Source organism: Brassica napus, chromosome C7, assembly GCF_020379485.1.
Source record: "Brassica napus cultivar Da-Ae chromosome C7, Da-Ae, whole genome shotgun sequence".
Taxonomy (NCBI): domain Eukaryota; kingdom Viridiplantae; phylum Streptophyta; class Magnoliopsida; order Brassicales; family Brassicaceae; genus Brassica; species Brassica napus.
In genome coordinates, this window is record NC_063450.1 from 3,072,591 (window position 1) to 3,216,769 (window position 144,179).

At 37.8% G+C, this 144,179-nt stretch overlaps 8 protein-coding genes, 2 long non-coding RNA genes, 1 other non-coding gene and 2 pseudogenes across 18 annotated transcripts; 6 read left to right on the top strand and 7 right to left on the bottom strand.

Annotated features, from left to right (window-relative positions):
• Window positions 1–2,005: 2,005 nt before the first annotated feature.
• On the bottom strand, window positions 2,006–6,768 carry LOC106376206 (K(+) efflux antiporter 4). Of its 2 annotated transcripts, none has more exons than XR_007326174.1 (20): window positions 6,379–6,768; window positions 5,950–5,993; window positions 5,762–5,826; window positions 5,579–5,642; window positions 5,394–5,455; window positions 5,211–5,286; window positions 5,022–5,096; window positions 4,805–4,876; window positions 4,638–4,721; window positions 4,461–4,529; window positions 4,215–4,292; window positions 3,964–4,052; window positions 3,727–3,823; window positions 3,593–3,646; window positions 3,396–3,491; window positions 3,018–3,206; window positions 2,856–2,933; window positions 2,673–2,717; window positions 2,490–2,599; window positions 2,006–2,395 (listed from the first exon to the last, which is right to left on the bottom strand). XR_007326174.1 is itself a non-coding variant. In XM_048762766.1 (20 exons), the coding sequence occupies exons 1-20, from the start codon at window positions 6,629–6,631 to the stop codon at window positions 2,312–2,314; spliced, it is 1,764 nt and encodes a 587-aa protein (XP_048618723.1). In that variant the 5' UTR covers window positions 6,632–6,765; the 3' UTR covers window positions 2,006–2,311. The 2 variants fall into 2 exon arrangements, 1 of the variants encoding a protein (XP_048618723.1); XM_048762766.1 differs by having other exon boundaries at window positions 2,490–2,579; window positions 6,379–6,765.
• Window positions 6,769–7,605: 837 nt separating this feature from the next.
• LOC106374518 lies at window positions 7,606–9,897 on the top strand. Its single transcript, XM_048763896.1, has one exon. It carries the CDS (start codon window positions 7,606–7,608, stop codon window positions 9,895–9,897), a length of 2,292 nt encoding a protein of 763 aa, XP_048619853.1.
• A 1,623-nt stretch (window positions 9,898–11,520) lies between these two features.
• LOC125589991 lies at window positions 11,521–15,795 on the bottom strand. Its single transcript, XM_048762765.1, has 6 exons — window positions 15,249–15,795; window positions 13,957–14,810; window positions 13,175–13,876; window positions 12,641–12,915; window positions 12,465–12,546; window positions 11,521–12,387 (listed from the first exon to the last, which is right to left on the bottom strand). Exons 2-6 carry the CDS (start codon window positions 14,806–14,808, stop codon window positions 11,701–11,703), a joined length of 2,598 nt encoding a protein of 865 aa, XP_048618722.1. The 5' UTR covers window positions 14,809–14,810; window positions 15,249–15,795; the 3' UTR covers window positions 11,521–11,700.
• A 664-nt stretch (window positions 15,796–16,459) lies between these two features.
• On the top strand, window positions 16,460–18,211 carry LOC125589992 (annotated as a pseudogene).
• Window positions 18,212–32,093: 13,882 nt separating this feature from the next.
• On the bottom strand, window positions 32,094–34,376 carry LOC106352161. The gene is made up of 2 exons (XR_007326175.1): window positions 33,416–34,376; window positions 32,094–33,203 (listed from the first exon to the last, which is right to left on the bottom strand). It is a non-coding gene; the product is annotated as an uncharacterized protein At2g29880 (transcript).
• A 1,990-nt stretch (window positions 34,377–36,366) lies between these two features.
• Window positions 36,367–37,811, top strand: LOC106376208 (1-aminocyclopropane-1-carboxylate oxidase 1-like). Its single transcript, XM_013816276.3, has 3 exons — window positions 36,367–36,650; window positions 36,763–36,983; window positions 37,100–37,811. The coding sequence occupies exons 1-3, from the start codon at window positions 36,525–36,527 to the stop codon at window positions 37,683–37,685; spliced, it is 933 nt and encodes a 310-aa protein (XP_013671730.2). The 5' UTR covers window positions 36,367–36,524; the 3' UTR covers window positions 37,686–37,811.
• An 836-nt stretch (window positions 37,812–38,647) lies between these two features.
• Window positions 38,648–48,539, top strand: LOC106376209 (tetraspanin-2). The gene is made up of 3 exons (XM_013816277.3): window positions 38,648–39,160; window positions 39,237–39,543; window positions 48,062–48,539. Exons 1-3 carry the CDS (start codon window positions 38,967–38,969, stop codon window positions 48,371–48,373), a joined length of 813 nt encoding a protein of 270 aa, XP_013671731.2. The 5' UTR covers window positions 38,648–38,966; the 3' UTR covers window positions 48,374–48,539.
• Window positions 48,540–52,709: 4,170 nt separating this feature from the next.
• Window positions 52,710–54,139, top strand: LOC106373250 (cytidine deaminase 1). Its single transcript, XM_022715068.2, has one exon. The coding sequence runs from the start codon at window positions 53,001–53,003 to the stop codon at window positions 53,883–53,885; it is 885 nt and encodes a 294-aa protein (XP_022570789.1). The 5' UTR covers window positions 52,710–53,000; the 3' UTR covers window positions 53,886–54,139.
• Window positions 54,140–77,427: 23,288 nt separating this feature from the next.
• On the bottom strand, window positions 77,428–88,048 carry LOC111210364. Its single transcript, XR_007326176.1, has 5 exons — window positions 87,902–88,048; window positions 87,738–87,805; window positions 87,321–87,479; window positions 81,594–87,227; window positions 77,428–80,981 (listed from the first exon to the last, which is right to left on the bottom strand). It is a non-coding gene; the product is annotated as an uncharacterized LOC111210364 (long non-coding RNA).
• A 217-nt stretch (window positions 88,049–88,265) lies between these two features.
• On the top strand, window positions 88,266–91,476 carry LOC106376212 (enhanced ethylene response protein 5). The gene is made up of 13 exons (XM_013816279.3): window positions 88,266–88,521; window positions 89,066–89,202; window positions 89,312–89,405; window positions 89,491–89,580; window positions 89,675–89,740; window positions 89,826–89,915; window positions 90,013–90,069; window positions 90,153–90,214; window positions 90,297–90,384; window positions 90,472–90,548; window positions 90,807–90,881; window positions 90,959–91,064; window positions 91,156–91,476. Exons 1-13 carry the CDS (start codon window positions 88,354–88,356, stop codon window positions 91,285–91,287), a joined length of 1,242 nt encoding a protein of 413 aa, XP_013671733.1. The 5' UTR covers window positions 88,266–88,353; the 3' UTR covers window positions 91,288–91,476.
• Window positions 91,477–106,086: 14,610 nt separating this feature from the next.
• Window positions 106,087–109,338, bottom strand: LOC106376213. Of its 7 annotated transcripts, none has more exons than XR_002661698.2 (9): window positions 108,471–109,338; window positions 107,750–108,393; window positions 107,483–107,659; window positions 107,288–107,374; window positions 107,108–107,171; window positions 106,891–106,956; window positions 106,642–106,744; window positions 106,303–106,566; window positions 106,087–106,204 (listed from the first exon to the last, which is right to left on the bottom strand). It is a non-coding gene; the product is annotated as an uncharacterized LOC106376213 (long non-coding RNA). The 7 variants fall into 7 exon arrangements; XR_002661699.2 differs by having other exon boundaries at window positions 106,303–106,357; window positions 108,471–109,332; XR_007326177.1 differs by having other exon boundaries at window positions 106,138–106,357; window positions 106,842–106,956; window positions 108,471–109,335.
• A 760-nt stretch (window positions 109,339–110,098) lies between these two features.
• LOC106373251 lies at window positions 110,099–112,429 on the bottom strand (annotated as a pseudogene).
• Window positions 112,430–112,790: 361 nt separating this feature from the next.
• Window positions 112,791–114,464, bottom strand: BNAC07G01660D. The gene is made up of 2 exons (XM_013814527.3): window positions 114,041–114,464; window positions 112,791–113,429 (listed from the first exon to the last, which is right to left on the bottom strand). The coding sequence occupies exons 1-2, from the start codon at window positions 114,144–114,146 to the stop codon at window positions 112,927–112,929; spliced, it is 609 nt and encodes a 202-aa protein (XP_013669981.1). The 5' UTR covers window positions 114,147–114,464; the 3' UTR covers window positions 112,791–112,926.
• Between the last annotated feature and the right edge of the window lie 29,715 nt (window positions 114,465–144,179).

Genomic DNA, 144,179 nt, shown 5'->3' on the forward strand with positions numbered 1-144,179 from the left:
AACGAAAAGTATTTGGATCTATTGTGCTCACACCTGCAGATGTGAGACCAGTTGGGTACAAATGGGTTTTCGTTCGAAAGCGAAATGAGAAAAATGAGATTACGAGATACAAAGCTCGTCTAGTGGCTCAAGGTTTTTCTCAAAGACCTGGAATCGATTATGAAGAAACGTATTCTCCAGTTATGGATGCCATTACATTTAGATTCTTGATGAGTCTAGCAGCTGATAAAAATCTAGAGATGCGTCTCATGGATGTTGTTACAGCTTATCTATATGGATCATTAGATACTGATATCTACATGAAAGTTCCTGATGGATTTAAAATGCCAGAAGCATTAAGTTCCAAACCTAAAGATGTATGTGCAATAAAATTGCAAAGATCATTATATGGGTTAAAGCAATCTGGACGTATGTGGTATAATCGTCTCAGTGATCATTTAACAAAAGAAGGATATGTGAATGATCCTATATGCCCATGTGTTTTCATCAAGAAAACAATATCCGGATTTGTAATAATCGCGGTATATGTTGATGATCTTAACATCATCGGAACTCAAAAGGAAATACAAAAGGCATCAGACTATCTCAAAGGAGAATTTGAGATGAAAGATCTTGGACAGACACAGTATTGTCTTGGCCTACAAATAGAACATTCACAAAATGGTATATTTGTGCATCAATCCACATACACTAAAAGAGTGTTGAAACGATTTAACATGGATAAATCAACTCCTCTTAGCACCCCGATGGTCGTTAGGTCACTTAATATTGAAAGTGATCCATTTAGACCACCTGAGGAGAAAGAAGAGATACTTGGTCCAGAAGTACCATATCTAAGTGCAATTGGAGCGCTGATGTACCTTGCAAATTGTACACGGCCTGATATATCATTTGCTGTGAATCTTTTGGCAAGATTCAGCTCATCTCCAACTCGAAGACATTGGAATGGGATTAAACATGTTTTTCGTTACCTCCAAGGGACCATTGATTTGGGCTTATTTTATCCTAAAAGTTCAAAAGGTCAAATGGTTGGTTTTGCAGATGCAGGATATCTTTCAGATCCACACAAAGCCCGATCGCAAACAGGATACGTTTTTACGATCGGAGGCACTGCTATATCTTGGCGTTCCCAGAAACAAACGCTCGTGGCTACTTCTTCAAATCATGCTGAGATCATTGCACTCCATGAAGCAAGTAGAGAATGTGTATGGCTGAGATCAATGAGCCGACACATCTGTTCAAGCAGCGGGATTGGCGAAAATACGGAGCCAACTATTCTATATGAAGATAACGCGGCATGTGTTGCTCAAACGAAGGAAGGATATATCAAAAGCGATAGAACGAAGCATATTCATCCGAAGTTCTTCTCATACACTCAAGAGCTCGTGAAAAGGAAAGAGATTGAAGTAAGATATGTCCAATCATGCGACAATGAAGCTGACCTCTTCACAAAATCACTCCCTACCTCGGTATTCAGAAAACACATCCATAACATTGGGATGCGCCATCAGAAGGATCTATGACTGTTCATTCGAGGGGGAGCTTACGTAGTTGTACTCTTTTTACCTTACTATGGTTTTTCCCATTGGGTTTTCCTGGAAAGGTTTTTAACGAGGCAACAAAGACGTTAAGCGAGAGCGGAGAGTGACACTGGTCCCCAAGGGGGAGTGTTACGAAACTTAATGTCAAACAAAGAGGCGCACACATATGTTGAATAATAAAAGATGTGGGTCCCACTGTCACTATTTGCACAGTGATTTTTCTTCTATAAATACGAAGTTTTGCGATCATTTGTAAAAGATAAGAACACACAATCCTTCTCCTTCTAATAACACATCCTCTCTTCTTATCAGTGTTATCTTCTTCATACGGGTATAAAATTTTGCTTTGTTTAAATTCCCGCGATACAATAAAATTTCAGTATTTTTTATAACAAGATTCATTTTTTCCTCATTCATATTCTTTAATTGCATTATATTTGTTGTATACTCTATAGTCAACTAACTAGAAGAAAAAACACTTTATGTAAGAGATTGTAGTTTTATAGGTTGGTATCATTACAATACGTTGAAGATTGTTTCTAAATTTCCTACCTCGTTACCCAAAATGAACCCCAAAACATTATAGAGAAGAATGAACCAAAGTTACAAGTCTGTGTAGTAGTTCGTGTACGATTTTTACAGTTTCCTCTTCAGCTTTCTTCTGATCTCACAGAAACATCTATACATCCGGAACAACAATCGACGGTTCCTTTCCCTAGCTTGAGATCAAATGTGGCTTTGATGTTCTCATGTCAACTACGGAAACACCATCAAGAATCGTGAAGAGAACCTTGGATCATTTGTGATATAAGCTTTGCACTCTCTGAACGATACAGACCTCCTTTGAAACCAATCTGATGATACAGATGAAAGAAAAGACAGTCTAAAAGTTGAGTTTGTGCCAAAGGTGTGTAGAGAAACAGGAGGACATAGATGTTTTAGATATACCTCAGTTGAGCTATCGGGAGAGAACCACCGTAAGAGCACTCCTAAATGTACAACGGCCGGTATCAACTTGAATAGAAATGGTGTCGTTACCTGCAACATATTCACTTTAACTGTTAAACACTATTGATTTTTCTTTTATGTACATGGTCACTTTAAGTGAATATGGTGTGGTGTGGACCATACTAGGCTAAGAGCAGTTGTTCCAAGAAGCAGGAGGTACAGTTTGCTCTGCGAATAAAAACAAAACCCTTCACTGTTATCACTCCACCATAAGCAAATTATGAGTAAGCTATAGTGGTACCACATTTTCTGGAAGATATAAGCTTAGTTGCATCTAAGAAACTAAAGAGGCATTTGATTGCTTACCTCAATTAGGTGAAGATTAGATGCTCGACTTAGCAGAACAAAAGCAAATTCCCCAATCTGCGCAAGCGACATTCCAACCTATTGACAAGAAATCTGTAAGGCCTCTCACTACGAGAAGGTTCTGGAGCAATGTGAAAGCAAAAAGAAGGGTTCACTTCTTACAAGTACTGCAGTTTTGTTATTGTATCCAAAGACTTTAACAACGATTGCAACTACCACGGTCTTTATCACTATCACCAGTAACACGGCTGCTACCAGAATATCAACATGGTTCCACAAGAAGTGCATATGTATCAACATTCCAATACTAGCAAGGAACAGCGCTGCAAAAAAGTTTCGGATGGGTTCCACCTGAAAGGGAGGCACAGGAACGGTAAGAACGGCTCTATATGGTCGAATAAATTTGTGCATAAAAGGGAAATGTGTTTCATAGAGTCACCAATAAATATATAAGCAACAAAAGACACTTTTTAACATGAGAGTGTCCAAAGAAAATGGAAAAAGATCCTCAAGTTCAAGGAGTGAAAGTTGACTTCTTACTTGTTCAAGAGTATGCTGAGCGAGATCAGTTGTTGAAATCATCACTCCTGCCGCAAAGGAACCCAACTCAAGACTTAGACCGAGCTTGTCACTACACTGAAGAAGCCAAAACAATACTGACTTTATGAGTTTGAAAATCTGAGATAACACATGTGCAAACAGCCAATAGATAAGAAGAACAAAGGGATCAGACTGACCCAAGCGACAAGCAAACAAAATGCTACAGCGGCCAACTGGTAGAGCTCGTTAGTCTGTCAGAGATTGACGAACGCTTATGTTGATAAACATTTTAAGACCAAATATGGAAGCAGGTAAAAAAAGGTGTGTATACCTGAGAAGAAAGGCTTGTCATAAGTTTTAGAAACCAAGGTACCCAGGTACGTGACAATACAAACAAAGCAGCCAAAAACGCAATCAAAATAGCCAACCTGGAAAGAAATTACCACACGGCCAAAAGAAATGAAGTGTCAAGAACTTGGTTTCATTAGACCACATCATAACAAGTGAAAAAAGAAGCAGGATACTGTCAAATATTTTCACAGAACTTCTAGGTAAATCGAATGCATACGATTTAGCCATGGACAACATTCCTTGTAGGACACCAGATGTGCCACCAAGAACCGGAAGGAGAGCAAAAAGCAAACCCACAGCACAATCCTAGATATTCATGAAACCATATATTAAAATCTAATGAAAGCAACTGTCACATACAACATATTAACTGATGAAATCCAGTTGCATACAAAAGGGTAAGCGGAAACAGTAGCCTGTAAAAATCATGATACTATGCTATTGTTTGGAGAGTGACTAAGTAGATACCTGAAGGATAAGTGTTCCAACGGTTATCTGGCCGTGTAGAGCACTTATGCTATTTCTTTCCATTAAAAATTTCAAGACCTGATACAAGAATCATGGAAAGGTAATAATAACATATTAGGGTCAAGCCTAAACATAAATTCAAGGACACCTACCCGTTACAACAAAAGAAAATATCAACAAATACAGTGAGAGTAAGCACGAGTAAATTATAACAGTTTAGAATACACAAGTGATATTAGAATATACCACCGCTGTTGATGACATCGAAAGAAAAGCACCAACGAATATTCCTTCTGTTAGTTTACCGCCGCATAACTGCAATACAATGAAGAAGCAGCCAAGTCAACCCCAATGAATTCTTTTTTATGATTCCTAAACTCATCCTTACTCAATTGCTATTACTATTTAGAAACTAGAACATACCGAGGCTGTTATCCCACTTAAGCACATGAACAAAAATATTTGAAGAAGACCCCCTGGAATAGCTACTGCACGAACTACACGAAGCTGCGACAACAAAGTAAAATAACTGTCTCAAGAGTTCCAAAAGAAGAATATAGAAAAATATAAGAGCTTGGAAACATGCAAACCTTTGCTGCCGAAAATTCTAATCCTAAAGCAAAAAGGAGAAAGATTACACCAAACTGAGCTACTGTTTCCACCTGTGCTACACAAAAAATATATAAATCAAGTCCTTGTCGAACATTAATATAACCAGGCAATCTCTTAGTCATGAAAACTTCCGAACAAGTGTAATATGAAGAGATAAATGAGAAACTCTGAAGAACTAAAGCTGATGTAAGCTACCTGCACCATTTCACTAACAAAGCTTAACCCACCCGGTCCAATGACAGATCCAGCCAATAGATACCCAGTAATGACCTGCCATGTAAGTAGTGTAGAAATTAATTCTAAACTCTTGGAAAGAAGAATACTCAAATGCTAACGGAATAATGTTGAAAGCCACAAGCTCCGCAAAAGGAAGCGTGTACTCACCGGTTGACCAGCACAAGCAAAGGCAATTCCTCCACAAGTAGCAGAAACAATGACGACGACCAAATCTGATATCAGCCTACAAATATCCCGTTAAAGACAGACATCCCCAACAAAAAACGGTTGGGAAGATTCGTACAAATGATAAAAGATCAAAGAACTTTCCCTTACGAATGCTATATTTACCTTAAATCTAGCTGCAGTACAGGGTACTTGGATTTTGGATTGGACATGATGAAAACGTTGTCCTGAATTGAAATTGCAGAAAAATCACATTTCACGAACGTTATCACAAAACGGGTACATAATATATGTATATTCTTTCTTCAGAAACATACAGTACAAAATGGTTTAAGAATATGTAAGTTTACCTTCCTATCTATCAGCCTTGGAGTATCTTCTACGCCATTCTCGTTATCCAAATTAAAGAATGATCTAGAATTAAAGGCATTAATTATGTTATAGATTGCTTTTAGCCAGTGAAACAAAATTTGATAACAGCAACTGTACAAATTGTCTCCAAAAAGGGTAAAGTATGCATCAGGAAGACTCACTTCTCCTCCTTGGTCTTGGTCTCATTTTTCTTGGGCTTAACTCGAGCAACTGTCTCCAGAACAGCCTAATGAGCATAAAAAATGGCTTAATAGAAAAAGAAACACTGAGTAGTGTGCTGTGTAAAAACAATAAAGCCACAAATGAACTGTGCGAAAACAAAGATAAAAAAAAATTGCAATTAACCAACCTGCTGATCAGCAACACTATTATTGAAGCTTCCTGGATCAGGTACTGCAAAACAAGAAAAAAGCAATTCACAAACAGCATATTCAAAGAGTTCCTTTACTATCATTTTATGAATGACTAGAAGGTTTTGGATTCATATATATCCTCTGGGACGAGACAAGACCCCTACTAGCTAATCCAAAGAGTTTTATCCACTAACTTTACCATTTCAACACACAATTCATTCAATGCTAGAAGCCATCAGGAATCTATACACTCCAATGCACATATACAGATGTGAGCATTAGCTAAAGAGGATCAATTTTCACCAAAACTAAATCTGATAGAAACTGAAATTGAGTGGAGAACAAAATCAAACTGATCTCTGAAAACAAAACCCTAGCTCCACATCGAAACGTAGAAGACCGAAAGGATCTACTAGTAGACGAACCATCGTTCTGGTCATTCTCCGGAAACTCCTTCTCGAGTGCCCGATCGATCATATCGGCGAAACTGTCCTCCTTAGGTTTCGCGTTCGTCGCATTGGACTCAGCGGCGGTTCCGTTGATCTCGCGTGTGGCAACTGAATCAGTCCCGATATCGGACTCGGCGGAGAAGGCAAGAGGGAAACTACAGATCAGAAGAAACGCCAGAAACCTCATCGTTTCCACGGAGATGAATTCGCCGATTTTACACCGCCGCATCTCCGTGATGGTGGTGGCGCGGCGGAGCGATAAAGAAAGAGAGAGAGAGAGAGAGAGTGATTGTGAAAGATAGATTCTGCTTCCTTCTTCTCTCTCTTTCCGGTGGTTACAGAGCGAAACAGTATTAAAGTAGTATAAGAGCATGATTATTGGGAAGTTTTTAGACCGGAGTGCGAATATAAGAATCTGTTTCTTTAACTTTTAAGTGAAAAAACTAAGGGAAAATTGCCAAAAGAGAACAAGAAAACAGCATAGTTGTCCCTATGGTATAAATCTTTTTTTGTCCATTTTTTCTCCGTTTTACCCTTTCCATATGTTAAAATTAATGAAATAAATAGTTATATGAATCAGAAAAATTATTAAAAATATAAACAATTAATAAAACACCCATTTACACAAACACATATTTTTTTTTGGGTTAAAAAACATAATAAATAATATTTTTAAATTACGTTCTACTAAAAGTAGAATTCTGTTTCTACACAAAACGGGTAAGTAGAAAATGAATTCTAGAATGAACACATCCATCTACTTGTTTTAGAACGTACAAACTACTTTTTACTATAATTCTAAATATGGGGAATACGTATTCTACTATTTGTAATGATCGCTACTTTTATTCAGAAAACTGTTTCTACTTTTATTGAGTATTCTAAGTTATCAGGAATGCAAAATCTAAAACATATACGAACGTCCACATAGTGTAGAAATTACATTCTGGAATTTTGTTATGTTCTACACAGTGTAGAAGGTGCCTTCTACGGATAAAAAAACTGAATTTTCGAAAATTAAGGAAGTTGCAGTTTTTAAAATATTCTCAAAATATTCTAACTTCCTAAAACGTGTTTTCATTGATTTGGTTCGTGAAAAATTAAAAAAAAAATCGATTTTGAATGTTCTTCTTCACCAATCTATGATTTTCCAATGATTTCTCTATAGTTTGTCTTGTGATTTTTACAAACTCTTGTTCTATGATGCATATCTATACAACATGTGGTGTTTGGGAGTTTGGAGCAACCACGGGATGGGTTTTTACGGCTGATGAGAGAGGGGCTAGGCTACTGTTATTGGAATCAACTTCTACCTTAGAGGATTTTAAAAGAATGGTTTTGGAAGATTTTGATATGGAAGAAGATAGCTTACCCGATTTGGAGTTGAGTTATCTACCTAATGAGTTGATCAATACATCAACTTGTCCGCCTGTGATCATTGCAAATGATCGACAGCTTCAGAATTTTGTTTGTTTTGTTCAAAAGTGTGTTTCTACTCGATTGTGTGTAACATCTAAAGCCAAAGTTGAGAATCTGAATGAACCAGACTTTGATCTTAACAAGTCGCCAGCTGATTCAACTACTGCTCAAGAGGAGGGAAACTCGGTTGATAGGGGGAATGAACCAGCTCCTGTGTTTGTTGAGAGGCAGTGCGAGGAAAAGAAAGAAAAGATTAGAAGAGTCGAAGTTGATGAGGATGCCTATCATGCCGATACCATGATCTCGGCCAAAGAGGACGTACATAAGATGTCAAAGTTTTCTGTGCTCAATGTTGTTAAGAAGGGACAATTGTTTGAGAACAAAACTTTGCTGAAGGCGACTTTTGAGATATGTGCAATGAAGCATAACTTTCACTATGAGGTTATCAAAACGGATAGACAACTTTGGTACGTTAGATGTGAGGATAATGCATGCAATTGGTGTGTTCGAGCAGAGTGTTTGCAGGATTCTGAATATTTCATTATCAAAAAGTATGTCGGTGAACATACATGTGCACCTTCAAACAAAACCAAACCGGGTAGGACTGCTTCGGCCAAAACTATAGGCAGTCTGATTATGCATAGGTATGAAGGGGTTAAGGAAGGGCCGAAATGCAATGATATAATACAGATTATGCTTATGGATCATGGCTGTGAGATCACGAAATCTTTAGCATGGGATGCTCGTGAATATGCGGTTAATGCTGTTAGAGGTATACCAGAGAGAAGTTATGGAAAAATACCGAAATACTTGCACATGCTCAGAGAGGCTAATCCGGGAACACATTCATCGTATGAGATTGACAGCAAAGGGAGATTTCGGTACCTGTTTATTGCATTTGGGCAATCGCTACGAGGATTTAACAGAGTCATAAGGAGGGTTATTGTGGTTGATGGCACTTTTCTGAAGAACAAATACAAAGGAGTTCTATTGGTTGCAACTGCTGTAGACGGAAATTCTAATTTGTATCCTCTTGCATTCGGAGTAGTCGACTCAGAGAATGAAAATTCTTGGGAATGGTTTATGAGACAACTAAATAGTGTCATTGCTGATGATCATCATTTGGCTTTCATTTCGGATAGACATGCGGCCATTGCTAAGGCGCTTGAGACTGTGTATCCAACAGCTAAACATGGTATTTGCATTCATCATTTGTTGAATAATGTGGTAACATATTACCATGGGAAAGGACTTGTTGGGTTGGTTGCAAAGGCGTCCAAGGTTTATAGAGTTGCTGAGTTTGAAAAGATATTTGCTAATGTGTGTAATATCAGTCCGGCAATTGGAAAATACCTAAGGGATGCTGAAGTCCAAAAGTGGGCAAGATGTCAATTCTCTGGATATAGATATGACATAAGGACAACAAACCCTGCCGAATCCATCAACTCTGCTTTGCGTTCGCCGAGAGAGTATCCAATCATTCCCTTGTTGGACAGTATCAGAGAAATGCTGACTCGGTGGTTTTATAACCGTAAGAAAAAGATTTCAAAGCATAATCATCCTCTTACCGAAGATGTGGAGAAAAAGATTGAAAGGAGAACCGAGAAAGGCAAAAGATTTGCAGTTTACCCTGTCAGCGATGGTCGCTTGCTTGTTAGAGGTGATAAAATCGACTGCTTAGTTGATTTGGATAGACGTACTTGCTCATGTGGGAAGTACAACCTGATGAAGATACCTTGTCGGCACGCAATTAAAGCTGGGTTTCATGTTGGCAGACAGCCACACACATTAACTGATTTATTTTACACTACAGAAGCTTGGCGAGAAGCTTATCATGAAAGCATCAATCCTATTGCTGTTCCTGAGGATGCTTGGTCCATGCCAGAAGATGTTGTCGTGGACAATGTGCTACCACCAGAGTCAAGAAAATCAGTTGGAAGGAATAGAAAACGGAGATATGAAACTGTTGAAGATAAACTTCGGTCATCGCAAACATCACAAAAGAGGCAGCTTCGCAAGTGTAGTAGATGTGGTATTAGTGGGCACAACAGAGCAACTTGTAAAATACCAATATAGTCAGTCACATATGGTAAGGGTCAGCTTATATAGCCAGTTCGTTTATATGTTTTTCAATCTCGATTTAATTGTGTTTCAGGTATTTATTTTTCTGTTACAGGTTGGTCTGTTCAAGTATGCAAGTTGTGGTGTTTGAAAGTGCAGTATTGCCTTGTCTCGTATGGTTTTTTCTTCTAAAAATAATCAACTTTGTTTAACTTTGGATACTTTGGATAATTCTTGTATGGTTATTTTATCAGTTTCATTGTTATACATTGGTATTATTTTCACTTCACTTCTCTATCTCTCTGTTTGTTTAGTTATGTTCAGCTATGCTTTTGAGTTCGAGTTTAAGTTTGTTTGACAATAGCTGATGTCTGATTTTTCAACAAAAAAGGTGGATTGTAAGAACAGATCACTGAGCACAAAATATAAGAACCATTTGACTGGTAAAGTCGACACAAATATTGTTGCAACAAAACACTTATTGAAGCCAATACTAAGAACCAAATGACTGGTAAAAATGAAAAAAACACACTAACAAGAAGATACTTAGAACCAGTAGACTGATTTCACTCATTCTTGGCTTCTTAATCTTCCAAAAAGCCATAGAATGCTTCCTAAGCAACCTAATTCGAGTGAATTTTTCTGCTTCCTAACTTCTTCTTCTATTCTCTGTGTGATACTACTTTTCAGATCTTCAATCTCTTCTACAATTCTCCCTTGCTCAGCCTCTACCCTTCGAATCTCATCAAGCAAGGCGTCATCAACCCACTTAAATAAATGATTTTCCTTCTTTCGCTACATAGAAACGAAAATCAAATTAGGAGAAGTAAAATGGAATGAAAAAACATGATGTTTATCCTACACAATCGAAAATCGAATCAGACAAAAAAGGAACATAACAAATCGGTAATTGAATCGAAAAACAAATCAAGACTATGAACCTGTGCCCCTATTTCACATCTATAGAACCGTCGGTAAGGATTGTCATCAGTTCTCGAGTAGAATATCACAACCCCTTTCCCGCACCAGCACCTAGATGGCACCCCGTATGAATGTCGCCTTGAAGTATTCATGTGTGTGAGAAACTGCTTCAGAGAGAAAAAGGAGATTGACGAAAAAGAAGAACAGAAAAAAATGGGAAAAGTCGGGTTTGGTTGCTGAGTTGGTGTTATATATGTCGGGTTTTAGGTTTATTGTGGATCTAGTTCTGGTCGGGTTTGATTGTTGAGTTGGATCAAAAGTCTGGTTTGCAAGAAGCCAAGTTAAGTGTATTACATTTGATTCGATTTATTTACTCCTACGGGATGATCTAGTAAAACAATTATTCTAAATGTTCTTGTGGTCTTGTTCCGGGTTTTTGTTTCGTTTAGGGTATGTTTAGGGTTTAGGTTAGGTTTGACTGTGGTCTTGTTATGGGTTTTTGTTTCGTTTAGGGTATGTTTAGGGTTTAGGTTAGGTTTGACTGTGGTCTTGTTATGGGTTTTTGTTTCGTTTAGGGTATGTTTAGGGTTTAGGTTAGGTTTGACTGTGGTCTTGTTCCGGGTTTTGTGTTTCGGTTAGGGCATGTTTAGGGTTTAGCTTAAGGTTCTAATTTAAAACAGTGTTAAATTCTAGCATTCTTCAGCTAAAAACTCTTAATAACAAAACCACAAGATGTACATTTGATTACAAGAGTCAATCCTAAAAATCATAATTAAACACTAGAAGTTATACAATAAACTAAGCAGTCTTGTTCCTAAAAATGATAATAAAATCTAGAAGTTATACATCAGATTAAGCAATCTTGTTCATTACATTAGAACTTGAAACCAAGCAGTCTCACAAAATCTCTTCTACAGTCGAAGAGAGACACTCCGGGGATTGATACTTTGACATCCTATCAATCAATTCCGGATCATTAGCTGCTTCCCAAAGATCCCATAGAATCCTGTGGCGAGCTTCGATAATGTTACCATCATGCAACAACGACAACTCCAATCCAAGCGCATGACACTCAATGAACTTCACTGCATAGACGCCACAGTCGCATGCACTTTTATTCAGATTCCCAACGGGGACATAGGAAACAGTATATGCACCGACTGCGAAATCCTTCTGGTGTCTCATAGGCTGAACTGCCTTGACAATACGCGGAATAAGGTTTGCGAACCCATCCACCTCCTTGTACCTTTTCTTACCCGAGCAGTCGAACACTTCAATGCTCCTCGTCACGAAACTGATGCACAAGGCGATCCAATGATTCCCACTGACATGAACAGGGACATACAGGCGATCCACATCTATATTCCATATCTCATGTGTCCTGCCATGTGGTGGAAGGACTCCTTTACCGAACTGCAGTAGCAAATTATGAAGCATGTAGCTCTTTCTACCCTGAGCTTCTAAATGACCATACTCTTTTTTAATCATATTGCTGAAGACGACAGTCATGAAGGCGACACGATGAGGTCTCCATCGTTTCAAAGATGTTCTCTCCCGGAATACGTACATTGCAGCGTCAATCTCCTGCATATTTTGAAAATCTTAGCACACACAATGTATTTAAAAGACACATATGGAAGCAAATAGTCTCTAAGGTTTACCAAGCTATTTAACCACTCAGATTTATCCATAAGACGATTAGCAATCTCAAAATCTAAAGTGGCAGGTCCAATCCGTATAGGTCTGAAACCAAATACAATGATAAAATTGTAAAACATTCATTAGTTTATTTTAAATGTATTAATACATGTCAGATGAATGAGAATAGAGTACTTACGTGGAGGAAGTTGACCAAGTTCTAACTTTTTCCCAATCCTCTTCACGGAAAAACACCAACGCGGCATCTGGCGAGTCTTCTTTGGTTCGATCCATTTCCTCATCATTCCACTGCAGTGGAGCCATGTTAAACGGTTTCGATTTACTTAACGTCTCAACTTTCACTTGAGACAGATCAAAACCGTCAACAAATGTAGCTTGGGACAGGTCCCGCAAGTCTTGTGTACTCAATCCAAAATCAAAATCATTAGTTTCTGTAGCAATCTTTTTCCCGTCCTATTCATTAAAATTTAAAACATTGCATATAAGAAGAAGCCATTTATTCATAACACAAACAAAGCATTACATTCATAGAGTTTAATACACAAACATTCAAACATATTACACTTTAGAAACCTATTACACAAAGTTTCACATTCCATATTACATAATATTACACAGTCAATATAAAGTTCCATAAGCCTAGCTCCAGCACCCTAACTCAAGCATCCTAGTTCCAGGTTCATCAAGTTCTACACTTTCTCTTAGGTAGTACCTTTTTTGTTGGAGTAGGTTGATCGCCTTTGCGCTTAGGTTGAGCTTGAGCGCCTTTGCTCTTAGGTGGAGCTTGAGCGCCTTTGCTCTTAGGTGGAGCTTCCTTGGCTTTGCTGTTTAGTGGAGCTTCTTCAGTTTCTTTCTTACTAGGATAGCTTCCTTCACCAGTCAAACTGATTGCGTCCTTGAGCTGTGAAACCTCAATCTCCATCTTTCCCATCCTCTCTGTAAACACCCTCTCCATATTCGCCATTTGCATACTGAGCACATCTCCCAATGAAGTGACAGATGTGCGGATAAGACCCTCAATGAAACTCATAGTTTCAGGACCAAAAGTCAGAAACTTTTCTGCTGATCGCTTACACAGCACCTTCTTCTTTCTTGTCTCTGCTCCTTCATCAAGAAACTTTCTCTTGCCTTTTCCTGCGACCTTAACCGAAGAGTTCTCCTCGTCTGCTACAACATCCGTATGATCCACGATCTTATCAGCTTCTGACCCTCTATCATGGCTGTCGGGTTCCTCCATTTTAGACTCTTCAGGGTCTAAAACTGGCCAGTCTGTGTTGCTCCAATCATACTTGTTCCTGATCCTCCCCAAAACAAGGTCCACTCGTTCATCTTCCATCTCACCCTCCCTTGTGTACTGAGCATCTAGAAACACATCACCATTACCAGTCACTGATATGACCGAGAAGAAGTTATCCTGCAAACAGTTAAAACATGAAAATCCAAACAAAATATATACAACAACCATATAAAAGAAAAAAACAGAGAGAATGTTACCTTCTTAGTTAAGGAGTCCTCGAGCTCAATGATGTCTTCATAAGAAACTTTTGCAACTCCTTTCCAATTGCCACACCTTGGACCTTTGAAGCTGTCTGAGACTCTTCTGCCTAATATTTCTCCAAAATCAGGAATTGCCTCCATAATCCAAATCTGGAGAGCATAGGAGAAACCCTCGAAAATGTAGCTCTCCTTCTTACCCAACTTCTTCATTGCCTTCTCAATCGAACTCAACAGGAAATCATACGAGTGAAGACCCCAATGGAACTTCCGAACCTTGTCAAAATCCATCACCAACTTGATGTACATATGAGGGATGGACACCTTCTCATCTCTCCCCATCACCACACCCACTATTACACACAAGTAGATCAACCTCATCCTATCAAGCCGCGTCCAAGTGTGAACTTCTTGTAGATGAACCTTTCTGATCGACTGCAAGGTGATCTTACCACCTGTGTGCAGTAGGTTACTCCAAAAACCCCCGTCGTTTTTCCATTTCACTACGTCACTGTTAGTTTCCCGTGTAATCTTGAGGCCTGTCACAGCATGGTACTCCTGAAGCGAAAACCGGAGAGGCGTCCTCGCAAAAACAAACCACTTCTCATGCAGCTTTGAGGTAATCAGCTGTCTACATATGAAGCTATCCACTAGTTTCCCAGAGAACTTGAGATCATTTTCGGCAATAGCCATGATATGTGTGAAAACAGGATCTCTCTTCACATCATCGTACTCTGCACACATAGCTTTCTTCAGATCTCTGATAAGTTCCATGCGGCAACTGTTGTTGATCTTCTTAACCCGAGGTTCTGAACCCTCTGCATATAATCGTTTAGGTAGCTCCAGCTCCATATCTACAAAAGATAATAAAACACATGGTTGTTAACAGCAATATCATAAACATGCAAACGCCCGAAACAAGCGTAAGAGTGAAACTGAGCCAGAGTGAAACTGAGCCAAACACAAGATAATAATCAAAAGCAAAACACCATTGTCTAATCAAATTTAAATTTAGAAACACAGTAGATCGATTAATCAAATAAGACAAGTCAATCTCCATCTCGCAATCAAATCAGCAAATTAAGACAATTAACAGTCAAATACACACAAACTTTGTTCAGCGAAATCAGTATCGTAACACTCATAAAGACAAACACAAACACTAACATTGTTCACCAAAATCGGTTCACATAATCAAAAAGTCAATTCAGACAAGCAAACAAATATTGATCCAAGTCAAAGTAACAAACTTAATAATGAAACAAAGACTAAGACAAATCAAAGAAACAAACCGTTCACAAATTGAGACCAGATAGCCGGATGAGAGAGGCGGAGAAGGGGAGAGAAGCCGAAAGGTGGAGAGAAATGGAGAGAAGCGACGAGAAGCAGAGAGGCGGAGAGTAGCGGAGAGGTGAAGAGAATCAGAGAGAAGCGCCGAGAAGCGGAGAGGCAGAGAGGCGGATAAGCTCGATTTTGCCTTTGATTTCACTGGTTCGTCCACAAGATCGCCATCTTCAAAGTCTCAATTTTTTGGCCATCAGAGAGAGGCGGTGAAACAAAAACGAAATTAGTTCAGAGGTGGAGGCAAACAGAGAGAAGCAGCGAGCAGCAGAGAGGCGGAGAAGCTTGATTTCGCCGTTGAATTCACCGGTTATTACACAGGATCGCCATTTTCAAAGTCTCGATTGTTTTTCTTGAGAGAGAGGCGGAGAAACCAACAAGAAATTAGGGTTACGTGTTTTGTTCCCTTTTTGTTTTAACTTTTTTAATATATCTTTGTAACACGTTTTTAAAAAAAAAAAAATTACTTAGCACATGAAACAAACACAATTAAATTATGTTTAATTAGATTAATTCAAGGTTAGTTTTGGAATTTTGGAAAATTTTATACTAAAGGGACAATTTAATGATGGATTTATACCATAGGGACAACTATGTTGTTTTCTTGTTCTCTTTTGGCAATTTTCCCAAAAACTAATCGTTTCTGTAAGCTAATTCATACAGATTTTAAAAGTTAAGAGGATTTTAATTCTGTAAATATTTTCATTGATTCTGACAATATGTCTTCCCATATTTATAGAATCCATATATTCTTTTGGTTTGATTGGCGATGACTTATTGTGATTTATGTTAACTTTTGTCTACTATTATCTATTTTCCATATAATATATTTAAAATAAGTATTCAATTGTGTTTAAAGAAAAGAAGCGTCCTAGAATTGTTCTTTGCTTTTTATTCATCATCAGAGCTCGCAAGGTAATACAAGTCTCTGGTTCTCTCTTTTCTTGTCTCTTTTTTTTATGATATATTTCTCTGTTTTTTATTATATCATGTATTAAAATGGTTTGATTGTTATATCTGTTGCTTTCAAGTTTACGTTTGGTTTCATTATTTTATTTGTTTAGACTAGTAGCAAAAAGTTTGATGTTTACCTGTTTGTTTGTGATAAATATTTTTGTGTGTATGTTCTTACTAATATTGATTAACTTCACATAAGATTGCAATGGGTGATAAAGAAAAAAATCAATATACCCTATGGAATTCAGATGAAACCAAGGTTTTAATAGAGTTGCTTGTGGAGGGAATTCAACGTGGATGGCGTGACAGTAATGGAATAATGAACAAAGCAACGGTGGAACATAAGATACTACCAGTCTTGAACGAAAGACTTGGATGCCAAAAAACCCACAAGCATTACCTAAGTAGGATCAAGTTCCTAAAGGGTCAATATCAATGCTATGTTGATCTTTTAAACAACAGTTCAGGCTTTGGATGGAATCCTATCATGAAAAGATTTGTGGCTTCTAACGAAGTATGGAATGACTATTTAAAGGTATGTCTTTATTTTGCATCATTTTTATTAGATATGTTCTTGAATCGCAAGGGTTTTGTTAGATATAATTTAGTTTACGAGATAAAATCATATATGCACATGATATAGTTTACGTGAAAAGGATCACTTAGTCATATAGGTTTACAGAAGTTCATAGAGTAATGTATTCTTTTAATTATTTATATTTTATTTAAGTATAATTTTTTTTGTAGGGACATCCAAATCACAAGTTCTTACGCTATGACTCTAGTGAACAGTTTGATGATTTAAAAATCATATTTGATTGTGCAACCGCTAATGTTAGTTCTGCAATTGGCTTAGGTGATACCATGGATGCTCGCGTCTTCACGGTTGGTGACAGTCAAGTACAAGACAACTTGAATTTTGAGGACATCAACGATGATGTTTATGCTCAGCAATCATCCCCGGAAAATGGTGTCAAAAGGTGTGTGGAAAAACTTGTCTCGAGAAAACGATCTCGATCAGACGCATCTAGCAGTGCAGTTGAGATAAACAGGATCAAAGTGATGCTATGGTAATGATGACCAGCAAGATCCTTACCTTCATAACACAGAGAGAAGAAAGACAACAAAAAGAAGCTGAGAAAAGAGAAGCTGAAAAGAAGAAAAATAGTGTTTGAGATGCTATTAAAGAGGTTCCTGATTTGGATGATCGTATCAAATTTAAAGTGGTGACCCTTATCTATTCCTTGGGAATGAAAGATGTCTTCACTGATATGTCCATCGAAGAATGCTATGGTTGGATCCAAAGAAATGTCAACTAAGATTAATCTTTGTTTTATTATATCTGTTTTAGACTGTTTTGTTATTTCTTTACAATCATTCTATACTGCTTTTTTTTTAATACCAAACTGGTTTTAGGTTAATATACATGATGGAGCTTTTAAATATATTTTTTTTGCTTTTAGAAAAACAAAATTTCATGATGTTGTTATACCACGTAGCTTATTTTATTGTTAGCGTCTGGTAAATGATCTATGTAACTTTATTGTTAATGTCTTGGTTAGTCTATTAGTTTTTAAAGATTCTTCGTGTATTTCAGTTATTAATATAAATAGTAATCTCTTTTTGTAGGTGTTTTATCATGGAGAACACCTTTGAAGAAGAACAACAAATGTATGACGAAATGCAAGCAAACCAAATGGAAGAAGACGAGTCAGATTTAGACATTTTGCTGGTGATGTTAAATAACATAGCAACAACGTATGTGAGGACTGACAATCACAAACAACGTATGTGAGGAGTGACAATCGCATACAACGCCCTGTTCGTCGGCCAATCACTAACATTGGTTATGATTACATTCAAGATGCTTTGAAGGAGGACCCTGAGCACTTCCGATCACTATATCGCATGTATCCAAGCTCATTTGAAAAGTTTTGTGATCTTATTAGTGTAGAAGCCGGAAAACCGGACTGACATAAACGATAGAATAAAAGCAACGTTAAGGAAATAAACGAATGTAAAAGACGAATACAAGAACGATAAGAAATCGTATTTGCAAAGAGACATGGAGTCGAGATATGATCTCTTTCCTTAACTCAAAATATTCGCTCCGTTAGTGAGACGGGACTGTACGAATATAGAGTCCCAGGATACAACCATGGCAGACGAATCACGCCTCACTCGTGATCGCCCTATCGAACTATAAACTCTATGAAACACTCTCTAGACTTACGTTGAGGGATTTGGTGATTTTTTGTTGCGTAAAAACCTTTTAAGAAATGAAGGAGGGGACGAGTTTATAAAGAAGAGAAGACGAGCCACTTTCCGTAACTGATGCCGCACGTGCGCACGTTGGCGGAAATCTCGCGAGGATCTCAGAGGCGAGGCATTACGAAACTTCCTCCGCAAGATCTTTTCTCGTTTAAACTTATCGTCAAGAAGAGAGACAGCGTGTTGTTTTTAAACGAACTACGTGTTGTTTAAAATAAAATGCATGTCGTTTTTCGGGAATTAAATGGCAAAACGCTGAGCTTAACTTGGTCCAAAAAGAATATTCTTTTCGGGCCGGAGGCCCTCCACCAAGACCCAAGACCCAAGACCCAAGACCCAAGACCCAAGACCCAAGACCCAAGCCCAAGCCCAAGCCCAAGCCCTAGCCCAAGCCCAAGCCCAAGCCCACGCCCAAGCCCAAGCCCAAGCCCACGCCCGAGCCGAGCCGGCCGGACGGCGGCGGCGGCGCGCGCATGGGGAGCTCTCTCTTCCTCTGAGCCGTTTAATCTAGTGTAAGTGTGTACACTTATATATACTGCTCGTTTTCTCCTCAAGTAGCCGATGTGGGATGTCTCTAAACTTCTTCTTTAAAGTCATTTAAAGGCTTCTTTAGTTAACACCCGCAAGCCCATTTCTTTTCATCATTACCAATTTTTATTAAAGCCTTTGTGCTTAATATATTGGTCCAACAATCCCCCACATGAATAGAAATGACTCTGACCATATGCAGACTAAATGCAGACTCGATAGACTCTAAGGAAAAACTATGCTTATTCTAATCCTGACTAGACTAGACAGACTTATCGAGAGTGTTTGCGAAAAATTCACTGTGTTTGAGTTGGTGGCATTTTTAAGCCTTGAACCACTCATAGTTAATATCTGTTGGATTTACTTTACTAGAAGGTGAACATAATGTCTTGAACCAACCGGTGTTTTATGTAAACCGAGACAACAGGCATAACGCAGCTTCATTTTCTCGTAGAACTTAGTTCTCTATTGTGTTCATTGTGGCCCTGAACTATTCCTGGTTTTCATGAGTGAACTTAGAGAATATAGCCTTGCATTCATTCTCCTAGAAACGGCCCCATTTCACACTCATTAGGTGATTGACCATGAAAGGTATTGAGTAATACTCCGCTTAGAAGCTATGGAATCATTAAAAGCTTATGCTTATCCTTCACACATTTGTTCGCATTTTTATCATTTTTGGAGCTGGGACGAGGCTACTTTTGTCTCAAGTGCTTTGGTTAGATTCTGCTTGATTTTGTTTTCCCTTTGAACCTACGTCTTGGGATCTCCAGTCATGATAGGTAGGGTTGCAATCAAGCATCCTCATTCGTTATAGGCTTTAAACCCATTCCTTTTGATGATTTAGCAACAACATCTCGTGGCAAACCTTTAGTAAATAGATCCGCTAGGTTGTCAACCGATTTGATGTAGTCTATTGTGATTACACCAGTTGAGATAAATTGTCTAATGGTTTTATGTCGTCTTCTGATGTGACGAGATTTACCATTGTAGAGATTATTCTGAGCCCGAGCTATTGCTGATTGACTATCACAATGTATGCGTATAGCTGGCACAGGTTTCTCCCACATAGGAATATCTTCCCAAAAATTTCTAAGCCATTCAGCTTCTTCTGCTGCTTTGTTTAAGGCTATGAACTCAGATTCCATGGTAGATCTGGCTAACACTGTTTGTTTGGTAGATTTCCATGATATTGCTGCTCCTCCTAGTGTAAAGACATATCCACTCGTGGATTTTGAGTTTTTAGAATCTGATATCCAGTTAGCATCACTGTATCCTTCTAAAACTGCTGGTTCTTTACCATAGTGAAGCCCAAAATCTTTGATGCAGCGCAAGTAATTGAGTACCCTCGTTATAGCTTTCCAGTGTGTATGACCTGGATTACTTGTATATCGACTAAGTACGTTTACTGCATGCGCCAGATCCGGTCTAGTACAATTGGTCAAGTACATGAGACTTCCGATCACACGTGCATACTCGTTTTGTGAAACCGCTTCACCTGAATTCTTTGTTAAGTGCATTTGGGGATCTAACGGAGTTTTTGCCTTAGAGTAATTTTTAAATCTCTCTAATATTGTTTCAGCATAATGAGATTGGGTTAAGATAACTCCGTTTGAATTTCTTGTGACTTTAACCCCGAGAATTACATCTACTAATCCCAAGTCTTTCATCTCAAATGTCCCTTCGAACATGTTCTTTGTTTGATTGATAATGTCTTTATAGCTTCCAATAATGAGCATATCATCTACATATAGACATAACAAAACATACGCATTTTTGGTAGTTTTGTAGTATATGCATTTGTCACATTCATTTATTTTGAAACCATTTGACATCATTGTATTGTCAAATTTTTCGTGCCATTGTTTAGGAGCTTGTTTAAGTCCATAAAGTGACTTTACAAGTCCGCATACTTTGTCTTCCTGTCCGGGAATGACAAAATCTTCAAGTTGTTTCATGTAAATTTCCTCTTCTAAATCATCATTTAGAAAAGCAGTTTTTACATCCATTTGATGGATTTCTACGTCTCTTAAGGCTGCGATTGCGATCATCAGTCTTATTGATGTTATTCTCGTCACTGGAGAATATGTATCAAAATAGTCAAGGCCTTCCTTTTGTCGGAATCCTTGAACTACAAGCCTAGACTTGTATTTTCCACCAGGTTTTCGTGTCATTATCCATTTATTCCCTAATGCTTTGCAGCCAGGTGGTAAATCCGTTATGTAATAAGTATAATTTTGCATGATCGAATCAAATTCACTCCTGACAGCTTCGTTCCAGAATGGAGCTTCTGGTGAAGCCATGGCTTCTGCCAAAGTTTTTGGAACATTTTCTACTAAAAATGCCATTAGGAAATCTTCTCCAAAAGATTTTTCTTTTCGAGCTCTTTTGCTCCTTCGAGGTTCATCTTTTTCTTCATTTTCTGAAATATCATTTATAGAAATCTCGACGTTTGTCTCAGTTTCTGAGTTTTTGTCATTGTCTCTTTCTTCTCGAGTTCGTTTTGAACCTTGTTTTTCCTTATATGGAAAAATATTTTCGAAGAAAGATGCATTTCTTGATTCCATGACTGTATTTTCATGAATGTCTGATATTTCAGATTTATGTACCAGAAATCGATAAGCATTACTGTTATGTGCATATCCGATGAAGATGCAATCCACTGTTTTAGGTCCAATAGTGACCTTCTTTGGTGGCGGTACTGCAACTTTTGCCAGGCACCCCCACACTTTGAGGTATTTATACGAAGGTAAATTACCTTTCCATAATTCATATGGAGTTTTGCCAGTTACTTTGTGTGGAATTTTGTTGAGGATATAATTAGTGGTAAGCAATGCTTCCCCCCACATGTTCTGGGGTAACCCAGATTCCTGCAACATTGCATTCATCATCTCTTTTAGAGTTCGATTTTTGCGTTCAGCAACTCCATTAGATTCTGGTGAGTAAGGAGCTGTAGTTTGATGGATTATTCCATGTTCTTTACAGAATGCATTGAATGGACCATCATACTCGCCTCCTCTGTCGCTTCTAACTACTTTAATAGTTGTTTTAAGCTGATTTTCGACCTCGAGTTTAAATTCTTTAAATTTTTCTAAGGTTTCGTCTTTGCTATGTAATAAATATACATAACAATATTTTGTGCAGTCATCTATGAAGGTCACAAAGTACTTTTTACCACCTCTAGTTTGTAAGTATTTTAAATCACATAAATCTGTGTGAATTAAATCTAGAGGTTTATTAGTTCTTTCAACACGAGGTGATGGCGTTTTCGTGAGCTTAGCCTGTACGCATACTTCACATTTTTGTTTACTTGTTTTGCATTTAGGAATTAGATTTAAATTCATTAATCTTTATATAGATTTGTAGTTTACATGGCCTAATCTTTCATGTCATATATTAAAAGACTCAACCAAATAAGCAACTGACTCTTTCTTATTCATTGAAACTTTTGAAGCTATAACTTTCGGAGGGACTGTCATTACATTCAACTTGACAAGTCCACCCTTAACATACCCTCTTCCCAAATACATCCCATTTTTCCTAATCACGAGCTTGTCCGCCTCAAAATTTGTGGCTAATCCATTCTTGCTGAGCAAGGTTCCCGAGACCAGGTTCTTCCTCATGTCAGGCACATGCTTCACATTCGTCAGAGTGACCTCATGTCCAGATGTCATCTTCAAAATCACATTGTTGCGTCCTTCAATCTTGGAGACTGCAGTGTTTCCCAACTTGAGCTTCTCCTCAGTCATGCTTTTCTGATAGGTGCTGAACATCGCCCTATCGGTGCAAATGTGGGTGGTTGCACCAGTGTCATACCACCATTCCTTGGGGTTGTTGCTTTCAACCATGTTGGCTTCAGTCACCACAGCAACGAGATCCTCCTCAGTGAGATTTGCCTGAGCCTTCTCATCCTTGATCTTTTTGCGACACTCAACAGTCTTGTGCCCTACTTTGTGGCAGTAGTGACATTTCCCCCTGAACTTCTCCACATTTGCATTCGCATTGATTTCAATGCCTTTGTTCTTGAAGTTTTTTCCAGAAGCCTTCAGGGCTGCAGCAGTTTTGGAAGGCTTGGCAGGAGAATGGGCGTGTGCCTTTCCTTTGCCTTTGTGCTCAGCCATGTTGACACTGTGCTCCTTAGCAGTGACCTTGTCAGCAATTCGGTTTCTGGATTCCATCTGAAGCCTCATGATGAGCTCCTCGAGCCCCATCTTCTTCTTCTTGTGCTTCAAGTAGTTCTTGAAATCCGCATAGCTTGGAGGAAGCTTTTCAATGAAGCTGAGAGTTGTGAATGTCTCGCAGATGGACATTCCTTCAGCAGCGATTTCATGGCAAATGAGCTGAAGCGCTTCCACCTGATCCATGATGGGTTTTGAATCCACCATTTTGAAGTCGTGGAACTTTGAGACCACATACTTCTGGCAGCCAGCATCCTCACCTCTGTACTTCTTGTCTAGTGATCTCCATAGCTCTTTCGCCGTGGGGATCTCACAGTAGACACGGTACAATGGGTCAATGAGACGACCCAAAATGTAACCTTTGCAGATGAAGTCGGAATGCACCCATATGTCAACAGTTGCAAGACTGTGAACATCATCAATCCCGTACGGAATCAGGGGCTTGTCCTCCTGGATGAACTTGTCCAGTTTCATCGTTGTCAGGAAGAACATCATCTTCTTCTGCCACGTTTTGAAGCCTTTGCCATCAAACTTGTCTGGCATCAGCCCTTGAGTGAACAAGCTAGGTACAGCCGGAGGAGTTTGAACTGCCACCGGACCACTTGCAGTTGCTGATACTGAACCCGTCTGATAAAGACCAGCACCGAATAGGCTACGGCGAGTGGTTTCATCAGCAGCATTACCCGCAGGGAGGATAGTGCTCGTTGTTGCTGCAGCGGTTGTCACGCCAGTTGCATCAGTTGCTGCAGCGTTGAGTGGAGTCTGAATGACATCCGTGGTGTCAATGGGGGTGTTGTTATCGTTTCTCATTTTTCTGTAGAGAAAACATGAAAACCGGATTAGTACTCCATTCATCAAATAACATATTATTTTTAAGAAAATAATAGTGTAATATCGATGTTCATTTTTGGTATTTGAACCAAATCATATCGATATACGTCTGGAAAAACGTTTTGCAAGCTCGCTTAGAAAAGCGTTCGCAGAAACCGTTTTGTGTAGACTTAGAATGTTTCATAAACTCGCTTAAGGAAGCGGTTATGAAAACGATTCGTATACTTTAGTTTTAGGAATCGTATATCAAAAAACGTTTTGCGATAATGCTACAAAGCAATCCGCAAATCGTTATGAAATAAATAAGAAACGTGTCGCGGAAGTGCTAGGAAGCAAATCGCAAACACCGTTATTAGATAAGAACAAATGTTTCGCGGAAGTGCTAGAAAGCAAATCGCAAACACGGTTCCAAAACCCGCTTTTATTAATCATTTTTAGACCCGATTAGAGCTTTAAACGTAAAGTGATTTTGAGTTAAGATTGTAGAAGCCGGAAAACCGGACTGGCATAAACGATAGAATAAAAGCGACGTTAAGGAAATAAACAAATGTAAAAGACGAATACATGAATGATAAAAAATCGTATTCACAAAGAGACATGGAGTCGAGATATGATCTCTTTCCTTAACTCAAAATATTCGCTCCCTTAGTGAGACGAGACTGTACGAATATAGAGTCCCAGGATACAACCATGGCAGACGAATCACGCCTCACTCGTGATCGCCCTATCGAACTATAAACTCTACGAAACACTCTCTAGACTTACGTTGAGGGATTTGGTGATTTTTTGTTGCGTAAAAATCTTTTAAGAAATGAAGGAGGGGACGAGTTTATAAAGAAGAGAAGACGAGCCACTTTCCGTAACTGATGCCGCACGTGCGCACGTTGGCGGAAATCTCGCTAGGATCTCAGAGGCGAGGCGTTACGAAACTTCCTCCTCAAGATCTTTTCTCGTTTAAACTTATCGTCAAGAAGAGAGACAGCGTGTTGTTTTTAAACGAACTACGTGTTGTTTAAAATAAAATGCATGTCGTTTTTCGGGAATTAAATGGCAAAACGCTGAGCTTAACTTGGTCCAAAAAGAATATTCTTATCGGGCCCCAAGACCCAAGCCCAAGCCCAAGCCCAAGCCCAGGCCCAAGCCCAAGCCCAAGCCCAATCCCAAGCCCAATCCCAAGCCCAAGCCCAAGCCCAAGCCCAAGCCCAAGCCCAAGCCCAAGCCCAAGCCCAAGCCCAAGCCCAAGCCCAAGCCCACGCCCACGCCGAGCCGAGCCGAGCGGGCCGGACGGCAGCGGCGGCACGCGCGTGGGGAGCTCTCTCTTCCTCTGAGCCGTTTAATCTAGTGTAAGTGTGTACACTTATATATACTGCTCGTTTTCTCCTCAAGTAGCCGATGTGGGATGTCTCTAAACTTCTTCTTTAAAGTCATTTAAAGGCTTCTTTAGTTAACACCTGCATGCCCATTTCTTTTCATCATTACCAATTTTTATTAAAGCCTTTGTGCTTAATAGATTGGTCCAACAATTAGAATGAAGACTGGTCTAAGAGATACCAGGAATATATGCATTGAAGAAATGGTGGCCACATTTTTACTTATTGTTGGTGAAGGTTCAAAATATGGTTACACAAAAGACACATTTAAGAGGTCAAAGTTCACTATCAGTGAAAACTTTCACAAAGTCTTGCGTGCATTAAATACCTTAGCACCTGATTTGATGGTAAAGCCTGGAGTTGCAACAGCTGCAAAGATAAGTGAGAGCACAAGATTTTATCCCTACTTCAAGGTACAAATAAAATTTAGCTAAAGTTAGCATAAATTTTTTTGTTCAATTGTTTCTTTGAAAATCACTACTTTAATCTTTATAGGGTTGTATTGGAGCTATCGATGGTACACATATTTTTGCAATGATACCAACTTCTGATGTTCCAAGCTATCGTAATCGCAAAGAATTTATATCACAAAATGTCTTTGATGCTTGCAACTTTGATTTGGAATTCATGTATGTTCTTAGTGTATGGGAAGGATCAGCTCATGATTCGAAAATTTTAAGTAATGCTTTGACAAGGCACGGTAGCAGATTAACCGTTCCAGAAGGTATGTACCTAAGTTGTAGTAAACAATTTAGAGATCTACATAATTTTTTTTTTATTTACAAATTGAATTCCAAGGAAATTTTATCTGGTAGACTGTGGATTTGCAAATCGTCAAAAGTTTTCAGTTCCATTCAGACATACTCGCTATCATTTACAAGAATTTAAAGGTGAAGGCCGTGATCCTAAAAATCAAAACGAGTTGTTCAATTTGCGGCATGCATCTTTGAGAAACGTGATTGAGCGAATCTTCGGTATTTTCAAATCTTGTTTCTTGATTTTTAAGTCAGCGACTCATTTTTCCTATTACAACACAAGCAGAATTAGTTTTAGCTTGTGCTGGATTACATAACTTTCTACGGAAGCATTGTCGGTCTGATGGTTTTCCAGCGGAAGTGATCCCTCCAAACAATGATCAATCAAATTTTGAAGAAGTTGTACATGTTGGTGCTCTTGAATCTCAGCAAAGAGAATATGCTAACAACTGGAGAGACACAATAGCTTTAAGCATGTGGAATGACGCTGTAGAAGCGGGAAGTCAGCATTAATGGTGAAATATATCAATAAAATAATTTTATATACTTCTAGTTTTCTCAACGATTTATAACTCATTTTCATTTGTGATGGTGTTATTTTTTGGATTTATCATTTTGATGTGTTGTTGTGACTTTGGAATCTCTTTCATAGTTTTTCTATGGATAAAAGAATTATGGGTTTATCATTTTGATGTGTTATAGTGGGACTGTGCATGAAATCTATTTAATAGTTATATATATGCATGTTTGATAAAAGAGATTATATGGAATTGATAATGCTTCTCACGTATCATATTTGCATGTTTGATAAAGAGATTGATTTTGTCATCTCAACTTTGAGAATACATAGGTTAAGTCTAGTATTTTGAAAGTCTTGAGTAGTGAGTTAAAATGTAATGAATTATTGTTCCAATAACACCATAGTTTAATAGAATCTAAAAATCTAAAAATACTTAACTTTTTGAATAACAAAATATTTATATTGAATTGTAAAATCACCACACCAATAACACCAAAATTTTTAGAACTTTAAGAATCATGTTACCAATACACTAGAATCTTTAAATTCTTCAACTCTTTAAAAATCAATCTCCCACTAACCCCCACACCAATCTCCCACTAAATAGATTTCATGGACAGTCACACTACAACACATCAAAATGATAAACCTAGAATTCTTTTATCCATAAAAAAACAATGAAAGAAATTCCACAGTCACACAAGAGCACATCAAAATGATAAATCCAGAAAATAACACCATCATAAATGAAAATGAGTTATAAATCGTTGAGAAAACTAGAAGTATATAAAATTATTTTATTGATATATCTCACCATTAACGCTGACTTCCATCTTCTACAGCGTCATTCCACATGCTTAAAGCTATTGTGTCTCTCCAATTGTTAGCATATTCTCTTTGCTGAGATTCAAGAGCACCAACATGTACAACTTCTTCAAAATTTGCTTGATCATTGTTTGGAGGGATAACTTCCGCTGGAAAAGCATCAGACCGACAATGCTTCCGTAGAAAGTTATGTAATCCAGCACAAGCTAAAACTAATTCTGCTTGTGTTGTATAAGGAAAAGGAGGCACTGACTTAAAAAACAAGAAACAAGATTTCAAAATACCGAAGATTCGCTCAATCATGTTTCTCAAAGATGCATGCCGCAAATTGAACAACTCGTTTTGATTTTTAGGATCACGGCCTTCACCTTTAAATTCTTGTAAATGATAGCGAGTATGTCTGAATGGAGCTAAAAACTTTTGACGATTTGCAAATCCACAGTCAACCAGATAAAATTTCCTAGGAATTCAATTTGTAAATAAATAAAAAATTCTATAGATCTCTAAATTGTTTACTACAACTTAGGTACATACCTTCTGGAACGGTTAATCTGCTACAGTGCCTGGTCAAAGCATTACTTAAAAATTTCGAATCATGGGCTGATCCTTCCCATCCACTAAGAACATACATGAATTCCAAATCAAAGTTGCAAGCAGCAAGGACATTTTGTGATATAAATCCTTTGCGATTACGATAGCTTGGAACATCAGAAGTTGGTATCATTGCAAAAATATGTGTACCATCAATAGCTCCAATACAGTCCTATCTTATACAATAAAGGAGAGTTGTCTCTCTCCTCCTGCGTCCATGTCAGCATTCACATATGGGTGTTTGATGACACGTGGCATACTCGAACACAAGCGAATCCTGCGTTTTATGTCCTTTGTTTGAACTGGGTTTTTGATACAACTTGCGGGTAGGCCTTTTAAAACAAAATGGCAAGCCCAATTAAGTTTTAGGTTTCCTCTGAAAGATCCTCTTCACGCCTCCGACGTTCGTAAAGTAGCAGCCGAAATTTTCAGAAACTAGAACGACTCCTCCCACTCTCCCGGTAACGTCTCAAGCTTCCGTTAATATGTGTTTAAGAGCTTTAGTGTGATTATCCCACTCCTCCCACCTCTTCACATTCCACAGTAACCGGCTGAAGTTTGGAATATATATATCCCATCTTCTAACTATGGACACCATAACTCAAACAAGATCCAAAAGAATAGTTTGTTCTAACAACCGATTCCAGAAATATCAACAAAGCCGGTGAAATCTCAGGACAAGTAAGTCACATACAACCCTAGCTTAATATGAATGTTCTTGCGAAATAACAATAGCTATCATCCTAACCGTTACTACATTCATTACAGGAATCAGCTAAAGAGACCAGTCCAAGTCTCAACGTTTTTGAAGACAGCTACAATGGTCATCAAGAGGTGGAGACACGATAGAGATACTATTTGGATTCTGACATTTGCAAACAACTTCGTTTGGTGGGCAATTTTTTACAGACTCCGAGTTTTCTAAACACCTGATATATTTATGAATTTCTTCAAAACATTGGCTTTATGTCTCCAATGTCAACCACGCATAGATCTTCAAGCGTTACACCACTTATGATGTAATGCAGAATTGTTATAGGTTCTTAATATGTTTCACCCCAGTTACTGAGACAGATATTCTTATTAGAGGAAAATAAGGCGTCTATCTCATTATCGGGATGAAGAAAATCAAGCTTCATTATCTACCATGTTTAAGGCGGCTCTGTTTTTAATTAAAATGAAAATTAATTTTTGATTATATTTCAGGCTTGATTCTTCTTTAATCAGCTTATATCTGGAGTTAGTTATTGTCATGCGATTTTCCAATCCGAGGTGCCGGCGGGTATGGTTTGACATCTCCTGATTCTGTTACAAGGTACTCTCATCTTCTACTGCCACTCTTTATGTATCTTGGACATATTGTTTGATATGGTTCTTGTTCTACTGATCTACATATATTTTCTTGATGAGTCTCTTTTGTTGTACTAATTAGATAAATGATTTGGAGTAGGCATCCCTTTTTCTCATCAGCATGACTTTAATTTTTTTTTGTTGTCTTTGCACTGTTTTTGCTTTCTGATCTTCACATGTGGTTTGAATAATACGTTAACATTAGTATCTAAAAGAGATAGTTTACTACTATGAAAGTATCCTTACAAAGACATTAGTTTTGCATAGCTTTGCTCTGACTAGGAGAAGAACACAGCTTTGGCAAAGATGACTAAAGTCTGCAAGGCTATGACCCAGTGACTCAGACTTATATGACCATCTAACCCAGACATGTAGATGAGACTGAATGAAACTAGATAGCCAAGAAAGAGTCGGAGGAGCAAGAGTACTTTGATCTCAGTATCGGTGATGAAAATATAAGTGCTGGCCAAAAAATCAAGTCATCGTTTCCTAGCAAACTATCGAACAACTACCATTACACATGAACATTGGAAGGTCGAATTGATGTTAAATTACAAACAAAACAGGAATTACGTACTTTCCTATTAAAATTCAGACTAATTAAATATTTACATTTGGTAAGAGAACTAGAAATACATATATATTATTTTTGATGAAATGAAATACAATCTATTTAGCTCAGAAATATTATACCAATGCAATGCTTTGAAGATAGGCTCGACAGGAGTCAGGAATTCATTTACTTGATGTACAAGTATGAGGTTTCCTAACTTAATTGCGTGAGCCAGAGGTGTTCCACGAAACCACTATATGTGTAACGCTCCCACCATCAGAGTTCATTATGTAACTACAATAATAAAAACTATAGTCTATATAGCACCCAAATTCTACAAGAAAAAAAAAACATACAAACGATTTTTCAATATTTGGTTAAATTATCAAAACCCTCATTAGTATGATACGATTGTTTTGAAAACTAAACACCCTCAGGAAACTTTTGAATTAATAGTTCAGCCTTCAGATATCGTTGGTTAGTTATGCCATAAGAGTACTTAACCAGATTTAAATAATGGTTTTATATTGAAAAGGTTCAACGTTGATTTAAATAATAGTGTTGATATAAATTAACAACTCAGAAAAATGAAAACAGTCAGTTCACCAGGTCAGTTCATCAGGAACCATTAACTAAGAAAATAAAATAAAACCCCTGGGAATAAATGGTCCTTAAAAGAAAATGTTACAAAGACTTCAAAAAAATAAAATACTTAAGCTCACCCTCTATAAGACATAGTTATAACCCCTAACCTTCATACTTAAGAATTCATTTACTTGCGGTACAAGTATGAGGTTTCATAACTTAATTGCGGCGGAGCCACTAGGAATGATGAATCAACACATTCATTTAACGAACCAATATTTGGATAATGACAATCCAGAGGCTCATTACACTGAGGGGTTTAATCAGTATTTCTTTCACTACAAATCTATCAAAGGACTCAACCATCTTCACCAATCCGCAAATGGGAACTATGCCAACAGTCCGTATCTTTATGGTATATTAATTTTGTGCAGAAGAAATTTTAAAGAGGAAAAATAATATTTGGATAAACTATCCTGAGAAAATAGTCAGTTCAAGTTCGATCAATGGTGGAGCATGATTAAGAACTCACGTACTGATTCATGATCCTTTTGAAGACAAAGTATTTAACCAATACGGCTACAATAAACCCCACCACCCCCCTCCCCCCCCCCCAAACAAATTGTCACATTGTTGACATTGACAAAGTATGTGAGGATTGTTACTATTTTAAAAGAATGAAACAATTTATTATCTTCCTTCAAACAAGATAATAAAAAAACAAAAACATGCATTTACATTATTCCTTTTCAAACATTAACTTTACTTTATGTTTAAATTTCAACTAAATTTGTTTTGTTGCAACTATCAGCTATTTATTAATTGAATCAATTAGTCACAACCACTTATGTTATTTTTCTTTGATCTAAGTAACTTCAAAACAAAGTAATACATTATGGTCGTTAACCACTATCAAATGGATCGAAAAATATCACTCTCTTTCAACTTATTTTCATCTTCATATTTTTAAAAATATCTTCTTACTAAAATCATAAAAAAAATTATAAATTCATTACAGAATAAAACTTATGAACCCGGCGCGTAGCGCCGGAAGACCACTAGTAAAGATTAAAATAGTGATTTTCAAAGAAACAATTGAACAAAAAAAATTTATTCTAACTTTAGGTAAAATTTATTTGTACCTTGAAGTAGGGATAAAATCTTGTGCTCTCACTTATCTTTGCAGCTGTTGCAACTCCAGTCTTTACCATCAAATCAGGTGCTAAGGTATTTAATGCACGCAAGACTTTGTGAAAGTTTTCACTGATAGTGAACTTTGACCTCTTGAATGTGTCTTTTGTGTAACCATATTTTGAACCTTGACCAACAATAAGTAAAAATGTGGCCACCATTTCTTCAATGCATATATTCCGGGTATCTCTTAGACCAGCCTTCATTCTAATAAGATCACAAAACTTTTCAAATGAGCTTGGATACATGTGATATAGTGATCGGAAGTGCTCAGGGTCCTCCTTCAAAACATTTTGAATGTAATCATAACCAATGTTAGTGATTGGCCGACGAATAGGGCGTTGTATGCGATTTTCACTCCTCACATACGTTGTTTGCGATTGTCAATCCTCACATACGTTGTTGCTATGTTATTTAACATCACCAGCAAAATATCTAAATCTGACTCGTCTTCTTCCATTTGGTTTGCTTGCATTTCGTCATACATTTGTTGTTCTTCTTCAAAGGTGCTCTCCATGATAAAACACCTACAAAAAGAGATTACTATTTATATTAATAACTGAAATACACGAAGAATCTTTAAAAACTAATAGACTAACCAAGACACTAACAATAAAGTTACATAGATCATTTACCAGATGCTAACAATAAAATAAGCTACGTGGTATAACAACAGCATGAAATTTTGTTTTGCTAAGCAAAAAAAATATTTAAAAGCCCCATCATGTATATTAAACTAAAACCAGTTTGGTATTAAAAAAAAAACAGTCTAGAATGATTGTAAAGAAATAACAAAACAGTCTAAAACAGATATAATAAAACAAAGATCAATCTTAGTTGACATTTCTTTGGATCCAACCATAGCGTTCTTCTATGGACATATCAGTGAAGACATCTTTCATTCCCAAGGAATAGATAAGGGTCACAGCTTTAAATTTGATACGATCATCCAAATCAGGAACCTCTTTAATAGCATACACTATTTTTCTTCTTTTCAGCTTCTCTTTTCTCAGCTTCTTTTTGTTGTCTTTCTTCTCTCTGTGTTATGGAAGTAAGGATCTTGCTGGTCATCATTACCATAGCATCACTTTGATCACTGTTTATCTCAACTGCACTGCTAGATGCGTCTGATCGAGATCGTTTTCTCGAGACAAGTTTTTCCACACGCCTTTTGACACCATTTTCTGGGGATGGTTGCTGAGCATAAACATCATCGTTGATGTCCTCAAAATTCAAGTTGTCTTGTACTTGACTGTCACCAACCGTTAAGACGCGAGCATCTGTGGTATCACCCAAGCCAATTGCAGAACTACCATTAGCAGTTTCACAATCAAATATGATTTTCAAATCATCAAACTGTTCACTAGAGTCATAGCGTAAGAACTTGTGATTTGGATGTCCCTACAAAAAAAATTATACTTAAATAAAATATAAATAATTAAAAGAATACATTACTCTATGAACTTCTGTAAACCTATATGAGTAAGTGATCCTTTTCACGTAAACTATATCATGTGCATATATTATTTTATCTCATAAACTAAATTATATCTAACAAAACCCTTGCAATTCAAGAACATATCTGATAAAAGTGATGCAAAATAAAGACATACCTTTAAATAGTCATTCCATACTTCGTTAGAAGCCACAAATCTTTTCATGATAGGATCCCATCCAAACCCTGAACTGTTGTTTAAAAGATCAACATAGCATTGATATTGACCCTTTAGAAACTTGATCCTGCTTAGGTAATGCTTGTGGGTTTTTTGGCATCCAAGTCTTTCGTTCAAGACTGGTAGTATCTTATGTTCCACCGTTGCTTTGTTCATTATTCCATTACTGTCACGCCATGCACGTTGAATTCCCTCCACAAGCAACTCTATTAAAACCTTGGTTTCCTCTGAATTCCATAGGGTATACTGATTTTTTTCTTTATCACCCATTGCAATCTTATGTGAAGTTAATCAATATTAGTAAGAACATACACACAAAAATATTTATCACAAACAAACAGGTAAACATCAAACTTCTTGCTACTAGTCTAAACAAATAAAATAATGAAACCAAACGTAAACTTGAAAGCAACAGATATAATAATCAAACCATTTTAATACATGATATAATGAAAAACAGAGAAATATATCATAAAAAAAAGACAAGAAAAGAGAGAACCAGAGACTTGTATTACGTTGCGAGCTTTGATGATGAATAAAAAGCAAAGAACAATTCTAGGACGCTCCTTTTTTTTAAACACAATTGAACACTTATTTTGAATATATTATATGGAAAATAGATAAATAATAGTAGACAAAAGTTAACATAAATCACAATAAGTCATCGCCAATCAAACCAAAAGAATATATGGATTCTATAAATATGGGAAGACATATTGTCAGAATCAATGAAAATATTTACAAAATTAAATTCCTCTTGACTTTTAAAATCTGTGTTAATAGTTATATATATGCATGTTTGATAAAAGAGATTATATGGAATTGATAATGCTTCTCACGTATCATATTTGAATGTTTGATAAAGAGATTGATTTTGTCATCTCAACTTTGAGAATACATGGGTTAAATCTAGTATTTTGAAAGTCTTGAGTAGTGAGTTAAAATGTAATGAATTGTTGTTCCAATAACACCATAGTTTAATAAAATTACAAAATTTAAAAATACTTAACATTTTGAATAACAAAAGATTTATATGGAATTGTAAAATTACCACACCAATAACACCAAACTTTTTAGAACTTTAAGAATCATGTTACCAATAACACTCGACTCTTTAAAAATCAATCTCCCACTAACACCCCACCCCCCACCCCCCCCCCCCCTATTTTTAATGTTACTGAATGATATAAGGAGATGATGAATAATATTCTTTTGATGGTACTACGGATGCTACCACTTTAGGATGGTGCTGTTGATCATCTGGACTACAAAGGTTGACAAAGAGGAATCCCAAGCCCTTAATCTTGAAGTGTACATAGAGTGATAGACTACTAACTTAGATTATGGAATGTTTTAATCATTTATTTTGTTACAGTATATAGTTGAGTAGGTACAGAATGTTTGCTAGCTGGGCCGGGACATGTTATCAATTGGCATACAGTTGCATATGAGCTGAAAAGCTTTGGAAGTCCGGTTTCTCGGTTCGAGTTGAGCACAACAAAAATTATCAAGCTGGTTTTTATCATTTTACAAATAATGAATAATTTACACATGTAGTTACGATAAATGCATGGTTTCATGTAGTACTCTACGTAACACATGGAATCAACTGTATACAATTTTACATGCAATACGATAAGATTTTCAGTAAACTTTGCGTTTACATACTTAACCCTTACAACCTTCAAAAGAATATTGTCAATATTAAACTCTAAACCTAATTAATACTCAAACATTTGTCCAATGAATTTTCACAAGATAAAACAAGTTATATCATAAATAATTTGTACTTGGCTTTACAAAAATGATACGTCTTTAAAAAATAGGTATTGTCCCACTAAACTCAATGTGCCGTCACGGTTGAATCCGCTTGACCACCAAAATAGATTTGTCGGTGTGATTTTTATAAATCATATGATAATCTAGAATATTCATACACTAATCAGCATCCCAAGCATTATATAAGAAGTTATAAATTATGAAATACATATTTATAAAATATCTATTCAAAACCAAGAGCGCCCATAGAAGTGAGATAGATCTTTAGCTTAATCCCGCTTAGTCTCACATGGACTTTTCCATTGTCGGATTGAGTCATCAACCTAACATATTTTAGCTAAATTAATTTATTCAATTTCTCGAGACTTATTAATTAAACAATTAGATAAAAGATTTTATTGTCTCAAATCTGTTTTCAAGTAAGTGAGTAGATGGAAACTTAAAAGGCATTTCCAACTCATACCTATTTTTTTCTCTATAATTCTCACAAAAATAGAGTAATTCTATTATAAAAGTAAATTTTGTTCTAATGGTTTATAAAGTTTTGTTCCAATGGTTTACTCTATAATAGAGTAACTCTAAGAAAATAGAAGGATTTCACTTTTTCACTCTATATTTGAAGTGAAAAAGTGAAATCCCTCTATTTTTTCTTATATAATAGAGTAACTCTATTGTATAGTAAACCATTGGAGCAAAATGTATTTTATAATACAGTTACTCTATTTTTGTGGGAATTATAGAAGAAAAAATATGTTTGGGTTGGAAATCGTCCGAGAACGACTTATATAGACCTAACGTGAACAACAACCATACAAAAGAAATTTATTAAGCACACAGTACTATACGAAGCATGATGGTCTAACTAACTCCAACGAATATAACTTATGAGCGAGTGGTAAGGAAAAACACTTGTAAAGAAGAAAGAAAATTCACATAAATTAGGTTAGAAGAAATCATAAAAGAAAATTCAAAACTTTTGATCACATGGTTGTGTGGACAGAACTTGGACTTTTCTTTAAACCTATAGTTCATTTTTCATTTTCAAGGAAGATACTTCTACTTATGTTCATTTTATTTAATTGTAATGACAGTCCCAGAGTTAAAAACCAGTATTGAAAGAAGCAAATGGTTTTGCCTCCCCAAGTAGGCAACTATGCCTCCCAAAGAAAAAGAGACATCATGCTCATTCCATGCCTATAAATACTCCTCAAATCAATAACTTATCCATTAAATTTGTGTCTGAGAACAAAAAGGCAAAAAAAAGAAGAAGATGGGTTTAATCAAAGAGAAAGAGATGGAGATTCCAGTCATTGATTTTAGTGAACTGGATGGAGAAAACAGAACCAAGACTATGTCACTTCTTGATCATGCATGTGATAAGTGGGGCTTCTTCATGGTATGTGTATATCTTTATCCACAAATCAAGTTCCTAAGTATGCATACGTAAACGTTCCTAGATCCAGTTCTAGTGTATACCCTTAAATGCGATCGAGCTGACGAATTTTCAGGTTGATAATCATGGAATTGATAAAGAATTGATGGATAAAGTAAAAAAGCTGATTAACTCTCATTATGAGGAGCATTTGAAAGAGAAGTTTTACCAGTCAGAGATGGTCAAGGCTTTGAGTGAAGGAAAAACCTCAGATGCTGATTGGGAAAGCACTTTCTTCGTTTGGCATAAGCCGACTTCAAACATATCCAAAGTCCCAAACATTTCAGATGAACTCATGTAAGTAACTAAAAAAAATTATTTTTTACAATTTCTTTATTTGGACAAAGCTTTTACCATTTATATGTCTTGCCTATTATAATAAACAATGTGTGGGGATGAAACTTATATTGCAGCAAGACAATGGATGAATATGTTTCTCAACTGCACAAGTTTGCAGAAAGGCTCTCTAAACTCATGTGTGAAAATCTTGGTCTCCCTCAAGAACACATAATGAATGCGTTCTCCGGTTTAGAAGGTCCAGTTTTTGGGACAAAAGTGGCTAAATACCCAGAATGCCCTCGTCCGGAGCTCATTAGAGGGCTGAGAGAACATACTGATGCTGGAGGGATCATATTGCTCTTGCAGGATGATCAAGTGCCTGGTCTTGAGTTCTTGAAAGATGGGAAGTGGGTTCCTGTCCCACCATCGAAGAACAATACCATTTTTGTCAATACCGGTGATCAAGTCGAGATATTGAGTAATGGGAAGTACAAGAGTGTTGTACACCGTGTGATGACGATGAAGCAAGGAAGTAGACTGTCGATAGCTACATTTTACAATCCAGCTGGGGATGCCATAATATCTCCAGCTCAAGAGATGTTGTACCCAAGTGGTTACCGATTCCAAGACTACCTTAAGCTTTATTCAACCACTAAGTTTGGAGACAAAGGCTCTAGATTTCATACCACGAAGAAAATGGAGAATGGGGATTCCGTCTAGGATGCATCGCCTGAACGTAACGCTGCTTTTGTATTTCACATGAAACTCTATTTTTATTAAAAATTTGTCTTCTTCTTGTGTTTAATTCATTAAGGAATAACAACCAGGATCATGCTGATTCAACTATTTTGCTTTATTAAGAAAAAATAACTCTTTTTACTCAAGTGATTTTGTACTAGGCAAGTCGTTGACGGCAACTTTAAAAACATTAGTTTGAACTTTGAAGGTCTTTTATATTGTACTATTATTTTTAAGGATGTTCTTAAGATATTAGTATGTTTTGGCTAAAAAAGTTATGTATCGTATAACTTTTTTTCTTTTAAAACAACAAAACACAAAAGATATTTCATGTTAAGCGATAATTCAATATGAAAAAGCTATTAAGAGAATGATAAACCAATTACCAACATCCATATGGTCATTAAAGAGAAGCCAAGATAATGAAAACAATATGTCAAACCATAAAACTTAGACAATGGTGAAACAAAAACAGTATTTTTATTTAACTTTTTTGGGATCAAACTCCTGCAGTTCCCTTATTTTTTACTTACTAGCAGACCACAAACTAAATCAAGTGGTCTTAACTTGACATGTAACTTAGCATCTTCTTTGTTGTTCACCTTTAAACTTGACATGTAACTTAGCAGATTCCTTTTTTTGATCTTCCAAATTTGCTTCTATACAACATGCACTTCAGTCTTCAACGTATGGCCCATCCCAACATTTTTCAAGTTTATTCATTGTTTGGTTGTTTTGGGTTTATCGTCTTCCTTTTCTAACATTTTATTTTTCACGTTTACCGACAGTAAGTTTAGTTCATTGCAGAGGAGTTGGGGTCACGTGGCTAATTCCCGCTGGGTACTTTGGATGAATATTTTTAGTTCTTACCATTTAAAGCAGTTACAGCGCCAGTGGAGTTAAAATGCCATTTGTATAACACAAACGCGCTCAAGGCATCTCATGTCTCCACGTCTCCATCTATGTGACATGGTAGTCTACTCCTTAACCCAAAAAAGCCGGTCCAACCAGATTCATCCCTTTAAATCAGCACCAAACCGGATTGACTGTACCTGACCGAACCTCGTCTTCTGTAAATTAGCATTAAACAATTCTCACACTTCCCATCATCTCTAACAACCGAGGCACCGTCCGCATAACTCATTGTATAAGAAGCGAGGAGAAACAGAGACAGTCCTCTCACTTTCACAATTTCTTTTTCCTTCAATTTATAAGCAACGACAACAAAATAAAACTCAAATTTCCAAGAGAGAGAGAGAGTTAATGGCGTTAGCGAATAACTTAACGGCCATACTGAACTTACTAGCGCTACTCTGTTCCATACCGATAACGGCGTCAGGAATATGGCTCGCCTCAAAACCCGACAACGAGTGTGTCAATCTCCTCCGTTGGCCTGTCGTCGTCCTCGGCGTTCTAATCCTCGTCGTCTCTGCCTGCGGCTTCATCGGCGCCTACCAGTAAGTTTTATATAAGAAGACAGAGCCTGAGAAAAGATCTTAGCTCTGAGCTGAGCGCACTTTGAATCATTCTCAGGTTCAAGGAGACTCTGCTTGCTGTGTACTTGTGTTGTATGGCGATACTGATCGGACTTTTGCTGGTGGTTCTTATCTTTGCTTTCATCGTGACCCGACCCGACGGGTCTTTTCAAGTTCCGGGTCGAGGTTATAAAGAGTACAGGCTCGAAGGGTTCTCGAGTTGGCTGAGAGAGAACGTTGTGGATTCAAAGAACTGGCGGAAGATAAGGGCTTGTTTGGCTGATTCAGACGTTTGTCCTAACCTCAGCCAACAGTTCATCACCGCTGATCAGTTCTTCTCTTCCTCTTCCATCACTCCTCTTCAGGCATGTTCTCTCTTCTCTCTCTTCCTTTTAATTCTCTTTTGAACCTGAAACTTCTAGTTTGTTACATTTTGAACCCACATTTCATTTCTTGATTTTTTTTATTTATTTGGCAAGGAATTTGTGGTTAATTGAAGAAGGTTAGGACTTTAGGAGGGACAAATCACAGTAAATGGAATTAACTGCGATACAAAGCTAATTAATATCAATTTAACCTGCAAAATGAAAATGTAATGGCGCAGTAGGTTAGTCATTAACGCGGTAAACTTGTCAACTAGTCGATCAAAATCATGTCACTCTTCACATGACTATTGCGATGATTTTAAAAAAGAAAAACTTATTAATTAAGATTATATGCTTAATGAAGATAAGATGCGATGTTAACATCATTACATCAAAGATTATGCGAGACCTGCGGTATGATCTTATAAATGAAAACGAAAGAAGAGAGGTCCCATTATTCAAAAATTAAAACAGGGGGCTCATATCATAAAGTTATAAAATTCCACTTTAGCTTTTGTGAAGTTCAAAAGAGCATTGTTCTTATTCTCTAAGTTCTTTTTTTCACAGTGGCTTTTAACGTTTAAATTCTCTTTTGAAATTTTTATTTTTTAAAAATCCACTTTAAGATGGAACAGTTTAGTCCAAGTAAAATGGTTTCTGAACAATTCAAGCGTATTACTCAAATTCTAGGCAGATGTAATCACACTTATTGAAAACATATCTAGAAACTTGATATTGAAACGCATAGTTCCTATGAGACTGGTGTAGAAGTTCCTGGAAACCAACAGTCCAAAACAAAATATTATAGTAAGATAACCGGAAGTCAAAATAACACACTATCTTGCATAAGGAAAGGACCCACAATGCACCATCGACATGGTACATGATAAAATAGGTTTACCTGTCTTTTCAATCAATATTCAAGGATACCATTCTCTTTTAGAGTTTATATAGTGTTTTTTTCATCTCGACATAAACTTGACAAAATTTTCAAGTTTTTCTTTCCAAAAATTACAAATTAAAGCACTCTTAACGTTAACTGTCCTGTCTTTTATGCTTAGAACATGGAGAGATTAATGACATAGCTTACGAAATTATGTTCAAAACAAATAATGACCAAAGTGGTCACTACAGATGCATATATAATATATGTTTTTTTATATCTGAATAAGATTAAAATGTTCTGATATTTGCCATCGAGTAAATTTCCACGTAAATGTGGAAACGTTTTAAACCAGTAAAGTGATTTTATATCTCTAGTTTCTAGCAACTTAACATCCAAATTTCCTGTAACAAAATGGGAACCACTAATAATTAGATAAAGCCTAGTTGATGAGATTTTGACTGATTGTATATGTCTATAGTAATTAGACATTATTAAATGTTGGACCAATTATTTGATTCAATAATTACAATCACAAATCTCTGTCCCCATCGATAAGCATAACGAATATTTTATACCTCTCCCATGTTCTACCATTTACATTAGGGATTTGGTGTGTATTTTCTCCATATGAAGCCACAGCTCTAACCATTTTAAACAAAAATACTAGACAGCTATTATTTAGTCTCACTGCTTATGTTCATTGCTTTAAAATGTATGTCTTCTCCAATTGAGCTCACCGTTCTAACCATTTTAAGCAAAAATAATAATTGTTAGCTTAAAATGTTTAGAACTTTGGGTGCATTTAGATAAATTACACACTAAAGTAAACACTTGAGTACACATGACTTTTTTTAAGCGTTTATACTTCGCAAAAATATTTTATGAAACAATGAAAATGTCAATCAGAAGTTAATAAAAGTTTAAAAGGTTTTAGATTTCAAAATTTTGAGTTAAAAAAAAAAAATCTCATACAAAACCTAAATGCACACAAAAACATCAAAATCTTGATTTTCCGAATACATCTCCTAAATTCTCCAAATCCTTACACGAGACAAGACTATCGGGACAAGATCTTCAAGCTTGCATAACAATTAAATACGTTGAAAGATATCTCAAAAGTCGAAATTGTCATTATTGTTATAAGATAAACTTTGAAATGATCATCCATTCCTTTACCAACTCAAGTACTATGATCATCTACTCATCAAGCACTATGATCATCTACTCATCAAGCACTATGATCATCTACTCATCAAGCACTATGATCACCCACTCATTTACCAAATCAAGCACCATCTTTGATATTTTATGCATTGTTGTTCACTATAAATACCATCACTCATCTCACTATTTTGTACACCAAAAAACAAGAACAAGAGTTTATAAGAAAAGAACCATTACATTTTCTTCTTCTTACTTATAATAAACTCTCTCACTTATAGTAGTGTTATTTGCTTCCTACGGGTATTAAATTCTACTCTTATTTTAATTTCTCGATACTATAAATTATAAGTTATTTCATAACACGTTATCAGCACGATCACTCTGCGATTCGGTAAAATTTATTTGTATCATTTATACCCTGTTATAATGGTCGGTATACCGCCTCTACTATTATTTATATCATGTTATAATGGCCGGAATACCGCCTATATTATTTACTAGTAATTTAATTTATTTATTGGTCGGCCGAGCCGCCTTATATCCTGTTTATTATTTATTGGTCGGCCGAGCCGCCTTATATCCTGTTTATTATTTATTGGTCGGCTGAGCCGCCTTATATTCTGTTTATTATTAATTGGTCGGCCGAGCCGCCGTATAATTTATTTATTATTCTGCATTGATCGGCTGAGCCGTCGCATGATTTGTTGTCATATAACATAAATATTTCATTGTCATAATTTTTCACTTTTATGAAATTTTATAGATTTGATTGACTGTTTAATACGATATTTTCAGACTAATTTTTGGTGCACTCGATTTAACCCAACGGTCACAAAGAATTTTTTCAAAAATTTCCCCTTTCTCCAACGGTCATGAACAGTAATTTTCATCTATAAATACAACTCATTTTCACTTCATTTCATCATCCAAAACATTTCATCTTCTCTCAAAAATTTCAAATCGCTCTCCTCCAATTTTTCAAGAAAGATGATTCGCGCACTTTTGTTTTTATGTGCCATTTTTATTTGTGTTTCTATTTATGGTTTATTCGATGGAGAATTTACTCCAAGTGAATTTAAGATGATTATCGGTTTAATTTTATTTACATCGCTTCTCCTTGTAATTGCTTGTATGGTTAATGTAAACGGTTTTTAAATTATGAAGTTCTAATAAAATTACTATTTTGTGTTTTAGAAATACAAATGGCAAACATCGAGAAACTCCAGTTCCCAGCTCTAAAAGTAACCGGCGAAAACTATGTCAGATGGGTCACAAATGTGAAACCTTATCTTGTAATAAAAAAGATATCCGAAGCTATAAAAGTCGGTAACAAATCGCCACCCGAGCATATAGCCGAGGCGATAATCTTCCTGAAGAAGCACTTAGATGAGAATCTAACTCACGACTATGGAGACGTTGAGGACCCAGCTGTACTATGGCAAGCCTTGAAAGACAGATTCGATAATCAAAAGGAAATCAATCTCCCTCACGCTCTTGAAGAGTGGAAAACCCTGAGGTTTCAGGATTTCCAAAGGGTTAGAGATTACAATTCCACTATCTTAAGGATAGTTGCACAATTAAAATATTGTGGTAACCCTGTCACCGAAGCAGAAATGCTTGACAAGACATACAATACCTTCCACAAAGAACACAACGTCTTATCCCGAATTTACAGAAAATGTGGGTACACCAAATTTTCTGAATTGATGGTAACACTCATGTTGGCTGAAAAGAACGATGAGTTACTAATCAAAAACCATAATTCCCGACCTACGGGAGCCAAGGCATTTCCCGAAGTGAATGCTACGGCGGTAGAATATTCGGGAAGGAGAAACCATACCAAATGAGGTCGTGGTCCATACCAACTGAGGTCGTGGTCGGCGTTTCAACAACAAACGTGGAAAGCCTTACTATCCTAAAAGTATTAGATCTAACAAATGGGTTAGATCTGAACAACCTCATAAAGGCAAAGAAACCGAAGAGGATACCACAAAGAAAAGTGAGACTGTATGTTACAGATGTGGATGTAAAGGACATTGGTCCCGTACCTGTCGTACTCCCCCACATTTGTGCAAGTTATATCAAGAATCCATAAAAGGAAAGGCTAAAGAGGTGAACCTCACGGAAAACGTTGAAGGGACCTCATACCTTGAATCCTCTGATTTCGCAAATGAGCTGGACTAGAATACTCTTGAAGAGTACGAAATGTTTCTAATAAGACTGCTGAATAGTCCTCATTTGTAATGTATAATAATTATGTTTTCAAAGAATAATGTTGTTTTAACAACAATATATGTATAATTATTGTGTGTTTTCTTTATATAATCAATGAATAAATTTCACGTTTCACTTTTATTTAATGTTTATGATAATTTCAGAAATGGATCAAAATACTAATGGAGCAAAATCCAAGAAACGGATTCGTGAAATATGCATACCAGATAGTGGAACAACGCACACTATTCTGAGACAAAAGAGATATTTCTCTGATATAAAACCGACAAGAATTGTCGTCAATACAATATCAGGTCCTGCAGACGTGATTGAAGGAACTGGTAAAGCAAACTTTACTTTGCCGAATGGAACAAAATTTTCCATAAATAATGCTTTATATTCTCCGAGTTCTAAAAGGAATTTGTTGAGTTTTAAAGACATATATCTTCACGGATATGATACTCAGTCTGCAACTGAGGATGGAAAGAAATACATGTATGTAATTTCTGAAAAATGTGGCAGAAAGCACATATTGGAAAAGTTTCCAGAACTTCCTTCGGGATTACATCATACTTATATCGATGAGATCGAATCAAATCTTGTAGTAAAACGGAACCCAGAAGAGTTCACGTTATGGCATGATCGCCTTGGCCATCCAGGCAGTACAATGATGCGTAGAATCATAGAGAGCTCACATGGTCATTCACTGAAAATCCAGGAGATTTCTCAAGGGAATAAAATGACATGTGTTGCATGTTCTCTAGGAAAATTGATCGTAAGGCCATCGCCAACCAAAATCGATAAAGAATCACCAAAGTTCCTTGAAAGAATTCAAGGTGATATATGTGGACCGATACATCCACCATGTGGACCATTCCACTATTTTATGGTATTAATTGACGCATCCAGTAGATGGTCACACGTTTGTCTATTATCATCTCGAAATGTGGCATTTGCGAGATTTCTAACTCAGATAATCAAACTGCGAGCACAGTTTCCTGATTATACTATTAAAAGAGTTAGACTAGACAACGCTGGTGAATTCACATCCCAAGCATTCAATGACTATTGTATGGTAATGGGAATTGAAGTTGAACATTCAGTTGCTCATGTTCATACGCAAAATGGTTTGGCTGAATCTTTAATTAAGCGTCTGCAATTGATTGCAAGACCATTGATCATGAGATCAAAACTTCCAACCTCTGTATGGGGACATGCCATTTTGCATGCAGAAGCACTCATTCGGATCAGACCGAGTGCATACCATAAGTATTCCCCACTTCAGTTAGCGTTTGGTCGAGAACCAAACATTTCCCACTTTAGAATCTTTGGTTGTGCGGTATATGTGCCTGTAGCACCACCACAACGAACAAAGATGGGACCACAAAGAAGGTTGGGAATATATGTTGGTTGTGATTCTCCATCAATTATAAGATACCTAGAACCACAGACTGGTGACGTCTTTACAGCACGTTTTGCTGATTGTCATTTTGACGAAAATGTATTCCCAGTTCTAGGGGGAGAAAACAAAAATGTTGGAAGTGATATAAAATGGAGTGTACCATCATTGTTATATCTTGATCCTCCTACTAAAGAGTCAGAACTAGAAGTTCGACGAATTATGCATTTACAGAGTATAGCTAACCAGCTACCTGATGCATTTGCAGATACCAAGACGGTAACTAAATCTCATATACCAGCTGCAAATGCTCCTGCTCGTATCAAAATGCCAAATGAACAAGAAAAGGAGGATGACACACGAGAGCCAAAAACACGCCTGAAGCGTGGTAGACCTGCTGGTTCTAAGGATAAGAATCCTAGGAAACAGAAGAAAGCTGAAATATATGATGCACCCAAAATAGCAGAAAATATTTTGGAAGAAATAAATGATAAGGACTCTGATGAATCAGAGCATCATGAATCGAAAGATAATCATGAGATTTCTATTAATTACATCCATAATAAAAGGATATGGAATAGAAATGAACAAAATGATCTTGATGATGCTTTCTCATATATCGTGTCAGGTGAGGTAAATGAAGATACCGATGATCCAGAACCGAAATCCATATATGAATGTCAAAAGAGACATGATTGGAATAAATGGAAAGAAGCAATACAAATCGAACTTGATTCGCTTAACAAACGAAAAGTGTTTGGATCTATTGTACTCACACCTGAAGATGTGAGACCAGTTGGGTACAGATGGATTTTCGTTCGAAAACGAAATGAGAAAAATGAGATTACAAGGTATAAAGCTCGCCTTGTAGCCCAAGGATTTTCTCAAAGACCTGGTATTGATTATGAGGAAACATATTCTCCTGTAATGGATGCGATCACATTTAGATTCCTGATGAGTCTAGCCGCTGATAAAAATCTTGAGATGCGTCTCATGGATGTTGTTACAGCTTATCTATACGGATCATTAGATACTGATATCTACATGAAAATCCCTGATGGATTTAAAATGCCAGAAGCATTAAGTTCCAAACCTAAAGAGTTATGTGCAATAAAATTGCAAAGATCATTATATGGGTTAAAACAATCTGGACGTATGTGGTACAATCGTCTCAGTGAACATTTAACAAAAGAAGGATATGTGAATGATCCTATATGCCCATGTGTTTTCATCAAGAAAACAACATCCGGATTTGTGATAATCGCGGTATATGTTGATGATCTAAATATTATTGGAACTCAAAAAGAAATACAAAAGGCATCAGACTATCTCAAAGGAGAATTTGAGATGAAAGATCTTGGACAGACACAGTATTGTCTTGGCCTACAAATAGAACATTCACAAAATGGTATATTTGTGCATCAATCCACATACACTAAAAGAGTGTTGAAACGATTTAACATGGATAAATCAACTCCTCTTAGCACCCCGATGGTCGTTAGATCACTTAACATTGAAAGTGATCCATTTCGACCACCTGAGGAAAAAGAAGAGATACTTGGTCCGGAAGTACCATATCTAAGTGCAATTGGAGCGTTGATGTACACGGCCTGATATATCATTCGCTGTTAATCTTCTAGCAAGATTTAGCTCATCTCCAACACGAAGACATTGGAATGGAATTAAACATGTCTTTCGTTGCTTACAAGGGACTATTGATTTAGGCTTATTTTACCCTAAAGATTCAAATGGTCAAATGGTTGGTTTTGCAGATGCAGGATATCTTTCGGATCCACACAAAGCCCGATCGCAAACAGGATATGTTTTTACGATCGGAGGCACTGCTATATCTTGGCGTTCTCAGAAACAAACGCTTGTGGCTACCTCTTCAATTCATGCTGAGATCATCGCACTCCATGAAGCAAGTAAAGAATGTGTATGGCTAAGATCAATAAGCCAACACATTTGTTCAAGTAGTGGGATTGACAAAAGTACGGGGCCAACTATTCTATATGAAGACAATGCAGCATGTGTTGCTCAAACGAAGGAAGGATATATCAAAAGTGATAGAACAAAACATATACATCCAAAGTTCTTCTCACACCCAAGAGCTCGAGAAGAAGAAAGAGATTGAAGTAAGATATGTCCGATCATGCGACAATGCAGCCGACCTCTTCACAAAAGCACTTCCTACTTCGGTATTCAGAAAACATGTCCATAACATTGGAATGCGTCATCAGAAGGATCTATGACTGCTCAATCGAGGGGGAGCTTACGTAGTTGTACTCTTTTTACCTAACTATGGTTTTTCCCATTGGGTTTTCCTAGAAAGGTTTTTAACGAGGCAACAAAGACGTTAAGCGAGAGCGGAGAGTGACACCGGTTCCCAAGGGGAGTGTTACGAAACTTAATTTAATACAAGATGGATGATCAAGGGGGAGTGTTATAAGATAAACTTTGAAATGATCCTTCACTCCTTTACCAACTCAAGCACTATGATCATCTACTCATCAAGCACTATGATCACCCACTCATTTACCAAATCAAGCACCATCTTTGATAGTTTATGCATTGTTGTTCACTATAAATACCATCACTCATCTCACTATTTTGTACACCAAAAAACAAGAACAAGAGTTTATAAGAAAAGAACCATTACATCTTCTTCTTCTTACTTATAATAAACTCTCTCACTTATAGTAGTGTTATTTGTTTCCTACGGGTATTAAATTCTACTCTTATTTAAATTTCTCGATACTATAAATTATAAGTTATTTCATAACAATTATCCTATTTTCATTTGTTGAGGAGCTTTTGATCACATCTTAATTTGACACTGTTTTTCTATTGCACAGTCCGGTTGCTGCAAACCGCCGACCGCGTGTGGCTACAACTTCGTGAATCCGACACTGTGGCAAAACCCAACCAACATGGCTGCAGATGCAGACTGTTACCTATGGAACAACGACCAAAGCCAGCTTTGTTTCAATTGCAAATCATGCAAAGCTGGTCTTTTGGGAAACCTTAGAAAAGATTGGCGTAAAGCAAATCTCATACTTATCATCACTGTCGTTGTTCTTATTTGGGTCTATGTTATTGCGTGTAGTGCGTTTAGGAATGCTCAGACCGAGGACCTCTTCCGCAAATACAAACAGGGTTGGGTCTAAAGTGTATAGATTTGTTTGTAGTTGTTGACATGGAAGTATTTTCGAAAATAGCTTGTAATATTATTACTTGTGTTTGGAAAGGGCTTTTTATTTTGCATGGATTTCTATGCTTATGTTACATTGCTTGTGAGTTGTGAAGAAAGAAAATATTAAATAGGATCCCTAATCTACGTATTGATTATCAAACTCTTTAATTAAGTAAATATTTGAAAATTTTATTGGTCTATCATTTGTCACATGTAAAATCAAGAATATTTGACCATGAACATCTATTATCTTCCTTTTCTCATTCCTATACCAGGTTTCTATCCTGCAATGTCAACATATTTATAAACAAGGTCAACTTCTCCATACGCACAACACTAGAAGGTAAACACATGAGTACGTATGATTGTTTTAACCGAAAACATTTATAAGTTTATACTTACAACTATCAGTTGCAATATTATACATAAACAAAACACGTTTGATAGAAACATTAAAATGCTGTTTTATCTTTCTAACAAAACACTATGTTTTAATGGTCTAAAGATGAACGCAAATACAAAATAAATAATTACTGTGATGATTGTCATGGGAGCATTAGGTGGTCGGGGGCATGTATCCCGTAGAGATGTTATTTCAGCGAGATGTTTGCTTGGTCGACTCTTGAAGAACATGCATTGAAAAGCACAGTCGCCGAAACAATATTTTCTTACAGAAAGGAGGATCGGATCCTGTTTATGGTACTTGTTCAAGCAATAAAAAACAGTCACTTCCTTGTGCTTCTTGTTCCATGGTAGCCATCACCAACACTACAATAATTATCACCACACTCCTTTTCTTCATCCCTATATCTCTCAAAAACGTATGCTTGTGTTTTGTATTTCTATATACGTAAGTAATTAACTATAACCAGGTCTTGATTTTGTTGTATGCTTAGGCGTTAAGTTGACACTGTTTTTCTAAGTTACAGCCACTTGTGCATTATCCATACTTTTAATCAAGATACATCACCTACTTTCCTCAGTTTCAAACTAAGAAATCTTTAACCAAAGTGTATGCGGTTTTGTTAAAACACAACTATCAACAAAGACTTATCTTTTGTTTGGGCGTTCCAAGTCTCGTCTTATAGCTTAAGTGTATGCATTTTTCTCGTCCATCGATCTTTGATATATTATTATTAATCTATATTATAATAGTTGAGTTTTTGATCACTCCTTAGCGCACCACGTCAGCGTTTCGTGGACCCCACTTTTAAAAAGTGTGAAAAAATGTCAAGCTCATAACTCGAACCCGGGTTGTTGAGATATAAACACCAACATTTATACCACTAAACTAACTGATACTTTGTACATTAATGACCGAACCTAATATATATTTATGAAGGTCGGAAGCCCTTGCTTCTTCGGCTTCCTCTGAGGGTTGGGCCTACAAATGTATTATGGGTTTCATTTTTTAATGGGATTCATCACGTTATTTGAAAAAAAAAAGCTCAAGTTTGCAACAATTACGGTTTTTCTATATTGTAAACTGTTGTCGTTTAACATGAGTTCGGGTTCTTCTATATTATAATAGTTGAGTTTTTGCGCACTCCTCAGCGCGCCACGTCAGCGTTTCGTGGGCCCCACTTTTAAAAAATGTGAAAAAATGTCAAGCTCGTGACTCGAACCCGGGTTATTGAGATATAAACACCAACATTTATACTACTAAGCTAACTGATACTTTGTACATTGATGGCCGAACCTAATATATATTTATGAAGGTCGGAAGTCCTTGCTTCTTCGGCTTCTTCTGAGGGTCGGGCCTACAAATGTATTATGGATTTCATTTTTTAATGGGATTCATCACGTTATTTGAAAAAAAAGCTCAAGTTTGCAACAATTATGGTTTTCCTATATTGTAAACTGTTGTCGTTTAACATGAGTTCAGGTTCTTTTCATCATTGTCTCAAACAAGTTTGAGTTACAGAGTTTTGTCGTGTGTGTTCGTAATCTATTTTTTCACCGGTGAACTCTTCATGTCCCCATCTTAAATCGCTTTATCATAAATGTTCCTGATTTGTATCCCCTTTGTAAACTCTATATATATGATTCTCATCTTTGATGAACCCAATCTGCATCTTCTAGAAAATGTTTCTCTCTGCCTCTCCAGTTTCTCAAACCGGTGTCCCGGCGTCCGTCACTCAACCTTCGAGTCTCTCTGTCTTGGTCGTACTAGTCAGAGCATAGCCTTTGGCTTCTTCCGCTTATGGGATTCCCTGAACTTCAAGAAAGGCAGGGAGTTTGTGGGAATCACGTTCTCTTTCTTGATGAAAAGGTAAGTTAATTTTCGATCTATCACACTTATTTAACATAATTATTTTAATTGATTTCCTAATTCTTTGTTGAATAATATTATTTGCAGATTCCGTGATTTATGGATTTACTCCTGTCAGACGTGCTAATCATTACATGCCATGTTTGAAAGAAGGTTCCATTGTGAAAGTCGATCATTTTGAGGTTGCTAGGTGCTCAAGCATGTACACGATAACTGATCATCCATTCCTCATTCGTTTCATCTCACTAACCATTATTGGTGAAGTCATCACAGGTGCTCCTGAGATCAATCTCCAGTCAAGATTAGAATGTTCGACAATTGCCAAGTGATTGCGAACACAAACCTAAAAACTGGTAAACATAGCATATTTGGCAGCTCAAAGCAAGATTACAATCAGACAAATTCAAGTGGAATGACATACCAACAACTGAAACTGGTAATTAGTCAACAACTTATCTCATATTTTTCTTATTCCTAAAAAATGCACTATGTTTCTGATCTATTTTTTCATCTACGCAATTTTAGCCTCTGTCATGAATAGCTCTCTCCCAAGGATTGCATTGACTATAGTTTCTGGAAAGAAAAAGATCTTGCTCCTGAAAAAAAAGACTGTGACAACCCTGTTGTAAGATTTTAGTTTGTGCAGAACAAAAAACTTTGATTTCTTTTCTATTTAGTATAGTGATAGTTGTTGACAATCATTAGTCATTTGCCAATATGTTTTTTATGCAGCATTTTAGAACTAATTTCTCCATTCCAAGCGGAACAGCAGATGGAAGCTAATTTTTCTGGAAGCTTCTCGACTTCAAGACAAATCAGTAGATAGATGTTGGTGGGAGGTTGATCAAGGGAATACTTCAGAGAAGTGAGACGGCCTAGCCAGACTTCATCTTTTGTACAGCCTGAGCAAAGAGTGGAACCCACAAAACACGAGAGAAGAAAAAACAAAACACGAAATTAACATATTCAGACCTTCTCTCTTGCATGTCTAACATATGGCGCCGACGAAACTCAACACCCACGGCAGCGAAGCTCATGCAAGTAAACCTCTCATCAATCATGTTTAAAATCAATCTACGTTTTTCAATCTTACAAACTAAGAAACAATTTTACCTATATGAATCGGGAAATTAGTGCCCACATTCCCAACATAGAGAAAAAAAGGAGTTGAAGTCCTAACAGTTTTTTCAGCATCAGACTAAACCACAGATTCAAGGCCCAACTATTTTGAAACCCTAACATTTTAAAGTCATGCTTTTTAAAAAAGTCATATTTGGCCATATTTCAGACTTTTTTGTCAATCCCAAATCATCTATAACAAAGTCCAAAAAACAAATATAAATAAAATAATTTTCTAAGTATGTAATTCTAAAAATGTTATAAATTTTTTAAATATATTGCAATTCTATTTTTTTCTAAAAACAATTGGTGAAATAAGAAGAAAATTTTATTTTATTGTTATTTAAATTGTTAAATTTTTAAATCCAAATTTATTATCTTTTTTCATGCCCTATTTGATTTATATACAAACAACTACCTAAGTAAACACTAACAAGTTCCATCACCCTCAACTTTGAACATATAAGATATAAAAATATCAACATATGACTTCGTCATTCATTTTTATATCAAACTCATCAACCTTTGTAATTTCCAAAGTCTCATCCATCACATTATAGACAAAAAAACAAACAAACAATAAAATCCCGTAAATAAAACTATACAATGCACCTATAATGTAGCCGACTCCGTGCTTGCGTGGAGACTATGCACCTAGTTAATAACAATAGCAAGGTCTTATGAAAAGATTAAAAAATGTTATTAACAATTATTTTGGATCTCAATTAAATAATAAATTAATAACTCTGGAATTAAAATGTACAAAATGATCAAACCTAAGCTGTCATTAGCATTTCTTACCTTTAAACTAATATCATCTTGAGATCATTGTAGTTTCCTAACGTGGTCGAAACTACTAGGTAAGTTCCTTTGATCCATAAAAATAGTTGTATATTTTAATTTATGTTGAATGGTCACGATTTAAACATTATAAGTACTTTATTGCATAATCCAATTATTGTGTGTTAATGTAAAATTCCCATTATATTTAAATGTTATTTTATGCTTTCATTGAAAGAAACATGGTTTTGTACTTGATAATTAAACCGGAAGGTGGAAAACCAAATTGTGTTTCATTTGCGTATTATAGTTTCCAACTTTGTTGCAACCTATAAATTGTGTTAGCATCCATTTCACGATCCTCATTCCCCGGATCTCTACAACTCCGACCCGACCCATTTACGCGACCCAAACCGGGTCAACCAGAACAATGGATAAGCCTAGCTTTGTAATCTCATCCGAAGAAGCTGAATCCGCCGCGAACCAACTCGGCGTCTCCGTCCTCCAGCTCCTCCCTTCGCTGGTCAACCCTGCGAAATCCTTCGCTCGACCACCGATCTCAAAATTCCACGTCGGAGCCGTCGGACTCGGATCATCGGGTCGGATCTTCTTAGGAGTCAATGTCGAGTTCCCAGGCCTCCCTCTCCACCACTCGATCCACGCGGAGCAGTTCCTCGTCACCAATCTCACCCTCAACGGCGAGCGTCATCTCCGCAACTTCGCCGTCTCCGCCGCGCCGTGTGGACATTGCCGTCAATTCCTCCAAGAGATACGCGACGCGTCGGAGATCAGACTCATAATCACCGATCCGAACGCCACCGCGGATCCCGACGCCGATTCAGACGGATTCCTCCGCCTCGGGAGCATCTTGCCGCACAGATTCGGCCCCGAGGATCTTCTCGAGAAAGACTTCCCTCTCATCCTCGAGCATCACGATAACAACCTCACGATCTCGGATCTCGATCCGATCTGCAACGGAAACACCGTGGAATTGAAACGCACGGCTCTAGCGGCGGCGAACAGATCCTACGCGCCGTATAGTTTGTGTCCGTCGGGAGTTGCGCTGGTGGATTGCGACGGGAAAGTGTATAGAGGATGGTACATGGAATCGGCGGCGTATAATCCTAGCTTGGGACCAGTACAGGCGGCGTTGGTGGATTACATTGCTAACGGAGGCGGAGGAGGTTACGAGAGAATCGTCGGAGCTGTGCTTGTGGAGAAAGAAGACGCGGTGGTGCGGCAAGAGCACACGGCGAGGTTGCTGATACAGATGATATCGCCGAAATGCGATTTCAGCGTCTACCATTGCCATTGACCTTTGAGATAACATATCACCAAAAGAAAAAGAAAATAAAAAACGAATAATAAATAATAAAATGGACTTTAAATTCGTAACCCAAAACAAACAAAAAATAGTTAATTATTGAAACTTAAAAGTTGAGAGCGATGCCTCTGCTCTGAATGATGAATGGATTGGTGATGATGAGACGTAAGAGAATATAAGAAGACTCTTTTATCTTATTTGTATTATGTATAAACTATTCTAATAAATTATTATGTTCGTCTGTACTTTTAAAACTATATTTGATTAATCATCTTTTAAATTGTTTTCTTCATTCAAAATAATAATAAATTTTTTAAAAATGTAGAAAAGAGGAAAAGAGTCTTTCTACCAATATATTTTCAATTTTCTTTGGAAAAACTCTTTATAGGAGTATTTTTCTTTTATTAGCATATCTATTTTAAACTCAATACATAAATAAATTGTTTAATAATAATTTTGAGAGATTCATTTTAAGAAAATCTCTAATAATAATGTTATATCCCTCTCTAAAGTTTAATGTCAGCTATTACATCACAAAAGCAGGAATGTATATTGTTGTGCAAAAAAGAAGAAGCAGGAACGTATATTTGAATCAAACTCAAATCAAACGCAAGAAATTATTCTGTTTGCTTATATCAGAAAGAAAAGGATCTTATATTTTCAAATGAACCAAATAAATTTCAGTATTAATCCGGTATAGTTCTTCTCAACTGAGCAAACAAAAAATGTGGAATACTAAAATCGAAATCTTAAGGTTAGCCATATCATCCTTTATTTTGTTACAGATAAACAAGACTAATTGTCTTGGCAATTTTTTATGTAGTGTATGATGTTGTGTGGCTGCTAAACAAGGACAGTGAAGACATCGACTGATCAATAAAAGAATAAGTTATGAATGTTGTTTACACAATCAGTGTACATATTGATGGCTTAACATGAATTTTTGAAAAGCTATAATAAAAATAAGATGGTCCACAAGCAACTCTTACTATGAGTGGTTATCAATTAGTCTGAAATTTTAGATCACTAATGTTCAGATGGAAGATAAGTACACTTTTGTCAAAAGTTTTTTTTCGGTAAAACACTTTTGTGTAAAGTTTACCTTTAGGGTTTTTTTTTTGATCAAACAGCCTTAGGGTTTATAAATTCAAGGTTATGATATATAAAAACACTTTATAATATGTTGGGGTAAAAAACGGTTACGACAAATTTAACATTCAAAACATCCGAGGAAGAAAATAAGAATTTCTCCGAAGAGTACTTTTCGAAATAGATCCTTCCTTACGAAAAAGCTTTACGAAAGAAAGAATCGAGATGTCCGACGAAAGCTCGAAATAGGTCGTTACGCAGCGACCGAACGTCTGTCTCGTTCGGTCGCTACGTAGCGACCGAGCTCGAGCCCAAGTTCGGTCGCTACGTAGCGACCGAGTGCTCATCCCGCCCGGTCGCTACGTAGCGACCGAGCTCCCGAGCGATCGTCCCGCTTGGTCGTTACGTAGCGACCGAGGGCTCGTCCCACTCGGTCGCTACGTAGCGACCGAGCTCGAGCCAAAGCTCGGTCCTACGTAGCGACCGAGCTCGAGCCAAAGCTCGGTCGTTACATAGCGACCGAGCTCGAGCCGAAGTTCGGTCGCTACGTAGCGACCGAGCTCGAGCCAAAGCTCGATCGCTACGTAGCGACCGAGCTCGAGCCGAAGCTCGGTCGCTACGTAGCGACCGAGCGTTTGTCCCGCTCGGTCTCTACGTAGCGACCGAGCTCGAGCCAAAGCTCGGTCGCTACATAGCGACCAAGCGTTCGTCCCGCTCGGTCGCTACGTAGCAACCGGGCTCGAGCTGAAGTTCAGTCGTGTGTAGCGATTGAACCCTTCCGAACATCGATACGACATCAATCCATGCATTCTCGTCAAACCTTCGAATGCTATCTCCCGAAGACCGTAGCAAGCTCAGTCCATGTTTCCCGCTACTCAAATCCATCAATCAAACTTCATGGATTAGAAACCGCGAAAAGTTCGTTCTTTATCGAAAATAATTCGTAGTAAACGCGTCGAGTCGGAAGACGGCCCAAAGGGATCTAAAACACGACTCAAGGCCCATCCTACTATTTCTTAACCAAAAGCCTGCAAACCGCAGCACGGTTTACGCTTGGTCCACAAGGAAGGATAAATGTCAAGTTTCCGCGGATAAATACGGAAGTTTTGAAGATAATTGGAAGATCGGGAAAAATAAAATATCTCCATTTTTATGCTATGACGGCTTAAGGGCAGAAGAGTAAAGGCGTAAACCGACCTTGGAGCTAGTATATAAGGAGTCCTAGGCGAGGAGCATGGAGGGAGACTTTTTCAGAGAAAACTTAGCACTTAGAGCAATTTAGGCATTTTCCCGTTTTTGTTATTTCGAGCTGCGACTCAATTAGGTTTAGCCGTCTTAGGGTTGCTAGAACTAGGAATCTCGCCGACAGCTCTCGAGCCCAGGCTTATACTTTGTTGTAAACGCTCATACGCAGATTCGGAATAAGATCTACTTTGCTCTCTTTTTCGATTTCTTATTCTTATCGTTGTTATTCCCGTGTTCTGATTGCTTGACGTGTGGTAATTAGCAGATATCCGGGTCCTCTGGGAAATTAGGGTTTTCCTAGTTTCCTTATTTAAACGGAAATCGACAGTGCGAATTTCGGTTCCAACAGTTTGGCGCTAGAAGGAGGGAGATACGGATCAATCTAACCCGCAAAAGCCACATCACTATCGATCAGACATGTCAACTAACGATGCGGATAACATGCAAACTCCTCTTAACGGAGGCAGCGGCACCGATCTCCACACTCCAGTAGCACGTATCCGCGGCCAACGCATAAGCCAACGCCGCGACGTTCGAGGAGTTTAAAAAGATGTTCGCCACCTATGAGAAAAGGTCGGAAGAACAGGATAAGCTCGTGAATACCTTGACCCAACAGGTTGAAACCTTAACGGAAAGGACCCAAGCAATCCGCCCCCGCGGAACCACCAAAATCCGCGGGAAAAGGCTCGACTTCGCTACCCCACTCGATAGATCAGGAGTCGCGCGGGAACGACCTTCCGGTCAAAACCCTAGCGAGAAATCTCCCATCGAAAAGGGGAACCCTGAAAATCTTTCGCCCCCTGCAAAGGACTCGGAGGATAACGAAGCCGAACACATTGACCTGGATCCTAGCGATGTTTCCAACAACACCGACGAGGATGTCGACAGACATCCGAGAAGGACCAGAAGCCGATCTGCTCGGGAAGGTTCCCCGTTCGAAAAACCAATGACGGAAGAGGAAGAAATCACCTATTGGAACGAACAGGAGGAGCTGGCTGAAAGACAAACCGAGCTCACTCGCAGTAAACGCCGACAGGCTCGGAAATCTACTGACAAGACATCGGATATCCGCGATCTTCGCGACTACATCACCAAGACTGCGGCAGAAGTGAGGGCCGTAAAGTCTCAAATCCATTATGCTACTAGTGCTGCCCCCGAAATCGATCGACTATTGGAAGGAGCTCGGAAGACCCCTTTTACCAATCGCATTTCGGACATGAGGGTGTCCGATCCGGGAAAAATCAATGTACCGAAGTACGATAGTACTGCCGATCCAAAAGCGCACCTTCAGGCTTTCAATCGCGATGGGAAGAGCTAGACAGAAGGACGGCAAAAAGGATGCCGGCTACTGCCGCCTGTTCGTTGAAAACCTGGAAGGAGCAGCACTTGAATGGTTCGCACGCCTTCGTCGTAACACCATCGGGAGTTTTCGACAGCTCGCATCGGAATTTCTCAAGCAATACTCTGTATTCATAGACAGAGAAACTTCCGATGTTGACCTCTGGAGTCTCTCCCAGAGGGAAGACGAACCCCTCCGCGAGTTTATCAGTCGGTTCAAGCTGATAATGTCAAGGGTCAGTGGGATAAGCGACAAAGTGGCCATCGACGAGCTGAGAAAGACGCTCTGGTACAAGTCAAAATTCAGAAAGTGGATAACTCTCGACAAACCACGAACGATCCAGGACGCCCTCCAAAAAGCAAAACTACATCATAGTAGAGGAGGAAACTAAATTCTTATCGCAAAAACATAAGGCGGGAAGACCATCCTCGAAAGACGTGGACCCGAAAGGGAAAAAGAAGAACTCTCGTAACGGCAAGTACGTCCATCACGAGGGGGAAGATCTCCAGGCGGCGCATAACTATGCGATCAACTCGGATCAGGGTCGGACCACGGGAAACACATGGACTCGCAATCAAGGGTATGACGAAAACACCTTCTGCGAGTTCCACCAATCCCGAGGACATTCCACAACCAACTGCAAAGTCTTGGGAGCAAGACTGGCCGCGAAGCTACTCGCTGGAGAGCTCTCGGAAGTAACTAGCGTCAATGATCTGATCCTCGATTCTGATCGCCCTCTAGAGATGGACAGAAATCCGTCCGCTGAAAAATCCCCTCAACAAAACCAGCCTGGGGATAAACGCGGCAGGAGGCCAGACGACAAAGGTAACGATAACAATCGCCGCAGAGTCAATATGATAATCGGAGGATCACAATACTGCAGCAACACTGTGTCGGCCATCAAGGCTTACCAACGGAAGGCGGAGTCGATCGCAAATTGGTCTACATGGTCTCCTCCCCGAGATGGCCAAAATTGCTCGATCACCTTCACAAAGGAAGAGGCTGGCGGCATCAATCAACCTCACTGTGACCCGCTCGTCATAGATCTCGTTATACGAGACTTAGAAGTCGGAAGGGTACTCGTCGACACGGGAAGCACGGTCAACGTAATCTTCCGCTACACTCTCAAACCGACGAGCATCGAACTCGGAGAAGTAATTCCGACGCCAAAACCACTCACGGGTTTTTCAGGCGAAGTATCAATGACTCTTGGATCAATCCAATTGCCAGTCATGGCCAAGGAGATCACGAAAATCGTCGAGTTCGCGGTGGTCGATCATCCCGCTATCTACAACGTGATCATGGGAACCCCATGGCTCAACGCCATGCAGGCAGTTCCGTCAACCTTCCACCTGGGTCTCAAATTCCCAACCCCAAGCGGAGTCGCGACCATCTGGGGGTGCCAAAAACAGTCGCGGCTATGCTTCCTCGCAGAGCACAAGTTAAGGCAAATCACGACTTCTGCAGCTGTAAACGGCAAGCGCACTAAGATAGACCAATCTTCGGCCAAAAGCACTCCGGGAAAAAAGGAATTATAAACGTCTACCAACGCAAACGCATCGGACGTCGAAGCTCGACACAAGTCTGAAGCCCACGTTACAACTCAACCAGAACATCCGGAAAATAGCGTTGACCCAGCCACGATCGACAAGGTCAAGGCGGACATCGCGACATCTACCGCCGAGTAAGAACACTCGCGGCATGAAACAGAACTACGAGATGGCTTGATCCTCGAAAGGGGTACGTAGGCAGCTCGTCAAAGGACGAGTTCAGCTATCCCCCTCTCTAAAAAAGGGGGGGGGGAGTGGGTGCGTATACCCGTATACTCTCACTTAAAAAAAAATCGCCATTATTGTAATCAAATTTTTAAGAAATTTCAAAAAACTTTTACTACAATATACGTTGTCCTTTTTATCGGAAAACATTAAGACTCTTGTCTACAGCCTCATCCGGCCCAAAAATCGTAAAAAAAAAATCATCATCCTTCAAACGCACAAAGATACATGTATAATCCTCGAAACAACTGCGAGACGTCGCAAAGTTAAAATTCGAAGATAATACGAGCAAATTGTCCGAACGCGACCACCAAAACATTACCACCCGTTCGTCGATTGGCCCCGACGAACACGCCAGCCGTCTTAAACAAAGGCAATTCGATCACTCTTTTGATCTTTAAAAACATCCAGCACAAGGGCAAAAGCGTGCTACAACAAAAATCCGAAATTTTGGTTTAGCACTTCCAGTTAATTCTGAGAAGATGCTCGATTCGTACCATACAAGTCATATAAGCCGAGAACACATCGCAGACTTTAAATCGGTACGAATCAGGAAGAAATCGCAACAGGAAAAACGATAGCTGGCTAGTCACCGCATAAACCTTAACCGAAAGTAAACCTAGGTCTTGCCCTAAACCCAACGCTCTGGTCTCAAACATCTCAAGGCATGATATCTAAAAGATACAAGATCCTAAAACATGTCTCTCCGTTCGTATCTCAATGTTCTCAAAAATCGTAAAGATAAATAATTTTTACGAAAATCACGAACGAACCAACAGATTGAACGTCTCATCGGAATTAAATATGAGACGACAACTCATATTTACTTCAAACCTACTAGACCGTAGCAAGCTCAGTCTACGTAGCGACCGAGCGGTGTGCGTGCTCGGTCGCTACGTAGCGACCGAGCTGTGTAATCGATTTGTTGCGTTTCCTTTTTCCGCGATTAACTTAGGGGTTTTTCAGCGGTTTTTTTGGGAGAACAAGTTTTACTTTTCCAAATTTTTTTCGGAAAACGTGTTTTGGTAAAACCCTCACACGTTGCGATTTCTCCGATTTGGTTAAGGGGTTTGATAGGTTTTATCGTTGCCCTTTTGTTTAGACAGAGAAATCGCGATCTCGTTTCGTGCTCTTTACGTGGTGAAGAGTCTCGATTAGGTTTTCGATTTAGTTAAGTACTACAGCGTTTGCATGAGCGTTGGCTATAGGAGTAGTCGCTGCTGGAGTTGTTTTACCAACGTTTTTGCGAGCTGCGACTTTGTCTTTCATATATCCAGACATCGTTTTGATCAAACGTTTTGTGGCTATGAGTAAGAGTAATCCGCCCCCCTCCTTCTAGCGCCAAACTGTGGGAACCGAAATTCGCACTGTCGATTTCCGTTTAAATAAGGAAACTAGGAAAACCCTAACTTCCCAGAGGATCCGGATCTCTGCGAGAGCCAACGACAAGTAACCAAATAAATACGGAAAATATGAGAAAACATGATAAAACGAATTTACAAAGAATGTAGATCTTATTTCGAATTCGCGTAAGAGCGTTCCGATCATTACGAGAGAATACAAAGGCTTTGGCCGCAGGGGCCGTCAGCGAGTTACCTAGTTCTAGCAACATAAAACCCTAATCCTAGTTGAGTCGCAGCTCGACAACAAAAGACGAAAAGGATATCTAAAAGGCTTTGATTGATTTCGGACTGAACCTTATGAAAGGCTGCCTACGTACCCCTTTCGAGGATCAAACCGAACGTAGTTCAATTGGTAGAGCTGGGCAAGAGATCGAACTGCCTAGGCGAGTTCGTCTAGTGATTGAGTGCCAGTCATAGAAACCTAACTTGTCGAGAAATAAACCTAAGTTTCTAAGTGCAGAGAGTTCTGAGTCTAAAAGAGTTCCCCTTTCATGCTCCTCGCATAGGACTCCTTATATACTAGCTCTAAGGTCGGTTTACGCGTTTACTCTTCTGCGCTTAAGCCGTCATAGCATAAAAATGGAGATATTCCATTTTTCCCGATCTTCACAATTATCATGAAAACTTCTGTATTTATCCGCGGAAACTTGACATTTATCCTTCCTTGTGGACCAAGCGTAAAACGTGCTGTGGTTTACGGGCTTTTGGTTAAGAAATCGTAGGATGGGCCTCGAGTCGTGTTTTAGATCACTTTGGGCCGTCTTCCGAGCGCTCGTCCCGCCCGGTCGCTATGTAGCGACCGAGCTTTGGCTTGAGCTCGGTCGCTACGTAGCGACCGAGCGGGACGAGCGCTCAGTCGTTACGTAGCGACCGAGCTTAGGCTCGAGCTCGGTCGCTACGTAGCGACCGAGCGGGAACTTTGGCTCGAGCTCGGTCGCTACGAAGCGACCGAGCGGGACGGACGTTCGGTCGCTGCGTAACGACCCGTTTCAAGCTTTCGTCGGACGTCTCGATTCTTTCTTTCGTAAAGCTTTTTCGTAAGGAAGAATCTATTTCGAAAAATACCCTTCAGAGAAATTCTTATTTTTTTCCTCGGACGTTTTGAATGTTAAATTTGTCGTAACCATTTTTGACGCCAACACTCTTCGTAAAGATATCTTTACGAAGATTACTTTTCGTAAAAACGTTTATGCTGATTTTTACGGACTTTCAGACATTGATTCCGTCGTGACCGATTTTGACCCCAACAGTTCGCCCCCCAGCTTGTTAGAACCATGAGCTTCTAGCGGGAGGTTCTAGCAAGTAGCTTGGCGAGTTAGGCAAGTTAGGTGAGTTAGGCGGAATTAATGGTTGAAAAGGTCTGTGGTAAGTGATCTTCTCGCTCTCCTAAAAGTAGAAAACGCGATAAGATTGGGGCTGCGCCTTATGACGGCTGCCTACGTACCCTTGTTGAAGGGATCAAGCCTTTCGTAGTTCGTCTTGGAGTTAAGGTTCTTATGACTCGTTTTCCAGTAGGACCTTTATGGTCTAGTTTTTATGTTGCGGTTATACGGCGTGTTGCTGCCGCTGGCATTTTGTATGGGTGTAGAGGGAAGACTACGAGTTGTCGTCTCGTAATCTAACTCTGTGTGAATTGTCATATCCATAATCTGTTTCAAGAGTTTTCTGCAGTGTGTAAACTTGCGGGATTTTCTGAAGACGTTCGAATATTGGCAAAGAGACAAATTTTGGGATCTCGTATGTGGGTGTTTGATACTATGCCTAGAGATGTTAGAGACCAGTGCGCTAGGTTTAGGGCAAGACATAGGTTTACTTTCGGTTTAAGGATCATGCGGTGACTGGCCGGCTATCGTTTTTCCTGTTGCGATTTCTTCCTGATTCGTATCGATTTAAAGTCCGCGATAGGTTCTCGGCTTATACGACTTGTTTGATACGAATCGAGCATCTCTCCGGAGACCAGAAATGCTGGACCAAAATTTCGGATTTATTTTATAGCGCTATTATCCTTATGTCGGATGTAAGAGAGTCATCTTCGTGAGATGGCTATGTCTGTTTAGGACGTTGAGAGTTTGTTGTGATCAGCAACAAACTTAATGGTAAAAAATACCGTTTCGAGTCTTCGCGAAGAATATTTTTTGAGAAGATGTTAGTGCGTATGACTGTTTGGTCTTCCACGAAGGTGTTTTTATCGAGGAAGTAAATTTCGTCGAAGAACTAATCTTCAAGCGTCTGCGACGTCTCGCGATGCTGAAGATTTGTTATTCTTTCGTATACCACGTTTCGTGCTTGAAATGTTCGCGGGCTTGAAGATATTTCGCGATGTTGCAAGGGTTTAGTCTTAGCCATGCGTTTGAAAAACATTCTATTTTGACTACGAATGTTCGCAGCCAATATTGTTGTTCATGTTTGGATGCTAATAGTTTTATTTGCGATCGAGGAATTATGACTGAGGTGTCGTGTAAATTTGTCCATGGGAACAAGCGTTTTCGTCCATAGTGCTTTGTGAAGTGTTGGCCTTCCGAGATGTATTTCGTGCATTTTTTTACGATGTTTCGTATAGCTCTAGAAGCTTTGTTACGAATTTTCCCTTACATGCGGCGTATTATGGTTAAAACGTTGCGGGCTTAAAGTGAATTGTGGAGCGTATTGAACTTGGTCAATTTTCGAAAAGTTTAAATTTTCCGTTAACCGTTTGGTTGTTAGGACTTAGTTTCGTTACGAAGAATTTATCATATGATTTCCGACTGTGGGCTATACGATAATTTATCATATCACATAACCGATTTTGCGAAGGTCGTAAATCAGTGATATGTATACATATGTCAAAGTAGCATTGTTTCTGCGGGTTTTACGAGAAACGTTCCCGCTGTGATTTTGATCTCAGTTGAAAGTTTCTTGGAGTTACTCATGGAGTATTACCAAAGTTTATTTCAATACGATCTAGTCGCGGAACGTTTTTCATAGGTTTTTCGAGAGGATTCTCATGACACATTCGTTTCTTGAACGAATTGGTCAACCAGAGGTGGATCTAGCTAACCATCGGGAGGAAAGCGTTCCTTTTAATGTGCACGATGCTACATATATTCTCGAGTTTTCTTCGTCGCAAATGTTTTCGATGCTTTTCCGTGACTTACTTGGTACAACGGAAACTGAAAGAAATGCTTAGGTGATTGAAGATTTCTCGTAGAAATTTTTAAAACGAAACTGGCTTTCTGAAGCCGGAAAAGGCTTCAATACTTTGGCTAATCGTTGAGTTTCAGTTTGGTATTGGTACAAGTTTTCTGTACGCATGATTGCGGCAAGAAATGATGTATTGTTTTTGAGATTATGTTCATCATCGTCTGGATATGTTGCTAGCGTTTTGACGAATATTAAGATTGTCGTTTGCCTATTCTTGACAATTTGCTGAAGTTTTTTGAAGTTTTGGGAGTATACGAGTATGGTATACGTACCTACTCCCCCCCCCCTTTTTTTTACGAAAGGTTGTGTACGTTTCCTCTTCTGATGTTTGGAATGATCGATAATTCGGGACGATTTATAGACGACGCTTGGACTGTGATTGGTTGTTTCCATGTTGACGACTTGGGATATATCGGTTCCGAGAAAATTGCCAGAAACGAATCAGTTTTAAGACGACGTTCATGTCTTTAACTTTTTCTTTCTTTAGGAACTGAGCTTGATATGTGTGGCGATCGTTTCTCGACTTTTGGAGAGTTTAGATCGGTTTGCAAGATCTGGATGAACAATTATGGAACAATATATCGAGACAGGAAAAATCGAAAAAAACTTAGTTCGCTAGACTATCCGCCTAGGTTTTACGTTCCCTAAAGTTCTATGGCAGCCTCAAAGTAATTTCCTACGAAAATTCCAAGTCTGATTTCAAAAATTTCAAGTCGGAAATACCTTAGTTCTCTCGAAGATGCAGTTTTGCGCGCTCATTTTCGTTTCCTATTCTCGTGTATGTTCGCCATTTCCGATATTGGTGTTTATCCTTTGAAACTTGACATTTATCTTCCGAAATTGACTGTTATCTTCTCCTTAGATAAGACGTCGATTTTTGTAAAAAGGTTCAACGTAATCGTATAGTTAAGGCGGCTAAGGTGTTAAGTTAACCGTTGCCGTTTTATACGATTAATCTGAATCCATGCGAGAAAAGAGGTCTTTACGTTTTTTTTTATATATCATCAAGTCTCAATGGCAACTTCAATCGAGGCGAAACAAGAGACGTTTCGATCGAGATTCGAAAGTGAACGCAAAGATGGAGGTAGGGCGAGCAGGAACAAGCCAAGGAGTTCAGGATGAGTTTTACTTGTTTTTCTCGTAAAATCTCAACGGAAACTCCGATTGAGACGAAACGAAAAGCGTTTCGATGAGGATTCAAAGGAGAACGCAAAGAAGGACCTTTCTGAGGCCTTACAGGTCGCTATGTAGCGACTGACGGCCTGACAGGTCGCTACGTAGCGAGTGGAAGCAAGCCAAGAAGAGTCCTACTTGTTTTCATCGTAAAATCTCAACGGAAACTCCGATTGAGACGAAACGAAAAGCGTTTCGATGAGGATTCAAAATAGAACCCAAAGAAGGACCTTTCTGAGGCCTTACAGGTCGCTATGTAGCGACTGACGGCCTGACAGGTCGCTACGTAGCGAGTGGAAGCAAGCCAAGAAGAGTCCTACTTGTTTTCGTCGTAAAATCTCAACGGAAGCTCCGATTGAGACGAAACGAAAAGCGTGGCGATGAGGATTCACAAGAGAACCCAAAGGAGGACCTTTCTGAGGCCTTACAGGTCGCTATGTAGCAACTGACGGCCTGACAGGTCGCTATGTAGCGAGTTGAGGCAAGCCAAGAAGAGTCCTACTTGTTTTCGTCGTAAAATCTCAACGGAAACTCCGATTGAGACGAAACGAAAAGCATGGCGATGAGGATTCACAAGAGAACCCAAAGGAGGACCTTTCTGAGGCCTTACAGGTCGCTATGTAGCGACTGACGGCCTGACAGGTCGCTACGTAGCGAGTGGAAGCAAGCCAAGAAGAGTCCTACTTGTTTTCGTCGTAAAATCTCAACGGAAACTCCGATTGAGACGAAACAAAAAGCGTTTCGATGAAGATTCAAAATAGAACCCAAAGAAGGACCTTTCTGAGGCCTTACAGGTCGATATGTAGCGACTGACAGCCTGACAGGTCGCTACGTAGCGAGTGGAAGCACGCCAAGAAGAGTCCTACTTGTTTTCGTCGTAAAATCTCAACGGAAACTCCGATTGAGACGAAACGAAAAGCGTTTCGATGAAGATTCAAAATAGAACCCAAAGAAGGACCTTTCTTAGGCCTTACAGGTCGCTATGTAGCGACTGACGGCCTGGAAGGTTGCTACGTAGCGAGTGGAAGCAAGCCAAGAGGAGTCCTACTTGTTTTCGTCGTAAAATCTCAACGGAAACTCCGATTAAGACAAAACGAAAAGCGTTTCGATGAGGATTTAAAATAGAACCCAAAGAAGGACCTTTCTGAGGCCTTACAGGTCGCTATGTAGCGACTGACGGCCTGACAGGTCGCTACGTAGCGAGTGGAAGCAAGCCAAGAAGAGTCCTACTTGTTTTCGTCGTAAAATCTCAACGGAAACTCCGATTGAGGAAAAGAAAAGCGTGACGGTGAGGATTTACAAGAGAACCCAAAGGAGGACCTTTTTGAGGCCTTACCGGCCGCTACGTAGCGAGTGGAGAGTTGGCATGAGCTCGGTCGCTACGTAGCGACCGAGCGGTGTGCGTGCTCGGTCGCTACGTAGCTACCGAGCGGTGCGCGTGCTCGGTCGCTACGTAGCGACCGAGCGGTGTGCGTACTCGGTCGCTACGTAGCGACCGAGCGGTGTGTGTGCTCGGTCGCTACGTAGCGACCGAGCGGTGTGCGTGCTAGGTCGCTACGTAGCGACCGAGCGGTGTGTGCTAGGTCGCTACGTAGCGACCGAGCGGTGTGTGCTCGGTCGCTACGTAGCGACCGAGCGGTGTGCGTGCTCGGTCGCTACGTAGCGACCGAGTGGTGTGCATGCTCGGTCGCTACGTAGCGACCGAGCTGTGTAATCGATTTGTTGCGTTTTCTTTTTCCGCGATTAACCTAGGGGTTTTTCAGCGGTTTTTTTGGGAGAACAAGTTTTACTTTTCCAAAATGTTTTCGGAAAACGTGTTTTGATAAAACCCTCACACGTTGAGATTTCTCTGATTTGGTTACGGGGTTTAATAGGTTTTATCGTTGCCTTTTTGTTTAGACGGAGAAATCGCGAGCTCGTTTCGTGCTCTTTACGTGGTGAAGAGTCTCAATTAGGTTTTCGATTTAGTTAAGTACTACAGCGTTTGCATGTGCGTTGGCTATAGGAGTAGTCGCTGCTGGAGTTGTTTTACCAACGTTTTTGCGAGCTGCGACTTTGTCTTTCATATATCCAGACATCGTTTTGATCAAGCGTTTTTTGGCTATGAGTAAGAGTAATCCGCCCCCCCTCTTTCTAGCGCCAAACTGTGGGAACTGAAATTCGCACTGTCGATTTCTGTTTAAATAAGGAAACTAGGAAAATCCTAACTTCCCAGAGGACCCGGATCTCTGCGAGAGCCAACGACAAGTAAGAGCGTTGCGATCATTACAAGAGAATACAAAGGCTTTGGCCGCAGGGGCCGTCAGCGAGTTACCTAGTTCTAGCAACATAAAACCCTAATCCTAGTTGAGTCGGAGCTCGATAACAAAAGACAAAAAGATATCTAAAAGGCTTTGATTGATTTCGGACTGAACCTTATGAAAGGCTGCCGAACGTAGTTTAATTGGTAGAGCTGGACAAGAGATCGAACTGCCTAGGTGAGTTCGTCTAGTGATTGAGTGCCAGTCATAGAAACCGAACTTGTCGTGAAATAAGCCTAAGTTTCTAAGTACAGAGAGTTCTGAGTCTAAAAGAGTTTCTAAGTGCAGAGAGTTCTAAGTCTACTAGCTCCAAGGTCGGTTTACGCGTTTACTCTTTTGCCCTTAAGCCGTCATAGCATAAAAATAGAGATATTCCATTTTTCCCGATCTTCACAATTATCTTCAAAAATTCCGTATTTATCCGCGGAAACTTGACATTTATCCTTCCTTATGGACCAAGCGTAAACCGTGCTGTGGTTTACGGGCTTTTGGTTAAGAAATCGTAGGATGGGCCTCGAGTCGTGTTTTAGGTCACTTTGGGCCGTCTTCCGACTCGACACGTTTACTACGAATTCTTTCGATAAAGAACGAACTTTCCGTTGTTTTTAATTCGCAAAGTTTGATCGATGATTTAGAATAGCGAAAACATAGACTGAGCTTGCTACAGTCTTCGGGAGATATCATTTGATGGTTTGACGAGAATGCATGGATTGATGTCTGTCGATGTTCGGAAGGGTTCAATCGCTACACAGCGACCGAACTTTAGCTCGAGCCCGGTTGATACGTAGCGACCGAGCTTTGGCTCGAGCTCGGTCGCTACGTTGCGACAGAGCGGGACGAGCGCTCGGTCGCTACGTAGCGACCGAGCTTGGGCTCGAGCTCGGTCGCTACGTAGCGACCGACCGGGACGATCGCTCGGTCGCTACGTAGCGAACGAGCGGGACTATCGGTCGGTCGCCACGTAGCGACCGAGCGGGACTTTTGGCTCGAACTCGGTTGCTACGTAGCGACCGAGCGGGACGGACGTTCGGTCGCTGCTTAACGACCCGTTTCGAGCTTTCGTCGGATATCTCGATTCTTTCTTCCGTATAGTTTTTTCGTAAGGAAGAATCTATTTCGAAAAATATCCTTCGGAGATATTATTATTTTCTTCCTCGGATGTTTTGAATGTTAAATTTGTCGTAACCGTTTTTGACGCCAACACTCTTCGTAAAGATATCTTTACGAATATTACTTTTCGTAAAAACGTTTATGCTGATTTTTACGGACTTTCAGACATTGATTCCGTCGTGACCGATTTTGACCCCAGACGTTATCATGGGGACGCCATGGCTAAACGCCATGCGCGCTATCCCATCAATGTACCATCTTTGCCTAAAGTTTCCGACCCCTAATGGAGTCAAGGTAATATGGGGAAATCCGAGAGTCTCACAGGTTTGCTTCGCCGCAGAACTGAAACGAAAAAGACCAATCCTCGAGATCACTCCTAGAAAAGTGGAGAAAAAGACCTCCAGCAATGATACCCGAGGTCAAGATTCAGCGGAACTCTTCTGGCAATCTCGCAACATCGCAGCCCTAGATGAAAAATGCGAGCCAACATGCGAACCCGTGGTGACGATCTGTCTCGATGAAGCCTTCCCGGAACGCTGCGTCGAGATTGGAGCCAATCTCCGCGAGCCTTTAAGAGCAGAACTCATAGCATGTCTTAAAAAGAACCTCAATATATTCGCATGGGCTGCGGAAGATATGCTGGGGATCGACATTAACATAACATGTCACGAGTTGAATATCGACCCAACATACAAACCCATCAAGCAGAAAAGGCGGAAGCTAGGACCCGAACGTGCTGCCGCAGTAAACGATGAGATCGAAAAATTGCTTAAAGTTGGGTCGATAACAAAAGTAAGATACCCAGACTGGCTCGCCAACCCTGTAGTAGTCAAAAAGAAAAATTGGAAGTGGCGAGTTTGCGTGGATTTTACAGACTTAAACAAAGCATGTCCAAAGGATAGGTTCCCTCTACCACATATCGATCGATTGGTAGAGGCAACAGCGGGCAACGAACTTTTATCCTTCATGGATGCCTTCTCAGGTTATAATCAAATTAGGATGAATCCCGATGATCGCGAGAAGACTGCGTTCATTACCGATCGCGGAACTTATTGCTATAAGGTAATGCCCTTCAGCCTCAAAAACGCCGGTGCAACTTACCAACGACTCGTAAACCGAATGTTCTCCAAACAACTCGGAAAAACGATGGAGGTTTATATCGACGACATGCTCGTCAAATCCCTCAAAGCAAAAGATCACGTGTCACATCTCGAAGAGTGTTTCGCGCAATTAAATTCCCATAACATGAAGCTCAACCCGACAAAATGTAGATTCGCCGTGGCATCAGGGGAATTCCTCGGCTACTTGGTCACATACCGCGGTATCGAAGCGAATCCAAAACAGATCAACGCACTAATCGAGATGGCTTCACCGAAGAATAAGCGGGAAGTTCAAAGACTGACTGGCAGGATCGCAGCGCTCAACCGATTTATTTCACGATCAACAGATAAGTGCCTGCCCTTCTACGACGTCCTGCGAAGAAATAAAAAATTCGAGTGGTCGGAGGTGTGCGAAAACGCCTTCCGACAGTTGAAGCGCTATTTAGCTACCCCTCCAGTCCTCGCAAAACCCGTGGAAGGGGAACCTTTATTCTTGTACATCGCTGTGTCGGCAACAGCCTTAAGCGGAGTCCTGATCAGGGAAGAACGCGGGGAGCAGAAACCTATTTTCTACATAAGCAAAACCTTGCTGGATGCCGAATCTAGGTATCCGTTGATGGAAAAATTGGCATGCGCGGTCGTAACATCCACCTGAAAACTAAGACCATATTTCTAATCCCACACGATTGTCATCCTCACGACTTTTCCTTTACGGACAATTTTGCATAGCCCAAGTCAATCAGGCCGATTAGCTAAGTGGGCGGTCGAGTTGAGCGAGTATGACATCGAATACCGACCGAGGACTAGCGCAAAATCACAAGTACTCGCAGACTTCCTGGTCGAACTTCCAACGGGAACAATAACCAATGAGGAACCAAATTCCACCTGGCTCCTGCACGTCGACGGACCCTCATCCAAGCAAGGATCGGGTATCGGAATCCGTCTCACCTCTCCGACGGGCGAGATCTTAAAACAATCGTTCAGGCTGGAATTCCATGCATCAAACAACGAGGCCGAATACGAGGCATTAATCGCAGGGCTACGTTTGGCTCACGGATTAAAAATACGTAATCTCCACGCTTACTGCGACTCCCAGTTAGTGGCCAGTCAATTCAGCGGAGAGTATGAAGCCAGAGACGAAAGGATGGACGCGTACCTCAAATTGGTCCAAGGTCTAGCTCAAGACTTCGACTCTTTTGCCCTTACACGGATCCCCCGCTCCGAGAATGTCCAGGCGGACGCCCTCGCAGCCGTAGCATCAAGTTCCGATCCAGAACTCAAAAGGGTAATTCCGGTCGAGTTCATCGAACATCCGAGCATCGGATCACCAATCGTCGTCAATCTCATAGAAGGCCAAGGCGATGAAGAAGAAACTATCATACCACCACCATCAGAGCAATCTGATTACGGCTGTGATACCCCATGGCTTCAAACGATTCAAGACTACATCGTCGACGGGCAACTACCTGCCAAAAAATGGGCAGCTCGCAAGATCCGAACACAGGCCGCATGCTACGTAACAATGGACGGCGAAATCTACAAATAGAGATTCTCCGGACCACACATGACATGCCTGGAAGGAGAAAAGGCGAGAAAAGTAATGGAGGAAATACATTCGGGCTCCTGCGGCAACCATTCCGGCGGGAGATCACTAGCCATGAAAATCAAACGCCATGGATACTATTGGCCGACGATGATCGTAGATTGCGAAAAATTCACACGAAAAATGCGAAAAATGCCAAAGGCATGCACCAGCCATCCGACAACCGGCCGAAGTTCTTTTCTCCATCACATCGCCCTACCCCTTTATGCGCTGGGCCATTGATGTTGTCGGACCTCTGCATAACTCAAAGCAAAAAAGCTTCCTTCTAGTCCTTACTGAATTTTCTCAAAATGGGTAGAGGCGGACTCGTACGCAAGTATAAAGGACGTCCAAGTCGAGAATTTCGTATGGAAAAACATCATCTGTAGGCATGGAGTTCCTTACGAGATCGTAACCGATAACGGGTCTCGCTTTATCTCCACCCGATTCGAAGCATTCTGCGAAAAATGGAAGATACGACTCAACAAGTCAACTCCCATATATCCGTAGTGCAACAGACAGGCTGAAACAATCAACAAGACCATTCTCGACGGACTGAAGAAACGATTAGAGGCCAAAAAAGGCAGATGGGCCGACGAACTCGAGAGAGTCCTCTGGTCTCACCGTACCACCCCAAGGCGAGCAACGGGAGAAACTCCCTTCGCTCTGGTATACGGTACAGAATGCATGATTCCCGCAAAAGTTGAATTTTCCTGTGTTCGAAGAAGGCTATTACCCGAACGAGAGGAACTCAACGATGCTATGCTCATGGATGATCTCGACCTCATTAACGAGCGCCGGGATCGAGCGCTTATCCGAATTCAAAACTACCAGCACGCCGCTGCAAAATACTATAATTCCAACGTACGAAATCGTAGGTTCAATCAGGGGGATCTGGTCCTTCGCAAAGTTTTCCAAAACACCGCTGAACGAAACGCGGGAAAACTCAGAGCAAACTGATAAGGCCCCTATAAAATCGAAAAAGTCGTCCGACCAGGTTCTTACGAAATAGCCAACATGCAGGGCATGAAAATTCCTAGAACCTGGAAAGCGATGCATCTCAAAAAATACTATCACTAAACGAACCAACCCGCAATCACTGAACTACGAGACGGCTTGATCTCCGCAAGGAGTACGTATGCAGTTTACCGAGAGGCAAATTCAGCCGTCCCCCCTCATTAAAAAGGGGGGGAGTGGGTACGTATACTCGTATACTCCCCAAAATCGAAAAAACTTCTCACCACGCTCTTGGTGTTTTCGACTTATCAAAACCTCCTCACCTGTAAAATCAGTGCGAGGTCTTCGGATATTAGTCAACCGTTTAGGATAAGCAACCTTTGGATTGCGAGACGTCGCAAAAGATTCCTCAAAATTTTATTTCTTTCGAACGAACGAAACTTCCGTGACAAAAGAAACATATATATGCACACACTAGCACCTACTTTGCACAAAAAATTTGAAACAACGACACACGCCACCAAGTCCGATGCTGATCACATCTAACTCACAAAACGTCCTAAACAGACATAGCCATCTCACTAAGATGACTCTCTTACATCCGATACAAGGATAATAGCGCTATAAAAAAAATCCGAAATTATGGTCTAGCACTTCCGGTCTCCGAAGAGATGCTCGATTCATATCAAACAAGTCGTATAAGCCGAGAACCTATCGCGGACTTTACATCGAAACGAATCAGGAAGAAATCGCGACAGGAAAAACGATAGCCGGTTAGTCACCGCACAATCCTTAAACCGAGAGTAAACCTAGGTCTTGCCCTAAACCCAGCGCACTGGTCTCTAACATCTCAAAGGCATGATATCGAAAGATAAGAGATTCTTAAACCATGCCTATATGTTTATGTTCGACATCTTCAGCACCCCCGCAGAGTTCACATCTCGCGGAAGAACTCTCGAAACAGGTCTCGAATGAAACATTTCACAATCGAATAAGGATATGAGACGACAACTCATCACCTTCCTCCCCACTATTCTCAAACTCATAAAAAGCGCTATCCGATTATCTTACCATAAAAAGAAAGCCGCAGAGCGGCAGGGATTCAAAGCCACACACGGCCAGTCCCGAAATACAAATAAGGCCATTCAAGGCCAAAACATAAAAACATATAAAAAAATCTCTCGCAAGAGATCTAACCCAAGTCATCCTCAGAACTTACGCCCCCTCTTCACCCGCTGACTCGTCCGAGCCTGGAGCCGCGCAACCTCCGTTTTCCCCGACCATCGGGTCTTTCCCCTCTGGGACTTCTGAACGCGTCGGAAGGAAGCACGTGGATTTCAGGTCGGCCAGAACGAGACCGAAATCTCCATTCTCGGCCGCCATATCTCCCTTACAGCTGGACAGTCGGGCTTCTTCGGCCTCTAAGGTCGGGGTAGTCTCACTTTGGAACGACCGAACCACGGCCATCCCGCCCTCAATCGTTGCCAAAGCTAGATCCCTGCTCCGGATACACTCGAGGGAACCCAGGGAAGCAGAAATCTTCGCCAAGCGAGCTTGAAACTCCTCGCGAAGGGCATCCGTAGCCTCTTGGATCCCACGGCGCGCTAGTCCCGCGTCAATCTCGATCTGACGCTGGAGTCGACGCACCTCTGAGGATTTGGCCTTCCTGGCCTTCTTTTCCTTAAGTAAGGAACTCGCCGTCTTCCCCAGGTCCCTCTCAAGCTCGCCTATCGCAACCTCGAGCTTCGACACTTTCGCAGAGTGAGAGTCCTTGAAAGCCGTCAACATGGCCTCGGTTTCGGACCATCTGCCCTGAAGCTCCACCAACTCCCCAGAAAGGCGACTGGTCTCAGAACCACATTCGCCGATCATCCCATCGATCAACGATATGAACTGCGAACGGTGAAAATTCTTAAGATTAAGTCCGAGAAAAGAATGCACAAAAGACGATCGAGAATTCAAACAAGAGATAAAACTTTCTGCGAAGTCCCGATGCTAGGCTCGATCTGCCTCGCTGCGAATTCTTCCCGTCACCACTCTGGCAAGTTTCCTCTTCCGGCTCTTAGGCTGAGTAGCCAAGACAGCACTAGGAGCACGCAATGCCAGAACGACGTCTTTTCTGGCTGGAGGAGGAGGCATAGAGTCAGCGGCCTTCTCCTTGTCCTCGACGAGGATCGAAGTCGTGGAAGATCCTGCAGGTAGGGCTTGCGGGAGAAGGGCCATGACTTTGGTCCCATGACACGAGCCAACGACCTGCGTGGAAGAAGACGGAAACTCAGAGCCAGCTTGAGCTAGTTCTTTCTCGGCTTGACGACGAACTAGTTCCTCTCGGAAAGAAAGATGACCGGCAACACAAGCCGGCGCTTCCGCCGGAGAAGTTCGAACCGGAGCCGGAGAAGTGGCCTCGCCCATCTCGACGTCGGAATCCTTCTTATCACCTTGTAGGAAGACATGTTGAAAGGAAAATTATTAAACTAGAGAGTTTTTAATTTTTGAATGAGTTTGAAGGAATGAAGAAGGGAAGGTGTGAAGAAAATGAATGACAAGAGCCCAGTACTAATGGAAATATGGATTCGGAATATCGTCTCGACAACTTTTTTCCGCGGAGTTTAAATTGTGAATTTCATCCAATACACTTAACCTTGTCAAAGTCATTTATCCGCCCGCTAGAGTCACAACCCTAACAGGCTGGGGGGCTAACTGTTGGGGTCAAAAACGGTTACGACAAATTTAACATTCAAAACTTCCGAGGAAGAAAATAAGAATTTCTCCGAAGAGTACTTTTCGAAATAGATCCTTCCTTACGAAAAAGATTTACGGAAGAAAGAATCGAGATGTCCGAAGAAAGCTCGAAACAGGTCGTTACACAGCGACCGAACGTCCGTCTCGCTCGGTCGCTACGTAGCGACGGAGCTCGAGCCCAAGTTCGGTTGCTACGTAGCGACCGAGTGCTCGTCCCGCTCGGTCGCTACGTAGCGTACGAGCGATTGTCCCGCTCGATCGCTACGTAGCGACCGAGCGCTCGTCCCGCTCGGTCGCTACGTAGCGACCGAGCTCAAGCCAAGGCTCGGTCGCTACGTAGCGACCGAGCGATCATCCCGTTCGGTCGCGACGTAGCGACCGAGCTCAAGCCAAGGCTCGGTCACTACGTAGCGTTCGTCCCGCTCGGTCGCTACGTAGCGACAGAGCACGAGCCAAAGCTCGGTCGCTACGTAGCGACCGAGCTCGAGCCGAAGCTCGGTCGCTACGTATCGAGCGACTGAGCGATCGTCCCGCTCGGTCGCTATGTAGCGACCGAGCTCGAGCCGAAGCTCGGTCGCTACGTAGCGACTGAGCGTTCGTCCCGCTCGGTCGCTACGTAGCGACCGACCTCGAGCCAAAGCTCGGTCGCTACATAGCGACCGAGCGCTCGTCCCGCTCGGTCGCTATGTAGCGACCGAGCAGCGACCGAGCTCGGCCCGCTCGGTCGCTACGTAGCAACCGGGCTCGAGACGAAGTTCAGTCGCTGTGTAGCAATTGTACCCTTCTGAACATCGATACGACATCAATCCATGCATTCTAGTCAAACCTTCGAATGCTATCTCCCGAAGACCGTAGCGAGCTCAGTCCATGTTTCCCGCTACTCAAATCCATCAATCAAACTTCGCGGATTAGAAACCGCGGAAAGTTCTTTCTTTATCGAAAAGAATTCGTAGTAAACACGTCGACTCGGAAGACGGCCCAAAGGGATCTAAAACACGACTCGAGGCCCATCCTACGATTTCTTAACCAAAAGCCCGCAAACCGCAGCACGGTTTACGCTTGGTCCACAAGGAAGGATAAATGTCAAGTTTCCGCGGATAAATACGAAAGTTTTGCAGATAATTGGAAGATTGGGAAAAATGGAATATCTCCATTTTTATGCTATGACGGCTTAAGGGCAGAAGAGTAAAGGCGTAAACCGACCTTGGAGCTAGTATATAAGGAGTCCTAGGCAAGGAGCATGGAACATGGAGGGGGAGACTTTTTCAGAGAAAAGTTAGCACTTAGAGCAATTTAGGCATTTTTCCGTTTTTGTTATTTTGAGCTGCGACTCAATTAGGTTTATCCGTCTTAGGGTTGCTAGAACTAGGAATCTCGCTGACAGCTCTCGAGCCCATGCTTATACCTTGTTGTAAACGCTCATACGCAGATTCAGAATAAGATCTACTTTGCTCTCTTTTTCGATTTCTTATTCTTATCGTTGTTATTCTCGTGTTCTGATTGCTTGACGTGTGGTAATTAGCAGATATCCGGGTCCTCTGGGAAATTAGGATTTTCCTAGTTTCCTTATTTAAACGGAAATCGACAGTGCGAATTTCGGTTCCAACATAATAGATGCGCAAAAAAATATAATAGTTTGAAAGCATTATAGGCCATATTCTAAACGATACTAAGAAAGCCATGAATCCAAAGCTAAAACCACGCAACCAATACAACGAAAACATGGTTTTAAAGGTGCAACTAGACTTTGACCCGTCCTTAATTATTTTAATTTTTATTATGTCAAGAAATTTGATTTTTATATATGTGTTTAATTTAACTTTTGAAAACTATATCGAATACGTCAAAGTTGTATTTCTGTATTTTACCGGTTTGACAAATCTCCACGGTACATCTCCGACGAACACATAACCGGCAAGTTATCTGTAGTTTCAGAAGTTGCATAGGTTGTTGTTCATAAACTAGGTTTCGTAATATTTTGGAAGGTAAAATTTAGGATTTGAATAAATATATAAATAAATATTGTCGAGTCTAAAGAAAAGTAAGTATAAATTAAAATATAATTGTCTGAGTATAGAAAAAGATCGTGTCTTTTTTATTAAATAGATTTAGATACAGTTATTCAAAAATTGTTTTTTTTAAGTAGGTCTAGTGGCAAAATAATAATAATATTCCATGTGATGGTGGAAGTAAAAGTTAAGAAAAATCATGTTTTAATAATATTAATTAGGTTTGGTTTCTGAAAGTTTACTGTCCATCAAATTGTAAAGAAAAAAAAAATATTTTTATAGCTAAAACAATTTTTAAAATAGAAGCAGTTACAAAACCGACAGCCAATACGCAAAACTTTGAGTCACTATGCAAGGTTGACTTTACAAAACCGCCAACAAAATTTAACACAAAAACAAATTATTAATAATAAATTTGGACCACGCAAAAACCTTGTTACAAAGCCCAATTTAGTAACAAATTTACCCATTAATATAAAACTTGCGATTTGTGTTTAGCTCGCTTAAGCAAGCCAGGGATTCTACTTGACTTTTCAGATGTTGCTTATCCAGGCTTGATGGTAAGGAGATGGGTTAAGCCAGCTCGTGACAAAAGTACCTCTCAGGACGGGTTTTCTCGATTACAAGATCGAGTTCTCAAAAATGAATGGTTAGACAAATAATAAGGGATTGTGGTTAGAGTTAGTAAATAATTAGAAACAGTTATGAAATAATCAGTTTTGAAAAAAAAGAGTAGGTCCAGTGGCATTTTAAGTAATATACCAGATAGGGGTAAAGACAAAAAATAAGAGTGATCATAAATTAATAATATTGATAAGGGAAAATTTTTTAAAAGTACACCGACGAATTTTCATTTGCTAATAAAATACACTAACTAATTTTCGTTACCTATTAAATACACAAACTTTTGAAATTCACAGATTTTACACATCATTTTAGACGCGTTAACTATATTTAACGGAAATGACGACGACGTTAGTGTTTAATTAATATGTTTTTAAATTGTAAAAAGAAAATTTCTTAAAAATACACAAACTACTTTTCATTTGCTAATAAAATACACGAACTATTTTGGATCCCCGTTTAATACACAAACTATTTTTTTTTCTATTAAATACACAAAGTTTTAAAATTTTCAAATTTAGCAGAAGTGAACTATGTTTAGCAGAAGTGAAAACAATGTTATTGTTTAATTGAACATATGGTTAAACTGTGAAGAAAAAGTTCCTTAAAGGCCTTCCGATATATTATATTGTTAGCTTGCTTCTCCAGTGACGCTTCATAGTGTAAATTTTTTTTAATGAAATTTCAAATTTTTTAATCATAGTAGAAAGAATATACGTAGAACTTAATTCATAACACTAAAATTATTTATCATAATGTAAATTAACCTTGAATCATTATCACTACTATCAAAGCGAAGACAAGAATTAGAAATGCATAACACTAAACTAATTCCAAAATCAGAAACTTGTTTAAAATTACGTAGTTTTCTTCATCCTTTTTCACGACATGGAAATCGACTCCACTTCGAATCGATATAAAGGGAAATCAAAGTAAATAAGAAGAAAAGAAACATAGTTTGGAGAATAAAAGAGGTTGGAACATTTTAGAGTGCCAAACTCAAATTGAAACTAACTCAAATTAATTTCAATTGGCTGAGGGTGAGCATTTTTCACACTTAAACCACTTGTTTAATTAAAACATTGACTTCATTTCTGTTAAACATAGTTGACATCGTCTAAATTGATGCGTAAAATCTACAAATTTTAAAAGTTTGTGTATTTAATAGAAAATAAAAATTAGTTTGTGTATTAAACGAGGATCCAAAAATAGTTTGTGTATTTTATTAGCAAATGAAAAATAGTTTGTGTATTTAAAAAAAAATATTTTCAAAATTTAAACACGTGTTAATTAAACACTAACGCCGTCGTCATTGTCGTTAACCTGCGAATTTCAAAAATTTGTGTATTTAATAGGCAACAAAAATTAGTTCGTGTATTAAACAAGGATCCAAAATAGTTAGTGTATTTTATTAGCAAATGAAAATTGGTCCGCGTGTTTTTAAGGAATTTCCTCTATTGATAATCTACATAATCAAGTCATTATATTATTTAGAATGGAAACAACTAACGTCTCGTTTCGTTTGAAACATTTATTAGTTGGGTTGAACCCAAACATAACATTATATGACATCAACAATTACAAATAGTTAAAACTACTTACAAAATATATTTGGAAAACTTGTATTATAGTTTTGCATCAAAATATATTTCAAGAAAATAATTGATAATTTACTGACTGTTCGTCTGTTCCTATTTTTCGAAAAAGTTAAGATGGTATATATAATTGGACCATTTTAGAAAATTAAGATCACATTCAGACATAACAAAGGACTAGTGAGCTAAACTGACTTCTCGTTTGAAACATTTATTAGCTGGGTTGAGCCCAAACATAACATTATATGACATTAACAATTACAAAACTACTTACGAAATATATTTGAAAACATGTATTATAGTTTTGCATCAAATTATATTTTAAGAAAATAATTGATAATTTACTAACTGTTCGTCTGTTCCTATTTTTTCAAAAATGTTAAGATGGTATATAATTGGACCATATTAGAAAATTAAGATCACATTTAGACATAACAGCGAAGGACTAGTGAGCTAAAATGCAAGATCCATGTCTAATAAGTAACATATTCTAATTCTCCATTATTATTTTTTTTTTGACAACAACATTCAAATACTAACTAGAATCTCCAGCCGATCTAGCAAGCCAAACCGGTGTAGATCAATTCTCCATTAAAAAAAAAGTTACAAAAATACATAAAACATTAAGAGAATATAATCTAAAATCAAATTGTTCGTATTAGACTAACAAATAGTCAAATCTAATAAATACCATCTTCCTGAAAAGTTACATATGGAATAAAAAACAGACAATACAAATTCAATATATATATATTAAAGGATAGAGCTGAATTTACCTTTTAACAAGAATTCAGAATATGTACCGAAGTACTAAAAATACAGTTCCTAGAACAGAAAATAAAATAATAAAAATATAACATTTAGTCTAAATAAATAACAGAGAAAATTAAAGCACGTATACAAAGGAGAGTAACATTAGAGTTCACATAATATTAATTTCCTGATTTTTGACATCAATCATAAAAATATTATTAAAACAAAGTATCATAGGAAAACCGAGAAACATCTATTGCACATTTAAATGACATATTCTAATTCTACCATTTAAAAAAGTTACAAAAATACATAACATAGAAAACTAAAGCACATATACAAAGGAGAGCAACATTAGAGTTCAAATAATATTATTTTCCTGATTTTTGACATCAATCATAAAAATATTATTAAAACAAAGTATCATAGGAAAATCGAGAAACATCTATTGCACATTTAAGTGACATATTCTAATTCTGCCATTTAAAAAAGTTACAAAATACATAAAAATTACTATCAAGAAAATATTATCTAAAATCAAATTGTCCGTATTAAACTAACAAATAGTCAAATAATAATAAATACCATCTTCCTGAAATGTTACATATGGATTAAGAAACAGACAATACAAATACAATAATATATATATATATATATATTAAAGGATATAGCTGAATTTACCTTTAAACAATAATTCAGAATATGTACTGAAGTACCAAAAATAATAGAAATTTAACATTTAGCCTAAATAAATAACAGTGAAAATTAAAGCACATATACAAAGGAGAGCAAAATAAGAGTTCAAATAATATTCATTTCCTGTTTTTTTTTACATCAATCATAAAAATATTATTAAAACAAAAGTATCAAAGAAAAACCGCGAAAACATCTATTGCACATTTTAAATGAATACACCATGATTCAATAGATTTCCACGGCCCATCAACTATGTATGGCTAATAGACCAAAGACATATTTTAGTACGATACCAAAACAATTTTCAAAACGGTCAATAGATTTAACTACAAAACTGCAAGGAAGATGCAAACTTCAGAACGTATTGTAATATGTCGTTGCGGAATGTCGCAAGTGCTCAGACATCCAAATTTAACTACAAAATTGCAAGGAAGGTGCATACTTCAGAACATATTGTAAAATGAAGAACCCATAAGTGTAAAATGATGCATAATGTAGGACGCTCAATGCTGTAGGACGCTCAATGCTGAAGTATATTGTAAAATTGCAAGAAAATGATGCAAAATGCCATAATGTATTGTAAAATGTAGAATGCAGTAAGTGTAAACACATGATGCAAAGTGCATACAACAACCAAATGAAGATGCATGCTGCAGAATGTTTAGTAAAATGAAGAACCTGTAAGTGTAAGGAAATGATGCATAATGCAAAATGTAGGACGCTCAGTGCTGAAGTAAAATTGCAAGAAAATGGTGCAAAATGCAGAATGTGTTGTAAAATGTAGAATGGAGAAGTGTAAACCACATGATGCAAAGTGCATACAACAACCAAATGAATGCAGATTGCGAAATGTAAGGAAGCTCATATGACAGCCAAAATTAGTTATACAACTACATGAATGTCATTTGCCCAATTTCAGAATGTTCAACAAAGGGGTTTAGTAATAACCCATATAGTTTCTAGAGTCAAGCAAGTTGTAAACTATATGAGACTAAACTAGTTACAAAGATGTTTGAAAAGAAGATACCTGTCACAGAAGTCTTCTACACTTCAAATCTCTTCAGAATCTCCCAAACAATATGAACGCCTTCTGAAGTACATACCTGAGGAAATAAAAATAATTAGTCTTTAGTTACGTAGTATGCCCACCTTGTTTCTTCTACGGATGGACACAAGTCTAATAACTGCCTGCCCTATTGCAATATATTTCCATCCAACAATTCTTTTCTTGTAAGCCATGAGTAGTGAAGTAAGGAATCTGCTTTCAATTTGTAGCCTTTGTCTTAAGACTTTCTTAAACCGTAGGTCGTTACTCCATCCATCCATAGATCAAAAACAGAATTTTGAAAGCCGTGGGTACTAAAAGTCTTTTGTCTCAAGACTTCTAAACCGTGTGGTCTTATTTTCCATCCATTAATGACATTTTCTAGGCTGTTGGTCGTTATTTCCAATCCAACAAGTCTTAAACCTCCTAAATTTTCTTTGTCTTTGTCAAGACCTTTGTAAGCCGTAGTTAAGGAATCTGTTTTCAGTTATAGTCTGTCTTTAGACTTTCTCAAACCGTAACCATTCAAATAACTGAAAACAGATTATCTCAAGCCGTGGGTACTAAATCTTTGTAAGCCGTGGGTACTAAATCTTTGTAAGTCGTGGGTAAGAAATCTGTTTTCAGTTATAGTCCTTGTCTTAAGACTTCTTCAAACTGTACCATTCAAGTAACAGAAAACAGATTCTCGTAAAAGTCTTTTGTCTTTAAAACTTGTAAGCCGTGTGGTCTTATTTTTCATCCACTAATGACTTTTTTTTTTCTGGGCTGTTGGTCGTTATTTCCACTCCAACAAGCCTTAGAAACCCCACGTTGTCTCTTTCTTTATCAAGACAACTGTAAGCCGTGGGTAAGGAATCTGTTTTCAGTTATAGTCTTTGTCTTAAGACTTTCTCAAACAGTACCATTCAAATAACTGAAAACAGAATCTCATAAAAGTCTTTTGTCTTTAAGACTTGTAAGCCATGTGGTCTTATTTCCAAAACCCCACATTTTCTTTTTCTTTATCAAGACAACTGTAAGCCGTGGGTAATAAATCTTTGTAAGCCGTGGGTAAGGAATCTGTTTTCAGTTATAGTCCTTGTCTTAAGACTTTCTCAAACAGTACCATTCAAATAACTGAAAACAGAATCTCATAAAAGTCTTTTGTCTTTAAGACTTGTAAGCCGTGTGGTCTTATTTCCAATCCAACAAGTCTTAACCTCTTGCATTTTCTTTGTCTTTGTCAAGACATTTGTAAGCCGCGGGTAAGGAATCTATTTTCAGTTATAATCTTTGTCTTAAGACTTTCTCAAACCATAACCATTCAAATAACTGAAAACAGATTCTCTCAAGCCGTGGGTAAGGAATCTATTTTCTTTGTCTTTGTCAAGACATTTGTAAGCCGCGGGTAAGGAATCTATTTTCAGTTATAATCTTTGTCTTAAGACTTTCTCAAACCATAACCATTCAAATAACTGAAAACAGATTCTCTCAAGCCGTGGGTACTAAATCTTTGTAAGCCGTGGGTAAGGAATCTGTTTTCAGTTATAGTCCTTGTCTTAAGACTTTCTCAAACAGTACCATTCAAATAACTGAAAACAGATTCTCATAAAAGTCTTTTGTCTTTAAGACTTATAAGCCGTGGGTGGTAAAGTAAGGAATCTGTTTTCAGTTCTTAGTCTCTGTCTTTAAGACATTCTCAAACTGTGGTCATTAACTCCATTCCATTGGAATAACTGAAAACAGATTTGGACAAAGCCGTGGGTAGTAAATCACAGTCTTTTTTTTTTTGCCTTGAGACTTATAAGCCGTTTGGTTTTATTTGCCATCCCCAAACAAATTTTTCTAAGCAGCTGGTCGTTAATTTCCATCCAGTAAGGCTTAGAACTGCCCCATTGACATTGTCTTTCATATTATTTTCCCATCCAACATGTCTTTTTACCGATCTGTCTTTTGTAAGCCATGAGTAGTGAAATCAGGAATCTGCTTTCAATTAGTAGTCTCTGTCTTGAGATCTTCTTAAGCCGTTGGTCTTATTTTCCATCCACTAATGGCTTTTTTCTGGGTTGTTGGTCGTTATTTCCAATCCAACAAGTCTTAAACCTCCTACATTTTCTTTGTCTTTGTCCAGACATTAGTAAGCCGTGGGTAATGAATCTGTTTTCAGTTATAGTCCTTGTCTTAAGACTTTCTCAAACCATAACCATTCAAATAACTGAAAACAAATTCTCTCAAGCCGTGGGTACTAAATCTTTGTAAGCCGTGGGTAAAGAATCTGTTTTCAGTTATAGTCCTTGTCTTAAGACTTTCTCAAACTGTACCATTCAAATAACTGAAAACAGAAAAGTCTTTAAGACTTGTAAGCCGTGGGTAATAAATCTTTGTCTTTGTCAAGACATGTGTAAGCCGTGGGTAAGGAATCTGTTTTCATTTATAGTCTTTGTCAAAGACTGAGCGGCATGCTCTTATTTGCCATCCCCTAACGCCCTTCTTTATACATGCACCACCAACCCATATTCTCGGTCCATTTAATAACAATCTTGCTATAGGGGATGGCATAAGTTTCTTTTAGAGGCAGCAAGGGACAATGTTTTCAGTTATAGTCCTTGTCTTAGGACTTTCTCAAACTGTACCATTCAAATAACTGAAAACAGAAAAGTCTTTGGTCTTTAAGACTTGTAAGCCGTGGGTAATAAATCTTTGTCTTTGTCAAGACATGTGTAAGCCGTGGGTAATAAATCTTAGTAGTCTCTGTCTTGAGATCTTCTTAAGCCGTTGGTCTTATTTTCCATCCACTAATGGCTTTTTTCTGGGTTGTTGGTCGTTATTTCCAATCCAACAAGTCTTAAACCTCCTACATTTTCTTTGTCTTTGTCCAGACATTAGTAAGCCGTGGGTAATGAATCTGTTTTCAGTTATAGTCCTTGTCTTAAGACTTTCTCAAACCATAACCATTCAAATAACTGAAAACAAATTCTCTCAAGCCGTGGGTACTAAATCTTTGTAAGCCGTGGGTAAAGAATCTGTTTTCAGTTATAGTCCTTGTCTTAAGACTTTCTCAAACTGTACCATTCAAATAACTGAAAACAGAAAAGTCTTTAAGACTTGTAAGCCGTGGGTAATAAATCTTTGTCTTTGTCAAGACATGTGTAAGCCGTGGGTAAGGAATCTGTTTTCATTTATAGTCTTTGTCAAAGACTGAGCGGCATGCTCTTATTTGCCATCCCCTAACGCCCTTCTTTATACATGCACCACCAACCCATATTCTCGGTCCATTTAATAACAATCTTGCTATAGGGGATGGCATAAGTTTCTTTTAGAGGCAGCAAGGGACAATGTTTTCAGTTATAGTCCTTGTCTTAGGACTTTCTCAAACTGTACCATTCAAATAACTGAAAACAGAAAAGTCTTTGGTCTTTAAGACTTGTAAGCCGTGGGTAATAAATCTTTGTCTTTGTCAAGACATGTGTAAGCCGTGGGTAATAAATCTTTGTAAGCCGTGGGTACGGAATCTGTTTTCAGTTATAGTCTTTTGTCTTAAGACTGAGCCGCATGCTCTTATTTGCCATCCCCTAACGCCCTTCTTTATACATGCACCACCAACCCATATTCTCGGTCCATTTAATAACAATCTTGCTATAGGGGATGGCATAAGTTTCTTTTAGAGGCAGCAAGGGACAATGTTTTCAGTTATAGTCCTTGTCTTAGGACTTTCTCAAACTGTACCATTCAAATAACTGAAAACAGAAAAGTCTTTGGTCTTTAAGACTTGTAAGCCGTGGGTAATAAATCTTTGTCTTTGTCAAGACATGTGTAAGCCGTGGGTAATAAATCTTTGTAAGCCGTGGGTACGGAATCTGTTTTCAGTTATAGTCTTTTGTCTTAAGACTGAGCCGCATGCTCTTATTTGCCATCCCCTAACGCCCTTCTTTATACATGCACCACCAACCCATATTCTCGGTCCATTTAATAACAATCTTGCTATAGGGGATGGCATAAGTTTCTTTTAGAGGCAGCAAGGGACAATGTTTTCAGTTATAGTCCTTGTCTTAGGACTTTCTCAAACTGTACCATTCAAATAACTGAAAACAGAAAAGTCTTTGGTCTTTAAGACTTGTAAGCCGTGGGTAATAAATCTTTGTCTTTGTCAAGACATGTGTAAGCCGTGGGTAATAAATCTTTGTAAGCCGTGGGTACGGAATCTGTTTTCAGTTATAGTCTTTTGTCTTAAGACTGAGCCGCATGCTCTTATTTGCCATCCCCTAACGCCCTTCTTTATACATGCACCACCAACCCATATTCTCGGTCCATTTAATAACAATCTTGCTATAGGGGATGGCATAAGTTTCTTTTAGAGGCAGCAAGGGACAATGTTTTCAGTTATAGTCCTTGTCTTAGGACTTTCTCAAACTGTACCATTCAAATAACTGAAAACAGAAAAGTCTTTGGTCTTTAAGACTTGTAAGCCGTGGGTAATAAATCTTTGTCTTTGTCAAGACATGTGTAAGCCGTGGGTAATAAATCTTTGTAAGCCGTGGGTACGGAATCTGTTTTCAGTTATAGTCTTTTGTCTTAAGACTGAGCCGCATGCTCTTATTTGCCATCCCCTAACGCCCTTCTTTATACATGCACCACCAACCCATATTCTCGGTCCATTTAATAACAATCTTGCTATAGGGGATGGCATAAGTTTCTTTTAGAGGCAGCAAGGGACAATGTTTTCAGTTATAGTCCTTGTCTTAGGACTTTCTCAAACTGTACCATTCAAATAACTGAAAACAGAAAAGTCTTTGGTCTTTAAGACTTGTAAGCCGTGGGTAATAAATCTTTGTCTTTGTCAAGACATGTGTAAGCCGTGGGTAATAAATCTTTGTAAGCCGTGGGTACGGAATCTGTTTTCAGTTATAGTCTTTTGTCTTAAGACTGAGCCGCATGCTCTTATTTGCCATCCCCTAACGCCCTTCTTTATCCATGCACCACCAACCCATATTCTCGGTCCATTTAACAATCTTGCTATAGGGGATGGCATAAGTTTCTTTTAGAGGCAGCAAGGGACAATGTTCCCAAATAAGAATCTGACAGAACACCATAAGATTAGTGTCTGTCTATGATCTTTTTTGGGGTTTGAAAAACAAAAACAAAACAAAACCAAAACAATGTTCCCAAACAAGAATCTGACAGAACACTATAAGATTAGTGTCTGTCTATGATCTTTTTTGGGGTTTGAAAAACAAAAACAAAACAAAACCAAAACAATGTTCCCAAACAAGAATCTGACAGAACACTATTAGATTAGTGTCTGTCTATGATCTTTTTTGGGGTTTGAAAAACAAAAACAAAAACAAAACAAAACCAAAACAATGCCCAAACAAGATTTGGTGGAACATTACAAGAACGTCTGCCTAATCTCTTGGGTTTGATAAAACCACAAGAAAACAAAAAGCTTTAAAAGTCCTGTTAAAAAAGAGGAAAATCGGAGTCAAATAAAAAACAGTTCAAAACGGAATCCTGATTTCAAAAATCTCAAAAAAAAAAACCGGGATAAAAGCGCTTCAAAACAAAACGAGAAAGTCTAAGGACATGCAGAGAATTTACCTTAGAGAGACGGTGTGAAGCGCGGAGTCAAGGCCAACACTGCAAAAAAGCTAAAATCTTCAGGAACATTTCTGTTATAAGACTCCCACGTAATGGTATTAAAATGCACTAAGGGATTAGAAATATATATACTTGTCATCATTGCGTTTGAGGTGATGTTATATGTTGTCACGCTGATCTACTCTAACTCTTTCATTTTCGTCTCATCATAATCACGCTTCATCACTTGAATCTTGTTCAAAGTCTCTTCTTCTTGAATGAAGCCTTTTATTCTCTGTTTCTGTTATAGAACTGCAAAAGAACAAGATACAAATCAAATGTACAAAAGAAGGTACCAACAGTAAGCAGTGCCGCAAAGATGATAACTAGATACGATCAAAACAGAAAAAACGGCAGCGTTTGGTACAGGAAACCCTAACATCGACAGAGAGAGACATACATGGTTCGGTTTCAGTGGATTTGAACAATTTTGGAAACGCTAAAGCAACAATCGCGACATAAGAAGGATTTATACGAAACTCAGAAGCCCTAACATAGACAGAGACGTACCTCGACGGCGAGAGCGAGAAGCCCTAACCAGCTAGATCCGCTTCAGGCGAACGAGAGAAAAGGAAACTCTGATCAACATCAATTACAAACAAAATTGCGATCAGAGATTTTATGCGAATCATTAAGAAAAATTTCACGATTTGCAGAGAGATCAAAACACTTACTAATCTGGAAAAAAAAATCGAAGGGATTTGCTGTTTCAGCAAATTGTGGAAGCGTCGATTGATAGAGTTCTCGAAAGTCAAGAAGAGAGAAAATACGAAACTAGGTTACGGAGAGATTTGGGAGAAAATGTTTTCCTTTTCGTATTATTTATTGCGTTTGATAAAACATGCATGCCGTCTCTCCTAACGGTTAGATTTCTAATTTGACAACATTCGTTTCTCCTCCTAACGGTTACGAGTCGATTTTGATTCTTGTCATCGAACCGGTCTTGCATTCTTATAAAACCAATCTAAACCGAACCGGTTCTTTTTCCACGATGTCTACCTATTATACGTCGCCGTTTTCGTGTCTCTGTAATTTGTCAATTTTCCTTTTTTCCTCTCGCTCTCTCTCTCTCTCTCTTGTGGAATAAATAAGAAAGACGACGCAGAGAAGAAGACGAGAGGTGAGAATGGCGTATGTTAGCATGGGTGAAGCGCACCGGCGAATCACTGAGTACCTAAACCGCTTCTGCGACGCCGTTTCCTACCAAGACTCATCTATGCTTTGTCGCCTCCTCTCTTTCTCTTCCAACTCCCCGTCTCTTCTCTCACTCGCCGACGCACTCAACGTCTTCCAGGTGCTTAGATTTGCTTAAATTTCTTTGTTTAATCGAGACCCGTATTGTCAAATTTGCGATAAGAGCCATGATATGTGGGTAAAGTTTGTGGCTCTTAGGTTCAGTTTCAATCCACGATGCTTACGATATGATCTAATTAGAGTCCAATAAGTATGAATCTTGAATTTAGGGCTCGAAAGAGTACCTGGGATAGTAGCTTGATCTTTCTGTTAGGTAAAGTTTGTAGCTTTTAGGTTCAATTTCAATCGAGGATATATCCACAGTGTTATCCTCCAATTGGGTCCTCTTGCTTGCCGATTTGAATCTAGAGCTTGAAACTGTCTTTGGTAATTTTGTATTAGGGCTTGAAACTGTCTGTGGTGAAAGTTGTTGTATAAAACACTCTCTATGTGTATTGGTTTTAGTGAGTATAAGTTTTTGGATTAAGGCTTACAACCGTTTGTGGTGAACTTGTTGTATGTGTGTTGAGTTTAATGAGTATAAGTTTTGGATTAGGGTATGAAACCTTCTGATAAAATTGGGTTCATGTGTTTGAATGATGCAGGATGCTAGCAGTTTGATAAGACAATCTGATAAGTTCTCTGAATACGGCGAGATCCTAGCTCACTTGTTTCGTTCTCTACAAAGTTACCGCGTTGGGAATCTAGTCGAAGCATACCTAGCTTTTGAAAAGTTTGCCAAGTAAAGTTTTCTTGTTTCCTCTCTGCTGCATTGATGAGAAGAATAGATAAGCTTCTCTCTCTTTTTGTGTGTTCGCAATGTCTGATATTGGGATTCTATATATGTGCAGCGCTTTTGTTCAGGAGTTTCGTAATTGGGAATCTGCTTGGGCATTGGAAGCTCTCTATGTTGTTTGCTATGAAATCCGAATTCTTGCTGAAAAGGTAGTCTTTCACTTTTATATCACTCATCCAAAATCTTAGATTAGTTTAGTTTCACATCTCCTGAAGGTTTACAATGGCAATGCAGGCTGATAAAGAGTTGACCTCTAATGGAAAATCGCCTGAGAAATTGAAAGCAGCAGGATCTCTTCTCATGAAAGTCTTTGGAGTTCTTGCTGTAAGCTTCCTTAGTCTTTGTTACTCTTTTACTTTTGTGTTGAGTTTCTTCTTTTGAGGATCCTTATTTAGTTTTTTTTTAAAAAAAACTGTAGGGTAAAGGTCCAAAACGAGTTGGAGCATTATATGTGACTTGCCAATTGTTCAAGACCTACTTCAAGGTGAAACTCATGATAAATGGTTAACATTCACTTGTAATATGATCAGCCATTTACTAAAAATGTGTCCCTTGTTTCTGTATTTCAGCTTGGAACTGTCAATCTTTGTCGAAGTGTGATAAGAAGTATTGAGACTGCTCGGATATTTGACTTTGAGGAGTTTCCAAGAAGAGATAAGGTCTTGTGCAAGTTCTCTGCAATCAGTTTTAGTTTCTGGCCTCCTGATTTGGTTATACATTTATCTTATCTTCTCTTTTTATTCGAAAACTCTGCAGGTTACATACATGTATTATACCGGAAGATTAGAAGTCTTCAACGAGAATTTTCCTGCTGTGAGTGACTAATAGAACGTTCATTTTGTAGTTATTAGTTGAAGTGTTATTGATGAGGACATGTTCTTGTTTGAATCTTGCAGGCTGATACAAAGCTATCATATGCCTTACAACATTGCAACCCCAAAAGAGAACGGAATATAAGGTATGTTTGTGGTTTTGCTCTCTAATTAGTGATTAACGTCATGCGTTTCATTGCTTAATGAGGATAATTGGCTTATATTCAGGATGATATTGAAGTATTTAATACCAGTGAAACTTTCTTTAGGAATCATACCAAAAGATGAGCTCTTACAAAAGTATAATCTTCATGAGGTAACAACCATTCTTTTTGTTTTCAAAAATACTCCTCAGTTCTATGTCAAACTTATCTCTCTTAATCAAACTTTTCTATGTGTCCAGTACATGAATGTTGTGCAAGCTCTGAGAAAGGGTGATCTCAGGCTTCTTCGGCATGCTCTTCAAGAACACGAAGATAGGTATGTCTTTCGTTGACATCTTACTGTACTTATCTACATCCTAATGTTAGGTCCTTGTCTTAGACTAGCAGTGTACGAGCATTGTGATTAGCGTAGGTGGCTTCTAGTGTATTGTAGCTGTGTTGACAGCTCAGCAATGACTGGTTAGTTATAGAGCTAAAGGTTAAATGAGAGTGGAGATGCCCTTGTTAGTCTATCGCATAAAAAAATTGTTTAGTTTTGATTATTAGATCACTGAACAACTTTAATATTAATCAGGTTCTTGAGGTCTGGTGTGTACCTTGTCTTGGAAAAGCTGGAGCTCCAAGTCTACCAGAGACTCATGAAGAAAATGTGAGTAGTAGTTACAAAACACTCGATTACTTCAGTTTCACAGTTTCGTAACTCTTTTTTTTTAATTAATGTTTCAGTTATATCATCCAGAAGCTAAGTGATCCGGCAAGAGCTCACCAACTGAAACTTGAAGTGATTGCTAAAGCACTTAGATGGCTTGAGATAGACATGGATCTCGATGAGGTTTCTTCTACGTTTCCATCTCATTCGTTGCTTTTGATTACTTTGCATAGAAATGTTATAAAACTCACAGTTCTGATACTATTGGTTGCAGGTGGAATGTATAATGACGATCTTGATTTACAAAAACCTTGTTAAAGGTTATTTGGCACACAAGAGCAAAGTGGTAGTTCTAAGCAAGCAAGATCCTTTCCCTAAACTGAACGGGAAGCCTGTTGGCTCATAGTGACTTGCGGGTTGTCCTTGTTGTTGTATTAAGAAACCCTGTTTTAACCCGAGCTTAATCTCATTATTTACTTCCAAATTGTTTTTGATAGTCTGATAGATTTGTTTTTGGAATAAAAAATGATCTAAAAAGAATCAGAACATCCAGATTGTTTTACAGGCTTGAATAATTTCTTTTTCCATCTCAACAGTTTACGAGTTGTTTGCTTTTTGTACATTCAAAGTTTAAAATTTTGTAACAATTGAAATCAGTCGACCAATAAAGAAAACATGAACGTTGTGCCTAATAATAGATACCAATTGTTCATTTATCTATGTGGCATGTAGAGGTGGCAATGTTGGACCTGGCCCATAAAAAAAATGTCGCGGAATGGTACTGGGCCGGGAATTTCTAGACCCACAAATTAGCAGGCATCGCGGGACACGTGGTTGTAGGATTGGACTTTTTCGATATGGGGTGAAACAGGCCCTGCGGGATTACAAGGATCCGTGTTTTTCTTTTCTTCATTTCTTGTTTTACTTAAGAAAATGAGAGTGAAAAGAAGGTGATTCATGTGACTTTCTCCGAGAAAATGAATCGAGCTCCGGCGATTACGATTCGAGTTCCGGTGATGATGATTCGAGCTCCGACGATTTGAGCTCTGGTGGTGTTTTAATTTAATGTTCTTTTTTATTTACTTTGGGATTGACAACTTTGATTTAGTGTTTGGTTTTATTTATTTTGGATTCATCAAACTAAAAAATTGGTTATGAATTTATGAGTTATAAACTAATGAAAAACATCTTCCGCAATTATCTTTAATTGGTATGTTAATATGTTTGGAGTGTGACAAAATTAACTACAATTATTGTTTTAAATAACAAACTAGATTTTGACTCTTGCTTTAAAAGTGCGGATAATTTTACAAATTTTATATAAATGTGTAATTTTATATGTATATATATTATTCAAATTTACTACATATATGAGAGATCATATGGAGTTTCAAGTTATAGAGCGTTAGGTCTGGGAAGCGGGTCAAACCCACCCCGCCCGACCCGCCCCGCCGTGGGTTGAGTCATTTTTTTGACTCAAAAATTTGATCCGCATGACCCGCAAGAAGAAAATATTACACCTGCACCCGCTCCACTTAATTTTGCAGGTAACCCGCGGATAATTGTTTGATAAAAATAATTATTTTATTTATTTATTTTCAAAAAAATAACATAAAAATATATTTAATAATAAAATATTATATATATTTTTTAATTTTCCCTTATTTTCTTATTTTTAACGAAAATCAATATATTTTTCTTTTTCAAAAGAATTTCTTTCAAAAAACCCTTTTTTTTACCTTGCGGGTTAGCGGGTATCTGCAATTCAATTTCAACCAACCCACACCCGCTCCGCATAAAATAGATTTGACCTGCACCCGCACCCACGATTTAATTAGATTTGGAATATAGTATATTTTCATAGTATCTCTTCCTTTTAAACAAAAACTAGGATAAGACCCGCGCCTTGCGCGGGATTAAGTTATTATTTTTATTATATTTTGGAGAATGAAACAATAGTTTGGCTTCATTTGGATTACGGGTGTTCAACCCGGATATCGGGTTAGTTTCGGTTCGGTTCGGTTTTTTTCGGTATTTGGTTAGTAAAATATAACTACTATTCTAAATCAATATTTACTTTGACTTTAGTCTTTCACATGCTTTTGAAAGATTTCAACTGGACGACTAAATTGATCAGCCAATCTTGTTGCTTTAAATCATTAGTGTTTATATATATATATTATTTAGTTTGAATATTTATTAAATAAAAATTCATATGCGTTATATTTTATGATCATTTGTAACTTATTATAACAAAAAAATAATCTATTGATCACAAAATTTTCAGAGTGGGAATATTCAAATTTCTAATAATATATAGACATTTTGAAAAATTCAAATATAACATATAAGAAAAAATATAAATGTTTTTATTATATATTTAATGTGATTTTTTAATATCTTTCAATAATATAAAATTAAAAAAAAGAACTAAGACACAAAAATTGTTATCAAATATTTATTATTCATAATAATTAATTTTCATATATACGTTAATCATATTAGGTAATTTCGTAGCTTCTAATTAAGGAAAGTGCAAAAAAAATTTTGGTAGATTATTTATCAATTAGATAGTTAGTTTAATAAAAAATATAATGTAAGTCAAGATGGACCAACCTATTTTTCTAAGAATAGTATATTTTATATAGTCATTTATTAAATGAGAATTTATAATCATACAGTTCTATGATCATTCATATCATTTTATAACTGAATATTTAAATAATCGATAACAAAATTTCAATGTGAAATCTTTAATAAGTTTATAATTTATAAATGTTTTTGAAAATTCATTGAAAGTTTTAATATTAAAATATTTATGTAATCTTATGGTATATAGTATAATATATATATATATATATAAATATATATGTTTTATTATTAAATGATATTTTTTACTCATATGGTTTTAAAATAATGTGTATCTTCTTATAATATTAAATAAAAGTTCATATTAATACAATTTTATGATCATTTGTAACTTATTATGACAAAAAAAATAATCTATTGATCACAAAATTTTCAGAGTGGGGATATTCAAATTTCTAATAATTTATAGACGTTTTGAAAAATTCATAATATAACATATAAGAAAAATTATAAATGTTTTTATTATATATTTAATGTGATTTTTAAATATATTTTAATAATATAAAATTAAAAAAAGAACTAAGATACAAAAATTGTTATCAAATATTTATTATTCATTATAATTAATTTTCACATATACGTTAATCATATTAGGTAATTTCGTAGCTTTTATTTAAGGAAAGTACAAAATATTTTTTGGTACGTTATTTATCAATTCGATAGTTAGTTTAATAAAAAGTGTAATATAAGTTAAGATGAACCAACCTATTTTTCTAGGAATAGTATATTTTGTATAGTTATTTATTAAATAAGAATTTATAATCATATAGTTCTATGATCGTTCATATCGTTTTATAACAAAATATTTAAATCATCGATAACAAAATTTTCAATCTGAAATCTTTAATAAATTTATAATTTATAAATGTTCTTGAAAATTCATTGAAAGTTTTAATATTAAAATATTTATGTAATCTTACGGTATATAGTGTTTAATATATATATATATATATATATATATATATATATATATATATATATTTATTGATTTTATTATTAAATGATATTTTTTACTCATATGGTTTTAAAATCATGTGTATCTTCTTATAATAAAAATGTTAAACCAATTGATCATTAATTTTTAACATAATAATTTTAATAGTTTTAGTCATTTATTGTCGTTTTTAAAAATTCAAAATATAACATATACGAAAAAATCTAAATTTTATTTTTATAGCTAATTTGATTGTTTAATTTATTTTAATAATATAAAATTAAACAAAAAATGATGGAGGAGATATACATTGTTATCAAATCTTTATTATTAAACTCATTAATTGTCATATATATATTAGTCATTTATGGTAATTCCGTAGGTTTTATTTAAGGAAAGAAAATATCATATCATATCATTATATCATATAGTTTGACCAACTTATGTATCTAACAACATATAAAAATCGAATGTGGACCTACTTATTTTTCAATTGAATGTAATTGACTACCTAATTGAGTGCCACCTATGCATTGGGGCCTCTTTTAATTAATACAAAATTGAGGTTACATCTTTTCAAATGTTCCTCAATTAATATATAAGGGATATCTAATGTAAAATCTGTTTTGGATATCATACAATACTAAAAGTAACATATCCTCAACTGTGGCTGTGCCACGTAGGCAAAAATATTCAAAAAACCGAATGGGCTTTTCTTTGTTTTTAATTTGTTTATATGTAAGACCCATTAGGCCCAGTTCATTTTCGTGATTTACCCTAATTTCTCGTGCCACCTCTTACCGTCTCTATTCTTCCTTCTTCTTCGACGAGAGTGGAGAAATCGGCGATTGGATTTCTCAACGGAAATCGTTTCATCGCCACCACCCCATTAAACCATCTCTGCGCCATGAATTCTTCTTTAATGGGTTCGTTTTTCCTTCCTGTATCTCCTCCTATTTATATCGGGCCATTTCCGAAAGGATTCAATACTCTCAAAAATGTCAAGAATGATGAATTCCAACAGCAAGACCTCTGTTTCCGGCGATCTTACCTCCGCGAAGTTGATCAACTACACCGGTGAGCCTGTGAACCGTTCCTCTGAAACCGCCAATTCCTATGTCGTAGCTAGGCCAAAAAAAGGCATAACTGGTGACTCCTCCGCCAACGCTGTCGCCGGTGAAGCTAGGTACAAGAAACGCCAAGGAAAGGCCGTTGTTTCCTCTGACAAGTCCGATGCAGTTTTGTCCCTGTCGGACCACACGAAGACGCCTTTTGGTCTAGAGATCCTGCTCATCAACGAGCAGGTCTGAATCGGAATATATTTGTTTGATTTATCTATTTTGGTTTGTCGAATGATTGACAGTAACTAAGGTTGTTCCGCTGTTATGAACAGGGTATTGTGATTCAGGGGTTTATTCCACCAGGGAGGATTGACACCTATCTGCCACACTTGGTTGCTTGTTCCATATACAGACTCACCAACTTCTACGGGTCTAAGAGCAAAATTGTGTACCGTGTTGCTGAGCCAAATATGACCGTGACTTTCTCTTGGAACTCCGTCCTCTCTGTTTCAGCGGACAGTACGGCTGGGTTTACTGAGGATCGGCTCTGATTCTATGGGCACAAGGAATTTGATGAGGCCTGAGACAGTAAAGGAGACCTTTATGGTAAGCTCTCAATCCATATAATTGTGTAAACAGATTGGTTTTGATTATGTTATGATGAAATATTGGTTGGTTGTATCTGATCTTTGCAATTTTGGCTGTTAGTCTAGAGAGTAGGCTGTTACATATCCTCAACTGTGGCTGTGCCACGTAGGCAAAAATATTCAAAAAACCGAATGGGCTTTTCTTTGTTTTTAATTTGTTTATATGTAAGACCCATTAGGCCCAGTTCATTTTCGTGATTTACCCTAATTTCTCGTGCCACCTCTTACCGTCTCTATTCTTCCTTCTTCTTCGACGAGAGTGGAGAAATCGGCGATTGGATTTCTCAACGGAAATCGTTTCATCGCCACCACCCCATTAAACCATCTCTGCGCCATGAATTCTTCTTTAATGGGTTCGTTTTTCCTTCCTGTATCTCCTCCTATTTATATCGGGCCATTTCCGAAAGGATTCAATACTCTCAAAAATGTCAAGAATGATGAATTCCAACAGCAAGACCTCTGTTTCCGGCGATCTTACCTCCGCGAAGTTGATCAACTACACCGGTGAGCCTGTGAACCGTTCCTCTGAAACCGCCAATTCCTATGTCGTAGCTAGGCCAAAAAAAGGCATAACTGGTGACTCCTCCGCCAACGCTGTCGCCGGTGAAGCTAGGTACAAGAAACGCCAAGGAAAGGCCGTTGTTTCCTCTGACAAGTCCGATGCAGTTTTGTCCCTGTCGGACCACACGAAGACGCCTTTTGGTCTAGAGATCCTGCTCATCAACGAGCAGGTCTGAATCGGAATATATTTGTTTGATTTATCTATTTTGGTTTGTCGAATGATTGACAGTAACTAAGGTTGTTCCGCTGTTATGAACAGGGTATTGTGATTCAGGGGTTTATTCCACCAGGGAGGATTGACACCTATCTGCCACACTTGGTTGCTTGTTCCATATACAGACTCACCAACTTCTACGGGTCTAAGAGCAAAATTGTGTACCGTGTTGCTGAGCCAAATATGACCGTGACTTTCTCTTGGAACTCCGTCCTCTCTGTTTCAGCGGACAGTACGGCTGGGTTTACTGAGGATCGGCTCTGATTCTATGGGCACAAGGAATTTGATGAGGCCTGAGACAGTAAAGGAGACCTTTATGGTAAGCTCTCAATCCATATAATTGTGTAAACAGATTGGTTTTGATTATGTTATGATGAAATATTGGTTGGTTGTATCTGATCTTTGCAATTTTGGCTGTTAGTCTAGAGAGTATTAAACATTTTAAGGCTGGTTTGATCTTGACCCAAGAAAATATGTATCTTCAGTTTGGTTTTCAACGTTTTAAGGCTTTAATATTGCTTTGGCTTAGATGATCTCATGTTTCTATCTCATGTCTTTCACTGTCACCAAGGTACTGCGCCCTGAGGCTCTGGACCCTGAAGGCATCTTGGATGGCAACTTGCATGAGGAAGCTGAAGATGGAAAGGGGAATTCTGCCGATGAGAAGGTGAAGAAGAGTTCTGATGTTGTTGAGTCAGCAGAAGTCTAACGGTACAATTGTGGCTGAAATTTCTTATCTCTGTTTTTTGGTTTTATTAAAGACTATGCATTGTTTCTAGACTCTGTTTTTGCAGGATTAGAACCATTTCGGTATTACTATCTATTGGTTCACTTATCTTTTTTTTTTTAAACCTACATCGTTTTGAGAGTATTCAAGTGTTTTAAGTCTTTTAGTTCTTAAGAGTGAAGTTAAGTTTGATACGAGTAGTGGCATGTTATCAAGTTGATCATTTAATTTTGTTTAATACAAAATCAGTTTCAAATCTCAAAATCACACGGAAAATCTTGATCTGAGAAGGAAAGAAGTACTCCCTTCGTTTCTTAATATGAATAGTTTTGGCTAAAAACGCGAAAATTAAGAAAATTATTATGTTTTTAAAAAGTATTTTATAATAAATAGGTTAGATATAATTTAATCAATAAAAAATAGGTCTATTAGTTTGATTGGTCACACTGTATTCAATAAATGTAAAATTTATCTAAAAATACGAAAACTATTTACATTTTGAAACAAAAACATTTCCCTAAAACTACTTACAATATGAAACAGAGGGAGTATTATTCATTGTGCCAGCATTTACACTCTTTCTCTATACCTCTTCCAAGTAAACCCAAATCTGCCAAATACGCATATTCCTCACGCATGAGCGCAAGAAACATAGTACACCTTCTTCTCGGTTTTCAACTCCAGAAACTGTGAAAGCTTAATCACAATGGCTACGCCACCCCCTGACCAACCAGTGGAATCTGCAGGTATATACTTTGGTGTCTATTAGATTCATTTTTATCATTGTATTGGTAGATCATATTCAAAACAACTCACAGTCTGATCTATATTAGTGCTACTGCTCATTCAGCATATGTATTTTTATACTCATTCTATAAAGCAATAGTTATTTTTATACAATAATTATGTTCCCTTACACAAAAAAATATCAGTAATCGGAATGACGTCATGTAGCCATAGTTTATAAGTTACGTTCATTATATCGTCGCTTTGGTGCCTATTCTTTGTTATAAAATCAAATGTTAGAGTTATTTCTTGATTACTGTGATTGAACTCTATGTATTCTAACATGTACTCCCTACATTGGCTAATATGCCGCTAATGGTTCTTCGAGTTCTTCGAACCCGTATTACTGCAGTTATGTTAGAACCAACATTCAGATCAATACATAAACATAAACTATATCGATACATGTATCACACTGAATTTAAAATTGTAATCAATGAAACTGATAATGTAGATTATTTTTTTAAATTTTTTTTTAGAAAAACTGGTATTCATCTATTGAACAAGTTTCTACTTCGATAAAAATATCAATAATATCAATTAGAACTTCATAAAATTTTAATGATAAAGCCAAATACTACCCTCAACTCAAGCTAAAAAATACAATACTTTCAGCTTAATTTCTTTTATCAGCTTATAAGTTCTTTACATTTTACATCATGCATGAATATTATTCAGTACTTGACAAAGTTTCCAAGTAAACTATCTGCGCGTAACGCGGAAAAAAGATCTAGTACTTTTAAGATTAGAATATATTTAAGAGAATTATTCTACCGTTATTTCAATTTTTGGAAAACTACATTTAAAATGAAGATATTGTCGATCTGTAGAATATTTTACGACTATTTATTGTGAGGTTAGTTTCAAACCGGAAATAGAATATGCTACAAAATCTATAGATCATTAAGTATTAAATATCTATGTTGAATAAATTTTGGAAATTAGTTCTAACAATATTTTTTGCATTTAAAACCAGTAGGTGGTTGTCCGCGATTTCGGGGGTTTGAATATTTTGTAACAGTATATTTACTATAATTTTTTGAATTAAAATATATTTTTATTATTATGTGTTTTGTTAAAGTTTTTCTAAGAATAATTGTTTTAAAAAAAGAAATAAATATGACTATTTTAAATATTTTTGATATTTTGTATTGATAATTGTACTGAAATTAGTTATATATAATATTCATGATTCAGTTTTTAATAAAATTAATTAAGTTTTGAAGGTATATAATCCTGAAACTTTTGAAATATTTTATATAATTTAGAAATACTTGATTGCTAAAAAGTGAAGCATTATATATATATATATATATATATATATATATACATATTATAAATCACATATTTAGTTACCATAAATTATTTTGTGCAATATATTTAGATCGTTTGGATAATGATAAAACTGGTTCTAGAACTGATTTTCTTATTCATAAAATATTTAAAAATTGAAAATTCACTAACAAATCGAATTATAATAATTTTTTCTCAAACTCTTTATATGATCGACATCTAAGAAAAAATAATAATTAAGTAATTTTTCATTAAATATAAAATGAAAATTTAAAATAGATTTTATTAATTTATTTATTTGTTTGTATAAATGACCTAAAACCTCTTATCATAATTTAAAACATATGATAAGCCAATATTAATAATTTTATAAATCTATTAATAATTTTTATAAATGATTGATAAAGCATTTATGAATTTTATTATACATTAATAGTTATTATGATAGTAAAATAAGGTCACAATAAAAAAAAAATTTATACAATAAGCCAAGATAAATAATTTTATAACTGTTTTTATAGATGATTTATAATGCATATAACTTTAGAAGATGTTATAGTTATTATGATAATTTATTAAAAACGATATGATTATTTTATATTCTTAAATAAGGCCTTGTATTTGTTACCATATATAAAATAATTAGTTTATAAATATATAAAAAAATTTCAAACATTATTACTATTTCTATAGTTTTAACAATTAGTTACTATAAATAATATTTTGTAATATTATGTAGATTGTTTGGCAAGTGACATTAACTGTTTATATAATTATTTTTTACTTTTAAATCTAAATAAAATAAATAAAAATAAATACAAATTAAAAATTATTTTCCAATCAATTTTAGAGATCATTCATATACCACGGACACAGAACTTAAAGGCGGACAGTCTCGCACGCAGTGCAAGAAAGCAACTGTCGTTTGTCGTCCATATGGATGCAGAGCTACCGGGGTGGTTCGCAGAGTCTGCATGAGTCTGCTTTGTTTGTTGACAAAAAAAAAGGTTTCATAAATGTTCGACACATAAGCAAAGTGACTTTTCAATTAATATATAGTATGATATATAGCTTTGATTTTAAATAGATTTTATAAATTAATTTATAAGCTTTTATAGATGATTTGCAAACTCTTATAATAACTTCAAATATACAATAAGCCAAGATAAATAATTTTATAAATATTGTTATAGATGATTTACAAAGCATATAATATGACCTTTAGAAGATGTTATAATTATTATGATAATTAATATAAAATATAATACTTTTAAATAAGAATATAAAATCATTAAATTGATTTATATAAAGTGTTTATCATTTTTTATTTTATGAATTTTATAACTATAAAAATTGATCAACTTATTTTTTTTCTATAATTTCAACAATTAATTAACATAAATCATTTTTTGTAATATTATGTAAATTATTTGGCAAGTGATATTAATTAGTTACAGATTTACTTTTTCTTTTTAGATATAGTTAAAATAATTAAAAATTAAAAATCATTGACCAATCAAATTATAACAATTTTGTAAAAGTTTCTTTATGATCGACACGCCAACAAAAATTAGTAAAATAACTTCTCAATTAATATAAAGTATGATTTTTAACAGTTAGATTTGCTTACCTTTAATTTTTATTAAAAATATTAAAAAGTAGATAATATAGCAAGAAAATCTGGAAAGAATAAATTACATATATACTTTCGTTTTATCTGTTAATGAAAACGGTGCAATTTTTAAATGTCCAAAATAATATTTTGTCCAGATAAATGCATACCTAAAGCTGAAATAAAGCAGAGAAAATAGCAGACGAAAGAAAAAAAATTATAGTTAGCTATGATAAAACTCGATGCAAAAAGATAAGAAACCTCAAAACTCCGATAAAGACAATTTTCGGCCATATCTCTTCATTGGTTTGATCCAGATAAACCTGTGAAATCCCAAAGCACGAATCAAAGACAGAAAACGTTTTTTTTTTTTTTTTTTTTTGGTCAAAAGACAGAAAACGTTATACTAACAAAAAAAACCCATGAAATATGAAAAATATTAAAGTTACCTGAAAATTATTGAGGATATAACAATCTAATTCATTGTATCGATGAAAAAACTTAATTTCATTATGAGATCACTTACATCTCTCGGGAATTTACCAAAATTAACTCACAGCTTGGTTTTAATCCCGAACCTATACCCAAACTTGAATCAAATGCAAAATTAAACTAAAAGTCTTGTGAAATTAAATCCCAACCCCTTGTGACCAAACAAAAAAACAAAAGTCATTTTTATGAATATAGCTCTAGTAAGTCGTCTGAGTCGTCTGAAATGTTGGAAGTCGTCTAGACGACTTCAAAGTAAATCTTCTGGTGTAGCTGATCTTAAAAATAATTTATACATTTTTTAAAAAATATTTTGATAAGCGAAAAATTAAAATCATGTAATTATAAACAGTTTTAAGTGATATAAATTAAAATATAACAAAATTGAATTGTTTTCAACATAGATGAGTGTAGGTAGTGAATCATGATATTCTTTGGTCTAGGGTTTGGCAACATATGTTGTAGTATTGTATATATTCTTAGGGTTAGATTTTGGAAAGCTTGAATGTTTTTTTGAAAAATTAATTTTTTACATATACGTGTTTATTTTTGTGTATAGTAAACACTTTTGAAGTTTAATTTGATTTTATGAAGTGTTTAGTTAGTTAATTAAGTTTAGGGGTTATGTTTACGGTCTAGATGACTTACATTTCAGTCGTTTGGTGAAGAAATTAAAACAGACGATTTACATGTAAGTCGTCCAAATATTCCCGCCTAATTTTTTTTTTTTAAATTATTTTCCCGCTTAAATAATTTAAACCTGACGACTTAAGTCTTCTATTTTAATTTCCCGCCAAAAATATTTTAATTTCCCCCTAAAAATACTAAAGTCTTCTGGACGACTTACAATAAGTCGTCTGAATCAAAAATATTTAACCTAATTGGATTTTGTGTCTCCCTATATAAAGAAAAATTTACACATTGTCTCTCCTCCTCTCAAATGGCTGCAACAAAAATGCAATTCTCATCATTCTAAACTCCTCAACTTCTCTCTAATCTTTTTGACTTGAAAACACCAAACTTTATATGAAATTTTCAGTTTTGTCTCATCTCTTTCTTAATAATCTATCTTTTTTTTGTAGGTTTTTAATCAGATGGTACTCATTTTCCATTCATTTAAAGATAGATCTATTAATTTTATATATGTATTTTTGTGTGTTCTATAAAGGTAGATTTATCTACTTTTCCACTCATTTTCTCTGTTTATAAGTCATTTAAACATTTTTGGATATGCAGGTTTTTCAAATCTGGATTTGATATGCATGTTTTTCAGATCTGGAAGACTTTTGGGACAACTTACATGTTAGTCGTCTAAAATATAATGCATTAGACGACTTCCAAGAAGTATTCCAGACGACTTCCATTTCATTCGTCTGGACTTCATGGAAGTCTTCTGACGAAGTCTCCCTTTCATAATAGATCTGAGCATTTTGATAAGTTTTTATGTCTGATTTTTCTTCATTTGGTAACTTCTTGTTGTATAAAGTTCTTACTTTTTTCCCAAACTAAAATTCTCCAAACCCACTCTAATCTCTTTGACTTGAAAACACCAAACTTTATATGAACTTTTCAGTTTTGTCTCATGTCTTTCTTACTAATCTAACTTTTTTGCAGGTTTTTAATCAGATGGTACTTATCTTCCACTCATTAAAAGGTAGATCTATTAATTTTAGATATGTATTTTTGTGTGTTCTATAAAGGTAGATTTATCTAATCTTCCATTCATTTTTTTCTGTTTTTAAGCCATTTGAACGTTTTTGGATATGCAGGTTTTTCAGATCTGGATTTGATATGGAGGTTTTTCAGATCTGGAAGACTTCTGGGATGACTTACATGTTAGTCGTCTAAAATATAATGCATTAGACGACTTCCATTTCAGTCTTCCAGACGACTTCCATTTCAGTCATCTGGACTTCCTGAAAGTCGTCTGGACTTCCTGGAAGTCGTCTGGACTTTTTAGAAGTCGTCTGGACTTAAGTCGTCTGGACTTTTTAGAAGTTGTCTGGACTTCCTGGAAATCTTCTGACAAAGTCTTCTTCCATATCAAGTGGAGTCCAAGCTTGTCTTTGTAGATGAATGATCTATAATATTTTTGTTTGTGGTATGTTTTGTGAATTGCATGTCTACTCTTTTAGTTATGAATTTTTTGTAAAATCAGTAATAATGTTTCACAAGATGTAATACATGTGCTAGCAATGTATTTACACATTTAAAAATCAATGAAATAATAGAATTCAATAGCATTTTTCTTATCTTTGGATCTCTAATATGCAATAATAAATTTCAATGGCATTTTTCTCATCTTAATAAACAAGAATGTTTGTAGCTTCATATTGATACAACATTTTAAGAAGCATTTTAACCCTTTTTCCAACTCATAACAATAATCATCATTAGTGTCTATAACAATAATACTTAAGAGATGGAAACAAACAATAGTAACTAGTCAAAGCATATCATATTTTTTTATAAGTTTGTGTTGAAAAACTTAGTCAAATTTAGTAAAACTAAGGGAGATAACATATTTTGAAAATATGAGTTTTACATATCTTGAAGTTAATTATCACTCTTAAAAATACAAGTTATTCAAAAACTAGCGTAGAAGACTTAAAAACTAGCGGAGAAGACTTCCACGGAAGTCTTTTCGGATCAGTTAGAAACTTTAATTAACGTGAATGTTGGTAACCTCATAAATATCACCAATTAAGTTATAAATTTCATCCAGTAACCCAAATATTCATTAATAAACATGAATTAACAAGAAAATGTTAAAAAGTCTTTATAGTTTTAGAGAAAATGCAAGTTTATTAAACATTGACGCATACGACATCCACGAAGGTCATCTAGTAGACTTCCAGAGAAGTCGTCCATTTAGGTCGACACGGACGACTTCAATCTAAGTCTTCCAGTTAACTAAAATATAAGTCGTCTGGTCAACCCAGAGGTTATTTTTGCAATTGACTTTGAAATATGTTATGTGGGACGACTGAAAAATAAGTCGTCTACTTTTGTTTGGTTAAAAAAAAAACTCCAAAAAAGGTAGACGACTTAAATTTCAGTAAGTTTGACTTTCGTGGACGACTTAGATTTCAGTCGTCTGGTGAAAAATTCAAATATCAATAATTTATTAAAACTCGACGACTTACAATTTAGTCATCATAGGTTAGTTTTGCAATTGAAAAATAAAACTTCAATATTTAATTATATATAGACAACTTACAATTCAGTCATCCGTCTGACGACTTACATGTAAGTCGTCCAAGATTTACGAGGTTTGACCAGAATCTCGGAATAAAATCCTGGACGACTTACATGTAAGTCGTCGGGCGGACGACTGAATTGTAAGTTGTCTGGGTATAATTAAATATTAAAGTTTTTTTTTTCAATTGCAAAACTAACCTATGACGACTTAATTGTAAGTCGTCTAGCTTTAATAAAATATTGATATTTCAATTTTCACCAGACGACTGAAATGTAAGTCGTCCAGGAAAGTGTAACTTCTGAAATAATCCAGTCAAATGCAAAACTAACCTATGACGACTAAAATGCAAGTCGTCTAGGTTCTTTGGAAATTTTTTTGTAACCAAACAAAATCAGACGACTTAACTTTCAGTCGTCTCAGAAAACAGATTTCAAAGTCAATTGCAAAAATAACCTCTGCATTGACCAGACGACTTACAGGTAAATCTTCTATAGCCAGACGACTTACCTGCAGGTAAGTCGTCTGGACGAACAGATCTGGAAAAAACTTGATTTCATACCTTAAATTGATGAGATAACTTCCTTAGCACACATAAGGCTTCTCCAAGAACACATAATCTCAAACGAAAGTGACCCACCCAGAATCGTTAGCTTCTTTGACTCTATGAACCATAAAAAATGTAGAATCAAAATCTTGGGTTTTTTTAGCTTAATGTGGAGAGAAAATGAGAGAGATGTTATGTTTAGTTCATAAGAATGGAGAAAGAAGAAGTGTAAATCGATTTTGGGAGCATTAAGAGCTTCAAATTGGTTGTTCATGGTGGTTGGTGGTTAGGGTATTGATGACAATTGCAATTTTGTAATTACTTGAAGATGATGAGAGTGAAAGAGTAAAAATGTCATTTTCGAAGAAAAAAAAAATTGATGGTATTTTCGTGAATTATATGAACTTGTGGGGTGAATAGGGCAAAACTAATTTCAAAAAAAAAAAAAAAAATTAGTTTTGTGTTTGACTTTGAGTTGTACGTCAATTTTGCAAAAAACCCTACATCTCTTCCCTCCTTTCAATTTCTTTTTTCTGGTTAAGCTGTAACCTCTTCTTGTTCCTTGTTATGTGAGCGGACACAATTCACTTTGTAAATGTGGTTACTAACAGACATGACATTTACATTAACACGATAACACAATTAAATTAAGCAAACAATTAGGCAAACAAATAACTAACAAAAAAAAAAAAAGTTTCTCACATATAAGTCACAAAATCTCTTTTGATTGTAGCCATCATCCCAGTCTCTATTAGACCTGCATAAGATCACAAACATGACATTTAAATTAAAACACTAATTCGTTGAAAAAATAGAACACCAAAAGCATATGAAAACGAAAAGCGGATGTGTCGACTAATGAATTGAGAATATCATTAGAGATGATATTTTGTTTAGCTTGCAGCATAATTTCCGGTGCTAAAGTTTATTGCATTTGGAAACTAAATTGGCTTCAGCTAGACTCCACTGGAAACAAAGGAAAGAATATCAAGCCAAAAAGAGACAGTAACACAGTTAACACAATGATACTTAGGGGTTTACCTGCAATGTTCCACCTCCACCAGTTCTCACAGTCATCAGAAACACTGACAATAGTCCAAGGGTCCGGCGCATTCTAGTGTAAATCGACAACCCAAATGAGAACCTGGAATCAGCATATCGTATTCAGATAACTGAAACTGAAAATACAACCAAAACAAAGGATGCTCTTTGACTAGCAAACAAAGAGGCATGAAACCGACATTTTTCAAGTTGCTTTGGCCACAACGAAATGGAAGAAGGAGTGCTTACATCAGGGCTATTGGTGTGAGTAGAAATGATCTTACTGTTTTGCGAGAGTTCCCTGATTCTGTTAACCTGTGATTGCAAATTAGTGATGAATACACATGAAAACATGGGTTGTACTCTCAACAAAATGCTAAACAAGTAAATTCATGCACTGGTTAAATAGCGGTGCAGATACAATGAATTATGCAACAAATAGAACTAGGACCAAGAATGTTGATACCTCTCCAGAGTGAATGATGAGGTCTTGTACTTCTTCACAAATGGAGAACGTGTTTTTCATTGAACTGAAAACACATTTGCACAAGATAGATAGTAAATACAAGTTACGACAGTAAATCCATTGTGATGGAGAGCATGATCAGAAACGAGTACAAAGATTGGTACAAGAGCCACTAATTACCTGAGATATGTGCTCAGCTGCAGCGACTCTTGGCTTAACAACTTCACAATTGGCTATGACAAGAGTGTTGGGCACATTGCCATCAGTCTGGTGACAAAAATACAAATTTCATGAGAAATATACAAATAAACTCATGAGACCACTTTCTGAAATGTTATAGCGAATAAGGTACACAAGAAAGAGTGAGAAACCAACTTGTTCAGAGAGATATAGATGCTGGCGATTCTTGTAGGTTGCTTGGTCCAGCTGTGGACCCCATTTCTCACTACCCCTCTTCTTAAGGATATTGGCGCATAATGCTGCAAGCAATTCTGCACTTGAACTTCCAGCGACGGTTTTGTTACAGAATATCTCAAATGCCTCTTTCAGAGCCTACAATAGAAGAAACTTAAAGTAAACAAAAATACATACATGCATACAACAAGATCGATGAATGACAAGTATGCAGAAAGCACACTAAACCTTGTGGAAGAGGGTGTGGTTCTGGAAGAAAGGATTATCCGGCTTGAGCTCAACAACATTAATTCTCAAGATTAGCAACAACCCCAATCGTCTCCGCAATAGAATCACCAATACTCCTCGTAAACGCAGTTCCCGGATACATCACATTGGGAACCCAAAGCCTCGGAGTCAAAGGGTCTCCATCATCATCCTCCTCAGTACCCTAACACTGAACATCAGGATTCTTCAAACTTTCAATCTGATCAAGAGTAAGAACTCTAAGTCCACAAAGCTTCACCCTTTCAAGCTCATCAGCTCTAAATGGAGTCTGGTCAATAGAAAAATCAACAGCCACAAGATCACCATCCCTCTTCTCAGCCAAAACTCCCGTTCGAGTCACCAGCATTCGCCACGTAGATCGTCCTCCCTCTAACCATAACCATAATAGCCGTTGTCCAACTCATACTATCATCCACCACATCAACATGTAACTGAGAGTTCGTGCTCAAGAAGGCCGTGTTACAAGCCTTTGCAGCGTCTTCACGAAACCTCCCATGCCTAAGAAGATTCTCACAGAGCCTCCGCTTCACGAACTGAGAGCACTGAGCGCCAATTTCATAGACGATGTATTTATCATGTAGTTCAATCACTTTTCTGATAAGAACCTGAAAGCAAAGAAAGAAAATGTGATTACTCAATTACAGAAAATCTTCACTAGTGAATCAATTAACGCAGTTTATACATGTTCCTGCACGCTAGCAGCATGTGGAGTTGAAAGAAAGTTAGCCAAAGCGACTAAGCCATGTTGGTACGGGTTGTAGTCGGGATGTTTATCCCGATCATCAGCCTCAGACTCAGATTTCACCTTCTGACTCTGAACCTTCAACTTCCCTTCCTTCAGCCACTTCCAAATCTTCCTCCACCACAGGATCCTCACCGACTTCTTCCGCCTCCGCCGCTTCATCTTTGGCGGACGAGAACCGCAGGTGGAACAACCCGGTAGTGAACGATAGCTACATTTCTGGTCAATCCGTGGTGGTGTGTTCTCCTCATGAACCTACCCTCTGCTGTGTCGAACACAGCAAACGTGTAACCGATGTCGGGCCCTAAATTCTTGGATTTACATTAAGCCTCCTATGTTATTGCACATGAATCCAATCATACCGATCTACAAAATTGGTATCCAGATACACGAACAAACCTTCCACAAAAGGGGACACATGTCCAATTGAAAGGAGTACCATTGAAGTGCTGATTGAATAACGCAGCCACATCATTGTAGACGATCCAGTGTTCTGTTGGACGCTGAAAGATAGCAAACACTTCATCTCCTTCACCTACAATTTCGTTTTGAAGATTGTGTTCCGCCATGGCGATGGTCGACAAATCTTGGATTGATTCTCTCGTATTTTTTTTGGAAAAAGTTAACCATGACTTTGAAGAACGAGATCGAGGGGTGGTATAATGACGATTGAGGAGGTGCTTTTCTTTGGAGAACATCACGAAATTTAAGGGAATGGGTTTAAAGTGTTTTGGAATCATCATAAAAGCAAACCAACCTTCAGTGGATCGTTGAAAAATCCCAGCATTTCATAAATACATGTTCGAAATAGACAAATAACTTAAATGTGTATGATAAAATTGAAAAATATTGTTTGAAACAATTAATTTTATCATTGCACTAATGCTGTTCAAAAACTACTCAATACATTATTTGGCATGTATATATAAGTTAAAATTTTCTTTTGCTGATTTCTCTTCAATGTTGAAATTATAAGTTCATAGTTATACACATTCTATGAAAACAACTATAAAATGGATGTATATTTCAATTAGAATTGTTGCCGAAAACCAAAATTGTTTTCAACTTTGTTACACGAGTATGAAAAAGATTCAACACATGTTTAAATAAAAGACACTCATTATGCAATAATTTAGATGGTAAAGATTCAAAACATGTTTAAATAAAAGACATTCATTATGCAATAATTTAGATGGTAACTAATGTTCAACCGATAAATTTAATATGTAGATTCTTAAGATTCTATTAAAATGTAAAATTACATAAATCTAAATACTGAAACAGGGAAAAGTACACAAACAAGAGATACAAAGTTTTCTTGTCTTCTTATTCTCATTCTCATAATTAATCAAATGAAGAAGGATTTTCTCATCAACCTAAGCTTCCTTTACTAAAACAGTGTTTCTCTTCTCATTTTATTTTAACGTAATTGAAATCTCACTTTTAAAAAAGATTAATTTTTTGAATGTCAATTGTCTTTTCCAAGGACGAAAATATTCAATTTTTTTTTTCATTGATAAAACTATTACTAAAATTTCATTTTCAACTTTCACAATGTGTTTAGAGAATTTGCTGTCACTTTAGTTTTTTTGGATGATCATCTCAAATTTTATGAGCATATAGTACTACAAATCAACCGAATCTACCGAATCTGAATGCCTAGGCCTAAGAGAATGCATTTCAAAATTTACATTTGACATTTAGTCAAAACAACCGAATATGAAACCTTGAGAATTGTAAAAGAGTAAAGTTCTTGAAACTTGCAATCAAGAAAACAAAAATTTAAGCAGTTTTCATATGACAAAAGACTTAATCTTTTCAGGCAGCGAGATCAGGAAGTGTGTTTTGAATGTTGTAACGCATCAAGATGTTGAAACCATCAGCCGCAGTTGAGACGATCATCCCTGGAATCTGGTTGTGCCAGTGAAGTTCCTTCAAGTCCTTTTGCCCCTGGTGAACGAAGAGTAGCTGAGGAGGCAAGTCTTGAGGTGTGTTGACTTGTTCCTTGGTCTGTGCTTTGAACTCTGCTTCCTCTTCTTCATCCTTCTCTAAGGATAAATCCCATATCCTGCAGATTCAACAAATAGCCAAAAAAACATTAGACAGTGTTATCGATTTTTTTGGGGATTATCAATGTTTTCTGTATAAGCTTTGTGGCTTACGTGAGCTGGTTATCTCCGGAAGAGACTGCAAGTGTCGAGGATTCATGAGCACTCCACTCAATCGACGTGATAGGATGCTTATGATACTCAAAATGTGCTACCTTATCTTTATCCCCATCCTAGTTCAAGATTCAAATTTTATCACATCAGAATCTTGTTAAGATATTGATATATATAAAACCTACTTTCTTCAAAGTACCTTGATAACTCTAAGATCATGGATAGAGAACGTCCCGTCATCACTCCCTGACGCAACATGCAACTAGCCAGCCTTCATGAAAGAGGAAATCCAACGAGTGAGCAATTTGCAGGTAACACAAAACAAAAAAAAGTTTAAGTTACACATCAAAATGGAAAGAGAACCTGTTCCATGAGATGACATTCACATCTGCGTTATGTGCCTTGAAAGATAATCCAGGCGACTTCCCCATTTGGCTTCACTTGGACTCCACTATAAACAGAGGAAATAATATTAAGCCAAAAGGAGACAGTAACAGTTAACACACAATTTAGCTGCAAAGCAACGGTCTTACTTGTATATCTTCAACACTTGCGGTGTGTCTGGCTAACGGAATAGGATCAACAGTCCATGAACCGGAAGCTGGCTCCCATAAATGAATCATACTCATGCAGTCACCTAAAACATTGAGAAAAGAATTAAATACACACTGACTATGTTGAAAAGCTGAGTATAGCTAAGATTTCTGAGACAAAAGTATACCGGAAAGAAGCCTTCCAGCGGTAGCAGGACTCCAATCTATAGCATAGCCTTCGTCTTTGTGGCCAGAAAAGTTAACTAAGGGTGCGTGGTTAAGAATCGGTGAAGTTCCATCTTTGCCTTCTGTTTCTGACTCTGCTTAAGCATTTAGATGAATACTCATGTCCCACACCTTCCCACAAATACAAAACCATAAACCAGTTTATAAGAGACACATATAAACATGTACAGCAAGTAGACAAAAACATAATATGGACAATATCATACCTGTACATGGGCATAATCTGCCCAAGAGACACAGATATGAGGATTTTGAGGCATTGCACGTATGCGGTTGACACATCCATGGTGAGCAACCCTGCGAACCTGCATACCCAAATTTTGTTTGAGGTAAAGCATTAACCATGATGACTCTATCAACTAGGTGAACATTACCTAAATATTAGGAACAGAGGAAGCTCCATCTACGCTTTCCTCATCGCTATCACTGTACTCATCTTCATCATCCTCATCCTCCATACCACCATCACCATTCACTAGCGTCTTGGGTACTACATCACGTCTCTTACCAGATACGTTGCTGATTTTAAACAATCCTATGGAGTTCCAAGGTGCTTTCTCAGCCTATATGGGAGGGGAAAAAACCATTCACAGGACTCAACGCAAGATTCTAGAGCCAAAACACATTTGAAGACATAAAAGATACAAAACTCACCTGAGTCCCAGCCACCATATACAATGTGTGAGGAAACTCAGTTCTGTTCAGACCCAACTTATCACCTAAATTATCAAAACTGAAACGAAGAAAAAAAACTCATCAAAGTCACCAAACCATTCAAAAGTCTTATCTTTATGATTCAGATGATGCCTTTGCAAATACATTCGTATACACAATTTAACAAAAAAGACAAGAACTTAATCATGCAACATGTATTATTATATCTACAAGTCAATAAAGTATCAACTTTTTTAGCTAAGAATAGTCTGAATTACCTGGCTGCCAAACCCTTGTTTTGCATCGATGGTATGAAGAAGACGCTTCTCCCTTCTTCTATCAAATTTCAAGCATCCAAATTCAATCTATTAGGTTTTGATTTTGAGAAAAATCATATTGAAAATTGAGCAAGTTTTGGATTCTCAATTCAAACCTTGTTCTTCCTCTTTACCTTCTTAGTGTTTACGGTGCTATCCATTTTGCCTCCTCCTGATTCTAATAAGATTTTTCTGTGAAGAAGATGATGAGTTCAGCTACCGAGTTCAATTTTCTTTACGCTATTTATACCCTAATCAAATAATTTCCCTCTTTTGCATTTAGTCCCTCTATTTATTGAAAATTACTCTTAATTCCTATATATTTTAAAATAGAAATAACACCCAAAGTTCGTTAAGAGATCACATTCAAGCTGTTTTTTTTTGAACTGTTCGTTGATTAGAGTCAACAGAATCAATGTAGTAAGAAAAGCAATGAGTGTACCAACAAGTAAAACAAGTAATATTAGTCTTATGTTTCTCTCTTCTACTTGGAGGAGAAGAATTTGTCCCAATCACGAAGTGAAGAATCAACAGAATCATCAGGGAGAAGTTTTGGAACCCTCTCTGCACGAATGAAATGTTTCAAGACAGCTTTCTCTTCATCGATTTGTTTCCTCTCTTTCCTGTCTTTTGGTTCAATCTTCCTTTTCTCTTCCAAGATCCACTTGAAAAGCTCCCTTTGCTCATCTTCTGGAATCGGTTTCCTTGCTACCTGTACAGGCTCAGTCGCTGCACCACCCTGAAACACCAACTCATCAGCTGCTGCTGAATCTGTAAACTCAAACAGAGGATCCGGTTTAGGGACCGGTTTGGCTTCTTCCTTCTTCGGTACTGCAGTTTCTGGTTTCGTAGCCTTGTCAGTTTCTGAAACGTTCTTCTCGACCTCGGTGTTAACAACACTCTTTTTCGCACCTTTACTACCCTTTTTAACTCCCATTTTTTCGCCCACATCAATGTCTCTTTCTCTTTTTTTCGCAAATATAAAAGCTGCAGAAACAAATCATCAAATTAGCAAACACTGAAGTGGAAGAAGAACATGACTGCTCAATCATATTCAAACTGCTTATAACGCACATGCATCAAATATGGTTTTCACGTTTTTGATTCAGGCCAAGCTTCAAAAGTTATACTATTGAGGATATTAAGACATTGCCAGCATGAATCAAAATACAATTGAGATGGGTTTAATGAGAATATGCTAAAGAAACATTGGTACTACACTTAAACATTTCAAGAGAAGGAAAGAAAACACAATACAATAAAAATGTGCAATGAAATTACGTCCATAAGCCAAAATTTTAACAAGAATCTATGTGCAACTTCTATTCAATGTGACCCTTTAGCTGAAAAAACACAAGGATACTGCTTTTAACTAAGTTCAATGTCTTTTCATATCGCTAAAGAATATAAACAATAAGCATGCTAAATCAAACTCTATCAGAGTTCGTTTTAAAAAGGGGATTCTAGTAAATTCCACTCAATAAATGATGAATTATAGAATAAATTGTCATGTTGCTTCATACATAAATAAAGATTTTGAAAGAAATATCTCAGCTAGGCATTTCATCAAACACATTGTGCACGTAAACTAATAATACCTGCAAGGCCGAGATTGAAGATCAACATAGTTCGCCATCCGACTGTAGCCAGTCTGGGAACAGCTTTCTGCGGTGGTTGGGATCCGGAGGGAGGAGGCGGCTCCATCGGATCCGATTGAAATATCGCGAAACCCGACTCGGATCTTCCGTATTATACCGCTTCTCGAGAGACTATAGTATCGTCGCGAAAGAAAATGAAGGTTTCAAAACCCTAATTTGATGTCATCCCCACGATTTTTCTCCTTCTACTTGTGATTTGATTTTGCTTCCTCGTCAAGCAAATTTTTATTACAGTTTTTGGAAAGAAAAAAAAAAGTTTCTGGCTTTGGAGTTTGGTCGTCTCCGGAACAGTCTTTACTAACTTGATGGCGTATGGGTTTGTGCAATTGGGTTTCGAAATACTCTAGCTCATCAAGAAATCTTTGCAAATAAAATCAAAAGCTTATTTTCAAAATATATATATTTAATAAGAGTACTGTTATAAATCCATTGGTGGATGTCCATAACCGGCATGGTTCATAACCGGTCCGGTCCATAACCGATCCAAACTTTAAAGAGATAGGTGGCGGCCGCGGCACGGAGAGAGATGGAAAGTCGGCTAGAAGCTTTCTATTCTTCTAGTTTTGCTATTTCATATATGTTTATGATTTGTAATTTTTCCATTTATGTATTTCCATTTATCTGTTATGTAACCCTTATATAAAGGGATCTCTTATTCATTAATAAAACACAAAAACATTCAGACCTAAAACATTCAGACCTAAGACCTTCTTTTTACAACACGTTATCAGCACGATAACCTCTAACACCCTGAGCCTAAAACCAAACCCCTAAAACCCTAATCAAAAGGAATCTACCTCGGAACTTCAAAGAGATCGTTCTTCCAAACCGTGAGGATCTAGACGACGAGCAATATATCAAATCGAAGCTCTTGCCAAGACGAATCATTCAGTGCAAACCGTTTGTCGATCTGACCACAGATGCGCCCTCACGCCCCAATACAGTGCGCGCCGATTTGCTTTGGAACCCTAATCCGAACCCGACGAACCCTAATCCGTTCTTACTCGCGTCCCAGCTCGTCAGCATCCGATCAGCTCTAGACCTAAGGTGTTCCTGATCCTAGACGACCTCAGCTTCCTGCTCGCATCACAACCAGCTCGCAAACCCGATAGGAAGCAGACGCATCCCGTTCTAGCTCGTGCCTCAGCACGCGTCCGTTCCAGCTTGTTCCAGCTCGCGTCCCGTCCAGCTCGAGGTTCTCTTGGTGGTCCGGTTCTACAATCTTCAAAACCTAAAGGTAATTCGAATTCTGAAAACATTAATCGAATCTGGTTGTTTTGTAAAGATTGAAACCCTAAAATCTAATCTTTAAGATAAAAGCCATAGGATAATAGATCAAATCCTAAAGAGTAAATCGGAGCTCGAATAAGTGTGATCCCCAAAACACTAAATCAAGATTGATCCATTGATCAATTAAAATCATAACCTTAAAGGTTTTTGAATCTCAAATCAAATCCCTTTGATCAAAGATCAAAGTTTTCGAAATCCCCTAAACCCTAATTTGGAAAAATTGGTTTTAATTTTGATTTGAAACTTGAGTGTTTGATTGATCGCCTAGAACTATGATTAGGATTATTTTAAACTTGAATCTGAATTGCTTATCTTGTTTAAACTGAAACCCTAATAACCTAGAAATCGAATTTGGAGTTGTGGCAGTGTGGCCTTGATACATTCTAGGTTAATTGTTTTAGATCATATCATGTGGCCGTGTGGCCTTGTTGCATTAATATCTGAACCTGATCACTACTGATTGATTGCAAATTGAACTTAGATCTTATCCTAGGGATGATATTGAATTGAACCAAATAGCCATGTGATTTGTTTCATTGCTTGGCCGATTGGTTTGTTTGTTTGATTACATCATGAACTGATAGAAACAAACAGGCTAAGGATTGCAATTGCATGTTAACTAAATGCATAAGAGTTAAACCTATTGCACCCATTGGCCGTGAGGCATTGTTTGAATGTTTAAACTAAAACCCTAAAATCTAGCCACATATTACCAACCTTGAAATTGGTAAACCCTAATGGATATGAATTGTATGGCCGTGTGGCTTTGTTATAAACCATACCGAACGGCCGTGTGGCCTAATCATTCCGATGCATTATTTATACTCGCGGCCTTGTGCCCTTGATTGATTAAAGAGAGCCGTGTGGCTTAATGCATCATATAATGGCCGTGTGGCCTAAGCATCACATAATAGACCTTGCATTCTCAACTTGTCTCGCACCATGGTCGAGTAATAAATTGCTTTGGTCGAGAGACTTATGAAATCATATGCACTGATTATTTGAATTGGTTGCATTCTAAATCATGAATTGATTGATAGTATGATTTCAGATACCGAGATTTGAGCCCTTGGATTATGCCATTCTAAATCTCTCTAGAGATAATTATCTAGAATGGGCAACGAACACTTCAGTTGTCCTGAAATCAAGAGGACTCAGTAGGGGTATCATTCAGGGTAATTACACAACTGAAAGTGACCCGTATAGGGCCATAACAATTATGCGCCATCGTCTCACTGAGGATCTGAGAAATCAGTACCTATATATTGAGAATCCTCGTGACCTTTGGACAGAATTAAAGTCCAGATATACAATGGTGTTATTACCAAAGGTCATGCATTAATGGATGAGTCTCAGATTCCAAGAATTTGAGTCTGTGGATGAATATCATTTTGCTTTGTCCAAAATCGTTTGCAAAATGAGATTATGTGGTGAAATGGTAACAGAGGAGGATTTACTGGAAAAGACCTTCCTCACAGCCGATCCAAGAGATCTGTTGTTACAACATGTCTATAGAGAAAAGGTTTCACCACCTATAATGATCTGCTTTCATGCCTATTGGTGATTGAGAATGATAAGTTGCTAAGGAAAAGCAGTGAGATGAGATATCCTGAAGCTAATAAAGCTGAAGTAGATAAAGAGGAATCCAAGGCAGCCGTGTCCAATGTAACATATGGTGTGGCCGGCTTATCTATTAACTAAGAAAGATCTCGACATTTGTTTTAAGTCTTTGATTTGTGTTTTGCTTTAAACCTAATTATCATTCACGATTTTATATATAATAATAGATTTGATTTGAGTTAATTACTATTATATCTTGCCTGATCTTACTTGAAAATGTGAATGATTGATAAAAGAAACTGCCTAAAGGGCATTATGGTACGGTATAATAGCCTAGTAAGAAACTATGGCCAAGGCATTGCCTAAAAGCCTAAAAGGCATTATATACACCCAATAATGTGTGACCCATTGAGTTATAATAAAATGGTTTCCAAATAGAAAAAATGGGCAAAAGGAAACAAGTTCCTTCAGATTTAAGAAAGAAAATGCATAAGACCTTATGAGATAATGGTCAAGACTATACCTACGTACTCTACTGATCAAAACTATGCTACATATCAGTATGATGAGAGGCAAGAGACGTGGTAACCATGTTGATATACACCACGAAATTATACACTATATGGCATGACCGGATTAGCCATCCTAGTCTAAACTTGATGCAAAGATTGATATTGAAAAGGCACAAAGAGTTATCCCATAAGATCTCACGTTGTGTAACATTTACACAAGGGAAACTCATTAGGCTTTATTGTCCTAAGCATCACGAAATTATAGTACGTTCATGAGGGGGAGAGAGGATAAACCTGTGATCCATGATCACACATGATCAATACTAAAAATTCGTGTACTACTATGGTCTATGACCATGTTATAAACGGCTAGGCCATAAAGGCCATTACTCGGCCGTAAAGGCCATTACCTACAAAGGTTCGGCCGTATAAGCCATTATCTATAAGGCTCAGACTCTAAAGTCTATAAGCTTGGGGACATATTGAATTTACATGTATAGAAGGTTAATATGCATCAGACCATATAAGTGAGCATAGATATTCCCATCTCAAATAGAATACGGGTCATAAACCAGACATACACCATCTTAAGAGATTTTGAATAAACCACCACAAATATATATGTGCCGTCTAAGATGGAACATCAGAAGAGGATTGGGAATATATGTTGGATAAGAGTATGACTTTCTCCCACGACTTCTAAGAGACCTTGAGCCAAACATGGGTGATCAGATAGTGGCCAGGTACACGGATTGCATGATCAATGAATCCGACTATCCAACATTAAAAGGAGAAAGTTATAAGCTGGTAAAGAATGATAATAAAGATTAAAAGAATGATAAGAGAAGTAGAATGGTATTAACCATCATTGTCTTGGCAAGATCCTCGAACTAGAGAATATGATTTAAGACGTCCAAAGAAAAGAAAGATTATACAAAGCTAGCTAATCAGATGCCAGACACTGACCCGAAAAGAAAAAAAAGAATGACTAAGTCATAACCAGCTTAGCACCAAACGATTTTGATGTCCTAGAAAGAGACACAGTCAAGTTGCTACAGAGTCTATACAAGATATACCAATGTGTTCCATAAGATAAAGGAACCTCAGAAAGAAAAGAGAAAGGTGCATAGAATGACAAATTCGAGGTCATAAGAGAAACCATACCAGACATTGAGAAAAGGCTGCGCAGCTACACATCTAAGGTACCAAACCATGTAGTCTTGGGACGCCAAGCTAGTAGGTAACAAAGGTCCTGGATAATGAAATCTCAAATCGATTAGATCATGTCTGGAACACAATGGAACCACATATATATAAAGAGTCTCGACACATAAACCTTTGTATAAGAATACATAAGAGAGTAGCACTTGAACATAAAGATATAAGCGAGGATCATGAACCCACGAAAGAGTATTCATAAAGATTAAAGATTAGATTGAAAGATAAACGTGGGGTTAAAGGTATCTAAATAAGAGATAGGCGTATTGTCCATACACATATACATAAACACCATATGATATAAACCAGTGAAATAGATGGGTCTTGTGAGGGGAAAAGGAAACCGTGAGATATGGTACATGATCACGAGGTCTAAAGGTGTTCATGTTTCCCACTAACAGCATTCGATTATAGCTTGTTACACAAGGAAACTCACAGAGACCATGAAACAAATTATAAGAAGATAAACTCCTATGTGGTGGATGCTGCTATACAAATTCGAAATTGACAAAGGTCTGGTCATAAGAAAGAAATTAGATACTGATGTAGTAAGCAGCATATGGATCACTGGATAAAGAACATCATTGTTCCTAAGCTGTTCATGGATAAAGAACATCATTGTTCCTAAGCTGTTCATGGATAAAGAACAATATTGTTCCTAAGTTGTTCATGGACTGAAACAAAGCAGCTGCATATAGTATGTAATACTAGTAAAGGAATTGTATAAGGACAATCCAAATTCCGTCCATACATATACTTATAAAAGAAATTTGAATTCCTTGTGTTTACTTTATACTAAACCAGCCTAAAGAGAGGTTAATTGGTTGATACAGATTATCTATTAAATCTGTGTGGGTGTCCGGCTAGAGGTGTCTGGCCCTTCTTCTTTGGTCATGGCTAGTGAAAAGAAAAAGAGAAGATCAGTCATCGTGATTGTAGTCCATAAACACATGTGGCCGAGACATAACCTAATATGTGTGATATGATCCACAGCAAAGAAAGGTCATGGGACGCCATCAATATAAGGATAAGCCTACAATGAATAACGTATATGGCATTGCTTAAGGCAAGAGAGATCGATGACCACATGTGAGATCCATGAGTGTATTTGGCCGAAAGAGCCATAGCTTGATGAGATCGTGGAACTCATTACAGAAATAATCATTGATCAAGTCATGATCTTGGACACTCATGAGACAAGTTGTGGACATGTATAGACAAGTCCATAAGTGTGTTTAGTTTGTCCGACCAAGGTATAGAGTGGTCGACAGCAAAAGGATCACGTTTTGTCCATAAACACATGATTTGTAAAGACTCATGCATACACGAGTTTGCACAGATCCGACAGTGATCTTCGAGGACAGTGTAGTTCACATTGTTCAGCTCATCTATTTTATTAAGACACACAATGTCAGAAGACATGAGAAAAGACTTGAGAGGTCAAAGTGTCCAATTACGGCTCAATAATAAAACTTGGCCGATTCCCCACCTGCTTGTTCAGGTCAGTTCACGCATCAGATGCGTAGACTAAAGAACTTCCACTGAGGTTCACAGCAGGGGGAGTAGTACGTGTTGTACTCTTTTTTCTTCATCATGGTTTTGTCTCACTGGGTTTTCCTGATAAGGTTTTAATGAGGCAACGTGAAGCGTATTACGAATCCTGAATGGTTATGGCATCCAAGGGGGAGTGTTATAAATCCATTGGTGGATGTCCATAACCGGCCCGGTCCATAACCGGTCCAAACCCTAAAGAGAGAGGCGGCGGCCGCGGCATGGAGAGAGAGGGAAAGTCGGCTAGAGACTTTCCATTCTTCTAGTTTTTCTATTTCATCTATGTTTATGATTTGTAATCTTTTTATTTATTTATTTCCATTTATCTCTCGTGTAACCCTTATATAAAGGGATCTCTTATTCATTAATAAAACACAGAATCATTCAGACCTAAAACCTTAGTTTTACAACAAGTACTGATATATTTTATTAACTGTTATTTTATCTTCTAAAGTGTAATTTGCACAAACGGTTTACACTTTATAACATCTTTCTAAATCCATAATGTTATTATTGTCACAAGCTCAATGCAATTTTAGATTCATTTTCAATGCAATGCAAACTAAAACCATAAGATATAGCTGGTGTACTTTAATTAAGAAAATAACACTTAAAGACTCTTGAGAAATCAGGAACAAGAACCAAAACTCTGTACCCCTAAAATATTAGGAAGTCCTAAAAGCTACCAATATCTGAAAACTTTCAACCTTTAGAACCAGATCTAGAAATAATCAACATACTATTTAAAGTCTATCGATTATTTACTATAGAAAATACTCTATATATTATTTAAAGTCTATCTCCTAGAAAAATCAAATATTAAAGATATGAAAAATAGGTTAATATTTTGTTATATCCATAATATTTCTATATTAGTTAATTCATACATAAGAAACTACGAGAACAAAGAATTAATATCCGAAACAAATCGCGCAGTTTTATATTTAGGACGCTTAAAAATTTGGATTTAGTGTTTGCAATAGACTTTTCTGAACTGGTAAATATGGTGTTATCAATATAGTGTTCGGCTTACTCTGAAGCATATTAGCGATGATTTTTTTTAGATTTGTGATTCAACATATCTCAAGAAAAAAATACAATGATGAACAAGTTTGCACATGGTGTTTTCAGTTGTCCACGTCCATATGTTGTTTTCGCAATCGATTGGTCTTTTCCAATCGTGTCTAGTTTAACATAATTTTTTATCAAAATAAGTATCTGATATTAACTATAAATAAGGAGGCTTGGAGGGTGTTGTGATCCAAGCCATGAGAAAGTTAAACCTTAAAGACTCTCTTGAGTCCTTAATAATAATCCTTGAGTGTTCTTAATAAAATAAATATCCCCCTTTATATTATAAATCATCCGTGTCTTTTGACAAAAAAAAAATCATCCGTCTCTACCCCTAAACACTTGATGCATATACCTTTAATCCTAAATACCTCCTTTGTAAGTTTGATATCACCCTATTAAAATGGAAGAGACGCAATTCATCGCTACTTCTGTTACACCATTGAGAAAAAACATTCTCTTGGATCCATACATGTTAAATGTTAAAAATAATATCTACCTCAATCTTCTATTTTTTTTGTCAGCCTACTTAAATCTTCTCTATTAATCTAGGATTTTTAACGTTAAAATCCCTCAACTATGTTTGTTTTGGGTAAAAACCCCCAAACTAAGTATTTAACGTAAAAGCCCCCAAACTAATTTTATTTAATGAAGTAAACCCTAACAGGTCATAATTACCAATTCCACCGGTAAATTTTTAGTTTACGGGTTTCTACATTAAGTAAACATAGTTGAGGGGTTTTACCACTAAAAATATAAAAAAATCAATTTTATAATATTATCTAAAAATTAGTAACTTAAATTTTCAAAATTAGCATTTTTAATTTTTTTTGTAAATATATGAGTTTGATGTGTTTTAACATCAACATTATATATGTATAAATTAAAAATGTAAAAACCGAGAAAATATAACAAAAATTATATAAAGAATTTAGACGCAGTAAGACTTTCTTCTCTAACTTCCGGATCAGACATATTCCAAGAGCATAAAATACTATGGCGGACAAGCTTGCAAGTGGTGCGAGGAGTTCTCCTTCAGCTATGTTATATGTCAATTCAATACTTTCGGTTTAGCTTTCTGAATCACGCGGTCCAATTACTTAGTTTTCGCTTATGTTGTCAAAAAAAGTTACTAATTTTTAAATAATATTATAAAATTTTGATTTTTTTTTAAAAAAAAATTAATGGTAAACCCCTCAACTATGTTTACTTAATGTAGAAACCCCTAAATTAAAGATTTACCGGTAGAAATGGTAATTATGACCTGATAGGGTTTAATTCATTAAATAACGTTAGTTTGAGGGTTTTTTCATTAAATACTTAGTTTGAGGAGTTTTACCTAAAACAAACTTAGTCGAGGGGTTTTAACGTCAAAAATCCAACTATAAAATAGTCATACTAGGTCCATATGATCAATTACATCTATTTGATTATTTGCATAATTTATTAAATATATAACATTTCTAAAATATCTAAATAATTATAAGGATATTAATAATAAATCAATTTTAACTGTAAATTTAAATTTTAGTTTTAGTTATAACAAATTTGTTGAAAACAAATTTAACAAAATATTACAAAATAAATTTAAATATATATTTTAATTAATGAATTGATTAATTTCGTAATTAGTAGTAAAATATTCTTATAAATAATTTTTCATTTAAATTTAATCATATAAAATAATTATATTCTATTTAAATAAGTTTAATAATTATAGTCATTATTATATTAAACTTGAAGTAATAAATGAATTAAAGATGAAAAATATATTAAATCAGTAAATTAATATATTAAAATTTACTTTTATTAAAATAAATAAAATATCATTTACCGTTTAATATTCGTAATTATGTATAAATTTTATTCAAAAAATATAAAATAAAAATATATTAAACTTGTATATTCAAAACTATATATTATCTATTTATTAATTTTGAAAATCATAGCAATACTAAAATGATTATATACAAAATATAGTATGAGATTTTATATTTATAAAATGAATGGTTACCTGCATGGATGTGCGGGTTAAAGTCTAATATTATTTTTAAAATAATTTGATATGGTTTAGAAAAAGTGTCATATCTTTAAAAAAGATGGTATAACACATCTGCTAGATCTCTGGTAAGCAAATGACTAATCAAACGGGTGGGATCAGGATCATCTATATTTGTATGGAGTGATCCCTGGCTCCCAACCACTCGCCCGAGACCATCTAATAAAAACCAACACAACCATTACCCAAACCTCATAGTGGATTCTCTTATTGATCCTACTTTACAAATTTGGAACTCGCATGCACTCAAGGCTTTAGTGGACCCAGAGGATGTGAAAATTATCGAGAGTATACCACTGAGCATAACTCAAATTGTAGATAGAGATGGATGGAATTTCACAAACAACGGGAAATACACGGTCAAATCGGGATATCCGATAGAACGGATTTACCCAGATAGGGAAAGACCACCAGTAATGTTTGGACCCACGGTAGATGTATTGAAGTCATTCTGCTGGAAAATACGGTGCCCACCAAAAATAAAACATTTTCTCTGGCAATTGGTGATAGGGTGTGTAGCAGTCAAGAAAAATTTGCAAGCACGAGGGATAACTGGTGATATATGTTGTGCAAGATGCGGAGCTGACGAGAAATCGATAAACCATGTGTTTTTCGAATGTCCTCTAGCACTTTAGGTTTGGACTCTCTCAAAGATACCATAAAATCCAGCTATTTTTCCAACAAGGTCTCTTTTTACAAACATGGATCATCTTTTCTGGAGAGTCTTTCCGCAGTTAGATGATCATTTGTTTGCATGCATACTATGATACATTTGGAAATGAAGGAATAATAAAGTTTTTAGCAACCTGGATAGTGATCCTAGGGATACGCTTAGTATCACACGTAGAGGTTATGTCTTCACCGTCAATTCCAGGTAGATGGTGTTTCATAGATGGTTCCTGGAAAGAGAATGATATTTTCTCCAAACAGGGTTGGTTCAGTACTTTAGAAGCGTTCGACGGGCTGATGGGGGCGAGGAATGTTCGGGTTAGTCTCTCTCTTCTCCATGCGAAGATGGAAGCACTACTCTGGGCAATGGAATGTATGAGAAATTTACATCAATTTCAGGTTACGTTTGCAACGGATTGTTCTCAATTGGTGAAGATGGTTTTGGAACCAGAAGAATGACCAACTTTTGCAAGTTATTTGGAAGACATTAAAACCCTGAAAGAAAGTTTCCTCCAATCAGAGATCGTCCATGTACCAAGAACGCAAAATTCAAAGGAGCCTATCACGCAGTGTCAGGAATCAGCCGTCTTTCGTCGTTCACATGGATCAATATCTCCCGGTTTGGTTCACAGAGTCTGTATAAGTTGATGACAAAAAAAAAGATGGTATGTCATATTTGTTTATGAATGTTATTTTTTAAAACCAAATTCCTACAAAATTTCAAGACACATATGATTTCCATAATTAATTTAAATTAATAGTAAAACTGATATTAGAAATATTTATTATTTAAATAATAAAGTGTTAATAAGTTTTAATTCGCTATTTTCAGTTCCTTTATTTCCTTAAATAAAAACTAATCAGTTAAACTAATATTATTGGAACATTAATTAATTTTATTATTTTCTTTAAGTATTTTAAGTAGTTATTATGTAAGATGGTTTTGATTATTTAATAAACTAAAAGTAATGAGCAAAACTAATAATTTAGAAACACTAGTTAAATAATTTAATTAATTTTAATTTAGTTAATCTTTTGAGAATTGTGATTTGCTTTATTTATTTAACTAATTAAAAACAATTAACTAAGGAGTTCATGTGTCTGTAGTGGTATTTTGTAAGATTTTTTTAATTGAAAATGAAAATTATTAAAACAATATGACTTATCATCTTTTGTTAAAAACATGTCATCGTTTTCTTAAACCATGTTAAATTTTTTTTGTGATATGATTGTAAACATGTGACATAAGTAATCAATTTGAAAATAATATAAACTCAATATATCGAAGATCACATTATATCAAAAGAAACAAATTGATTATCCAAGCAATAAAATTTATTTATTCAACTGGTACTAGCAAGCTGGCAAGTGCCATTGTCACTCCGTCACGATTGGGATCTACATATAACGTGACGGTTCGGAGCAGGGTTGACGACATTGCAGATGGAAGTATTCTCACGTTCTCTCCACAAGCAAAAGACCCCATAGATGATCAGATTATTGGAGCATTAAGTGACATGGAGCTTGTGGATCAACAGGGCAGCGGACTGATGGATACTGATGTTAATGAAGATGATCTTTTGGGTGCTGAGCTTATGGAGATGGAAGGATAAGATCCATCGAATGCTGATCGTGATAATGCTGATTTAACAAAGGTGATGGGTTCAATTGATGAGAGAAGGGGTGAAGCACAAGAAGCTCGGCATCACGAGAGGTGCCCCGTTGGGTAGCTCAAGCCGGAAGTTCGAGATCCTCCGTCGGGGTTCTCCAAGCAAACGCACGGCTCGTTCTGGTTCACTTGTATCAGAGAGAGCTGAAAAGTCGAGACGATACCGGTCAGGTTCAAAAAAGGAGTCAAACGGTTCCAAAGGTGATGGTTCGATGAGTTCCAAAAGCTCATCACACCGTTATCAATGAGGACACTCAGTTGGAACTGTCGAGGGATTGGAAACGACCTCAAGTTCGACGCGTTACGGAGATGTGTCAGAAGCATCGCCCAGGACTTGTGTTTCTTTCTGAGACGAAGAACAGGAGGCTGCTGTTGCAAAACCTTCAGGCCGACTTAGAATTTGATCACTTGTTTACCGTTGAGCCACTTGGTATTAGCGGAGGTTTAGCTCTTTTGCTTATGGATGAATTTCAAGTTAATGTTTTATTTTCAAATAACAGAATGATTGACATTGAGGCAGTCATTGATGGAATAAAAGTCTTTATGATGTTTGTTTATGGAGATCCTGTATTAGAACGTAGGGAACAAGTATGGGAACGTCTTACGCGTTTCTCAACAACACGAAGTGGACCTTGGTTCATGATAGGTGATTTTAATGAAATAAATGATCACAGTGAGAAAGAGGGAGGACGAAAGCGATCTGATAGCTCCTTCTTGCCTTTCAAGCAGATGCTAAGCCACTGCGGAATGCTGGAATTTCCATTTACTGGGAATAAGCTTTCGTGGGTTGGGAAAAGATAAAGAGGAACAACTGTTAGATGCAGATTGGATAGAGCAGTGGGTAATGAGGATTGGCATGAAAAGTTTTCTCATACAGCGAATAAGTACCTTAGGCTGTGGGGATCGGATCATCGTCCGATCCTTGCGGATATCCTCACAAAGCCAGTCAGGAAAAAGAAAAAAATTAAATTTGATAAGCGTTGGCTGGATAATGAGGAACTAAAGCAAGTCATTCTGGAAGGTTGGAAGTCAGAGGATCTGCCTCCCGAAGCGAATATAATGGAGCATATTGCTAGCTGTAGGAAAGCTTTGAGTCAATGGAGGAGACAAAAAAATGTGAATTCGGAAAAGCTAGTCGAGGAACTCAAGGAGAAGGTGGAGGGACTGTATTCGAATGATGATGCTACTTCAGAGGAAATATCTGAGGCTCTGAAGGAGCTATCTACTGCTCTTAAGGCATAAGAGATGTTTTGGAGACACAAAAGTAGGGTCCTCTGGTTAAGGGAAGGTGATAGGAACTCGAAATATTTCCATGCGCTGGTGAAGCAAATGAGAGCAAGGAATAGGATAACGCAACTCCTTGATGAAAATGGAAATATGGTGGAGGATGATGAGGGACTAGTAGCCATTACTACTAGCTATTTTAGGCAAATATTTGAATCTTCTAACCCAGAGGATATAGCTGGCGCGCTATCAGAGGTTTCGCCAACGATTATCGGGGCAATAAATGCAGATCTTACAGCCCCAGTATCTGAATGGGAGGTTAAATTGGCTTTGTTCTCTATGCATCCGGAAAAATCCCAGGACCAGATGGAATGACAACTCTCTTTTTCCAGAAGTTTTGGGATATTGTCAAAGATGATTTAACTCGTATGGTGAATCAATTCCTTTTCGAAGGGACAATGGTACATGGCCTTAATGACACAAATATTTTCCTAATCCCTAAGACGACAAAGCCGAATGAGATGACAAAATTTAGACCTATCAGTCTATGTAATGTCAGGTACAAGATAATATCTAAGGTCTTATGCCAAAGATTGAAGAAGGTTCTTCCACAGAGAATATCAGAGACCCAGTCAGCCTTCGTAGCTGGGAGACAGATTACGGATAATATCATGATAGCTCAGGAGATGTTCCACGCTTTGAGAACTGAACCGGGAGGACGGGTTAAACGAATGGCCATAAAAACTGATATGAGCAAAGCATATGATAGGATGGAGTGGTCATTCATTGAGGCAGTCATGAGAAAGATGGGTTTTGCAGAAATGTGGATTGACTGGATTATGTGATGCATCACCTCGGTCAAGTACAAAGTCCTCATGAATGGAGAACGAAGGGGAAACATTGTTCCTGGGAGAGGTTTACGAGAAGGAGATCCTTTGTCTCCTTTCATATTTATTCTATGCACGGAAGCGCTCGTTAGCCTTTTTAATCAAGCAGAGAATAAGGGAAGATAACAGGGATGCGATCCGCTTGCGCTTGCCCCTCAGTATCTGACCTTCTCTTTGCTGATGATAGCCTTTTTTCTGTAAGGCGGAGCCCCGTGAATGTGAAGAAGTGATGAAAGTAGTAAGGAAATTTGAGAAAACATCAGGTCAATGCATTAATTTTGACAAATCCTCATTACTCTTTGGTAAAAGGGTTCCAACGAATGATAGGCAGCAGATCAAGGATACTCTTGGTATACAAAACGAAGGCGGGATGGGCTCATATTTAGGAATCCCAAAGGACATCAGTGGATCAAAGTGTAAATTATTTGCTTTCTTAAAGGAGAAGCTCCTACATAGAGTGAATGGCTGGACTGGTAGATGATTATCGAAGGGAGGAAAGGAGGTTTTGATTAAATTTATATTGTTAGCTCTTCCGACCTATGTCATGTCCAGATTTCTGCTTCCTTTGGAGATATGTGAGAACCTAGCAAGTGCCACTGCACAGTTCTGGTGGAGCTCGAATCCTCCGAAAAGAGGGGTCCATTGGGCAAAATGGGAAAATATGTGTGCACCTAGAGAGGTGGGAGGAATTGGTTTCCGTATGATTCATGAATTTAATCTAGCTCTTCTAGCTAAGCAGCTTTGGCGACTTGTGCAATTTCCGGATTCACTAGTAGGGAGAGTTCTTCGGGGAAGATATTACCGCCTCAGTTCGCCGTTGCAAATGGGCACAGCAGATACCCCATCGTATGTATGGACAAGTATAACTGTCGCGAGGAAGCTATTACTTTTGGGCATCAGAAGCAAGGTGCATTCAAGGTACGAAATTAATGTGTGGGAGGATCTTTGGATCTCTTCGACGCCAGCTAGACCGGCTCGTGCCCGGGCTCCAGCAGTGAACCCAAAGATGATCGTAAGCAGTCTTATAAATCCTGTTACAAAGGAGTGGGATGTTCGACTACTAGAACAATATGTAGCTCAAGAGGATATTCCGATGATTCTGAGTTTGGCCATAAGCCCTACCCATCGACGTGATACATTTTGTAGGAGTTACACAAAGAACGGACAATATACTGTTAAATCGGGATATTGGGTTGCTACAAACTTGATGAAAGATGAGGAGGATTTAGAAGTTCTACAACCCAGCATTACAAAACTTCAAGCCTTTGCTTGGAAGGTAAATGCACCACAAAAGATCTGTCATCTTATATGGCAATTAATATCAGGACAGGTAGCAGTAACAATGAATCTGGTATACCGTAATATGCTATGTGGCAATTATTGCCCAAGATGTGGAGCGCCAGAAGAGACCGTTACTCATGCTATCTTTGCGTGTACACCAGCCTTACAAGCATGGGAATTATCATCAACACTGTCGAGCTCTGAAATCTTCCCTGTACCAAGTATTTATGCTAATATGAACTATCTTTTTTGGAGAAAGAATGGTATTCTGGAGCCAGAAGATGATAGGGATCCTTATCCTTGGATAATTTGGTTCATCTGGAAAGTTAGGAATGATAAATTGTTTAGAGGCATAAACAGATATCCATTGGAACTAGTCAGGTATGCAGAGAGTGAGTGCCAAGCTTGGTACAACGCAAGAGACACTGTGCCGGTTCCGCCACATGTACAGACTAATGAAGAAACACAAGCCTTAAGCTTGGGTAATATTTGTATGGTGGATGGTTCATGCTCCGCAGCTCAGTTTAGTGGAATGAGATGAGTTTGGAAGGATACAATGGGGAAGATACAACTTATGGTGTCAAGGAACTTGCGGAGGAGGGAGACAGCATTACACTCGGAACTGGAAGCGCTACAGTGGGCAATGGACAGCATGTTACAACACTCGACCTGTCAGAGATTTGGGACGGACTGCAAGGATCTGATTGCGATGATAGAACAGCCACAAGATTGGCCCAACTTCTCAACTGAGCTGGAAATCATTCAAACTCTTCGGTTGTGTTTTTCGGACTTCAAGATCAACTACTTTCCAAGGACGCATAATGATATTGCGGATTCGTTAGCTAGGAATGCACGTTCTTTCCATAGATCTTTATGTTTTATTGGTTGTTCTATTCCGGTCCGGCTCCCCAGACCACCTCAAGTTTGAGTAATAGAATAGCCGTTTGCCGTAAAAAAAAAGCAATAAAATTTATTAAATTTTTAACTAAATTTCAATATTTGTATTTAGAATATTACATTTCATAACATAAAATGTATGGTCATTAATTTATGACAATGTGTTTGCGTTTGATTTCTATTTTTGATATTTTATGATACTTCCTCTGGAAAAATCCTTGGATATAAACCAAAAGCTCATTTTCAAAATCCATATTTAATAAGAATGGTGATATATTTTGTTAATTGTTATTTTAGCTTCTAAAGTGTAATTTGCGCAAACGGTTTAGACTTTTTTATTATCTTTCGAAACCCACAAGGTTACTATCACAAGCTCAATGCAACTTTCATTTATAGCCGGTTTAGACCCATTTTCAATGTAATGCAAACCAAAACCAAAAAACAGAGTTGGTTTACTTTGGTTAAAATCTAAACTAAAGAAAATAACATTTAAAGACTCTTGAAAAAACATGATCCTAAAAGCTACCAATATCTGAAAACTTTCAATCCTTAGAACCAAATGTTAATTATTTCCTATAGTAAATACTCGACATATTATTATAAGTCTATTAACTATTTACTATAGAAAATACTAGTTATATATATATATGTATATTTTTTTTGTCAACAACTTTACAGATTCATATTAACTCTGTGAACCATACTAGGGGATCTTGATCCATGTGAACTCCGAAAGACGTTTTCTTCCTAGCGATGCGTGCTAAGCTATTTGCCTTCTTGTTAAGCGTTCTTGCTACATAGTTAATCTCTGCTCGGAAAAACTCTCTTTCAGGCTATTTATATCTTCCTAATAATTGCAAACGCTGGCCATTCTTCTGGTTCTGAAACCATCTTCACCAACTGAGAACAATCCGTTGCAAACGTAACCTGAAATTTTCGTAAGTTTCTCATGCATTCCATTGCCCATAGTAGCGCTTCCATCTCTGTATGAAGAGGAGAGAGGGAAGCCCGAACATTCCTTGCCCCCATCAAGCCCTCATATCTTTCTAAAGTAATGTACTATCTTTGACCCGAAGAAATATCGTTCTCTTTCCAGGAACCATCCGTGAAACATCATCTTCCGGGAATTGATGGAAGAATCGTAGTCTCTACCTGAGGAATCCTCTTTTGGTCATTCAAAATTTGTGCCTCAGCCCAGAGTATAGATTCCGTTTTTGCCAGTTTTTTTAACACTTTTGAATTCATTCCAAATCAAAACCAAAGTGACAAGAGTATCGACCATAATGGCCTTGGCTTAACAATGTAATAAACGCCAACAGAGCCAAATCACAAAACAGAACCAGAAATGGTGGCGATGTCAGTAGACCCCCACTAAGAAAAGGAAAAAATTGAAAGAAAGAGAACATCCTCACTTAGGTCAGTGCTTCATTCACAATCCTCTGCAACAACCAGGTTGGACCGCCAAGAACAATGTATGAGTGATACCGATGATCAGTAGTTACACTTGTAGCTAGTTCCTGAGCAATAACATTTCTCTTTTGCTCACAATGATGAAAGCTCCAGTCCTGTAGTGCACTGAGATGAAAATGAATGTCATTTGTAAAATGACCCATCTCAGAAAACTCAGAAGGAGCAATGAGTATGTCTCTAGCCAACACACAGGAAGATTCGAAGATGATCTTCTGTTGGCGAGTGGACACCATATCACAGACCGCCCAGTGTGGGAACCGAAATTCGCACTGTCGATTTCCGTTTAAATAAGGAAAGTTAGGAAAATCCTAATTTCCCAAAGGTCCCGGATATCTGTTAAACCACACGCCAAGCAATCAGAACACGCAATTAAAGACGAAAAGCAATAAGAAATCGTAAAAGAGAGCAAAAGGATTTTTATTCCGAATCCGCGTATGAGCGTTACAACAAGGTAGAAGCCTTGGCCACGAGAGCTGTCGGCGAGATTCCTAGTTCTAACAACCTAAGACTGCAAAACCTAGTTGAGTCGCAGCTCAAAATAACAAAAACGGAAAATTGCCTAATTGCTCTAAGTGCTAAGTTTGCTCTGAAATTTTTCCTCCATGCCTCTCGCCTAGGACTCCTTATATACTGGCTCCAAGGTCGGTTTACGCTTTTCCCCTTATGCCCTTAAGTCGCCATAGCATAAAAATGGAGTTATTCCATTTTTTCCGATCTTCGTAATTATCTTCAAAATTTCGTATTTATCCGCGGAAACTTGACATTTATCTTTATTTGCAAACCAAGCGTAAACCGTCATGCGGCTTACGGGCTTTTGGTTAAGAAATCGTAAGTTGGGCCTCGAGTCATGTCTTAGGTCCCTTTGGGCCGTCTTCCGACTCGAAGCGTTTATTACGGCTTCTTTCGATAAAGAACGAACTTTCCGCAGTTTTTACGGTAAAGTTTGATCGATAACTTAGAATGGCGGGGAATCGTGAAATGGGTTCGCTACGGTCTTCGGGAGATAGCATCGAAGGGTAGACAAGAACGCATGGACTAATGTCGTATCGACGTTTCACAAGAGCTTTGGCTCGAGCTCGGTCGCTACGTAGCGACCGAGCTTTGGCTCGAGCTCGGTCGCTACCAAGCTCCTGCTCGAGCCCGGTCGCTACGTAGCGACCGAGCGAGAGCGACCGAGCTTGGGCTCGAGCTCGGTCGCTACGTAGCGACCGAGCGGAACATGCGTTTGGTTGCTGCGTAGCGACCCTCTTCGAGCTCTTGTCCGATGACTCGCGTTTCTTCCGCAAAGCTTTTCGTAAAGAAGAATCTATTTCGAAAAAGTATTTGTCGAAAAAGGTTTCTACATTTTCTTCTTCGGGGATTTTTACGTTAACTTCGTTGCAACCGTTTTCGACCTCAACACGGACTTTCAGACATCGATTCCGTCGTGACCGATTTTGACCCCAACAGTTAGCCCCCAGCTCGTTAGAACCATGAGCTTCTAGCGTGAGGTTTTAGCGAGTGGCTTGGCAAGTTAGGTGAGTTAGGCGGAATTAATGGTCGAAAAGGTTCGTGGTAAGTGGTCTTCTCGCTCTTCTAAGAATAGAATGCGATTAGATTGGGGCTGCGCCTTATGACGGCTGCCTACGTACCCTTGTTGAAGGGATCAAGCCTTTCGTAGTTCGTCTTGGAGTTAAGGTTCTTATGACTTGTTTTCCAGCGAGACCTTTACGGTCTAGTTTTTATGTAGCGGTTTTCAGGCGTGTTGCTGCCGATGGCATTTTATATGGGTGTAGAAGGAAGACTACGAGTTGTCATCTCGTAATCTAACTCTGTGTGAACTGCTATATTCGTGATCTATTTCGAGAGTTTTCCGCAGTGTGTAAATCTTGCGGGATTTCTGAAGACGCTCGAATATTGGCAAAGAGACAAATTTTGGGATCTCGTATCAAGGTTTTTGATACTATGCCTAGAGATGTTAGAGACCAGTGTGCTGGGTTTAGGGCAAGACCTAGGTTTACTCCTGGTTTTAGAGGGTGCGATGACTAATTCGACTTACGTATCCCGTTTCAATTTCATCCTGATTCCATACCGATTTAAAGTCCGCGATAGGTTCTCGGCTTATACGACTTGTATGGTTGGAACCGAGCATCTCTCCAAGGACAATTTTTAAGCCTCCTGGAAGTGCTGACAAAAAATTTTGGGTTTCTTTTATAGCGCTATTATCCTTGTGTCGGATGTACGAGAGTCATCTCCACGAGATGGCTAAGTCTGTTTAGGACGTTAAGAGTTCGTTGTGATCAGCAACAAACTTAATGGTAAAAAATACCGTTTCGAGTCTTCGCAAAGGATATGTTTTGAGAAGATGTTAGTGCGTACGACTGTTTGGTCTTCCAAGAAAGTGTTTTTATCGAGGAAGGAAATTTCGTCGAAGAACGAATCTTCAGGCGTCTGCGATGTCTCGCGAGGCTGAAGATTTGTTATTCTTTCGTATGCCGTGTTTCTTACTTGAAATGTTCGCGGGCTTGAAGATGTTTTGCGATGTTGCAAGGGTTTAGTCTTAGCCCTGCGTTTCAGAAACGTTCTTGTTTGCCTACGTATGTTCGCAGCCAAAATTGTTGTTCCTATTTGGATGCTAATAATTTGATTTGCGATCGAGGAATTAGGACTGAGGTGTCGCGTAAATTTTTTCATGGGAAGAAGCGTTTTCCTTCATAGTGCTTTGTGAAGTGTTGGCTTTCCGAGATCTATTTCGTGCGTTTTTTTTTTTAGGATGTTTCGTATAGCTCTAGAAGCTTTGTTACGGATTTTTCCTTACATGCCGCGTATTATGGGTAAAACGTTGCGGGCTTAAAGTGAATTGTGAAGCGTATTGAACTCGGTCAATTTTCGAAAAGTTTAAATCCTCCTTTAACCATTTGGTTGTTAGGACTGAGTTTCTTTACGAAGAATTTATCATATGACTTCCGATTGTAGGCTATACGATAATTATTCTCTTAATAGTCACACGACGTTTTTAGACAAATCGTAGATTGTCGTTTAGCCGTTAAGGGATGGAGCTATGGTTTCTCAAATAGTTTGGCTTGGCGTGAGTGATGTGTTCACTCAGATAGCCAAGGATGTTGTAGGTCAAGGATTAGACCATGGTACTTTAACATTTAAGGTCATGTTAGTTTACGATCGTCCTTAAAGGGGATGGCAAATATTGGTTTGGACCTTTAGTGGAAGGCGTAATTGACCGAGGGGCAAAGAGAGCTTGTTGAGATTGATAGGCCAAGTTTGCCGAGGTTATCCATGCTAATATGGCCGATAGTCGTAGAAAACGATTCTCCGCTCTAGGTTTCAGTTATACGACGAATATTTCGTACAATGTGACATATAGTCTTATGAAAATCGAATCCTTTTTGCTTGAGGAAGACGAAGCCCAAGAGGTTTGATACATAACCAGTGTGGAGTCAGTGGCGGGACGACTGCCTTCTCGGATGTGACCGAGGGAAAAGAAAAGAAGAAGCCAGCAAGCCGCATGGTTCTTCATAAAGCCTGTTATGTTAACTTTAGAAAGTTTCTTCATAAGACTTGGTCTGGTTGTACGAAGGATTTTTCGCGTAAGTAACGGGGACCGGTTTTACGAAGTTTGTAGATCGGTGATATGTAAACATATGTTAAAGTAGCGTTGTTTCTGTGGGTTTCACGAGAAACGTTTCTGCCGTGATTTTGATCCTAGGTGAAAGTTGCTTGGAGTTACTCATGAAGTGTTACCGAAGTTTATTTCATGACGATCTAGTCGCAGAACGTTTTTCATAGGTTTTATGAAAGGATTCTCATGACACATTCGTTTCTGGAACGAATTGGTCGACCAGAGGTGGATCTAGCCACCATCGGGAGGAAAGCGCCTCTTTGTGCACGATGCTACATCTATTCTCGAGTTTTCTTCGTCACAAATGTTTTCGATGCTTTTCCGTGGCTCACTTGGTACAACGGAAACTGAAAGAAATGCTTTGGTGAATGAAGATTTCTCGTAGAAATTTTTAAACGAAACTGGCTTTCTAAAACTGGAAAGGGCTTCAATACTTCGGTAATCGTCGAGTTTCAGTTTGATATTGGTATATGTTTTCTGTACGCATGATTGCGACAAGAAATGATGTATAGTCTTTGAGATTATGTTCATGATCGTCTGGATATGTTGCTAGCGTTTAGACGAATTTTAGATTGTCGTTAGCCTATTTGAGACGATTTGCTTTGACAAAATCGTTTTCTTGACGATTTGTGAAAGTTTTTGAAGTTTGGGAGTATACGAGTATAGTATACGTACCTACTCCCTTTTTTTTTTACGAAAGAAAACAGTTGAACCGATACTTTGAAGGGTTGTGTACGTTTCTTCTTCTAAGGTTTGAAATGATCAATAATTCTGGACGATTTAAAGACGACGCTTGGACTGTGATTTGGTTTGTTTCCACTTTGACAACTTGGAATATGTCGGTTCCGGGAAAATTGCTAGAAACGAATCGGTTTTAAGACGACGTTCATGTCTCTAGTTTTTTCTCTCTTTAGGAAGCGAACTTGATATGCGTGGCGATCGTTTCTCGATTTTCGGAGAGTTTAGATCGGTTTGCAAGATCTGGCTGAAAAGTTATGGAATGATATATCGAGACAAGAAAAATCGCCTAAGACTTAGTTCGCTAGACTATCCACCTAGGTTTTACGTTCCCTAAAGTTCTATGGCAGTCTCAAAGGCGTTTTTATTTCTTAGTAATTTGAAAATTCTAAGTCTTATTTCAAAAATCTCAAGTCGGAAATACCTTAGTTCTCTCGAAGACACTGTTTTGTCTCTTCTCAGTTTTGCTTGCTTATTTCCCCTTCCTCTTCTCGTGTATGTTCGCCATTTTCGATATTGGTCTTTATCCTTTAAACTTTACTTTTATCTTCTCCTTAGATATGACGTTAATTTTTATAAAAATGTTCAACGTAATCGTATAGTTGAGGTGGCTAAGGTGTTAAGTTAACCGTTGCCGTTTTATACGATTAATATGAATCCAAGCGAGAAAACAAGTCTTTGCGGGTTTTTTATCGTAAAGTTTCAATGGTAACTCCAATCAAGATGAAACAAGAGACGTTTCGATCGAGATTTGAAGGAGAACACAAAGATGGAGGTAAGGGCGAGTAGGAGCTAACGAAGGAGTTTAGACGAGTCCTACTTGTTTTTGTCGTAAAATCTCAACGGAAACTCCGATTGAGACGAAAGGAAAAGCGTTTCGATGAGGATTCAAAAGCGAACCTAAAGGAGGACCTTTCTGAGGCCTGACAGGTCGCTATGTAGCGAGTGAAGGTCAGACAGGTCGCTACTTAGCGAGTGGAAGCAAGCCAAGAAGAGTCCTACTTGTTTTCGTCGTAAAATCTCAACGGAAACTCCGATTGAGACGAAACAAAAAGCGTTTCGATGAGAATTCAAACGAGAACGCAAAGGAGGACCTTTTTGAGGCCTTGCAGGTCACTACGTAGCGAGTGGAGAGTTGGCTTGAGCTCGTTCGCTGCGTAGCGACCGAGCCGTGGGCGTGCTCGGTGTGTGCTCGGTTGCTACGTAGCGACTGAGCTGTGTGTGTGCTCGGTTGCTACGTAGCGAATGAGCTGTGTGTGTGCTCGGTTGCTACGTAGCGACTGAGCTGTGTGCGTGTTCGGTCGATACGTAGCGACCGAGCTGTGTGCGTGCTCGGTCGCTACGTAGCGACCGAGCTGCGTGCGTTCTTGGTCGCTACGTAGCGACCGAGCTGTGTGCGTGCTCGGTCGCTACGTAGTGACCGAGCCTTGTGCGTGCTCGGTCGCTACGTAGCGACCGAGCTTAGATAGAGCTTGATAGCTACGTAGCGACCGAGCTGTGTAATCGATTACCTGCGCTTCCTTTTTCCGCGATTAACCTAGGGGTTTTCTGCGGTTTTTGGGAGAACAAGTTTTACCTTCCAAAAAGTTTTCGGAAAAAGTGTTTTGGTAAAACTCATACGCATTGAAACTTTTTTAGCTCGGAAATGAGCCAAACTTACGGGGTTTGATAAAATTTACCGTTTCCCTTTAGTTTAGACAGAGAAATCGCGAGCTTGTTTCGTTGCACTTCCTGTGGCGAAGAGTCGCGGCTAGGTTTTCGATTTTCTCAAGAACTGTGGCGTTTGCCTAAGCGTTCGCCGTAGGCGCAGTGGCGGCTGGAGTTGTCTTACCAGCGTTATTGCAAACTACGGTTTTGTCTTTCGTGTTTCCAGACATTGTTTTGATCAAGCGTTTTGTGGCTGAGAGTTAGATTGATCCGTACCCCCCCTCCTTCTAGCGCCAAACTGTGGGAACCGAAATTCGCACTGTCGATTTCCGTTTAAATAAGGAAAGTTAGGAAAACCCTAATTTCCCAGAGGTCCCGGATATCTGTTAAACCACACGCCAAGCAATCAGAACACACAATTAAAGACGAAAAGCAATAAGAAATCGTAAAAGAGAGCAAAAGGAGTTTTATTCTGAATCCGCGTATGAGCGTTACAACAAGGTAGAAGCCTTGGCCACGAGAGCTGTCGGCGAGATTCCTAGTTCTAACAACCTAAGACTGCAAAACCTAGTTGAGTCGCAGCTCGAAATAACAAAAACGGAAAGTTGCCTAATTGCTGTAAGTGCTAAGTTTGCTCTGAAATTTTTCCTCCATGCCTCTCGCCTAGGACTCCTTATATACTGGCTCCAATGTTGGTTTACGCTTTTCCCCTTCTGCCCTTAAGTCGCCATAGCATAAAAATTGAGTTATTCCATTTTTTCCGATTTTCGTAATTATCTTCAAAGTTTCGTATTTATCCGCGGAAACTTGACATTTATCTTTCCTTGCGAACCAAGCGTAAACCGTCATGCGGCTTACGGGCTGTTGGTTAAGAAATCGTAAGTTAGGCCTCGAGTCATGTCTTAGGTCCCTTTGGGCTGTCTTTCGACTCGAAGCGTTTATTACGGCTTCTTTCGATAAAGAATGAAATTTCCGCGGTTTTTACGGTAAAGTTTTATCGATAATTTAGAATGGCGGGGAATCGTGAAATGGGTTTGCTACGGTCTTCGGGAGATAGCATCGAAGGGTAGACGAGAACGCATGGACTAATGTCGTATCGACGTTTCGGAAGAGCTCGGTCGCTACGTAGCGATCGAGCTTTGGCCCGAGCTCGGTCGCTACGTAGCGACCGAGCGAACGCTCGGTCACTACGTAGCGACCTAGCTTTGGCTCGAGCTCGGTCACTACGTAGCGACCTAGCTTTGGCTCGAGCTCGGTCGCTACGTAGCGACCGAGCTCCTGCTCGAGCTCGGTCGCTACGTAGCGACCGAGCTAGCGACCGAGCCGGTCACTACGTAGCGACCGAGCTTTGGCTCGAGCTCGGTCGCTACCGAGCTTTGGCTCGAGCTCGGTCGCTACCGAGCTTTGGCTCGAGCTCGGTCGTTACGTAGCGACCGAGCGGAACATGCGTTCGGTTGCTGCGTAGCGACCCTCTTCGAGCTCTTGTCCGATGACTCGCGTTTCTCCCGCAAAGCTTTTCGTAAAGAAGAATCTATTTCGAAAAAGTATTTGTCAAAGAAGGTTTCTACGTTTTCTTCTTCGGGGATTTTGACGTTAACTTCGTTGCAACCGTTTTCGACCTCAACACGGACTTTCAGACATTGATTCCGTCGTGACCGATTTTGACCCCAACACCCAGTTGGTAGCTCTCAGCTCAGCTTCCTCTCTTGTCCCCACATTTGAAAAAGCCCGGCAGCTATGGAGAATGGTAGTACCTTTTTCATCACGCAAGATCCATCTAGCTCCACAATTTTCATGACTGTTAACCCATGAAACTCCTATATTACATTTTAGATGACCTGGAGGGGGTTTAATCCAAGATGTGGGGTCTCGCGGCACCACCAAAGAGGTTTGGACCACGTCAGATCCTGATGCATTGATCTCAAACCAAACGTGCGCTTCCTCCTTCGCTTTTGTTTAAACAGAGACTGAAGAGTAGTGCTTCCTTTCAAAAGCCAAGCCATTCCTTGACTTCCACAAATGCCAAAGAATCCATGGAAAATCTTGGATATTCATATCCTTTGGTGATTTCTGCACTTGCTTCAGTAGATGATATAAGTTGAGGAAGACCGAGTTTTGAGAAAAACCAGCAGGTGGAAGATCGATAGAAGCTCTTCTCCACGTATCCCTAGCCATTGGGCATGTACAATAGTATCCATGCAAACTGATGGTCCGTTTCTGCCAGTTTAAGGGTATCCTTAGGATCCACATCCAGATTACTAAAGACTTTATTATTTTTTCCTTTCCAGATGTACCATAGTATCCATGCAAACTGATGGTCCTCCATCTATGAAACAATTCTCCAAAAGAAATGATCCATGTTCACGAAGAGAGAGCTTGTTGGGAAAATAGCTGAATTTGTTGGAATCTTTGAAAGAGCCCACACCTGAAGTGCAGGAGGACATTCAAAAAATACATGATTGACCGATTCCTCCTCAGCTCAACATCTTGCGCAATAGGTATCTCTGTGTATCCCTCGCGCTTGCAAATTCTTCTTAACTGCTATGCACCCTGTCACCAATTTCCATAGAAAATGTTTAATTTTCGGTGGACACCGTATTTTCCAGCAATATGCCTTCAGAATATCAATTGTGGGCCCGAACACTGATGGTGGTTTTTCCTTATCTGGATATATCCTTTCAACCTGATATCCAGATTTAACCGTATATTTTCCATTGTTTGTGAAATGCCATCCTTCTTTATCTGTCATCCTAGTTCTACCCACTGGTATACTTTCTATCAATTTCACATCCTGTGGGTCCACCAAAGCCCGAAGCGCCTGCGAATTCCATTTTCGCAAAGAAGGATCAATAAGAGAATCCACTGTAAGGTCTGGGTAAAGATTGTATTGATTTTTATTAGCTGGTCTCGGGCGAGTGGTTGGGAGCCAAGGATCATTCCATACGGATATAGAGGATCATGTTCCCACCCTTTTGATTAGTCCTTTGCTTACCAAAGATCTACCAGATACGATACTCCGCCCGCCATATGACAGAGAATATGAACGAATCGGATCCAGGGGTGATGCATTCCTGTTATACTGACCTTTGAAAACTCGAGAAAATAAAGTATTTGTCTTCTCTATCAGCCGCCATAATTGTTTACCAAGCATCGCTGTATTGAAATCAGTGATATCTTTAAACCCTAAACCTCCATCGTCCTTACTAATACATACTTTATCCCATGATTTCCAATGCATTCCTCTTGTGTTACCTCTAGGGCTCCACCAAAATTGTGCTACCGCACTCGTCAGTTTTTTTGCAATAGCCTTGGGTAAACGATAGCAAGACATCACATGATTTGGCAAAGCTGTAATCACTGATTTGATGATCACTTCCTTTCCTCCTTTCGTAAAGAACTTAAAAGTTCAGCCATTGACCCTATTATTTAGACGATCATGTACAAAGACAAAAACTTTTATCTTAGAACCCCCAAGACTTTTTGGCAGGCCTAGATAAGTTCTCATTCCTCCCAAATTATGTATGCCCAAAATATCTCTTAACTCCTATCTGAGAGATTCTTCGATCTTGTGCCCAAATTGAATTGAAGACTTATCAAAGTTATTAGTTGACCTGAAGCTATCTCATATTCTTTTAAAATCTTGAGAATGATGTGACACTCTTCCTTTTGAGCTTTACAAAAAAGAGATTATCGTCCGCAAAAAGCAAATGTGATATTGAAGGGCATACTCTGGCCACCTTTTTTCCTGTTAATATTTTCTCCCTCTCCGCCTTCTTAATATTTGATATCAAAGCCTCGGTACACAGAATAAATAAATAGGGAGATAAAGGATCTCCTTGAATAAAACCCTTTGTGGCACAACGAGGCCCCGAGGTTGGCCATTTAATAGGACCCGATATTGAACCGATGATATACACTCCATCATTAATTTAATCCAATGATCATGAAACCCCATTTTCTGTAGTAATGCCTTAATAAACTCCCATTCTACCTTATCGTAGGCCTTACTCATATCCATTTTTACTGCCATATACTTTCCTTTACACGCCTCATTAGTCAGTAATCCATGAAACATTTCCTGTGCTATAAGAATATTATCTGAAATCAACCGTCCTGCCACAAATGCCGATTGAGTTTCTGAGACGAGAGAGGGTAGCAATAACTTCAAACGTTGACACAAAACCTTCAAAATAATTTTATACCCTACATTACATAGACTGATAGGTCGCAACTCCGTCATCCTTGTAGGCTCTCTGTCTTTGGAATCATACATATATTAGTAATATTTAAGCTTGAATCCATTTCTCCAGAAACCAAAAAATCATTCACCATCTCCACCAAATCACTCTTAATAATATGCCATGAATGTTGAAAAAAGAGAGCTGTCATGCCATCTGGTCCTGGCGCCTTCTCTAGATGCATCATAAACAGAGCCTCTCTGACCTCATCCTTTGTCGCTATCTTCAATAATCGTTGATTCATCTGTGGAGTTATGCCTGGTGTTACCTATGAGAGAAAATCGCCAAACTCCGATGGAGACGTTGTAGTAAATAATTCTTCAAAATAGTCTACTGCAACTTTCTCTAGATCATTATCCTCTGTAATCCAATTTCCCTCAACATCATGTAGCCCTACGATCCTATTACAGACCCTCCATTGCTTAGTTAAAAGCGTGATAGATTTTTGTGTTGAGGTCTCGAGATGAATACCACATATTTCTACTTTTCTGATGCCAGTACTCCTCTTCGTCCTTGTATGCCTCTTGCAACTTCCTAGACACCTCCAGAATATCCTCCTGAGACGTAGTATCATCTGTTTGTACCTTTTCGAGAGCTCTCTGTAAGTCTGATATCTTTTACTTCCCATAAGGTGGATTATTTTTCCTCTATTTGGCTATTTCGTAGCGGCAATTACTAATTTTTGCCACTATACCAGTTCATGTTCCTTCACTATAATCTGACTATCCCATTGTAATTGACTAGGGGCATAGCCCCCGCGCAAGCGCAGGGCCGAATACGTCGTTGATGCGTTGTGTAGTTTTGTGTATAGGATATTGTCGTTTGATTTTTTTTTTAACTTGTTTTTCTGTGTTGTCTATAATGTGATGTATAAGACCGTGAAAATCACACAACTTGACTTGGTTGATATAAGAATGACCGCTGAATTCTTATGTGTTGTTATTTTCATATTTTTTTTCGTAATGATTTAATCGGCCATTACCGTTATTAGCGTTTTCATATTTCAAAGTTGTGGTTATTAGTGTTTACTTAGGTATTTGTTAGTATATTAATCAAATAGTGGAAGGAAAAGATATCAATTTAGGAAAAATCTAACAATTTATAACTGGACACCGGTGGTAAAGGACTCACGGCTGTGAGTTCCGCCACCTAGATCCGAGTCCTCGCCACCATCGATTAAAATGAGATAAAAATGACGGTCTTCCTAGATGCATTCGGAGGATTCCCCGGCTTAGTTCCGGTAGAAGGTCATTAGGCGCTAGTCGATGATTTTAGAATTTTTTTTAACATTTTACACTTGGATGTTGTTGTGTTAATTTTATTGTGTATGCTATATTGTAAGGCAAAAGTGAAGAAGCTCGTAAGCTAAACTTGTAAAAGGAATGCATGCATCCTATACTTTAAGACTAGGGGCATTGCCCCCGCGCAAGCGCGGGGTTGTGGACAAAATTCTTGTTTCATCTCAATATTTGCTATGTTTATTGTAGTTGTGAATTTTGCGTTTTGAATTGTTTTTCAAGTTTTTTTTATTGTCATAGGGTTAGAGTTGTGATGATGAACTGGGTATGCATTGTTCTCCACTTATGAAGGACTAAACTGTGTTAGTAATGTGATTGATATAGTTCATGTTGTTGTTTGCTGTGTCACTGAGAGTTATTGTTTGTTTGTCTTTTTAATTTGTTTCTTGTACTGTTGAGAGTACATAAATTATATTAAAGTTGTTGAGAATACATTTTGTTTCTGGATATTTTTTCTCCAGTTTAGTTGTGTAAGTTGTGTGTATTAAGTAATAATTTTTATTATCCTTATTGTGTTTGTTATATGTTTTTATTTTATTTTTAAATTTGTTGCCCTTACCGGACCTTTAAAACAAATACATGAAGACTTGTAGAAATAACTATAAAATGAGTGACAGTTCTGAGTATTTGGGATTTAATGAGTTTTAAACGAATTTATGTATTTCTCATAAGAAGAAAATAGCATTGGCATCTTGACATTGGACATGTAAGCTATTTTTATAAGACAAGAGGAGTGAGCAGGTGGAGCTGTTGTTGCCGCCTTTGTGTCTTTCGGGATTGTCTCTTGTATCTCCTATTGTGGCTGTGTTTGTTTATCTTTTATTTGATGGGTAATATGTAAACAAAAATCATTGTTAGTTGTATTTATCAGAGTTCATAACTTACTCTGCTTTTTTTGTTTAGGTAATTTCACTGATCTTGGTTGTCGTCTTCGTCTTCTTCGTTGTGAAAGTAAGTTTGTATATTGTTAAATAGCTGGCCGTGTAGTTTGTATTTGTTTAGCTTACTCGATGTATGTGTCGTTGCGAAAGTAAGTTTGTAAATTGTTAAATAGCTGGCCGTGTAGTTTGTATTTGCTTAGCTGACTCGATGTATGTGTCGTTGAGTTTTAGTTGATGTGATTGGTTTGGTATATTTGTTTTGAAGTTTATTTTTAAGATTAGACAAAAAAGAGAGGTGATCAT

What these genes read in the sequence shown, in the direction of transcription:
- LOC106376206 (XM_048762766.1), bottom strand. Translation starts at nt 6,631, where the DNA reads ATGCGGCGGTGTAAAATCGGCGAATTCATCTCCGTGGAAACGATGAGG. An exon ending in ACCAAGACCAAGGAGGAGAA is followed by an intron (nt 5,643 to 5,761) that starts GTGAGTCTTCCT and finishes CTTTAATTCTAG; the next exon opens with ATCATTCTTTAATTTGGATA. An exon ending in TAAGTGGGATAACAGCCTCG is followed by an intron (nt 4,530 to 4,637) that starts GTATGTTCTAGT and finishes ATTGTATTGCAG; the next exon opens with TTATGCGGCGGTAAACTAAC.
- LOC106374518 (XM_048763896.1), top strand. Translation starts at nt 7,606, where the DNA reads ATGCATATCTATACAACATGTGGTGTTTGGGAGTTTGGAGCAACCACG.
- LOC125589991 (XM_048762765.1), bottom strand. Translation starts at nt 14,808, where the DNA reads ATGGAGCTGGAGCTACCTAAACGATTATATGCAGAGGGTTCAGAACCT. An exon ending in AGGACTCCTTAACTAAGAAG is followed by an intron (nt 13,877 to 13,956) that starts GTAACATTCTCT and finishes AACTGTTTGCAG; the next exon opens with GATAACTTCTTCTCGGTCAT. An exon ending in CTGAGTGGTTAAATAGCTTG is followed by an intron (nt 12,388 to 12,464) that starts GTAAACCTTAGA and finishes CAAAATATGCAG; the next exon opens with GAGATTGACGCTGCAATGTA.
- LOC106376208 (XM_013816276.3), top strand. Translation starts at nt 36,525, where the DNA reads ATGGGTTTAATCAAAGAGAAAGAGATGGAGATTCCAGTCATTGATTTT. An exon ending in ATAAGTGGGGCTTCTTCATG is followed by an intron (nt 36,651 to 36,762) that starts GTATGTGTATAT and finishes ACGAATTTTCAG; the next exon opens with GTTGATAATCATGGAATTGA. An exon ending in AACATTTCAGATGAACTCAT is followed by an intron (nt 36,984 to 37,099) that starts GTAAGTAACTAA and finishes CTTATATTGCAG; the next exon opens with CAAGACAATGGATGAATATG.
- LOC106376209 (XM_013816277.3), top strand. Translation starts at nt 38,967, where the DNA reads ATGGCGTTAGCGAATAACTTAACGGCCATACTGAACTTACTAGCGCTA. An exon ending in GGCTTCATCGGCGCCTACCA is followed by an intron (nt 39,161 to 39,236) that starts GTAAGTTTTATA and finishes AATCATTCTCAG; the next exon opens with GTTCAAGGAGACTCTGCTTG. An exon ending in CTTCCATCACTCCTCTTCAG is followed by an intron (nt 39,544 to 48,061) that starts GCATGTTCTCTC and finishes TCTATTGCACAG; the next exon opens with TCCGGTTGCTGCAAACCGCC.
- LOC106373250 (XM_022715068.2), top strand. Translation starts at nt 53,001, where the DNA reads ATGGATAAGCCTAGCTTTGTAATCTCATCCGAAGAAGCTGAATCCGCC.
- LOC106376212 (XM_013816279.3), top strand. Translation starts at nt 88,354, where the DNA reads ATGGCGTATGTTAGCATGGGTGAAGCGCACCGGCGAATCACTGAGTAC. An exon ending in TCAACGAGAATTTTCCTGCT is followed by an intron (nt 90,070 to 90,152) that starts GTGAGTGACTAA and finishes TGAATCTTGCAG; the next exon opens with GCTGATACAAAGCTATCATA. An exon ending in CAGAGACTCATGAAGAAAAT is followed by an intron (nt 90,882 to 90,958) that starts GTGAGTAGTAGT and finishes TTAATGTTTCAG; the next exon opens with TTATATCATCCAGAAGCTAA.
- BNAC07G01660D (XM_013814527.3), bottom strand. Translation starts at nt 114,146, where the DNA reads ATGGAGCCGCCTCCTCCCTCCGGATCCCAACCACCGCAGAAAGCTGTT. An exon ending in CTTCAATCTCGGCCTTGCAG is followed by an intron (nt 113,430 to 114,040) that starts GTATTATTAGTT and finishes TTGTTTCTGCAG; the next exon opens with CTTTTATATTTGCGAAAAAA.